We start from the raw sequence: 144,179 nt of genomic DNA on the forward strand, positions 1-144,179 counted from the left end.
AATTCAAACTGACCTTGTAGTTAGCAATCCAATGTTTACCCAGCATTGCCACCAGGACTTTCAAAAACAAACAAACTTACTGCCACCGAGTGCATTCTGACTCATAGTGACCCTACAGGACAGAGGAGAACTGCCCCTGTGAGTTTCTGAGACAGTAGCTCTTTATAGGAGTAGAAAGCTCCATATTTCTCCTAAAGAGCAGGCTGGTGGTTTAGAACTGCTGACCTTGTGGTTAGCAGTTCAATGTGCAATCATTACACCACCAGGGCTCTTATCAGGGTTCTAGATTACTTATAATGAGGAATGCAATGCAAATGAGTGTAAATAGCACGTTGTACTCCCTCTTAGTCTTTGAACATTGTTTCACTGGTTTTAAGGAGCCCCCTCAATCATTGTTCAGTATCCACAGATGTCCTATAGGTCATTCGTGCAACTCATGAAGCTGCAGATATGAAAGACTGATCATACATATATCCCACATCTTATTGTGCCCAGGGTTTCAAACCAGTCTTTCCCAGTTCTGTCATGGGTAACAAAGCAAAAATGGAAAATATCTGAATTTGTAAAATGTGGGTGTATTAGAATAGCAAGAATGGTAAAAATTGAAGGTTGATATCTTACTAGAAATTTAATCTCTGTCTTAGAATACAAGACCAGCATGCACATTGCATAGTAATCAAATCCCTTGAGTCTGAAATTATGGGACCTTGTTCACAGAAAGCTGTTTCTCACATTGCTTTGAATGTGTGTCATGCTCCACAAGTGATAGTAGTCCACATTCCCACATTTCACTACACCTCTTCCATGGTTTGAACCCATGGGGATGAAGCTGGATTACCCAGTGTTCCTTTCTGTCATCCTTAAAGTCAGAACCTATTCAACACCACCTAACCACCCCCACTTAACCCGAAGACTGGCAGTTTGAACCCACCCAGCAATATTGTGGGAGGAAATGGGAAGGGGTCTAACCATCTACTTCTGAAAATATACTGTCATGACAAATCTATGGCTTTCAACTCTGTAACATATCAGAATCTAGTCAATGGCAATAGGTTGATTTTGTTTTTGGTAAAATGTATAATGGGCTCTCATTGTGGTTTTCAAGTCCCTACACTATTGGCTGTCAGATTTAGCGAGGAGAGTTATACATGGAAGGAGAAAATTCCAGTTCTGTTATGAGCTAATAATGGCAAAAATCACCATCATGCAACTTTGTTAAACAAGAAGTAAGCAGTTAACTTACGTGTGCCAAAATCACATGTTAAATGGTAAGAATTGTCATTCAAATACAAACTATGAGCTACTCAAGTGGAGTAAGACACCAAGTGTGTAAAAAGAAAGGGCTCTAGAAAGGGCTTCAGGGCACAAGTCATAGGCCCAAAAGTAGACCTATGCTTGGCTGAATGCTCTTTGGTTGCTATCTTGAAACACTTAGGTTTTTTTTAGTTTTATTGGCATATAATTTATGTATAAGTCCATACTTCAACCACATCAAGAAGAGTTGTACAATCATCGCCATAATCCGTTTTTGAACATGAAATGTCTACTAGTCTTATCATTGAATTTGTGTTTTGTAAGCGAAGTCCAGCAGAACAATGAAACGTGTGCCAAGGGCCTGTAGACTGCCCATGTGCAGGCCTACCTATTTTGTTGGCTTCGACTCGTGCTAACACCGTGTGTCCTGAGTAGAATGCCTGCACAGGCTCTTCTAGGCTATGACCTTTCAGCAGCAGATTGCCAGGCATGTCTTCCAACATGCTTCTGGGGAGAGTCTCCCTATTATGAACTGTGTCATCCATGAAGGTTTTGTAAATCTTGGCTTACTGGCAGCAAGTTACACTTGTGAAGTTAGAAGCTCCAAATGAGAAGTGATTTGACATGTTGCTCCTATTAATATTTAAGCCAGGGAAACTCTGAGGCATTCTACCCTCCCCGCCACATCAAACCAAACTCACTGCCATCAAATCTATTCGGACTCATGGCAACCCTATTTAGGATTTCAGAGACTGCACATTTTTACGGGAGCACACAGCCTCAGCTTTCCCCAAGGAGTGGCTGATGGGTTTGAACCATGAAGCTTTCATTGTCCTAGAGAGCCACTATAACTCTGAGTCAACTATAGAGCACACAGAATACTTGAAGTGTAAGCCAATTTGAGGACAGGGGGTTTTGTTATTCAAAAGAGATCTTATCCATGTAGGCTGTACCTTCAAAATAATCAATTTTAAAATATAGAAAGAGTAGATTAGGCTTTGAAGCAAGCAAGCAAGTATAAAGCAGGGAAAGACAGGCGCTACCTAGAGATCTCCAAAGAACACTAAGGTGAATGTTAGAGAAACCGAAACAAGTACACTCTCCCAGGGCAGACTCCTAAACTATGAGAAAATACCATTGCTTATTAAAACCACTCATTTGTGGCATTTCTGTTCTAACAGAGCTAAGATATTCCTCCGATGGGCTTTCTAGTTGTCCACTATGTGCCAATGATCAGACCAGCTACCATCTTGTTTGGGTGCATTCACTCTTCTGAGTTCTGGGGACCGCTGAGGGTACGTACTAGGCATAGCAGTGTCCCTGGGTTTGAAAGAATGTCACTTTTGCTGGCAAAACAAAAGACTAGAAACTTTAAACGTCTCCATGAAAGATGGAGAGGTCATGAAGAAGGGAAAACTTTTTCCCTGATTTTTGCACAAGAGGTCTTACATTTTAATCTTGTACTGAGCATCCCTATTATGAAATGATGTCATCAGCCATCACCCCAGCAGGCGTGAATGGCACCAGCTGCGTGATTCAGGACAAGACAGTGGGTTCCTCTGAAATCAATTTCCACACCCGTAAAATGAAAGGAGCAATTCCTTTCTTGTGGAATTTGTGTTAAGATTTTCTAAATAATTCATGCAAAGTGCCTGGCCCTGTCCTTGACCCTTTTTAAGGTTCAGTAATAGAATGCAGTATTTTTTTTAAACATTTTACTAGGGGCTCATACAACTCATCACAATTCATACATATACATACATCAATTGTATTGTTTTAAAATTAAAAAATTTTTTAGTTGTGGAGTCCATTCCTGCCCATGACGACCCCGTGTAAATAAAATAGTTATTAGATTATCTAGTTCAGATTCACTCCTTAACGTCTCCTCTTCCCAAAGTCATTCCCACAGGCAGACGTAACAAATGCGCATCGTCTGCGCTACAAAGTTTCATCGTGTGTGTGTGGAGAAAAATCTGTCCACACCTCAGTGATCAGGGGATGGATAAAAAGCCGGCGGCTCGCATTCGCTGGGAGAAGCACCGCGGGTCACTCCCGGGGCTGTGAAACTGCCATGCAGTGGGCTTGCGGGAGACAGCGAGGCTTGCCACTCCTTCAAGACTTCGCCTCGGAAACACCCACTCCGTCCTCTGCGGTCCTGAGCCAGAGTTCACTTCATGGCCAGGAGTTTTCACCGAAAGCCACAGGGGGGTTACTCGGTGGTTCACTGCACGGGCTGCAATGTGAACCCAGGAACCGTTCTACTGAAGAAAAGCGAGACTTTCGGCTCCTTAAAAGCTCGACAGGCTGGGACACCCACCGGGGCGATTCCAGTTTCACTAGGACTCCGAACCGACTCCGCGGGGGGGGTGGGGGGGTGTCTTTTTATTTTGTTTCCTCACCAACCCAGGAACCTTCCAAACGCTAAATCCAAAGGCGGAAGCAAAGCTCGGTGGCTCCTGGCAAGAAGTCCCTTCACCCTCACGGACAGACAGAACCGAACTCCGGCAACGCCAGGGCGTCGACAAGCGGAAATAATGGAGTCAACCCCCTTAAAGTGGCAGCGCACGACGTGCACGGCTTCCTCCCGGCGAACGAGTCGCAACTGACAGCCTAAGAACTCCTTCCCCCTCCGCGTCCCCTGGCCGGAAGTCGCTGTCGTTACTTCCGCTCCTCCCCTTGACGGACTCAGTCCCAACGCGTTTTGGACGACAGCGGCCGCCGTTGAGGGGCGGGGCTCCGCAGCCGCGGTTTCGCAGACGCCATTCACGTGCTGGCCGAGGAGGCGTGCGGGTTTCCTGGAGCCCTTTCCTGGATTGCCTATGGCTCCGCCGGAAACGCTGAACCTCAACAACGAGGTGAGCATTAGGTGCAGGGCCTCGGAACCCACCTCTCTCTGTCTTTCCGACGTGCCCGTCACCTGCTGAGTTGAAACGCCGAGTGCCCGGCGTGTGGGTAGGGGATGCTGCCGCGGGCGCGTCTTCATGGACCCCGCTGGGGTTTCTGGTGAACGCCCCTGACGGCATCTCAGCGGCTGAGTCCAGGGGCATACCGCGGGCTCCTGGGCCTCCCCACGTTTTATCTGCGCGACACCGGGAAGATCAGGGTCTGTATCATAGAAAATGACAGCTCAGAATATAGTGCCTATCTCGCGGAGTCTCACTGCCAGCGAGTCTATTGGACGCACAGTGAGCAAGTAGAGCAGGGTAGCGCTGCCCTGCGAGTTTTGGAGACTAACTTCACAGGAGTAGAAAGCCTCATCGTTCTCCCGTGGAGCCGCTGATGGCTTCGAACTCCAGGCCTTGCAACCTTGGAAGCCCAACATGGAACCACGGCGCCACCAAGGTTCCTTCCCCAAAGGGTGGTTGGGAGAATTTAGTTCACTAAAGATAGTAAAGTGGTGGCGCCTTGCATGAAAGCGATAGGTGTTAGGAAACATTCCCCTCTATTATTGACTGTTGGAAGGACTAGGTTAGAGTTCTAGGTTCTCCTAAGAAACCGTGCACCTTCAATGAGACTACTGTGAGGGCATGTGCTCAGGACTGCCCCGCTTCTCATGTCATTTAGAGGAAAGCTTTTGGAAAAGCGGTCTATTCTCATTACTACTTGTTGCAGTCTGTCTTAAATCTAGTTTCATTAGACCATTCAACCTTCCTAGTTCCTCATGTTGTGGTGACTCCAACTATAAAATTATTTTCATTGCTACTTCATAACTAATTTTGCTACTGTTAGGAATCATAAATATCTGATATGCAGATGTATCTTCATTGTTACAAATTGAACTTAATTAAAGCATAGTGATTAATCACAAAACAATATGTAATTATATAGTGAAATATTTGTGTTTTTGATGGTCTTAGGGGACCCCTGTGAAAGGATCGTTCGACCCCCAAAGGGGTTGCGACCCACGGTGTGAGAACCACGGCACTAGCCCTTTTCCCTCACCTCCATCATAACTTGTTATTGTCATTTTTGCCACCATCCTTTTTCCATTTTCTGCTTTTACCCAAAGAATTAATGAGGTATTTGTAGTCTGAAAGTGAATGAGGACCCTGCAACTACCACAAGGGAAGTTTTTTTCGGTGTTCTTTTATATGTTGCGTATATAGAAGCCAGATAGAGCTTCTGGTAGGTGCTGTCCAGTTGGTTCTGACCCATAGCCACCCTACGTACAGAACAAAACACCGCTTGGTCCTGCACCATCCTCACACATCTCCATATGCGTAAGCCCATTGTTGCAGCCTCTGTGTCAATCATCTTGTCCAGGGGCTCCTTTTTTTCTGGCCCTGGACTTTACCAAGTGGGATGTCCCTGTCCCAGGGCTAGGACTCTTCTGATAACATAGCCAAAGTACATGAGACAAAGTCTTGCCCTCCTGGCCTCTAAGGAGCAGAAAATTCTGGTTGTATTTCTGAGACAGATTTGTTTGTCCTTTTGGCAGTTTGAATATTCTTCTCCAGCACCACATTTCAAGCACATCTATTCTTCAATCTTCCTATTAATTGTCCTACTTTCACTTAGATTCAAGGTGATTGAAAGGCTGTGACTTGGGTCAGGCACACCTTAGTCCTCAAAGTAACTTCCCTGCTCATCAACACTCAAAAGGTGCTGTGCAGCTGATTTGTCCAATACAGCTTATCTTTTGATCTCTCGACTGCTGCTTCCATGTGCATTGATTGTGGTGAAATTCATGACAATTTGAGTTTTTCTCCTTTTTTCATCATGTTACCTATTGATCTAGTTGTGAGGATTTGGAGCTTCTTTATATTGAGTTGTAACCCATACAGAAGATTGAAATCCTTGATCTTCGTTAGTATTTCAGGAGTGTAAGATATATGGCCTGTTTTCAAGTAATCCGCACCATCCAATTGGTGGATGTTAAGCAAGAGAAAGATGAGGCTTTCTACTCCCTGTAAACAGTCTCAGAAACCCCTCGGGGCGGGTCTGCCCTGTCCTATAGGATCGCCATGAGTTGGAATTGGCTCGACGGCAGTGAAGTTGGTTTCTTGGAAGCAGTACCAACTCCAATACAGAACAGTGTCTGAAGAGCGCCTAGAAAAGCTGTCACAGGGCAAGACTGTTTGATAGAAGGCAAAATGGTGACGGATGTGTATCTTTGGTCTTCAAGGGTCTTGGATGATAATTTGGACCATATTTTGTTGTCAGAAACAACTGATTTATTGCCAGATTAGTTAGTCTGGATTTTGTTCAGTAAATGGTGGGGTACTGGATATATTGCAGAGGGAAATTGGCGCATTTAAGATTTCCTGGAAACTATACATTAAGCATGTGTTTTGTGTGCAATTTGGTGGTATAATTTCCATTAGGCTAAGTATGTGGAATAAAACACCTTATCAGAGAGATTACTTTGTGAATTAACAGAGAGTACCAAGGAGATGAATGAGAAAAAGAAGGGTTTCTGCTTCCATAAAGATTTATATCCTCTACCAGGGTACAACACTCCAAGCAGGGACTAACCATCAAAATCTGAAAGAGAAGAGCTGTGGCCCCTGTAAGTTTAAAATTCCAAGCATGTAAAGATCCATGAAAATCACAAGTAGGCCCCTGGATCATAACAGATGAATAAGGGATTTATAATCTTTAAACTGCAAGGAGAATGGCTTACATTTGTACCATTTCTTCTTGTGATTACAATCATTGTCCTGAAAGCAGATGTATGTTGTGCCTTCGCTGATTTTATCTGTTGTCCATCATCTCCAGGAGACAACAAAATGGTAATGCTGCTGTACATCCCATGAAAGACAATAAAAATCTATGTAACTTTAAAAAAAAAAAAAGGAAGATTTATATCCTCCTTCAGAGGAGCAATTCTACTCTAACCTACAGGGTCACTGTCAATCACAATCCACAAGATGGCAGTGGCAGTGTGTGGCCTAGCGAGTTTCCTACCCGACTCTGAAAATGTATTTTGAAAGTAGTAATGAGGGAATACGTCATCTAAGATTCTGTTTCCATTCAACTGATTTCCAGGTCTCTTCAAGTCTCAGATCTTTTTCTACTTCTCTGTCACCACTGCTATTTTTGTTGTTAGGTGCCATTTACTCAGCTCCAACTGACAGGGACCCAATGCAGAACAGACTGAAACACCGCACAGTCCTGCACCATCCTTACAGTTGTTCTTGCCCTGGAGACCACTGAGGCAATCCCACTGTATCAGTCCATCTCTTTGAGGGCCTTCCTCTTTCTGCCACACCCACCCCCTCCCGACACACACACACACACACACACACACACACACACACTCACTTTACCAAGCAGAATCTCCTCCAGGGGACTGATCTCTTCTAACATTAGGCCCATAGTGTGTAAGACAAGCCTCGCCATCCTGGCTTCTAAGGAGCCCCCTGGCTGGACTTCTTTCATTACAGATTAGTGCGTCCTTTCAGCCGCCCATTATGCTTTCAGTATTCTGCTGTAATAGCTTCCTGTCTACTTACTCATATTGACTCTGCTGCCTCTGGTCTGATCTTTGTATTATACTTGATACTATACTTAAAAATATAACTCCAGTCAGGTTACTCTTTTACCTAAAACCCATTTCCTAGCTTCTTGTAGCTTTTGGTAAAGATACATTTAAACAAGGCCAATCCTTCCACCTTCTATTCTACCTTTCTCCCTTAAAATGTGTATTTGACCCTTGCCAACCTTCCTACATGAACTAGCCTAGCCCACTACAGTTCTTTTATCTTTTTTATAGATGCTGATCCTTTTACCTGAAACTCCTTGTTCATCTCATACTTAATTCTGTAGTTGTCACTGTCTTTGGAAAACCATTTTTCAAGTATTCATGTACCTGATTTATAGACTTTTTAGTGCAATTCACTAGTTGCTGTGTGTGAGACAGTATTAATCCCCCCCAAAAAAATCAGAATTGCGCTAGGTTTTTGACAATAAACAGCATGCCTCTCATGCCCCATGTACCTTACTCACCTGACTTCACTCCATGCAACTTCTTTTTGTTTCTGCAAATAAAGAGTGACATGAAAAGTGATTTGACAACATAGAAGAGGTGAAGAAGAAAAAACAAGTGAAGTGCTGTCAGTCATTCCAACAGATGAGTCTGAAAAATGTTTCCAATAATGGAATTTCACATTTGACAAATGTATTAAGTGTAATGGAGAGTACTTTGTTTTGTAAAAAAATGTTTAAATACATAACTTTGGGGGAAATTCTAGTTTGGGGTTTACCCCCTCGTATAAGAAACAGTGTTTTCCTCCTCTTCCCTCTTGATTGTAAAATTTTCAACCTGTTACATTGAGTATATATCTGCTGAGTTAACATATCTGAATAAGTTAACAGCTTTAGATTAGCTGTTCAGATTCGGAAATGTATTTGCGGAGTCTTAAGGAGCTCTGGTGGTAGTGGGGGTAAGGCTTGGTCTGCTCCACAGCAGATGAGGCTGTCAGATCCCTTAACGATTTTACGGTCTCAAACCCTATGTAGGGTTGCAATGAGTCGGATTGATTCATTGGCAGCGAGTTTGGTTTTTCATTAATTCCTGGTGGCACTTTAGGTTAACCATTGGTTTGATAACTGCAAAGTCAGTGGTTCAAACCCACCAGCTGATCCAAAGGAGAAAGATGAGACTGCACCTAAAAAGATTTTCAGTCTCAGAAACCTTACAGAGTAGGTCTATCTGAAGTTACCTGTATCCTGCTACCAGGACTCCACCAGAAAATACAGCAGTTTACAAACTTTTAAGAATCAAATAAAATCTATAGGTTCTTTCCCTATAGAGACAGACATAAACCCAAATTTATAGGTACCTTCAGGTAGCTATCAAATCAAAAACCAAAGCCACCCCACTTAGTGGATTCCTACTCAGAGCAGATCTATAGGACAGAGGAGTACAGAATGTGAATCTGTACCTCTAGTCTATAATACAATAAACTTTACCTTGGTAGACCCCATGGGCATACATGCAGTCGGCCATATAGACAGACATTATGAGACTGAATTCCCAAAAAGTGTGAAAATAAAGCCTACTTGGAAAGGTTCCCACTAAATTTTGCTTTCATTTTCTCCTACATGAAAAGTTCTGTATCTAAACCTTTCTTCATCTTCAGTCCAGGATAAAGCCTGGCTCTAGAAACTAGAAATATATGAGAGCTTACCATTGCTCTTTGTTTTAAAATAAGCCATAACTTTCTTCTCAAAGTCTTTTCTGCCCCCAGAACTTAGTTGCGTTTGGAAGAAAGACCATTTCACTGATTTGTTAGCAGAGTACTTTATCTGCAGCTAATCCGAAGTAAATATTTGGCTGGCAGATGAAAGGATCCCCACAGCCCCTTTACATTGGGATTAGAGAAAGGAGGCACAATTGAAAATAGTGTTACAACTTTAGGATGAGTAACGAATCTGAAAAATTTCAGCTAGCTTTGTGCCAGTCTTCTGTTTTTGTTGTTGTTGTTTTTTTAGGCTACAGTAATAGATGAAATCAGGAGTTAAATGAAACAATCCCAGGGGATACTTATAATCCCATAAGAAAGACAGAGGGCCTTTAAAGCTAATGTTCTTAAATGGCAAATTATTTTTAAAAATCCACTAGAAAATTGCTTTCTAATTTCTTTAAAATAGTAAAAGTGGAAATTCTTATGCCAGAGAACAAAATTATTTGTCCTTATATTGAAATGACAAAAGATGTCAAAAATGGTTTGTGTGTATTTACTAGTTTATAAAACTCCTCTTTCATAATTGAATATACGTTTTCATTTTATTTTTCTGAAATGGTAAATTAGGATTTACATATAAGATCAGTTTCTGATTTTATTATTAAACTATTCTGGGAAATTTTGCTAGGTGGCAGCATATGCTTAATAATAGGTAAGTTACAGATAATCACTAAGCACCTCTAAATTATTTTAATTGTTGCTCATAAGAAATAAAAATAAGTATAATCCAACTGTAAATTGCAATTAAATGGCCAGGCTAGATATTCTTTTTATAAACCATAATTAATATTGCTAACTGCGCTCTAGTTCTAATTGTGGAAAATCATTTAACAAATGTTCTTATAATCCACCTATGTAATTATATTAGTACTTTACCATACCTTAATGTTTAATTTCCTACCTACAACTTTTATTATCTCACAGAGAGTTATTTGTGTTCTTCTCATTCATAATTATTTTAGTTTTAGTAACATATACATTTATGTTCGGTGTATAAAAGAATTGTGCAATAATCACAATTTTCTAACCTTTTTTTCCATTTTGGGGCTCATTATTATTAGTTTTCCATTACCCCAATCTTCCCTGCCATAACCCTAAGTAATTATTAATCTAGTTACTGTCTCTATAGATTTTCACTTATCCTGAGTTTCATATAGAGAAAATCATACACAAGGCACAAACAATGAAAACAAAATTAAGCACAGAAAAAAGCTCAATTCAAGAGACAGCAGAAGATAATAGAAACTAGAACAAGTTAAAAATGGGTAAATGCCATCCCCTCACAGGAGGGTCACAAGGAGGAGATGAGCCAATCAGGGTGCAGTATAGCACCAATGAAACACACAACTTTCCTCTAGCTCTTTGGTGCTTCCTTCCCCCCACTATCATGACTTCAATTCTACCCTACAAATCGGATTAGACCAGAACCAGCACACTGCTACAGATAAGAGACCACAACACAGGGAATCCAGGATAGAGCAACCCCTCAGGGCCAACAATGAGAGTAGAGATACCAGTAGGATAAGGGGGAGGTGGGGGGAGAAAGGGAGAATTGATCACAAGAATCAACACATAACCCCCTCCCAGGGGAATGTTCCTAAGAAATAAACAATTGAACCCAAACCAGAAGGGTAAACACATGTTACCAAAGTAACATGAGAAGAAAGGCATTCCTACCAGAAGAAAAGGCTCTGCAGTCAGTTTATGAATGGTACATTCCAGGATTTATCAGAAAGCCCAAGTGGTTATGACAGCAATTGGAAACCACTGGAGAGAGTCATCAGATCTCTGTGTTTAAAAAAAAAAAATCACTATTCTGTGTGTGTTAGAGGGGGACATGGATGGATGTAGAGTTAATAGTTAACAAGAGAACTAGGAAGTAAAGATATACAATAGTGGTACAATTTCAAGAGAAATAATTAAGAGATAATTGGTGATGGACTCATTGTGAGGTATTTTTGAAAATAGACATATCTCTAATAAGTGCTACATTTCTGTTTTCTATAACTTGAGAAGATTGTTTCAGTCTCTAAAATATAAAAGATCAAAATGGACATCCAATACAGACATCTATGCACCAGTGTGAGTTTGGAATAACAACAAGATTATACAAAAGGAAATGTCAAGTATCAAGTGTGGCCGTGTCATAAGAGCTAATTGTTCTTAATTTGAGTCTAGATTTAAGAACTAGCCCCAAACCCATTCATATATCCATGGTTTATATGTGTCTCTGGTTCCCTTTAGAGACATCATTACTCATCATTTTTTGAGAGTGGTTGTTAGGTTCCACCAAGTTCGTTTCAACACTTAGTGGCCCTCTGCACAACAGAAGAAAACGCTGCCTGGCCTTATGCCAGCTCCACAATTGCTTCTATGCTTGGACCTATTGTTGTAGCCATTGTGTCTGTAAACATCTTGTCTCGGGTCTCCTTTTATCTGACCCTACACTTGACCAAATATGATGTCCTCCAGAGACTGTCCTCCTGACAACAAGTCCAGAGTATGTGAGACAAAGTGTTAGCGCCTTTACCTCTAAGGACAACTCTGGCTGTACTTCGTCCAAAATAGAGCAGGTTGTCCATTTAACAGTTCAGGGTACTTTTAAGATTCTTCACCAGCACCCAAATTCCAAAATATCTTCAGTCTTCCTTATTCATTATCCAGCTTTCACATGCATATGAGGCAGTCGAAAATTATGTGGCTTGGGTCATTTGCAGCTTAGTCCTCAAAATAACTTCCCTGCTTTCAACACTCTAACGAGGTCTTGTACAGCAGATATACCCAATGCAGTGGGGTTTTTTATCTTGTCTGTTGCCTCTATGAAGATTGATTGTGGATCCAAACAAGACAAAAACCTTGACAACTTCAACCTTTTCTTTATGATGACGTTTCTTGTTGGTCCACTGAGAACTTTGGCCTTAGTTACATTGAGTTGTAATCTGCACTGAAGGCTGAAATCCTTGATCGTCATCTGCAAGTGCTTCAAGTCCTCACTTTCAGCAAACAAGGTTGTGTCATGTGCATACTGCAGGATGTGAAGAAGCCTTTCTCCAATTCTGATGCCATATTCATAGAATCCAGCTTCTCTGATGATTTGCTCACCATACAGATTGAATGAGTATAGTAAAAGGATACAAGTCTTCCCTGATTTTAAATCACAGTAAGCCCTTGTTCGTTCCCACAACCACTTCTTGATCCATCCACAAAGCACAATGAAGTGTTCCTGGATTCCCATTCTCCTCAAGGCTGTCTGTAGTTTTCTAGCCACACAGTCAAATGTCTTTGCCAAGTCAATGAAACACCAACATCTTTCTGGTATTCTCTGCTTTCAACCAAGCTCTGTCTGACATCAGCAATGATATCACTTGTTCCACGTCTTCTGAATCTGGCCTGAACCTCTGGCAGCTCCCTGTGAATGTACTACTGCAACTGTTGTTGGATAATCTTCAGCAACATTTTACTGGTATGTGACATCAATTATATTCTATAATCTGCATGTTCTCTTGGGTAACTTTTTATTTTTGGACTGGGTACAAATATGGATCTCTTGCAGTCAGTTAGCCAACTAGCTGTCTTCCAAAGTTCCTAGTACAGATGACTGAGTGCTCGAGTGCTTCGTCAGCTTGTTGAAACATTTCACTTGGTATTCCGCCTGGAGCCTTGTTTTTGGCTAATGCTTTCGGTGCATCATGGCCTTCTTCCTTCGGTACCATTGGTTCTTGTTCCTATGCTACTTTTTGAAATAGCTGAATGTCCACTAATTCTTTTGGTCCAGTGAATGTGCTTGCTTTACATCTTCTTTTGATGTGTCCTGTATTATTCAATATTTTGCTCATATAATCTTTCAATCTTGCAACTTAAGACTCCCTTTTATTCTTGAGTTCATTCCATGTAAGATACGTTGTGTGTAGATGCCCTTTTTGGTTTTCCAACTCGAGATCTTTGTATATTTCACTGAAATGTTTTATTTCGTCTTCCTTCTTGTGAAACCTGGTTTTTGAAATACTAGTGACATAGCCTTCAACATCACAACACACAAGCCATTGTAGTATAACAAAGTGTCTGACAAGTGGTGAAAAATCTGTCTATATAAGCAGTAGGTATGATGCAAAGGTTAGGTGATTTAAAATGGAATAGACAAAAAGTAAGGGTATAATGTTGGATGGGTTGTTCAAATAGACATCTAAGTTACTCAGAATGATAGTATACTAAGGTGGAAAAAAATTGAAATTGTATGCCAGTGTCTTCAATGAGTAGTAATGCAGGGTAAGAGAAAGTGCTATTGTTGGATGCAACAGCTTCAAAGATACTGAGAAATTACATTGTTGGTTAGATTATTTTATATAAAGAATTTGAAGCAGTATGTGTTTCTGGTATTTTAGTGTGGCCCAGAAAATGTATGCATATTACAAGGCACTAACTACCTTCTAGGAAAGGGGCCCTGGTTGGTTGGTAGTTCATTCTAAACCACCATTAGCTCTATGAGAAAAATACTGGGCTTTCTACTCCTATAAAGTTACTCTTGGAGGAAACTCACAGGAGCAATTCTGCCCTGTCCTGAAAAGGGTCGCTATGGGTCAGCATCGGCTTGATGGCAATGAGTTTGTTCTTTTGGTTTGATCTTCTATGACAGTGGTTCTCAACCTGTGGGTCGTGACCCCTTTGGGGGTTTGAACAACCCTTTCACAGGGGCCGCCCAATTCATAACAGTAACAATGAAGTAGTGATGAAAATAATTTTATGGTTGGGGGGGGAGGTCACCACAACATGAGGAACTGTATTAAAGGGTCGCTGCATTCGGAAGATTGAGAATCACTGCTCTAGGAGACACCAACCAGTATATAAAAACAAGATCTACATAAGCACTTAGTGACAGAACAGTGAGGTAAAGGCTTTAGTACAAGAACCTACTACTTAGTTTAGGGACCCCTCCCCAAGAACACAACATAGCTATAACTGCACAGGCTGAGGAAGGTGTTACAGGAACGATTAAATGTGAACTGATTTGTGTATAGTTCTTTGGAGAAAAAGAAAAGAGACATTCCAAGAGAAATTATAAGGAGTATGATCTCACCATAATAGATAGACATAAATCCAAAATGGTAATATGGCATATAGTTCTTTGTAACCAAAATAATGCCTAGGTTTGGGCGAATAAATCTGAGTTTTAATATATTTATTTTTTCCCCAAACCATTGTATTAGCTAATTCAGACCTTATATACCATTCCATAGTTCAGTCACATTACGTAGTATTGTGCAATTGCTACCCCAGTCAGTATCAAAACATTTTCTTCTTGAATGCCTTGTTATCAGCTCCCTTTACCCCTCCACCCACCCCCCCAGTGTACCCCCCAGGAACCCTTATTCGATTTATTGTCTTTAGAGGTGCATCAATCCTGGGTTTCATATACCAAAATGCAAAAACAAAACAAAGATTCATGAATGCCTCCACAGTGACAAAACACATCAGAGATAAACCCCAATATGAAAAAACAAAAATAGTCAATATTGAAAACCAGATCAGGCCCAAAATTCGGTGCTCTTGGTAGAGCTGTCTTCTGCTTCTTCATACACCATGTCATTTAAGTCTTAAGTCTTCAGTTTGTTACAGGTGTGTTTGAGGTAGAGTCTAGTTCACCTGGTGGAGTTTCCACTTCAGATCCCTCGGGTATGACCTTTGGAACATGTTGCACACCTTGAAGTACCAGGATTCAATGCCCCAATGTTCAGTGGAACTTGACCTGTGTCCCCAGGGGGTGTACCGAAACATGGACCAGTGTGGCTTATTAGGTGCATACTACCAGGCATGCTCCCCCTTTAGGGTCCTTAAAATGACTGTTGGTGATTTTTTCTTAAGAGTTCAGCATTACGAGTCCATCTCGAGGGGAATGAGTGAAAATATGTATCCTTGTAGATAACACATAAATATGCCTTTATGTTTGTGGTGTTTCTTTAAACATTGAAATCATTTATTACTAACGAATAAATGTGAGCAAAGTACAATCACTTTCATGTTTTCATTTTTATCAATTTAAACACATTCAGTAAATTAAAATCAGTGTTAGAAATTGGAATCTGTTAATAAAACCTAAAAATACACAGGTGAATGTAACATTCTTTTATTAGGGAACTCAGTTTATTATCTATCAAGCTATAGTACTCAAGTGTGAATCACTGCGAATGCCATGGCTTTTTTTTCTTTTTAATAACCTGTTTTTCTTAATTCCACAGATATATTCTTAGATGGGTGGTTTATTCCTCAACTATTTATTGAAGGAGTTTGATTTCATCAAACTACGAATGTAATTAGGGTTAAAGTGAGGATGTTTATCCCTGAACTCAGTGCCCTTCTCCTTTTGACTCTATTTCCCTAAGGTTGTGAAGATGAGGAGAGACGTGAAGAGAATCCGAGTTCTGGTTATCCGAAAACTTGTCAGGAGCGTTAGCCGACTGAAGACAAAGAAGTTAGTCATCTAAACTCCTGTTAACTCATAAAATGTCAAAAGTTGTTTTTATTCAATATTTTTAAAATGTGATGGTGGGACCTGGAAGAATCATTAAATATCTGACCATACTCTGCTTCATATGTAGAAAGGATCTGCATAAGATAAAATGCTGTAGCAGCCTGTCCTTACATGGCTTGGACCATATTTCCTAAGATCTAGGAATCCCTCTACTGGTTTTCAAAACTATTTTTTTCAGAATGTAAGTTCTCCGAGACTATTTATATATGTTATGTTGCTAGAAATTAATTTATGATGTTGATATAACATTATAACTAATCACACCTGGAATCACTTATGAAAATTCTACCACATTTTCCTTGAATTGGAAATTGATTTGAAATTATCTACTTCATAAAAGTGTTTATTAATACAATGTGTTCCGTATAACTTTTGGGGCTGTCACTAGTGTTATATGGGAGGAGGATGAGACCTTCTCCTCTGGTAAAGATTTGCAGCCTTGGAAACCCAGAGCCAGTTCTACTTTGTCCGATAGAGTTGCTATGAGTTGTCATCTACTCCGTGGCAGTAAGTTTGGTTTGGAGTGTTAAAAGTATCCTAATTCTAGTTTTTGCTACTTGGAGCAGGCGCCCTTGTACAAAGTCATCAAGTATGTTTTCTTCCTGCTTTCCTCTTTCATTCATCTTCAATAATTTATTCTTCCTCTCTAATATAATCAGATATTTGTGATCTTTATTTTTTTTTAATTTTAGATAACAGATTTGTTTATTTTAGGAAATTATATCCAAATTGTAATTGTGCCTTTTAAAATGTAAGGTACATTAAAAGCAGTGTGCGATTGCCTTATTTATAACAAGTATAAACTTCTAAGAGTTGATGGAAATTTTTCATTGTCTCTTAATTCCATTTTCCACAAGCTTTTGAACCCCTTTATATTACTGGTCATGTCATAACTGAATGAAGGTAGGGAACCGTCTATGGGGTAATGATCACTAATGTAGTGCCAGGACGGTGGTTCTTTTTGTTGTTGTTTTTGGTGTAGAGGGTGCAATGGGCAATATGGGTTGCATAAACGTTTATTGTGCTTTTAATAAAGAAAACAGTTACAGTATTTGGGCCTAAAAATTATTTTTATTCCTGACTAAATAACTGCACTTCCCCTCCGCACTTCCCCAACAGAGGTCCTGAGGACGCACTGTTAAAAAACCAAAGACGGGCCCAGCGGTTACTTGAAGAAATCCATGCCATGAAGGTAAGGACGGGTGTGTTTCTGAGTCTCTGGTCAGTCTGTGTTTTGTGTGCATGTAGCAGTATTTGAATATCCCTGAGTATTGCTTAAAACTTAACTTGGTATGCATCTGTGTGGTGAAGATTTCACCACATTTTGAGAACTAATATGTTTAAGCTTGCATTTTTCCACGTTTTTATTGAATGTATTAAAGCGCTAGACTAATTTGAGTTAAAGTTCTGCCAAACTAAACTCATATAAACTCATAGTAATGCGTTAGGCATAGGGTTTTCTTTCCACAGTAACTTTAGACATGAAGTCTGTTACGCTCAGGAGTTGAAGTCTTCATGCAGTTGGGAATGTGGATGGTGATGTTGGGGGCTGACATCATGCCCTGCCTACTGCCAACTCAATAAATATTTCTGTGATGGTGTCAGCATTTGATTCAGCTCTGTAGTAACTTAAAATAAAATTAGTGTTGGGCCAACATGACCTGTATTTTGATTTCTTCCAGCCAGGCTCTTCACTAGCGTAATTCTTAGGTCTTCTTGCTGCTCTTACTTTGTAAAAACTTTCATTTACCAAATGACATGCCATTAAATGTCTGAGAGACTGTTTTATTACAGAACTTAAAAACAACATTTGGTACCAACAATTATCTTAATTGCCGGGTCCTTTCTGTGTGACTTGCATTCGGTCTAAGTTCGAGTTTTGAGTTAGATAAAAGAGCATGAGCATTCCCTTGCAGTATTTTAAGGAGCCCAAGTGGCCTGGTGGGCTGCCATTGCGGTGCTCACCGCACAGCCCGTGGCGTGAACCCGCCAGTTGATCCAAAGGAGAACGCTGAGGCTCTCAGCTCTCGAGATGAGGTAGAATCATTTCGGTGCCATTAAGTTTGATTTTTTCTGAAAGGTAATCAAATCTTTCCACTAATTTTACTTTAATAGGAAATTTTACTTTAAATAGGAATTTTTTTAATATAAATGTTTTATTGGTCAAAATTCCTATAATCTGAATACAGAGCTGTAAATTCTTTCTGTTGTGGAGTTTTGTTTGTTTTTCTCCACAGAGCAACTGAATTCATAGAATCCGTCTAGTCTCGAAGTTTTAATTCAAATCCTAGGTCAGAATAATACTCTGTATTTAGCTGCTCATTGTTGGTATTTTTCTGGTTTTATATTTCATTTAGGCTCTCCCTTCCCCATCACTGTGAGAAGTAAAGTGTCTAGAGATGTTTTTTTAATTTGAGGCTAGCACCAAGATGGGAAATTTGGTTTCTTGCTCTGTTTTTCACTCTCTCTTAATGAAAGTCCTCACAAAATTATTTTGCCCACCTGAGTTGTTTACTATAATTTCTCTCAGATAATCATTTTTGTGTTGCTAAATTATTGAGAGTCTTTGAGGTATTATATAATTGCTTATTTTACCATGAAAAAGATGAAATATAGATAATAAATCTTTTTACATTGTATGAAGAATCTTTAGAATGCTTCATTTTCATGCTTTTTTGATAATGAATCTGATTTAGTGAGAAAGAGAAGCGATCCTATAAGATCTTATGTAAACCAATTTTCAGCTTTTCTTAAGTCTCATAAACAGGTAAATCCAACTCAGTGATAACAGTTTATGGGTTTATAAGATTTCTGTGTTGTACCATGTGTTTTCCCCACTTATGTTTTTCCTGGTGCTTGCTGCACAACTATGGGATTGTTGTCTCATAATAAGCCACAGTTTCTGCCCTTCTTAGTCTCTGACTCATAGTATCACGCTAAGGCAGAGTAGAATTGCCCCTGTGCCTTTCCAGGACTGTAACTCTTAGTGAGAGTAGAAAGGCTCATCGTTCTCTCGAGGAGTGGCTGTCGTGGTTTTAAACTTGCTGACCTTGCAACCCAACACGTAACTACTCTGCCACCGGTCACTGAGAGTTGCGGTAGACACTGTGGCAGTCTGATTGTGTAGTCCTTGCCGTCATCAGATTTATAGGAAGTGTGTTCCTTGGATTCGTGGCCACGGATTTTCCAGGGTGGTCGAACTGGACTGCTCTTACATCAGCATCTTTTCTAACGCCTCTTAAACGCTGGGTTCAGTTTAAGCACACACAAACAATAAAAAGTATACCAGAACGCTCTGTATTTGTTTTTCTAATGTACTTAATTTACTTCTCATGTATGGTTCTTCAACAGAGTAGGCTTTCTTTTCTAAAACAAGAACTACCCAGTAAATATTTTAATAAAATTGTTATTTGTAATTTTCCAAGTATCAAAGATATAGTTACAGAAGAGAAAATCATGTAGTCATAATTATATTTGAAGGAAAACCTCTATGGATTTCTTTTCCCTTTTTTCCCCTTTGTGGCTCATGTACCACTACATTTTTATAGTGTTGTTCATGACATACTGTCCTATATGATAATAGGGTGTTTTTCGATGATAATAGGGTAGTTTGTTGCACGATGACTTCCTCCTGAAGAAAACCTAAGTTGTTTTTGGAAATGGGAGTTTCCTTTTTCCGAACAAGGGAAGAAAAATGGCCCAATTTTTATTCTGTAAAATGACAGGTTTCGCTTGGACTCTATAATGTACGGGCCCCAAGTCTGTGCTGCTTTTTCATATGCCTGCTCTGAGCTGTGTGCTCTTTTTAAATACTGGCTTCTGAAATGGTTTTCTTGTCTTTATACGTTGAAATAACTTAACAATATCTTTAAACCCTTAACTTTTAGCTTGAGAGGAAATGGTAAAAGAGATGTATTTAAAATGATTCAAAAATGGGCAAGACATCTCTTCCTGGATGATAAATACCTATCTTTTACTGAACATTTGTTCCATGCCAGGCACTGTACTGAGTTTCATACGTGCTGTTTCATCAAGTAGGTATCATTATTGTCCTTGTCTTACAAACTAGGGATCTGTGGCTTAAAGACGTTGAACAGCATGCTCTAGGTCAAGCAATTTTTACAAGATGACCGCATAAATGATAACCCCTGAACTATTGTCATTGAGTCAACTTGACCCATAGGCCAGAATAGAACTGCCCTATAGTATGCCATCTTCACAGGAACGATTGCCACACCTTTCCCTGAATCAGCTGGTGGATCCAGACTGCCATTTGTTTAGTTTGCAGCGGAGTCTTTAACCATTTCACCACCAAATTTACCAGAAGCTAATGGTAATAGCCATATTCTCTAAGGCAAGAGGTACCCAAAATATTTTTAGATGCCACTCTCTTAGAGATTAGTCAAGATAATCAAATAAGGAGACGCCAAAGTGGGCTCTCTTATTTTCAGATCTCTTATTTCTTCATACCTAAATGTAGACTGTGCATGTGACTATAAATATAGAAGGACCATGCATAAATAGATATATACTTTATCTCATGTACTTTGAACAGGTAACCAGGAGAGACCAGCCCCCTAGTAGAGGGCCAGGTTCAAAGAGGAAGCCCCTCAACATAGATGGATTGACACAGTAGCTGCAACACGGGGCTTAAACACAAGAGGATGACACAGGATTGGGCTGTCTTGTCATAGGGTCACTATGATGAGCTCACTAGACAGTACCTAACTGCAACCTCTATTCAAAAGAGTTTACCTCAGCATAGAGTTGTAAAATATAGAAACGATAATAGTGTTATTAGAACGGAACACAGGCAACTCATTAAATGGGATTATAACTGCAGGCATTGCTATGTTATCAGATGCCACCTAGTCAGCGTGTACCCATAATGAGAGCCTGCACCATCCTCGTAAGTGCTGCTCTGTTTGAGCCCATCCTTGCAGGCCCAGTGTCAGTCCATCCTGTTCAGAGTTCCTCCTCTTTCACCGACCTGTACTTTACCAAGCCTGCTGTCCTTCTCCAGGGCCTGACCTCTTCACCTCTGGTCCCTCTCTCATTGCCTCTCTCTTAACCTCTTCATGTTGGCTGCTTATACCTGTGTAAGGAATCAATCAATCTCTCTCTCTCTCTCTCTCTCTCTCTCACTCACTCACTCTCCCTGCCATCACTTCAATTCCAATTCATATAACGACCCTGTAGGATAAGGTAGAGCTGCCTCGATAGGTTTCTGAGGCTGTAACTCCTTACAGTAGGAGAAAGCTTGCTCTGACTCCTGTAGTTTCCAACTGCTGTCCTTGAGGTTAGCAGCCCAACACATAGCCACTATGCCACCAGGGCTCTAATCTCCACAAGGTCACTTAATACTATTGGGGAGGTTTTGTACCACAGTTTATATAGGAAACTGCCTAATCCCCGCTAGGTAGATAAAACAAAAACAACCCATCAGTTTGGGGGAAATTATCAACTTGAGCCTAGAAAGGTCATAAATAATAAGGAACCTATTATGCTGTATTTTCCAGATTTTATTACTCCTATTATTGTTAAATATACAAGTATGTAGCAATTTATTAGTTGAGACACTTACTGTTTCTCACATGGACTTGCCTCTGGTATCACTCCTGAAATAATATTCTAGACTAACTAGTGAGCTTTCTAAATCTAGATCTGATCAAGTTTCACACCTGCATGGAATACAAATTCCTTTGTAATCTGATTCGTAGTTACCATTCTGCCCCCTCTTTTAGGCCAGCTATTGCTGGCACTGTCAGGTTGATGTTGAACCGGTAACCACAAGTTCGGCTGTTCAAACCTACTAGCTGCTCTGCTGGAGAAAGAGAAGAGAATTTCCTCAGATAAAGATTCATAGCCTTGGAAACCCTGTATAAAGTCACTATGGATTAGAATTGACTTGATGGCAATAGGTTTGATCTTGAGCCACAAAAATACTAATCTCATGCTGTATTAGTCTGGGTACTTTGAAGAAACAAATCCACAGAAACTCATATATAAGAGGGAGTTTTATATAAAGGTTAAGTGCACATCAGGAAAACATCCCAATCCAGTGCTGCCCAAGCCCACAAGTTCAACATTAGCCCATATGTCCAACATCAATCCACAAAGTCCTCCATCTCACAAAACACTATGATGCCAACTGCAGGAGGAAAGCCGAGTCAGTAAACGTGTAATCATCTCAGCGCTGGTAGGGGTCTCCACGGGTGCTCCAGCACCCAGGGCTGCATCGGTGTAGGTCCATGTGGCTTCTCCTCAGGGATGTCTTGCAGGAAGTGAGCCTTGCCAGCTGAAGCAGGGAACTAACTACTAAGGCAGCTGCACCCTGGTCCGACCATCACAAAACAAGAGACCTGAGAACTAGGAAGGGGAGGCTCACCGAGACATTTATCCCTCCGCCCTTCAATTAACCCCACATGTGTTTATCAGCCAGATTGGCGCAATAAACTACCTACCTCACATGCCTTCTTATTTTTTATTAAACTTTTTACACATAGCACATCCCTTCCAACTGAGACTTATCCTCTTCCTTCAATACCATGCTCTTGAATGGTTGCCCCAAAACTTCCCCAACAATACGACATGCATCTCAAAAGAATTATTCACCACTATATACAAATTTTAACCTTATTTGTCTCTGCAATCATACTGTGTAGCAGTGTTTTCAAGACATTCCTAAGGAGATCTGAAGAAAATAAGTTACTATACTCCGCTCATTGACCTTAACATCCACTATTGCAGTGGTTCTTAACCTGTGGGTCACGACCCTTTTGAGGGTTCGAACAACCCTTTCACAGGGGGCCCCCCATTCATAACACTAGCAAAATTACAGTTATGATGTACCAACGAAAATAATTTCATGGCTGGGGGGGGGGGGGGACACACCACAACATGAGGAACTGTATTAAAGGGTCGCAGCATTAGGAAGGTTTGAGAACCACTGCAGTATTATGTTTGGTAAAGTGTGAATTCTGCCTTGCTTAGCTAGCTGGTTAACTGACTTATAATGCAAACTCTGTTACTTACATTGGTAAGTCTATAGTATGATCCACATGGCCAGCAGTTCAAAACCACCAGCAACAACAAGGGAGAAAAACTGACTGGGGTTCAGCATTGGCTGATGGCAGTGAGTGTGTTTGTTTGTATAATATCGAAGTTATCCAATTTTCTGAAGATAAACGTAATAGTCCTTGGACTGTCTCGAAGGTCAGTAACCAAAGAGTTGATTTTGATTTTTGTTTAATGTCAACTATCAGAAACACAAAAATAAAAAGGCACTTTATTTCAGAGTCCCCTTCAGCTAGTTCCCTAAGGCCTTAAAAATTACTTCTAATTAAAAAAAAAAGATGAAAAAGTTCTAAATTTTTTTTTTAATGGCTTTCATTGTTCCTAAAAGCAGATCAGGATACCCCGGTTTAATATCCAACTTGTGACTTTGGAAATGATAAACAGGAAGTTGGCATGCTCGCTGAAAAGATGAGTGTATACTGTTTTTGCACTCTTGCGGCAACATTCAGGAACAAATGATCACATTGGAATTCTATTTGCCTGTTTTCCCTCCTGGCATGTGGCATTCTGTCTTAAGCAGAGCACTTCTCACAAGTAAAAGTGGTATACATCCTCGACTTTTAAACCCACCTGCTCCTGCTTAAAAATAAAGAAGCTAGAGCCTCTGGCTTATGTGAAAATGCTACTACCTAGTTTGTGAATGAAGCGCTAATTAAATAATTGCTTAAACCTGGCTAAGCCTCTCAAAGGCTGCAGAGTGTGTAAACATGGTGGGGTGAGAAAAGCACCACATTAGCTTTTAAAATGTATTGCAGGGGTAAGGGTGGAGAAAATAAAAATGTATTTTATCGGTTTTTTTGTTTTGTTTTGGAAGTTTTGTAATTCTGGTAATTTGAACTTACACCCTTGGCAGGACATTTCCTACTAACTATGAAAATAACCCAAAGCCCTTTTCAACTACTAATTCAAAAATTCTGGACAACTAAATACTACTGTCATAATTCCAGTGTGTAATAATGTGATGTTTGAGAAGAAGCAAATATTACAGCACGCAGTTACAACAAAGGGCCCTTGAGAAAAACAGCAATAAGAACAATAACAGATCTTGCAAAACGATTTCGGTTGTTTTTTTCCCTCAACTGGGATGTCACCTCCCTTTGGGGAAGATGGCACAGATTATTTTCAAACATTTAAACTCGTTACCTTGAACACATTTACATTGTGAAATTTCTATCATGGTGGAAACAACTGTGAATACACCTTTTTTTGTTTCTTCCTTTTAGATAAGTGATGTTAATTTTTTTGGCTTTTCAAAGAACTAATATTTTGTTATGAGACATTTAAAAAATTCATCCTGACTGTCAAGAATTTTGTGTCCATGTTACCTACCTGCCACCAAATTATGTAAGCTATCTTTAATAATTCACAGTGAAAATATCTGGCTCACACTATTCTCCCCTTTTCCTTTTTAACAACAAACCAACCCCTTATCAGATAGACCGCTTTTATAGATGATTAGGCTAAGGAGGAAAGTCCTCCCTTTTCAAATTCGTGATTTTTTTATATAATTTTGGAAAATGTTAATTTCCGATACGCATTAAATATCAAGAATAGTATGGATTACAAGTCAGACTGTAGTGCTGGAGGAATCCTCGAATCCAAGTGTCCGCTCATGGAACAGCGGTGAGGATTCCGTTCCAACACTGGACACAACGGTGACACAAGACATAACAAAACCCATCTAAAAAGGTAGGTGTTTTTACTAACCTGCAAGGCTGCTATAGAATTTTGTTTAGATTCACACTACATATGCTTGATTACGATGTTCGCATCTTGTCTTAGCAACATATCAGGTGATTTTGAGGTGGTGGAGTTTGCAGAAAATGTAAAGATTGTCAATTCCTTCATTTTATTTCAAATCATTAATGAATGAAAACAAGTCTGACATAGCCACTGATTTTTTTTAAGTCAGTCTTCCTAAGAAAGAAAGAAAATGACAAATTTAGTGCAAAGAGAGAATCCCCCCACTGAGTCTTTTAACAGAAAACAAACAAAAAACCAATGAACTTTCCTTCAAAAGAGGGAAAGAAACCAAAATCTGTTACCATAAATTTGCAAGGATATTTCCCAGTTCCCAGAAAGCAAGTGTGTTTTGCATGATGTATTTGAATAGTGGATGTCTACGAAGCAAAGAACTCTGGCAGTCCGAAATCATCCACCAACACGCCATCATCATTCTTGGTGTTCGCGGGCACACCTTCAGGAATGGCAGGTGCACATGCTGCTTCATCCAAAACAAGCTGTCTCGTTAGCCAGAATCTCATCATCACCCACTGCGCCTAATTCGGCTTCTAGATCTCTTCGTCAAATTCTGGGGTCCTGTAACTATGAATCAGTGCTTCTTGGGTTTCCTTTCATATCCTCTAGCTGGCTGTGCAGATCCTGAGTCTGGTCAATTTTCACGCGCTTGCCTGCTTTCTTCATTTCTTATATTCCTGGTTTCATAGCATCAGCCGTGGTCTCGGTGTCCTTCACTGTTTCCGTGGTCCACTCTGCAGTATCTTACGGTGTCGTAGAAGGCAGTTGCTGTGCGCGGTTTCAAAGACAGTATGCTGTCAGAGATTTGAGTATCTTGAAATGGTTTCTAGATCATAATTAGAAAGCTTTGTTTGGACCTTTTATAGAAAAAAGATAGCTTAATCACAAATATAAATGTTACTGGATGGATTTCTCAAGATGTCCCTGATTTTTCTTTCATTGTGTCCAGGGTATATGGACTTTGCATTCTGGGCATTATATATTATTTATACTTCTAGCTGGCTTGACATCAAATATAAGAACAGTGCTCATAAAAATGGTAATGGTAATTGTAGTTACTAATTATTCAGCCTTTACTCTACGCCAGACTCTTTGGCTAAACGCTGCATATATTATGTTAATATCCTTAATAGTTTAAGATTTTTATTGTACTACTATGAGCTTACATAATTATTCAGTTTGAATTCTTTTTTCTGTAACGAAAATTGAGCAAAGAAAATTAAACTTTCCAATGGATGTAGTTTAAAAATCCTACTACATGTAATAAATCCTCTTGTGTTGTTAATTGTTAGGCTGGCTAGCACTTGTAGTGGTCCAGTGTGTGTCCAGTAAACTGGGACCTTTGGGAAGTAGATGGCAAGACCCGTCTTCCGAAGTGCCTCTTGGCGGGTGTGAGCTGCTCCCTGGGAACTCACTGCTACAGCAATGACCCCCTTTAAAGTAGTGTTCGGACTCCATTTCAGGAGCAGGATACTTTTTTTCTCAACTAACTCATCCACTCAGCTCCAAATCATGGAAACCTCCTATGTATTAGAATAGAACTGTGCTCCCTCATCTTGGTAGTGGCTGGGTTTGTTGGTTTTTGTTTTTAGTTTTTTTTTAATCATTTTATTGGGGGCTTATACAATTTTTATCACAATACATACATCCATTGTGTCAAGCACATTTGTACATTTGTTGCCTTCATCATTCTTCAACATTTGCTTTCTACTTGGGCCCTTGGTATCAGCTCCTCATTTTCCCCCTCCTTCCCTGTTTCCTCCTCCCTCATGAACCCTTGATAATTTATAAATTATTATTATTTTGTCATATCTTACACCATCTGACATCTCTCTTCACCCATTATTCTGTTGTCTATCCCCCCAAGGGAGAAGATTATATGTAGATCCTTGTAATCAGTTCCCCTTCTACCACACCCTCCCTTCACCCTCCAGGTATCGCCACTCTCCCCACTGGTCCTGAAGGAGTCATCTGTCCTGGATTTCCTGTGTTTCCAGTTCATTTCTGTACCAGTGTACATCCTCTGGTCTAGCCAGATTTGTAAGGTAGAACTGGGATCATTATAGTGGGGGGTGTTGTTGTTTTTTTTAAATCAATCATCAGACCTTTCGCTAAGGCATCTCCAGTTAGACCTGAACCTCCAATCTTTCTGCTAGCAGACAAGAATGTTAACTTCTTCTACCATGCAGGAACTCCAAGGCCAAAATCTTCTTAGATGAGCTTCTCAAACATCATCATTTCTGTTTGTTTTGACTTATTCCCTGGAATACACTTACTTTCTTATTCACTGTCATCTAGTTGATTCTGACTCATAGCGACCCAGTAGAACACAGTGGAACTATTCCTGTGAGTTTCTGAGACTGTACATTCTTATGGGAGTAGAAAGTTTCATCTTTCTCCCTCAGGGCAGCTGTTAGCTTTTTTCTTTCTGTTTCTTTTAATCATTCTATTGGGGGCTCATACAACTCTTATCACAATCCATACATACATCAATTGTGTAAAGCACATCTGTACATTCATTGCCCTCATCATTCTCAAAACATTTGCTCTCCACCTAAGCCCCTGGTATCAGCACATTTTCCCCCTCCTTCCCCACTGCCCCCTCCCTCGTGAACCCTTGATAATCCATGAATTATTATTTTGTCATGTCTTACACATCTCATACACCTTGATTTTCTGTGAAGTACTTATCCTCTTGTGAGGCTAAAATATCTTGTGACAAGATTTTTGTTTAACATGCTTGATAATGTTTATGTTCAGTGAATATATTTATTTTAAAATGGAATTCAAGACTCTGGAATCTTGAATTGTAAAAGTACCTTGTTTTTAGTTTCTTCATGGGAATCATTTTCTTACCTCTATGAAGATAATTTATAGTTTAAACTGTATTCACTTTAGTTTTTAAAATAGGGGAGAGCGTAACTTTTGGGCTTAAAATTCAGTTTGGTACAAAAGGGAGACAGGATTATTTGTAGACACTTAGTTCTTTAATTTTATATATATGTAATTATACAATAAAGACAATTATTTAATTCACTTGTTGCCTGCAAAAACTTGATACAAATAAAATGTCCTTAGTCGACTTACTTTTTAAAAATTTGCTCACTTTCCTATTCAAAAACATAAATTAGGTTCCTATTGTCGCCTAGATGTAAATTCATGTTAGGTGCTCTTGGTTGCTGCTAATAGTTCTTGTTTAACCTTAGCTGCTTTTCAAAAGGTGGAAAGTTCAAGTACTCTCATAAATCCCTCATAAAAAAGCCCTGGTGATCTTCATGCAAAAAGTAGCCATTGAATACCCTGTGGACCTTGGATGAAACTCTCTAAGGGCACGCAACACAGCAGCAGGGGGGGCAAAGTGATGAAATCCCTGGGGAACACCAAAAATAGACTTTGGAGACAGAGTATGGCACCCCATCAGACTCAACTGGAAAACACTTGTACAGGCCAACAAACAAACCTTTAAGTATCTGTAGGTGTCTCCTTTTGTGTCAGTGGCTTTCTTTTTATTATTGGTGGTGGTTGTTATTGTTTTGCTGGTCTTGACTTCCTTGGTTGTTTTGTTTGACTTTGCCTGGTTTTTGTACTTATTAATGTCTCTGCATGCCTATCTATATAAGATAGGCAGAATAAACAATTTGGAGATGAAAAGAATGGGACCAAAGATTCCGGGGCCAAAAGGGAGAAGGGAAGGTGGGAAAAGGGACAGGGAAACCAATCCAGGGACGAGGGAACAACAACTGAAATAAAATCAATGGAGAAAAGGGCGTAGGATGCTTAGTGGGGCTAAAAGAAGGGCAACGTAGGAGTGAGGAATTGTTAAACCCGAATGAAGGCCAAACATGTTAGTGGGGCAAGAGGAAAGTAAAAGGAAATAGAGGAAAGAACCAGGAGGCAAAGGACATTTATAGAGGTCTAAATACAGTTCTATACATGTAGAAATATATTTATATATAACAAGAGGGGAATAGAACTATGTACTCATATCTATATGTTAAGAATTAAGATTGCAGATGCACATTGGACCTCGACTCAAGTACTCCCTTCATACAAGACCACTTTGTTCTAATAATCTGGCATTCTGTGATGCTCCCTTCCCAATGTGATTGCTGAAGACAAATGGGTGCATAAGCAAATGTGGTGAAGAAAGTTGATGGTACCCGGCTATCAAAAGATATTGTCTGTGGTCTTAAAGGCTTGAAGATAAACAAGTGACCATCTAGCTCAGAAGCAACAAAGCCCATATGGAAGAAACACACAAGCCTGAGTGATCATGAGGTGTCGATGGGATCAGGTAACAGGCATCTAAGACCCAGAACAGAATCATACCCAATGTGAATGTGGGGTGGGAGTGCATGGAGTGGAGACCCAGTGCCCACCTGTAGACAATTGGACATTCCCTCACAGAGGGGTAACAGGGAAGAGATGAGCCAATCAGGGTGCATTATAGCACCAATGAAACATACATCTTTCCTCTGGTTCTTTGGTGTTTCCTTCCCCACACTATCATGACCTCAGTTCTACCGTACAAATCAGATTAGACCAGAACATGCACACTGCTAAGAGCCCACAACACAGGGAATCTAGGATAGATAAGCCCCTCAGGGCCAACAATGAGAGTAGAGATACTAGGAGGATTAGTGGATGGTGGGGGAAGAAAGGGGGAATCTATCACAAGGATCAACTTATAACTCCTTCCCAGGGGGGATGACAATGGAAAAGTGGATGGACGATGTAAGATATGAAAGTAACAATCTATAACTTATCAAGGGATTTTGAGAGGGAGGGTGGGCAGGGGAGGGAGGGGCAAGAAATGGGGAGCTGTTATCAGGGGCTCAAGTGAAAAGAGAATTCTTTGAAAATGATGATGGCAGCTTATGTGCAAATGTGCTCGACACAGTGATTGTGGATTGTGATAAGAGATGTAAGAGAAAAAAAAAAGAGAGAGATGTAAGAGCCCCAATAAAAGTATTTAATTTTTAAAAACGAAATAAAACACAATTCTCTTCTGACACACAGAGGTTGCGTGAGTCAAGAAGATTAAATCGACAGCAGGTGGTTTTTATCAACTGCTGCCTATTAAACGCTTATTCATCAGGAGGCTGTTTTGGTTTTCGTTGGCTAGCTCTTTTCACCCTGTCCGACTTTCTCTTTCATCCTCTGCTTTGGTCTTCGTGCTGGAGTCAGAATTATATTTCCTACATGTTTTATGCATTCCTGTCTTTAAGTTTCTGCGTTTTCTGATAAGAGGCATTATTCGCCCTCGCTGCATCCATAAGCTTGCAAGCCAGTGCCACGACTTTGACCACTTTGTAAAACTGGTCTTGTTGGGAATGAACAAGTTTGTCCAATTGGAAGGAATTTGAATTTTGTTGTTTTGTTTGTTTTTGTGGTACCAACTGTATGATGCTGCGGCATGTGATTGAGCTGTGGAGTGTTAGGACATCTGAAAGAGCTCTCAATCAAATGATTACATTAAGAAAGAAAACTCTTTTTCCAGTCAGTTATCTAGGTAGGATTAGTGAGTGCTTCCAGGGCTGGATCCATTTATTAAAATAAATTAATATTTATCAATATCCATTAGTATTCTGTCAACTTTCAGAACCTTGTTTTTGCCAGTGCTTTAAGAACAGCTTAGGACCACAGGCAGACAGTCCCCTGCAATGATTTAGCGCAGTGACTGGGTGTTCTTTCCATCTTCTTTGGATGCTTCCCCTATCCTCCCACTTTTTCCTCATACCCAAACTGATGGCCACCATGTCGATTTCAAGTTACAGTAAGCCTACCCTGCAGAATTGAATAGTTCCTTAGGATTTTTAGAGACTGCAAGTTTCTGTGTTGAATTTTATTTTACTGGTTTTTCACTATTGAGAACTACTGCACTAAACAGAAGTTGCCGTGTTGCTTCATCTTCACCACTTTGTACACAAGTTAGCTGGTGACGTAGTCTGTTGTAGTCTGTTGTATTGCATCTTCCATCTTGTTGTTAAAAGGCCAGGTTCTGTCTATGTTACTCCCAAACTTAACTGTTCGATTTTGGTTATATCATTTTGACATACTATTCGAAGCTCTACACATAGACTCAGTAGCATGTTCTCAAAGTTAATGCATAGCCATAGATGGAGGTTACAGCAAAGTGCCATTGAGCTAATCAAATTGAAGATAAGTCTCTATCAGAATTATTTGTGAGGATAAAATTACTTTTATCCTCTCACCTAAAAATGATGAAACTTTGTTCTTAACTCATTTTCCAATTCAGTGAGTAGTCTGTTAATTTGTTTCTAGTTAAGTAAATCTGGCAATGTGTTGAAGAATTTTAGGATTTGGAAGGATCTGATTATAAAAGAAAAGAAGGAGGTCCATTGTGTCACACTTCCCGACACGTGGACCTGGAGTAGCTCTTGTACGTTACCTGTGTGCTCGTGGGTGTTTTTCATCCTACAACTGTAAAATAATTCTTTTTCAACTTTATCATTGTGGTGGTTAAATAACCTATTCATTATCTAAGACTTTTAACTCTTTTAATAAATATAAAATTTGTCAGTAATATTTTACTGAATATATTTGGCACAAATAAAATGTCATTTAAGTTGTCTCCCTTAACACAATTTTGAAAAGTTATGACCAAATTATTCATTGGCAGAAGAACAGATATCCTTTAGGGGATTAGCATTCAAACTAAGCATTGTGTAGTATGCATTGTAACTTTAAGTAAGAAGTTGGAATCGTTCTTATTATTTTTGCATTTAACTTTTTCATTTTTCTTTGATAGTATTCAATCGTGCACTTTGCTTAAAAAGTTCACACACATTTATAATGCCATCTCAGAGCTGCCATCAAAGCCAAAGAACTCGGTTTTGGTCCAGTAAAATTTCTTAGGTTTGCATGTTGTGTCTCACTTGCTCAGCCACTTTATAGAAATAAAGGTGTGAGTATGGAGCCAGCCCACAGTGGACAAATAAACAGTGTGTGAAACCCTGGTGGAAACATTGGAGGAGGGACACATAGCACTGATTGTATATTCCAGTAAGAATTTTCCATCTTTATTGATCAAGATGTGGTTTAGCGGCCCAGTTGTTCCGGAGTTTTGTTTTCTGTAAATTGAGTTGTAATCCATACGGAAGTCCTTTGGCTCCTCTTCACTTGGAGCAAGCAAGGTTCTCTGTTGTCTAGGTACTGCAGGCTGTTCTGCAGAGTTCTTACAATCCCGGTGCTACCTTCTACATAATCCAGCTTCCCAGATGATTAGCTCAGCATGCTGATTGAATTAGTATGGTGATAGGATACAACCCTGACACACACCCTTCCTGATTCTAATCTACACAGTATCTGTTCCATTCAATTGGCTTGTGTGCAACCATTTGGATACAGTGAAACCATAATGTGTTATGAGTCGCACAGTTGGAATGTCTTTGCTTAGTCAATAAAGCACAGATAAACATCTTTCTGCTATTGTGTTCTTTCAACCAAGACCCAGTTAATATCAACAGTGATATACTTTATTCCAAGTTGGCTTCAACCGAGTTCTCTAAAAAAGCAAACCACTGAATGTGTGTTTCGAGAGGTTCTCTCAAGGATGTACACTTCTGTTGTAGAGGTAGGCAGTTTCCCGTCTGATGGGCAGATTCCCATTGTAATTATGAGTAGTGCTCAGTTTTACTTTCAAATAGGTCTTATTTTTAACACCAAATTATATGGCAGTGTTATGATTAATTGCTATTCTTTTTGATACCTAAATTGGACTGGTGATGGCCCATTTAAACCACTCTGTATGGTTTTAAGAGAATTTCATCTGTTCTTTCTTTTTTGGTATAACAGAATGTTGCCAGATTCTACTTTTCTTGCCTCAGATCTGGAAACCCCATTTGTTTTATTGAGGGCATGTATTGGGGAGCTAAGACTTCAAACGTGAATAGTATTTTGGGTTTTTGGTTTTGTGGGGTGTTTTGAGAGGCCATTGAAAGGTAGGTGACCAGAGGAAGGGTACCCACCACTCCCCAACTCCTCCAAAAGTGGACACAGTTTTTCAAAGATGCTGGCTCTGAGAATGGAACGTTTACTCGGGAGACTCTCTGTAGGATTGACTGAAGTTAATGTGGATGAGGTATCTAGGAGAAGTGTTGAAGCCAAATAATGGGGTTTGAATGCCAGACTAAAGGTTTTTGGCTTCATTTTCTATTCAGAGTAGTGAAATAATAAACATTGGAATTACTAGTTCTAGAGCAGGCAATCGGGTAGACTGTTATAATCCACACCATGCCTAATGAGTTCCTGAATGAAGAGGGAGAGAATGGTAGTCAACTGGATAGGACCGTGTTCAGCAGACATGCAGAGAGAAAGCTGAAAGGAGTGGGGAGCAGAGCAGAAGCATGGTAGAGGCCAGCATTGTGTCAGTGACTCCGAGCCTTCTGGGTTAAGCTACACAGACTGGAGAGGCCATTAGATTCAGGGGCGAGCACAAGAATAGGTGTGTAGGAGGAAGCCAGTGGCTTTTAAATTTGGAAAAATCTCTTGGCAATATGATGACAGAGTATAGCCATATTGAAGTTCCATCTGAGAAAACAGTATTTAGGAAATAAGATTTTTGTCACTCATGGGTATCCACAATGAAATTTCAATCTGTAGAAAAAGCTTAAAGATTTGGATGTCAGTAGCTCTCTCATGAGTTATTTCAGGCTCTTTATTTCAAAGAAAGACTTGCTTGCCTGGCTTCCAAATAGGTCAGAAATACTCAAGAAAGCAGACTTTTTTCTGGCCCTTTCTAATTAATTGTACCAGGATTTAACCTCTCATGCACAAGGTATCATATTTCAGTTTTCATCACATTAAAGGAAACACAAAAATATTTTTTAATTCATTAAGGCAGGCCTGGGCTGAGGACGGGCCTGCGGACAAGGCGCTGTTGCAGCAGATGGAAGACATCTATGCAGAGGTCCCCACTCAGCTTCCTGAGGCCAGCGCACAGGTGCAGACGCTCTACCAGGAGTGGTTGCATGGGGTCGACCCCCCAAGGGTACAAGAAGCTCTGCACACTTCCTTCCCCAGCCTTGGACTCGCCACCAGCAGCTTAGACATCAAGTGGTAGAAGAGGCGGCACAGGGGCCAGGGCCTGGGAACCTGGAGCTGCATCCCCGGGCTTAGATCTGCTCCTTCCTTTGATGACCACGGTCCTCTCACCTCCACTGCCTGCCTTACCTGAGGTCCCTCACCCATTTATTTGTGTGGTGCTATTTTCATGACCTGCAGGATGTTGGAGCTTTTTAACAGGAACAGGGGTGGTGCCTGATGTGAGTGGCCTCACCCTCAGACTGTGATAGAATCCCAAAGAAAAGAACAGAGGCAGGCTAGTGTTTCAGTTCTAAAAATAAATCCAAGCCATGTCCTTGGGAGAACTGAGACCCCCCCCATTCCCGCCCTGCCCCCAGGTTTGACCCGTGTTTCCCGGTCTTCTGAGGCAGAAACGAAGGTGGGCAGGCTGTGGCCCCTGGCTGACTTGGGACTTGTGGGGTGGCCTGGGCTGCCCAGTGGTGGTGGCTGTGCCTGCATGGCTATTCCCAGCCATCTGGTGAGACTCCAGGTTTTGCTATTTAGGTTCCCCTTATAAAGATATTTGTTTAGAACTTGGAACAAATCCCCAGCCTGCTGGGAGTCCAGGGCTTCATACTGACTCCCTCCTGCCTGCCCTATAGGCTACCTTTTACATTGACTGTCTTACATTCACCTGAACCTGATCCAGGCAGAAATACCCGTGGTGTCCTGATCCAGCAGAGATCCGGAGATGAGCAGGGAGTTCTTTCTTATCCCAGACAATCTGGTGCCGCAGTGGTTCAGGGGGCGCCGAGTCTGAGGGCCCAGCCCTGATACCAGGTGAGAAGGTTTGCCCTGACCACCTCCCTGCAGGTGTGAGCCTGCCGGAAAGGGGCGGGTAGGCAGGGAAAGGAGAACCGGCATTCCAGCCCCAAGCAGTGAGGAGCAGGCTGATGAAGGGCTGGAGATCACCGGGTTGAGTCCGCCTGTGACCTGTGGACAATCTGTAACCAGGCCTCGAGCTGATGTGTGAGCACTTGAGTCCCCCAACAGAGGCGGTGGCCATCTTTCACTCAGAATAATTAAAGCCTCAGCTGACACCCATCTTCATCCCATCTGATGTCTGTGTTGGGAACCGGGTATATTGTGTTGAATTGTACATACAGTTTTTGCTTTCAATCTACATACAATTGGGTGTTCACCCTGAATAACTGACTATGGAATAAAGCCTTGAAGAGCAATATATATATATATATATATATATATATATATATATATATATATATATATATATATATATATATATATATATATATATATATATATATATACTATTTAGAGCAACAGTTCTCAACCTGTGGGTCATGACCCTTTTGGGAGTTGAACGACCCTTTCACAGGGGTCACCCGATTCATAAGGGTAGCAAAATTACAGTTATGAAGTAGCAACAAATATAATTTGATGGTTGTGGGGCACCACAACATGAACTATATTAAACGGAAGTTTAATATATTAAATGGAAGTTTGAGAACCAATGATTTAGAACCTTTTAGAATTGAAAAAAAAATGTGTTTTAGCTCTGGCTTCCTCCCACAACTTGATATAAAATAGTGTTGTGAAATATATTTTCCTCAGTCACCCAGAAATTCATTGAGTATATGTCATGAGTCAATTTACAAGGGGGCTTATCAAAGTTCATGGGAAAATTCCACAGTCTTTGAATTACATTTCTTCAATAAACTTTTTGAAGCTATCTCATAGTAAGTAATTCAAGCAGAAATCTCTGGAGAGAAAACAAAAATATAGTCAAATGACCAAAACTGTGATGAAGCAAGAGACGACTGCTGCTGCATCTATTCCAAGTGCTCACAGCCCTATCCGAGAGGACAGGACTGCCCATGGAGTGCCCAAAGCTGCAGTCTCACAGCCCTGAGAGGACAGGACTGCCCATGGAGTGCCCAAAGCTGCAGTCTCACAGTCCTGAGAGGACGGAACTGCCCATGGAGTGCCCAAAGCTGCAGTCTCACAGCCCTGAGAGGATGGAACTGCCCATGGAGTGCCCAAAGCTGCAGTCTCACAGCCCTGAGAGGACGGAACTGCCCATGGAGTGCCCAAAGCTGCAGTCTCACAGCCCTGAGAGGACGGAACTGCCCATGGAGTGCCCAAAGCTGCAGTCTCACAGCCCTATCCGAGAGGACAGGACTGCCCATGGAGTGCCCAAAGCTCCAATCTGTACGGGAGAGGAGTGCCGCCCGTCTTTCCCCATGGAAGGCTGATCGTGCAAACCACCGCACCACCAGGGTTCCTTAACATTAGAAACACCCAATTTTAATTTGATATTTTGTATATAAATAAAGCAAAGTGGTAACGTCTAACACTGGGTGGAATGAGGAAAATGGTATTCTTCAGCATCTGGTTAGTAGTGGTTACTTACTTTTGATGTAGAAAATTCAAGTACTGTTTAGTTAAATTCAATTAGGAAAAAATTAAAACTATTTAATTCATCATCACTGACAGCGTATGGTAAATAGGATACAGTGAAAACTTAAAATATAGGTCATCTAGCCCTAGCCTTTTTATACCTGAATATGTTTCATAAGCTTCTTGGGTGGAGTCTCTTCGTGTGTAGAATGAGTGGGTCCAAGTGCTATGGGTAGCGCTCTAGCAAGTGTCCTTTCTGCCCGTTTTCCCTCGTTATTTATTCTCTGCACCTCTACTAGAAATAATCCTGCATTGGCAACTAACAAGTCTTCAGAAAATTCTGTTCCTGGCTTTTTTATTGATGAGATTTTATTGATCTTCTGCTTCTAATTTTTCCTTTTTTAGAAATGAAAATTTTAAATTTCTCCACTTTGATACTATATAACGGACAAACTTGTCATTGTACTAAAATCTGGTAATTAAATATTATATGATTCTCTACCTTGAAGAATTTATACTCTAGTCTTTTTATTCTGTTTTTATATCAAGAAAAGAAGGCAGAGTTGTATTAAGTGTAATACACATAGAGACAGCTCGTGGAAGCATACATGCTCTGTGGCTGTTCTAACTATGTCTGCAGGCCTGTTTGTTTTTTCTTTCCGCTAGCTCTAGCTTCATGGCTGACCAAGTTCTTCACGCTTGCTTCCTTCCCATGCAGGTGAAGGCAAAGTGTTCCCAGGACTTTGGTTTGAATGTACTTCCACTCCGGGAGGGACTTCCTTCGAGTTCTAGCCTCAACACCATTTTCATTTCAGATTTCTTTACTAGTTGCCTAAATTAAGGGCATTTAGGATTTTATCCACCAAACAGGCAACCTTACCTGCTTGCCAAAACCTTTCTTTGGTAAACCATGTGTATTGAAAAGAGTTGCTAGTCGAGGGAGCACTCCCAAAAAACTGGAATTGTGCTGGGCAGAGTGGGGCTTTCATAGTATACATTTGCCCACTAGGCGAGCATTGAGCAACTCACTCTGAGGTCGTGCACCCAGTGGCGTCACCTGGGAAGGTTCTCTCTGGTCACAGTGATTTTTTGTAAAAGCAGTTTTGCTCAAACCTTGTTTTTTGTGATGGCCAATTTAATTTAAGAGAATAGCATGTGGCTGTGGAATTTTGCTTCCTGCTGGAGAAAAATACCATAGAAACTGTTGTGGTGTTAAGCACAGCTTACAAGGACAGCCCTAGGGGGGAAACTCAAGTGTCCCAGTGGTTTTCTCACTTCATGAAAGGTGAAATGTCGATTGATGACAAAGCTCATTCTGGATACCTGCTAACTTTCTGAACAGAGGAAAATGTCGACTCACAGTGCATTTGGAGTTCATTCCACCAGGTCAGACTGTTAATCAAGCTTTCGTTTAGAAGTTCTGAAAAGATAACGTAACAGTGTGTAACAAAAAAGGCCTGATTTTTAGGTAGACGGGGGACTGGTTTTGCTACCAAGACCATGCATCTGCTCATACAGCCATCTCAGCCAAAAACAGCATGTCTCTTTTGCCTCACATACCGGACTCACCTGACCTAGCAGCGTGCGACTTCTTTTTGTTTCCACAAATGAAGCGATACTTGAAAGGACAGCGATTTGACAACATAGAAGAGGTGGGAAAAAAACAAACGAGAGGTGCTGTCAGCCATCCAAACAGATGATTTTGAAACATGTTTCCAAGAATGGAGTTGCAGGTTGGACAGATGTGTTAAGTTTAATGGAGAGTACTTTGAAGGTGTTAAGTTGGTTTTGTTAAAGAAAAAAATTAAATAGCATTGGAAAATACTCCATTTGGGAGGATACTCTCTTGTATATCTTGGCAGGCAAGGTATTCCACCAATTCAGGCAACAAGTCATTCATATTCATCTCTGGAATTCTTTGAAAATTGTGCCTTATGAATACTTGAAAAATCAATCCCTGCCGTCTCCCAAAATTACCTGATGGATACTAATGAGCTTTGCTATAGCAACTAGCTAGCATATTATCAATCTGAAGAGTAACATCTAATAACATGAACAAATTAAATTATATAACAATACTAGATGAAGGAAAACATGTAATCTGCTAATTTCAGTCTAAGAATAGTAAAAATAGTTATGTGAATCTTTTCTTTAAAAACAGTGATGATATTCTACCTTAGCATGTATGTTTTTAAGATGCAGATTAATTTAAAAGAGGTTGTTTTTTAAACTTTCCAGTTTTACATCAACTTCCCAAATAGACTTCACAGGAGAATTCAGAAAGTCTATGGATGCAATTTTCCCATGTTTCATACCAGAGGTGCTGTTGAGTAAACAGGACTGCTGGTCACAACGTCAGCAGTTCAAACTTGTGTCTTCTGATAGCGGAACCCAACGCGGTGAAGGCAACTTTCTGTCTTTCAAGTAGGATATAATCTCAGCTCTTCACAGAGCTTGACAAGCATTTATTTCTAATTAGTCCAACACATTAATTGTCCTTCAGCAAATATCTCTTTTTAAATAAACCCAATCTGCTTAAAGTCAGGTCATTTTCAACTATTATTTATGTTGAATCTTCATCTAACTATAATTATTATATGTTGAATCTTATATGAAGATTCAACATATAATAATTTATGTTGAATCTTCATCCATTTTCCTTGTTATATTTCTGAAGACCACAAGACTTGCTAAAAGTATTTTTTGTAATCTCTACTGAAGACTTGTTGGTACCTCATATATTTAAAGAGCTTTTACTAAAAGATAAAATTAATACTTTGTATTCTTATAAATCATATACTTCACTTTAAAGCCTATAGTTTTTCTAGGTATAAGATTCTGTTAAATCACAACATCTCTTTAAACCATTTGGATTTTGTGTTTGTGTGTGTGTGTGTGTGTGTATATATATATATATATATATATATATATATATGTATACACACACACTTTGAGTACTGTAGAGAGAATGCTGTATATGCCAGGGAAGTACTGGATTAGAGAATGATGGCGGCGTGGTGCGTCCGTCTTTCAGATCACCGCCCAGCTCCTAACCGCAGCGCCACCAAAGCCCCTTGGTCTTTTCACCAGTGAGGTACAAAGTCTAGGACACATAACCCTGCATTTGTTAGAGAGACTTGCTCAAATACAATTTGGATTTATTCTAATTGATAATTTAATTGACTTAGTATCTTTTTTTTTTCGTTTTTATTAATGTAGCTGTTTTAGGGTTAGGAATTTTCCTTTAGTGATTGTTTTAAATATTTCACATTGATTTTGGTATATCGTGTTCATTTACCATTTTAAGATATCATGAGAGAGCAGAGAGTCGCAGGTCCAGGAGACACCATGTGGGCCTCAGGTGGCGGAGAACGTGAAGGGGCCCGGGATTCAGCCAGCGACGGGGCTGGCGGCCAAGGTACCCGCCACCCTGAGAGCCAGCGTGATCACAGTGGAGCCGAGGGTAACAATGACCAAGGTGGCCGTGAAGGCCTCAGAGGCCAAGGCAGCCTGGCTGTTGCCTGCGGGCATGCAGGCCAGGATGAGGCCCGTGGGAGCCAGCAAGAGGAGCCCAGGGGCCCTGAGGTGCCCCAAGATGCAAGTAGCCCCAGGTGTATCCATCCGGATGACACTGGTAGCGCTGGCAGTGGCCGTCAAGTGCACCCGGTTGCCCTCGGAGGCCAAGTGGCACCTGGCAATCCCGAGCGCCCTAGTGGTAAAGAGGCCGTGGCGTGGGCACAGCCGGCCCTCCCGCTCCTGGGGCAGTGCAGCCCCAGTCTGCCCCAGAGCCGGTCGGAGATCCGGTGCCTGCACCTGGAGGTCCTGCCAAACCGAAATCTTGAATTCACAATCGCTGTTCCATTCCGGTCTGCTCTGGAGGCAGAGGATGCTCTACATATCCTCACCGTCACTTCGCCAAGATGCCAAGAGGAGATTGATATGCAGTTGACGCTTCAGGGCAGCATCCTGACTGTCAGATGGAGTGAGGAAGACATTTTTGTGTTGCGAATTTCCACCAACTGTTTCCTGGAACAACTTAGCCTGGTGAAACGCCATCTTGACAACCTGGCACCTCCAGGTCTGAGAAACCCCGAAGGGCAGATGGGGGCTGATGCCTAAGCTTCCTCCCCATTGTACCCAGTGTTTCCTTCCCAGAGCACTGCTTGCTTGAATCATTTGTCACTCTCAGCCTGCTTGCCTGAGTTAGACCTTGAGCACTGAGGACCACGCCTCTGGTTTTCTTGTTTGGGGGGAAGAGGGCGCTTCAACGGTTGTCACTGCAGAAAATCAAACTGAGCCGCAACATTTTGTCCTGACATGTGAAGGGAGGTTCTGGGACTCAGTTTTCCAATTGCTACAATAGAATTGAGGACCATTTAGATGTAAAGTTCATTTCTTCTCAGCATTCACCACTGCAAACATTTTGGAATTGATTTTCCTTTGCATAGTTTCTTGTATGTCTTACTGTACGCATCTATGCATAACGTGTTATGTTGGCAGGAGCTTAAAATTAAAATGTCCGTGCGCACAAAAAAAAGATATCATGAAATTTCTGTTTATATTTCTCCCTTTCTAAGAGTTGCTTAATTGAAATTGTTTTGGTTCTTTTTTTTTAATTTTCAAGTAGATGGGTCATTTTGCTTGTCTCTTTTTCCTTTAATTTTGGGCGTTGGTGTTTTTTTTTTGTAAGCACTAACTGTTATGATATTACTGATAATATTTTTACCTAGTGTATGATTGTTTTATTTTTAAATGTTGCATGTATTCTTATCGGTATAATTTCTAATATCAGGATATATCATTTTAAGTAAATCCTACACAGCTAGACTTTATTTCATTAAGATCTTTTGAATCTTATTTTTGTTTGATTTTGACCGTTTTTGTTTGAGTGATGTTTCAAAAGTCACCTAGCCATGTATTTCTGTTTCTCCTTCATCTTTTACAGTTTCTGCTTTGTCATTTATTTGCGGCTAATTTTATTTGCTGTGTTCATAAGTGTAATCGTCATTATGAAGTGTGGGTTTTAGCATTCTAAAGTGCCCAACTTTGGACCAGTAACAGTTTTTCCCCCTGAATTCATTTTTGTCTGATACCAGAATTTCAGCCTCTGCTTTTTAATCGTTCCTGCTTATTTGGTGTATCTTTGTCCATTTCTGTTTTCAGCCTGAGTCGCTGAGTTCTTTGTGTGTCTTGTTATAAGAATGGCGTGAGAGGCCCGTCTGACTTCTCCTGCGTCGTAAGGGGGTGGAAGGACAATCACACTACATACTCAGCACGAGGTGTTCCTGTGATGGCCAGGTCGGCTATGCCGTATAGTTCCAGCCATCTTTACCAATTCTGACCCAACCGCTCCTTCCAAGGCACTTTGTTTCTCTGCTCTGTACAGTTATTCACCCTTTTTAGACCCCTGAATTCAGGTTTGAGGTTCCTCAGTACAGTTTTGAAGATTTTATTACAATTACATTTTACTTTCTGGTTAGTTGGGGGGAGAATTTTTAAAAATTAAATGTTATTATTAGCCTATTTTTCTTCTAACATTCAGTTTATGTAGATTTGGTCATATTTTATTTTTTTGGACAAGAATGTATCGTGTGTCACTATGATGAAGTGACTTTTTTTTCATGTTTTATGCTGGAAGATGTGGTTTATATTGTTTTTCTTTGGGCTTAGTAAGGTACGAAGTTTTCTCTCCCCCATCTTAGTTGCCTTATTATCACATATGGAAGAATTACCATCCTGTTAATTTTCCCCAGCAGCAGCCTTCTTCGGGTTTCTACCCTAAGAGCCACTCACTTGCAACCACTCCTTTTCAAGATCTTCTTCATGACAACAACCAAACTCCCCGCCAGCAGGGCGATTCTGACTGAGGAGGCTGTATGACTAAGGGGCTATGAGTTACTAGTCCAAGACCACTGACCCGTGTTTCCATGCTTTGTAGGAGTTATCCTCTGTCCGTGCATAGCCCTCAGTCTATGTAAAGTGCCTACGGGAATCCAGTTCTGTCTGGAGTTATCTATGAAACCACTGAAAACATTTTTAGATAAAGTATGTCACACAGGAGGATCCCTGGTGGCACTGTGGGCTAAGCATTGGGCTGCAAATGGAAGTTTGACCGTTCAAATTCACCGGCCACTCCACAGGAGAAAGATGAGACTGTCTGCTTCCAGGAGAAAGTGTGGCTTTCGCTTCCTGGAAAGCATTCCAATCTTGTAAAGAAACCCACAGGGACAGTTCTGCAGTATCCCATGTGGTCGTTAAGTGTCAGAAATGACCCAGTAGCAGTGAGATGTGTCACATAATGAATGTATATTTTACATATATAGCTATATAGGTACATTTAAACATTTATAATTTGAAAATGAGTCCTTTTTATAATTGTTTATATGTGTTTGTTTTACATGTGTTTTTTACAACTGTATAGTTGTATAATAATCACCTTTTTTCTAAACAACATTAGTAACTTAAATCATGCAAATGTTAGTTTGTTTTTCTTGCATGTTAAAGTAACTTGATAGCTATCAAAACAGAAATTTCACATTTGTTCCATCAAAAACCAAGGCTTTGCAATTCTTTACTGGAACCACCAGACTTACTGTTTTCCTGTGCACTGACTGGTGGGTTTGAACTGTGGGCCTTGCCCTTGGCAGCCCAGAATATAACCCAGCTATAGCCACAGGCCTCCTTGGAATTCATATCAAGCTTAAATTACAGCTTTCTACCTTTAGTTTACTTTTCTTTACATTCCCCTTTTCCGTCCTTCATATAGAGGGCAGTCTTACCACATTTCTATCACTCATTTTAGTAGAAAGTATTTGACTTTCCTTTCTCTGACAGGTTCCCTCCTTAGCCAGGTTCTGCTGTATTTTAAGAGAAGCTTTCAGAAAGTACACAAAATGTATGATCGTGTAATCATTGACAGCAGTTTTATTTCTTTTTTATTTTCTGTTTTTAATTGCTTTATATACTCGTGGATAAGCCGAGTTTTTCAGCACATTTTTAATGCAGTTTTGTGATAAAATTAGGTGCGTTGGCTGATTTTCAGGTCGGTTTGTACTCTAGCATATAAGGTGCGTAAAATATGTACAGACAAATTAGTCTCACTTTTGTGGAAGACAGTTGAATATTCTGTCTTCTATGGAGTCCTACTATAATTAGTTGTGTTTTAGAGATTAGTTTTGAACTCTTTCTTGATTGAATCATTAGTAGCTTTAAGTAGTTTTGTTGATACTTTGTTTTCAGTAAAGGAAGTCATGCTGAAATCAAGTATGAAAAACTTTTTTGACGTAATACGGATTTTGAAATAATTATTTTGGGTTCGTGTTCTTTGTGGACTCTGGTGGTAGGATCAAATCCATTTCTTCAATTCACACAGTTATCTAGACAGTAAGTAGGATAGCAGCTTCCCAAGAAACAAAAGAGGCTGCAAATGTTTGTGGGTAATATATGACTCAATTCTAGCTTCCTGGATGTGTAGTAGTTAAATCACTCAATGGTTAACCAAAAGGTCATCCGTGTGAAGCCAGCAGCTCTGAGGAGAGAGATGCGGCAGTCTGCTTCCAGAAAGGCGGGTAGCCTTGGAAAGCTATGGAGGCAGTTCTCTTCTGCCCTGTGGGTGCAATGCAAGCTGGAATCAAACTAAAGCAATGAGTTTTAATGAAAAGCCTTACTGTAAAATCCCTACACTTCCTAAAATGTAAGATGTTATTTAATAACAAGTTTCTTACAGTAAAAGCTAAACAGAGATTCATGTCGTAATAGTAATGAGTCAAAGCTAAAAGTATTTTGTTTTATTCTTTTTTAGGAATTGAAACCTGATGTCGTAACTAAGTCTGCTCTTAGTGATGATATGAACTTTGAGAAAGTCTGCAAAAAGGTATATCTACAATAGGTTATATGTGTTATAAAATATTGTAACTGTCACTTGAGTTCTAGAATTGCTGTGTACTTTTTGCTAATTTGCTTTGCTGTAATAGATCGTCAAGGTCCATATAGGTTTGTTGAACTTAATATGACAGTTTGTATTAGATAAAAATTAGTCCATTAGTCCTACTAATTAGAACAAGGAATCTTAACATAGAATATATATTTTGTGATTTCCTTTAAATATGTTCAGATTTGTGCCATTAGTAAATGGGGTGTACCTGTGTAAACCATGACAGATTGTGAACGCGTTCTTGATGCAGACACTACATAGTCTTTCTTCCTTTCTAACAGAGCGAATCATCAATCTACTCGTATCAGTAGTCGTTCATGGTTGTAATTTTAATTGTCCTCACAGAGATGTAAGAGATTACTGCACATTATTAGATTGAATATCTGTTTCAGAGAAAAGTCAAACATCATCAAAGTGGTTTAAGCTGGATGATGTCTATTTAATGTCTTTTCTGGTCCTAAAATGTACTGATTCTGCATTTTTGTAAATGTTTATTAATTTCATTGCAATTTGTTAATACTGCTGTTGGCTGCCATTGAGTAGATTGACTCATGGTGACACTATACAACAGAGTGTAACGTGTACAGCACTGTCATGGTTGTGATCACCGTCGCTATCATGTTCAAGTCTGTTATGCTATTATGCCACTCTGTCTCACTGAGAATCTCTGACCCCTTCTTGTCACACTGCCACCAAACATGTCTTCCAGAGATTGATTGCCTTAGACAAACTCTATTGTGATCCATTCGATTTCATTGACTACATCAGAAGCAGCAGGGCAGCAAGCCTTCCCTTCTGGCCTTCATTTGGAAAGTCAAGTAGGCCTTGTTCAGCACTCACGACCCTGAGTACGTAAATACGATTGGCATAGATTTCAGCCTCAAAGGAGCAGACAAGCTACCACAGAATAAAAGTCACAGGTGGTGGTGTTAATTGATATTAGACATTTTAAAATTTGAAGTATCTAAGCATATGGTGGCAGAGTGGGTATGCTTTGGGCTTTTAACTGCAAAGTCAGCAGTTTGAAATCACCAAATGTTCCGTGGGGAAAAGATGAGGCTTTCTATTCCAATTGAGAATTACAGTCTCAGAAACCCATAAGGGGCAGTTCTACCTTGTCCTATAGGGACACTATGAGTCAGAATTGACTTGACAGCAGAGAGTCTGGATTTATTTTTTAAGCAAATGATGGCATAATAGGTTACATGTTAGACTGCTACTGGCAAGCTCAGCAGTTCCACCCCAACCCCTTGGCTGTTCTGAGAGGGAAAGCTGCAGCTTCATCTGTTCCTGTATTTACAGTCTCTGAAACCCAAGGGGGCATTTCTACTGTGTCCTATAGGGTCACTATAGTTGGGAATTAACTTCAGGACAATGGTTTTAGAAAGGGCTTTGTTTGTTTGTTTATGGCAGTGGTTCTCAACCTTCCTAATGCCATGACCCTTTAATACAGTTCCTCATATTGTGGTGACCCCTTGACCATAAAATTATTTTCGTTGTTCTTCATAACTAATTTTGTTACTGTCATGAATCAGTTGACTCCTGTGAAAGGGTTGTTCAACCCCCAAAGGGGTCACGAGCCACAGGTTGAGAACTGCTGGGTAGGGGAAAGGCAAGTTGCTAGTTGTCATCTCTGTGATGGTGGAGAAAGTAACTCCAAAGTCATACAAATGATCTCATGATAGTCTCTATTTTATACTAACACAAATTTGTAAGAGAGTCTTATTTCAAAGGATTCATTCATACGAAGAGGAAAACATTTCTGTCCCAGTACATTTTTTAATTTGTGTTCTAGTCCTATCTGTGTTAGTCCAGATAAACTAAAGAACAAATCCAGGGAGACTCATGTGTATAAGAAAGAGGTTTACATACAAGAGCAGTTGAATATTGAAAAACATCCCAACCCAGTCCAGATCAAGTCCATAAGTCCAGTATTAGCCCATATGTCAGATACCAATCTATAAGTCCTTTACACACTCATGAAGCACGTGCAATGACACTGAAAGCAGGAAGATTGGGGCCAATGGGTGGGAAGTCTTATGGATCCTGTCACGTTGTTAGCACCTCAGGGCTGGCAGGGATCTCCACATGCCTTCTCCAGCTCAGGGAACTTGCGTAGTTCCATGTGGCTTGTTAGCTGCTCTGTGTCTCCCACAGTGTGGGCTGAGAAGAGAGTATGTCTCCAGCCTCCAAGGAGGAAATACAGGAGATTTTAGAATCTGCAGGAGAAGGCCATGCCCACCCAGAGTTCTCATTGGCTATTTCTTGATTGCCAGGACTAGACTCCACCCCTACACTTTTAATCCCCAAATTGATAACAGATAATGTAATTACCACAATATCGCAGATAAATATTGACTTGTTGGCTGCATTTTGAATAATTGTAGATTTTTACCAGAATTTTTCTAAACTTTGTATTGCTAAATTATATAATGTTTAATATTTGGCAAGAGTGAGATGGAATCTATTTTTAGTTGCATAGAATCGTTACATTTCCATTTAAACAGTAAAACAGCAAAATTTACTAATTAACTTGAACTTAAAAATAACCAAATTACAATATGCTGGGCTTGGTTTTGTTTTGTTTGTTCTTTATTCCAACCAGATCAGTTTTCATTTGGAAAGTGTAATATTGAGTAATCTAAATAATAAAAGTGTAATGTGTAAATGAGATATCTAGAACATCCTCGTCCGTCCACAGTGCTATCTGCGTTAACTGGCAAGTTGCAGTGGTGCCCAAAGCAGGGCTCCTCGTGCTTCCCCATCAGCAGGGTCGCAAACAGTGCACAGATTTCAGTGTAAGACAGGCCAGAAAGAATCCACAGGAAGGAGGTCTCCTTCTGAAAAATTAGCCACTGTAAACCATACGAGAAGCATCATTGTCTCCTTAAAGGAGAGGCCATCTTGATGACTTGAATGAAAGAGAGCTTTCAGAACTTTTATATACTGCAGGGCACGGACCACGGCAAGACAAAGCTGTAAAAATCCATTAGTAATCAGGACATGGAATGTACAAGGTACATTTAGGAATTCATTACAGGTACATAGAATTCAGATCATTTTCAAGGGAGTGTGTTGTTCTTTAATATTTTTTCCTGTTTTAATATTACAATCCATTGAGGGAATCAGAAGAGGTTATGATTGATTTAATAGAAGTTTTAACTGAAGATTACACCATCTTCTAAGAGAAGACCTTTTATCACTCAGAGAAAATAGAGCAGTGATAAAATAAGCAAACAAAATAGTAGTTGCAAAAAAACGGTTAATATATTTAGCTAATCCAGAGGTGTTAGTTTGAATAATTAAAATTTTGACTAATATTTTCACTGAGATAACTGGTTTTAATAGTTATGTGCGTTTGCCTTACACAAAGTAGTATAGTTACATGTGCCTGTTTGCACCCACGTACAATGGACGTCAAAAGTTCATAGAAAAATTCCATTATCTTTCAGTTCCATTGTTCCACAAACTTTTTTAAAGCCCTCTTGAATATTGTTTGCTGAAAACATCACAGGAAATCATTCATATGTGATTAACTTTCTATTTTCTTCTACTTCTGTAGCAGAAACATCTAGTAGGCAAGATATCAGAAAGTGTAATTCCTTTCCCCTCTTACTGGGAATTCTCTGTATAGTCAACATTTAATTTTAAAATATTAATTAAGCTGTGTATGATAATATAATTGAAACAATTTTATCAGTTACCCTCCTAAGATTGTCACAGTTCTTCTCAATTTTAATAAATACATAGCATGTGAATTTATATCTGTAGATTAAAATCTAGAATTATAATTAAATCTTGTTTATGTTGAAAATATTGCTGTCAACAGTACCATGTAGCGTTGACCTCTTCTGACTTCAAAGTCAGTTTCTAGGCAACGTCAAAGAAGTTAACTATTGCACTAGAGCAATATTTTTCATTTTAGACTATTGTTTACACAGTTGCAGATACATTCCCAAAATTCTATGTAAAATTGAATACCAAATGCTTTTGTATTCTCATTAAATACCCTTATTTCAAACTGAAAATTTTCCATTAAAAGATTAAGTGCTTTCCCATTTTTACTTAACGTATTTAAAATGGAAGTAACTGGAAGTGTGTGAAAAACCACAGTTCCTGAGAATTTTCCACAGTAAATATTGTGTCATCTCTAAAGAAGGAAAGCTGTGGTTTTCTCAGATCTCTTGCTATTGTGAAGTCTTTTTTCATGTAAAAGTAACTTTTTCATAGAGACTGCTAATAAGTCTTTTTGCTTCAAAATGTTTATTGCCATTTAAGCTGTGTAACTAAATTTTAATTTCTTCTACAAGCTTACACAATATTTTTCTCTTCCTATAAAGTTTATCACATTCTGCCTTAACATTGTTTGTGTGTTCGTTTCACCCTCTTAAAATTTGAGTTTACTCTCTCAAATTTATAGTAAAACTTGTGTCTCCTAAGATACAATCTTTATGTCTTCATGGGTTAGCCAGGCCTCAACATGATAAAACTAAAAAAAACAAAACCTCACTGCTATCTGGTTGATGCCTACTCATGGTGACCCTGTAGGACAGGGTAGAATTGGCCGTGTTAGTTTTAGGAGGGTAGCTGTTTACAAGAGTAGAAAGCCCATCTTGCTCCTTTGGAGCGACTGCTGGTATCAAACTGCCAACCTTTTGGATTGCAGCCCGGTGCATAACCACTGTGCTACCTGGGCCCTTTAACATAATAAGAGCCCACTAATTATAAAGAGTAAAGGAAGAAACTGGTCAGTAGAGAATGACTGCTCCACTCATTCTTGTGATTCCTGTAAGTAGCCCAATACCTAAAGCGTAATACTGCATTTTTTTTACAGTTGTACTGTGAAAAGTTTCTAGGTTTAGGATACAAGATGAGAAAAGATTATCTTTAAATAGTTTATAAGGAAAACATTCAAGAATACTAGTAAATTCAGAAGCCTGGTTTTGTTCTTAACTAGTTAAGTAATCTTGAAATCAAATCTGAACTGTTCATTTAATTGTAAGATAAAGTCTGCCCTATATTCCCTTTAGTTCTTGTTAAATTTGAATTGAAAATGTTAAGTAAATGCTTTTTAAATTGCTTTCTTAAGAATAAAAATTAAGAATGACATAATGTTTATACTTAGAAGTAAAACAACGTACTTAATTGCTTCTTTTAAATCGTCAAATCTGCTTATTTTTAACTAATACTACCTGGTTCTGATTCTTTTAATCTTCATTATAGCATTGTTTGCTCATTTTTTAAGAAATAGAAAATTAAGTTCTTAATCTTTATAAAAATTTAATGAACATGTATGTCAATAATAGTTTTTCCATTTACACAGTTTTTCCTATTAGAATATTTATCTTCCTCCAAAAGTGTAAACTACTTAGATTTTTAAATCAATACAGAATATCAAGTACAAATAAGAATGCTTTAAAACCATCTAGCTACAAAATGTAAGAACATGTGATGAACCAGATGTATTCAAAGAATATAGGAGAGGGTACCCCCCCAAAAAAAAAAACAGGAAAAATCCCTGGGGGGCAGAGTTTCATAGTACGCATTTGTCCCTGCTATGCAAACATTAAGCAACTCACTCTGTGATAGTGCACCCAGTGGCATCACCTGGGAAGGTTCTCTCTGGTCAAAGCAGTTTCGCTGGAAACTCGTTTTTTGTAATGGCTGATTTAAAAGAATCATGTGTAGCTGTAAAATTTTGTTTCCTGTTCAGGAAAAATGCCACAGAAGCTTGTGGTGTTGAACTTAGTTTACAAAGACAGCTTTATGGAAAAAAATATCGTGTGCGAGTCATTTTCTCATTTCTAAAAAGGGTGCAATGTTGATTGATAACAAATGTCCTTCCAGATATCCGTCAACTTCCCAAACAGGTGAAAATCTCAACTTGTAGTGTCTTTGGAATTTGTTCCAGCAGGTCAGACCTTCTATTTACAGATTCTGAGAAGATAATATAACAGCATGCAACAATAACAGCCTGATTCGTGGCAGAAGGGGACAAATTTTGCCACCCTGACAATACAGCTGCTCATGCAGCCCTCTCAGTGCACCAGTTTGGGGATGGCATGCCTCTCTTACCCTACACACCTTATTCACCTGACCTTGCTCTGTGTGACTTCTTTTTGTTTTTGTGATTGAATGAAAAGGGACATGAAAAGACAGCAATTTGACATCACAAGCGAGGTTCTGTCAGCCATACGAACAGATGAGTTTGAAAAATGTTTCCAAGAAAGGAATTGCAGATTTGACAAATGTATTTGTAATGGGGGAGTACCTTGAAGGTAATAAGGTTGTTTTGTTTAAAAAAAAACAAAAAACTTAGACACATATCTTTGAAGGAAAAACAATTGGGTTTTGGTGGCTGGGTAGAGGGAGTACCCCCTCCTATAACTTCTGTACAGTGTATTCTAGCATTTATTAATGACTTGATTTGACAGTTTTCAATTTGATCAAGTCTTAATTCTCATTATCTGTGCAGTGTTAAAGTAATAGTATTATTAGTACTAAGTCATAGCATGTGCCTTTACTCTGTAGGAAAACAATCTATGGTAGTAGCTTTTATCAGTTAGAAACTCACCCTATGTTTGCAAAGACTTCTGTTCACAGAGGTAGGCCATTTGAAGTCTAACTCGTGTTGCCATATCTCTAGCTCCGTACTCAAAGCTCATCACTTATCTCCTCTGACTTTTTTGTTCTTTTCATTTTTGTAATAAGGAACTTTCCTGTTTTAAAAAGTTGTTTAGTCCTGCTTCAGTCTTTGTTGCATCAGCTATAAAATGACAATGCTTAGATATTTTTTGCCAAAAAGTTTAAATGTTTTATGTACTAACTCATACTCAGCAACATTTTATATTTCTCTGTTGTATTGTTTTTTTATAATTAAGTATTCTTAATTATATTTTATGTGGCAAAAACTGTTCTCTAAGATATTTGACTATGGTGTTGGGTAGTAGCTATGTTTGTTAAAATTTCCACTTTACAAAATTATGAGAAGCAGGAATTATATATTGATATATGTTCTGAAATATTGTCATAGTACAGAGAAGTATACCAAATACTTAAAAAATAGAATTTTTGTTAGATTCCCAATTAAATGAATAAGAATGTGAGAAGGTCTCTCTAATCTGTTTTTCTTAAAAAAGAATTCTATTCCTACTTGTGGAATAGTGATGATGGAAGTTACTATTAAAGACATGAAAATCGCCACATAATTTAAATTAGGTTTTCTACTGCAAAGCATTTTAAAGATTGCCCAAATGGTGTTTTCTGGTTTGGAGCGATACAAGGTTAAGTAAAAAAATATTCCCCACAACTTACCGGTCATTTTTCATCCTGTGGTTGTTTCCATGTGGCGGTGGTGCTGGAAGCTGCATCACCAGTGTTTCAAATGCCAGCAGGGTCACTCAAGGTGAACACGTTTCAGCAGAGCTTCCAGACTAAGAACAGACCGCAAGGAGGAATAAGCTGTCTGGGTCTGCAGGATTCGCTACTGACACCTTGTGGATAGCCGCAGCACACTCTCGGGTACAGTACTGGAACCCGGAGCTCGGCAGCCACGCCAGTCTGAGAAAGAGCGGCCTCCTCTTAGTAGTCAACCAGAATCATATGGGTGGGGTAAAGTTATCAGGATGTTCATTTGCTGATGGTTCCATACTCAAAGTGAGAGGGAAAAAAAACAGTGACAAACATCTATTTCTAATTGGAATGTATGAATATGAATCTAGGAAAATTGGAAGCTTTACAAATGAAATGGAACCAAAAGATCCATATTGTAGGCATTAGTGAGATGACATGTACTGATATTGGTCCTTTTGAATCAGCCATTCATTTGGTTGACTATGCCAGGAATGACAAATTGAAGAGGACTGATGTCACATTCATTATCACAAAGAACATGTCTAGATCTCTCTTGACATAGAGTGCTATCTGTGTTAGTATATCAATGCACCTACTAGAAAGTCCATTTAATTCAACTGTTACTAACAGGGATGTTCCTTTGAGGACTACGTTATGCCTGACCCATGTCGTGGTATTTTCAATTGCCTTATGCACATGAATGTTGGACCTTGAATAAGGAAGACTGGAGAAGAATTTTTAAAATATCATAGACTGTTAAAGGACATCTCAATCTGTCTTAAGAGAATGCTATAATGTGCCAGGCTGTTCCTTAGAGGCCAGGATGGCCAGACTTCATCTTATATCTTTTAGACATGTTGTCAGAAAGACCCAGTCCCTAGAGAAGGACATCGTGCTTTGTAAAGTGGAAGCACAGTAAAAAAGGGGAAGACCCTCATGAGATTGAATGGCACCTTGGCTGCATCAATGGTTTCAAGCACAGGAACAATGTGAGGATGGTGGAGGACCAGGCAACATCGCATTCGTTGAGCATAGCTTCGCTATGTGTCGGAACCCACTTGATTGCCCTTAGCAGCTACATTATTCACCTTCATACACCAACTACTAAAGCTAGTGGTGAAGAAATTGAAGAATTTTACCAACTTCAATCTGAAATTAAACATGAAACCAAGGTGCACTAATTGGGATGCAAAGGTTGAAAACAAGGAGGAAGGAACAGTAGCTTGAAAATATGGCATTGGTGATAGAAACAAAGCGTGACGGAGATAGGCTTTGAAAAAATGCAAAAGCGGCACAGGGAAAGGCTACTGCATGCAAGCATTCCTGGGGTAAGGACCAGGTAGTATGGTAGGGGATAGACCAAATCTGGGGACACATGGTAGCCAACTAAAAAGGAGAGGAGAAAGGGAAAAAAATAAAAAGAAATGGGTGGCAGGGGCACAGGGCACTAACCCACCCAAGGGGAGGGTATTGTTTACATCTCCACAGGGAAAGGAACCACACTTCAACCAGTGCTCCAAGACATGAGTGGAACATGCCAACATGAAGTAGGGAACCAGTGGAGAGGTCTGAGGGACTGGCCCCAATCCCAACTACGTGGACAGCTGCCCCTCCCCCCAGAAGAATTTATTTCAAAGGACAGCACTAAAGCTGCAGCTAGGGGAGAGGGACATGTCTGATCAGAGCACATGAGAGAAAATGAAGGGGGAAGAAGAGAGGGGAGCACATCCTGGCCCACCAAGCCTTGAGGACAATATTCCTGCTCAGAGCACCCAATCCACAAAGAATACCACATGGCCGGCCCCACTATGAGATAGGACATCCCTCACTGACTCATAGCCCTCCAGGGAACAACACTGGCGACATTGTGGGAATTGCTCCCACGCTGATCCCAGCAAACCGACAAACAGTAAGGGTGTGCAACAGAACAGCAAGGGGAACAGAGCAACGAAATCCCCAGGGAATACCCAAAATAGACTTTGAGGCCAGGTCTTAGCACTCCATTAGACTCGACCAGAAAACACTCCTAAAGGCCGACAAACAGTCCTTGAACTTCCTACAGGCTTTTCTTTTTTGTTGTAGTGTTATGTTGTTTGTTTGTTTGTTTTTTTCATTTTATTGGTTGTTTTGTTTTCTTTTGTTACTTGATTTGGCTCTGTCTTGTTTCTGTGCATGTTATTATCTCCGCAGGTCTGTCTACATAAGACAGGCTGGGTGAAGATCTGGAGGAGAAACAGCGGGTCCGACCATTCCGGGGGCCAAGGGAGAAAGGGGTTGATGCTGTGGCAATGAGTTTGTGTTGTTGATGAGTGTGTGAATTTTTTCTTCCTTATTTACTTGGGTTTTTTGTTTGTTTTCAGTTCTTGCTCCTCAAGATTCTGTTTGCACAGAATACTGCATGACTTAGTTCTATAAAGGCCCAGGTAGTAAACATGTAGCTTTGCCATCGAAGTCTCTATTCTCTTATGCCATTGTGGACAGACTGTAAATGAACAAGCTGGGAAACTGAACTCTTGCTATGAAATCCAAGTAGCTGGCCACAACTGTCTCAAGGGCCACAGTTTGCTGACTCAGTCAGAAAAATTTAAGTTTAGAATTGGTTGTGAAGGGTAGGTGTGGGGTTCTAAATAGTAGTCCTCTATTGTCTCTACTTCTAACTTTAGTTGAATTTCATAGATTTAGATCTTGTTCCTTCAGTCATTCATATGTACCCCCACACATGACTCTGATAAGGAGCCCTGGTGGCACAGTGGGTTAGGCATTGGACTGCCAACCACAAGGCTGGTATACTCTGCAGGAGAAAATGAGACAGTGTATTGCCATAAAGACTGAAATTCCAAAGCCCTGTGATATAGTTCTGCCCTGTCCTGTAGGATCTCCAAGAGTCAGGATCAGTTCAGTGTTCATGGATGGTGTGGTAGCCCCTTCATCCTAATATACATTTCATTATTAATAAATTGATCATAATCAAATAGATGAAGTGGACATTTCATATTGTAACTATGAGCCATGTTCTGAGTGATCATTACCCTTTTGCTGTATATGCGTATTTCTGATGTGAAACACCTAACTTTTAATCGGTTATTAAATTTTCTTAAGACACTGAAACCTACTCTCACGGGATCTCCTGTCACCATCATCCTGGGGATTCCTTTTGCCTGGCTTTCCTTTTAGTGTAGACTATCTTTTTCATTTGTTGTATCCTTTCTCAACTTAGTGGGCAAACTTCTTGGACAAAACATGTAGAGGAGATGTAAACTTTTCTAAATCTTTAATATCGGAAAGTTAATCCCCCCCCCCTCAGATGCTAGTTTAGAGATCATTTCCCTCAAATTTTAGAAACATTCAAATTACTCTATTGCCTTCTAGCCTCTAGAATTACTGTTATGAAATCTAGAGCCATTGTGACTCTCTTATTTTCATTTATAGTTTTGAGCCCATTCAGCCTAAAAATCTTAACATTTCTATATTTCCTATAAAACCTAAGCTAGTATGTTTCCCATGATTCAGTAGCTCAGCGTGTTACTCGGTGGCCTAGAGGGCTAACAGTATCAATAGTATTATTAGAATATCAGTAATCTACATTGGTGGCAAAGTCACGGGCATTACTGACATCTAGATTCATAATTGGATCAAATACAGTTTCAGGAAGGGGTTGTGGGGGTGGGGATGTAAGCCCCCCTTCCTCCAAGTTCGTGCTGCCGTGCTGTCAGGTAACCATTCAAACGCACTGTTCCGTCGCAGAAAGCAGAGGCTGTCTACTCTGGGAACGGTTTAGCAACTTTGAAAATCCTGTGGAGGGCTGCTCTGGGTTGGTGTCTGCTGTGTGGCAGTGGGTTTGGTTTTTTGATTTTTATCATTAGAACCGAACTACATTATGAAACTCAGAGCAAAAAAGAAGGAAATCAAAATGAGTGGCATTTTCTACTCCCAATTTTTTTTAAATTGCTTATAGGAAATAAAAACATTAAAAAAAAATTTTTAAGCAGAAGGCTACTCAATTGTATTACTTTATACTTCATTCTCAGTTAACTTGCTGAGACTTATAATTAATTGTCTAATTGGCTTAATTTATAAATACATTAATAATCGCGTTGTTCCACAAACCTTTTGATGTACCCTGGGGACTGGTTGCTTCATGGGTGTAAGTAGGAGAACACAAAGTCTCAGTCAAATGTCATCAAATAAAGGCATCTCTATTTTTAGTTAGGGACTAAAATGTAGCCATTCTATTAGACGTTCAATGATACATTAAATAATTTTTAGGTCTGCACAAAATAGAACTTAAATCTTACGGTAGTCACAAATTACTTTTATCACCCTGACGAACACAAATGTTACCCAATTCTTTCATATTGACTTATTTTCCGTAACTAAATACTCTACACTCTTTGAAAGCAAAAGCTATATATATTTTTTTAATTTCATACATGATGCTTAACACGATTTTAGAAACATTAAGTTCCAAAGAATATTCTTGATAACTTTCATCATGCAAAGTGATATTATTTTTGTTGATGTGATTTTTATTATGGATTAGAGTGAAAATACTGACAAATTTCTTTTCCCATTGGTGGCATAGTGAGTTATTTGTTGAGGTGTTAACTGCAAAGTCAGAACCAACAGCCAGTCATTGGGCGAAAGATAAGCATTCTGCTCTTGCCACGATGTACTCCCTGGGAATCCCACAGGTGCCGTTCTACCCTGTCCTGCAGACTGCCTGTGAGTCGGAATTGACTTGATGGCAGTGTTTGGGTTAACTCTAATTTGAGAAACTGATTTTTCTTTTTCCCTTTTGTCTTTATAAAGCTGTCTTTGTTCTCATATGTTTACTTTTCCATTTGTAGCCAGATTCCACTGCAACTGAAAGAGCAATTGCCAGACTGGCAGTTCACCCTCTACTAAAGAAAAAAACAGATACCCTAAAAGGTATGGGCTAAATGCCTTCAAGTCATGGTTTTATTACTTCATCTGTGTTTATGATTTAGAACAAATAGATAATCATTTGTTTATTGTAAATATTTGTATGGTTCTTTAACCTCTAGAGCATCATTTGTATGTTAAAATACAGATTTCTTTCATATACATCCATTTGTTGGAAAGTGCCTGAAACTATGTGATATCTGAAGAAAACTTTTACTGTATTGTATATGCATATTTAAGCGACTCTGGTGTCATCATCAGGTAAATATTGTACTGCTAACCACAAGGTTGGTGGTTCAAGCCCACCAACTGCTCTGAGGGAGAAAGATGAGGCTTTCTGCTCCCTTAATGATTTACAACCTTAGAACCCCATTAGGGAGTTCGCTGTACGTCAGAATAGACTTGTTGATGCAGTTGTGTGTGTGCGTGTGTGTGCAGACATATATGTGTATGTTTATGATAACATTGTATACAATTGGCTTGCTGAATATTAATGTAAGTTCATTTTATTAGTTTGTTTTTGCCATTTAATCACATAATTTTCATTTATGTGCCTGTAATAAAATATTTACCAGGACTAGATGCTTTTTCCAAATACGAGGAGATCATTTCATTTTATGCCTGAAGGGACAGTTTATATTACGCTGCTTTCAAGCACGATATGGTTGTAGCTCGGTTTCATCGGGTCAGTTTTCTCACATGGCTGTAATCTTCATGCTTAGATGATTGGTTCCTGGGACTTTCTCCTGCAGAGTACCTTAGTGGGTTTGAACCACCAACCTTTTGATTAGTAGTCAAGAACTGAACCATTTGCTCCACTAGGATCCCATCAATATATTATTATAGACATTAAAGTTAGCATTTTGTTTCACATATTTGTATTCGGTGAAGTTTTTACTGTTTAAAAAGACATGAAGAAATGAGGAGTTCCCGTAAGATGTTTATCAAATGTCAGAGAATTTCTTCATTAATTTAAATTTATTATACATTAACATAAGCTTCTAATTGTCTTCTAAATGCTTCCGAACAGTTGAACAGAAACTGTGCTGAAACAGTGATTGTGTGTGCTTCAGTACTGCAGCACAAATGCTGCTTTTCTGTTGTGTTTATGCCTGTGCAGATGCTGTCAAAGCCTTTAAAGAAGCGAGACAAAGCGGTGCTCCAGCTACATCAAATGCTTCGGAAGAAGACCATCCCAAGGACGCCGTGTGTTCAAGTGATGATGTAGGAAAAGTGCATCACGAAGGAACTATTGTCGGTGGGCAGAACGAGAAAGAAGCCAAAGTATTAGCAAAGAAACCAGTAAATGACTCAAAAAAAAAATTGGTCAAAATGGGGCATGGATCCACAGCAGTGAACATTCCAAGTTCTCCGTCCAAACCCTCTGAGAAGGCTCCTGTTGTTTCATTGCCACCCCAGCAAGGACCTGCTGCCCCCAAAGTGAAAACATTAAATCCAACCATAAAGCAGGAAGCGCCCAGTGGCTCACCTGGTGAGGACGACAGCGATGCGGAAGAGAAGGAATATTTTGATGATAGCACCGAGGAGAGATTTTATAAGCAGTCCTCCGTGTCTGAGGACAGTGACAGTGAGGATGACTTCTTCATTGGGAAAGTGAGACGCACACGCAAGAAGGAAAGCCACTGCCATCCCTCAGACGAGGAGTCGGCAAAGCCCAAGAAGAAGCTCCCTGAAGAGACACTCAGAACCCACTGGGACATGAAAGATGACCAAACGAAGCCAAGTACAGAGTCTAGGAAGTTTGAATCCGTGTTTTTCAACTCATTATCTGGATCTAAAAGCTTCAGAAGGTGAGGATGTAATTCCAAAGCAGTTATTAATGTTTTAAAAACTGAAAAAGCGTATAAATTACCTTAAAATTTGTGAGTGGGAAACAGATTGTGTAAGGGTGTTTCAGTTTGCAAAACAGCATACAGCATGTGCATTAAATTGGAGTAAGAATACAGTACTTCTAATCTGTTAAGGGAGAGCGTACTTGAGAGTGAAAATCGCGACTATCCAAGTTCTTTAGGAACAGCTGTTCAGTAAATTAGCTTTGGTTTTTTTGTTTTGTAACACAAAAAACTCGCTTCCATTGAGTGGACTCCGTTTTACAGCGATCCTCTTGGACAGAGGAGGACTGCTTGCAGGTTTCACAGACTCACTCTTTACAGGTACGAAGGCCCTCGGTTTTCTTTTGCAGTGGAAGGAAGGTGAGTTGGAATTTCCATTTAGCAAGTTAGCAGTTCAATTCATAATTCACTACATTGCCAGGGCTCCTTCGTTTTTAAACTGTAACAGGTATATACTTAATGAAATAAAAAAATGAGATGTGGAAATTTTTCAAAGAAGTGAAAGTATAAAAGATACATAACCATCTTTAAGGTGTTTACCTTTGTCTTTTAAGCCTCTCTCAAGAAGTTATTATTCCTTCTTTTTTTTTTAAAGTAACATGCTGCTACCCTTTTCCCCCTCCCAAAAGAAGCTAATCTTAATTTTGTGTAAATGTGCTTCATTTTCCCTATGAGAAGACTTTCTAAATTCTTTTTCTAAATGACCCCCCAAATAAGATTTTTTTCGATTATGAAAAGAAGTCTCTAGAAACATTAGTGAGAGGAAAAGGTCCTCATATTTCTATACTAGTACTGGAGCCCAGTAACCCTTCAATTTAAACTTAAAGTTTTTCTTAATTTTTGTCAATTGCTGCCAGAATGTATGGGCACAAGAGTGTTTTGAATGATTTTTATGATCAAGTTTATTATGTTATCTTCTTAACACCAGAGTATTTATTGATCTTTTAATGTCATACGGTATTTTTTTTTTAGAAGTTCCAGAGAACTGGCTCCAAAGAGTAAAACTCCTGGTATGTATTAATGACTCGTTGCCTTTGTATGCAGTTGATTATTTAATAACATGAATGAATTACATAAGTATAGAATTGGGAACACAGTATCTTGTAATTATCGATTTTAATTGGAGAAATTATTTGTACCCTGTATCCTGCCATGGGGGATATATAGACAAAGATTATCAGGAAAAAAAGTGTATCTAGTTTTTTTATTTGTCAAATCAGACATATTCTTTAAGTAAATGATTATATAAATTATAATCAGTTAATGCCAAACCAGTAAACATCAGTAAAAATACATTATTTTCTGGATGAGAAGCAAGTTTAGAGTTTCTTAGATGGATTCATTAGTAAGAAATATAATGCACTTCCTTTCATTGTTCTCCCTGTTCCCTTGTCTCTCATTCCTCTGCCGTCTTGGGACTGTCTTCGTTATCCTCCACGGCCATGTCTGAATGAGCATTCAGTGTAACTTTCTTGGCGTTTGCCCAAGTATAAGATACCAGGCTCACCTGAGACTCCGGCATGTGATGTTTTTCAAGATATAATTCCTTTAAAAACTTAACGTATATGTGATCCTTTTTGTTTCCAATCGATCTGTTCATGGCTAGTCACCACACTGAAAACTTCTTTTATTAATCATTTTATTGGGAGCTCTTACAGATATTATAACAATCCATAATTCAATTAGATCAAGCATACTTGTAAAATTGCTGCCACCATCCACTTTGAAAATATTTTCTTTCTTCTTGAACTCTTTAATATCAGTTCCCCTTTATCCCCTCCTTCACCCACCCTAACCCCCAGAAACCCTTATTATATATTGTTATTATTCCGTATCTTACACTATCCAATGTATTCTTTCACCCACAATTTTGTTATTCGTTCCCCTCGAGTGGAGTTATACAGTCATGATTGCTATCAGCCCCGCCCCCCTTTCTTCCTGTACCCACAGGGAATCATTATTCTGGATGTTAATAGATAGAGCATCTTAAAGGCTTGAAGTTAATAAGCAGGGAAGCACCAAAGCCCACCCTGATGAAGCACACCAGCCTGTGCCATCATGAGATATTGACAGGAATGGGTATCAGAAGTTCAAAAACAAGCAATCGAATTGACTTGAAGGAGCATGGACAAAGAACCCACCTTTTTGGAAATTGGACAGTTCCTCATAGGATGACCACACGGAAGGGATGCTATCCAGGGTGCGGTATAGCATTAAAGAAACACATAATTATCCTCTAGTTCTTTAACATTTCTTCCCCCTTAATATTATGGTCTTTGCTTTGCCTCATTAATCTGGTTAGACTTGCATATGTTCATTTGTATAATTAAGATCATTTGATGTAGGAAAGCCGAGATAGATATCCCTTCAGAAAACCCTTTTCATTAGCTAGTTCTCAAAACTGTTATTTCTGTTTTTCTTTAACCCGATTATCACTGTGTTTGCCACATTGAGACTGACTGTCAGGATAGTGTGGGGAGACCGCATCTAATCTCTTTGCACCTTGATTTATGGGCTTTTATTGCTGAACATATTCCAAGGCTTCATCTCTTTACTTCTGGGAGGCCAGAAACTTCTAGATCCTTCAGGTTCCCAAATAGCTGAACTGTTTACTCTAGCTTTGCCTGTCACCTGGCCGCTCTTCCTTGAACTCTTCTCAGTTTTTGTAACCCCTTGCCAAAGACAAGCAGCAGTAGCTAGCATGTGCCAATACTGTTCATCTTTCCAATCACCTACCTTAACTACAAACTCAGTAGACACATTGTACCTGTTCCCTTAGCACGTGCCTTGCACATGTGCTCATGTCCAACTGCAAGTTTACTTTTTTTTTTTACCTGCCACTGGAAACTACTCACAGCAGATTCCGTGTGATAGAACAAATCACTGCCGGATGGAAATAGTTTCCTTCTTACTTGTCACAGTCCTTCAGCTCTAAGCAGTCTCCTTCCATCTCATACATCTGCTCCAGAGTTCTCAGGTTCTCTTCTTTCAACCAGTGGCAGGGAGGGGAGAGCAAGACATAATGGAGAATTAAATGTGAGGTCTTTATTGTCTAGGTCTTTTCTCATATTCCATTGGCTGTAATTCAGGCACATGACCTCAACTAACTGCAAGGCTAATGGCAAATATATTCTATGTGTATGCTCATGGGGAAAGGAAACCATAATGGGCAAACCTGGCCATCTATCACATTTATTGTATATTCACGAGCATAGATTAACTGTAATAGGCAGCCCCACACTTCCTCAATGGGTAGGTAGGTTGTTTGCTTGCTTACCCTATCTATTTAAAGTATGGAACTCATGGACTTACTCATGAATGCAAATTTATTTAGATAATATTGTTAGGTGCCACCCAGTTGATCCCAGTTCATAAGAAGCCCGCGTGAAGAGTAGAACTTCTTAGGCTATGATCTTAGGGAAGAAGCAGATCGCCATGCTTTCTCTCTCTGGGCAGGTTTGAACCAGCTCTTTCTAAAAGGCTTCTTGACGTTTCTGGAGCACATGTGATCTGCAGAAGCTATGGAACACGTGAATCTGTGTGCAGCGGTATTTTAGAAGTTTCTTCACAAATTGTGTGGCTCATTTGCATGTTGTGATAACATGGGCCTTTCTTTTAAAGGCAGGCTGCTGACATGGGCGTCAGCTGGAGGCACAGTTGGCGCTCATCTGCTGAGCAGAAGGCTGGCAGTTTGAGGCCTCCCCGCTGTGCCCTAAGAGGAAGAACTGCCTCTGCTGCCGCAAAGTCAGCTAAATACTGATACACACAGCGAACCCTCTCGGAGCCAGACCAAGATGGGGTGGCCTAGTTTTTCTGGGGCTCGCAAGTTTTCCTTGAGCGCAGGGACAGCCTTACCACTTCTCTGTTACTCATTTTCATGGGAAGTAGTTGAGTATTTCTTATTTGGCAGGTTTCTGCCTTACATGGCTTCACAGATTTTACTATATGTTCTTTTTCTTTGTCTTTCAGAAAGGAGCCCTGGTGGCATAGTAGGTTATGAGCTAGGCTGCCAACCTCCAAGTTAGCAGTTCAAACCCACTAGCACAAGAGAAATATGACACTTTGTGTTCCCATAAAGATTTACAGCTTCACACCCACAGAGCCAGTTCTCCCGTATTTTGCAGAGTTGAAATGAGTTGGGATCATCGGCTAAGTTTACTAAGCATCCAGACATGCTTGAATCGTGTCTTCACAGGCTAGTGTGTCTTCCCTAAATCATACTTTATTTTTTCAAAATAATATACTTGAAACATCTCCAATATAAGTGATGAAAGACTAGAATATCGGGAGGACAATTTTATGACCAAATGAAGAAAAAATGACTCACTTGAGAAATTTCATAGTTTACTGTTTAGTTACTTTGTGTTCAAAACAGAAGGAAGTGAAATCAATTGACCTTTTAAAATAATTTAGTTTTAAGATGAGAATTTTCTAACTCTGTGTACTTCATGTATAGCTATTAATTATAATCTGATGATACATACAGGATACCACCTCCCCCTTTTTTTTCCCTTCATTATAAGGTTTCTCTGTTAGCCAAACTGCATTTCCTTTATGTCAATGTAAATAAGCCAACATACCTTTTTATTTTTAATCATTTTATTGGGGGCTCAAACAATTCTTATAACAATCCATACATACATCCATTGTGTCAAGCACATATGTACATTTGTTGCCTTCATCAGTCTCAAAACATTTGCCTTCTACTTGAGCCCTTAATATTGGCTGCTCTTTTTTCCCCTCCCTCACCACTCCCCTCTACCTCATGCACCCTTCATGATTCATAAATTATTATTATTTTGTCATATGTTGCACTGTCCGACGTCTCCCCCCAGCCCTCTTCTCTACTGTCCATATCCCAAGGAGGAGACTGTACATAGAGTCTTTTAATCAGTTCTCCCTTTCTACTCCACATTCCCTCTACCCTCCAGGCATCGCTACTCTCACCACTGGTCCTGAAGGAATCATCTGTCCTGTGTTTCCAGTTGCTATCTGTACCAATGTGTATCCTCTGGTCTAGCCAGATTTGTAAGGTAGAATTGGGAGCATGATAGTCGGGGAAAGGAAGCATTTAAGAACTAGAGGCAAGTTATGTTTCATAGTTGCTACACTGCACCCTGACTGGCTCATCTCCTCCACACAACCCTTCAGTAAGGGGGTGTCCCATTGGCTACCGATGGGATTTGAGTCTCCACTCTGCACTCACCCACATTTACAATGATATGATTTTTTTGTTCCTTGATGCTTGATACCTGATCCCTTTGCCAGCTTGTGGTCACACAGGCTGGTGTGTTCTTCCATGTGGGCTTTGTTGCTTCTGAACTAGGTGGACACTTGTTTATCTTCGAGCCTTTAAGACCCCAGATGCTATATCTCTTGATAGCTGGGCACCATCAGCTTTCTTCACCACGTTTGCTTATGCACACTTGTCTTCATTGATCGTATCAGGAAGGTGGGTACCCACTGATAATGATTTTTAGTTCTTTAATGTCTGATTACTGGTCCCTTTTATACTTCGTTTGTCAGACAGACTGGTGTGCTTCTTCCATGTGGGCTTTGATGCTTCTCAGCTAGATGGCCGCTTGTTTATCTTCAAGCTTTTAAGACCCCAGACACTGTCTTTTGATAGCCAGGCACCGTCAGCTTTCTTCACCACGTTTGCTTATGCACACATTTTTCTTCAGCAATTGTGTCGGGAAGGTGTGCATCCTGGAATGCCAATTTAATAGAACAATGTGTTCTTGCATTGAGTAAGTGCTTGAGTGGAGGCCCAATGTCCATCTGCTACCTTAATACTAAGCCTATAAATATGTGCACATAGATCTGTTTCCCCACACTCTTATATAAATATATTTGCATATGTACATTCCAATCTTTAGACCTCTATAAATACCCTTTGTCACCTAGTTCTTTCCTCTACTTTTAATTTCCTCTTGTCCCACTATCATGCCCAGTCTTCATTTGGGTTTCTTTAATTTCTCTCAGTTACCTTGTCCTTGCTGAACCCTACCAGGTCTCACACCTTCCTTGCCACTGATTTTGGATCACTTGTTGCCCCTGTCCCTGGGTTGGTCAACACCACCTCCTTAACCCCTCCTCCCCCTCTACCATGTCCCCCTACCATTGGTCCCATTGTTTTCTCCATACTATTCATCCAGTCTATCTTATCTAAATAGAGCTATAGAGGTAATAATGTGCACCAAAAATCAAGCCGTAGCTAGATAGGCGATGAGTGAGAACACAGCGATGACAACAAAAAGGGAAACCAATTACTCATAGAAGAATAAATTAATTAAAAGAAAAAAAATTTAAAAAGAAAGAAAAACCTGTAAATAGATCAAATTCTGATTTTTGATCTGTAGGCATGTCCTTCAGTCAGGTTTAATGGGGTACTATGCTCTGGCCCCAGAGTCTGTCCTTTGTACTCCCTCGGGGGCTCCCTGCTCTGCTCCCACGGTTGCTCTGCTGCACGCTTTTAGTAGTTTGCCTCAGTGTCACAGGGTCAGTCTGGGCCAGTCCCGGCAGTGAGTCTCCTGTGTTGTCCCCCTTAGGGGCCTGGGCCAGCAAGGGACAAGGGACGGTGTGTCTCAAACATACCATTTTTTAGGAAGCACTCAATTAGTTGTTCTTTTTAACTTAAAATTAAATTCATTGAACCTTTTAACTTCAACATGTTTTCTGTTGGACTTAGGTATTCTATTTAAGTAGGTATAACTAGATTTCTTCCTTCCGTGGTGATTTAAAGAAGATGAAATGTATTTCCAAGACTTGCTAATTAGGGATATCATTCATTTTCGTTATGTTTTCTTCCCCCAGGCTTTGAGCAAAGTGAACCTCAGATTAAGAATCAATTTAATACGAGTAAACAAAGAAGACTTGATAATGCAAGACCGCAGCAGCAGCTGCCTCTTCATCCATCATGGGAAGCAAGCAGGAGGCAAAAAGAACAGCAGTCTAAAATTGCTGTGTTCCAAGGGAAAAAAATCAAATTTGATGATTGACTCATGACACTTTTTGTGAACTTTTCTATCCTTAAAATTTTTATTTAAGCTTCTGATTGAATGCATCTCATTTGAGTGAGGTATAGAAACATTTTTCTCTGTTTTTTTTCTTTTTAAAATGTGTTGTTGAAGTTTTGTTCATGTAAGCTTCACAAATCAAATATGTAACATGTTTTTCACAATAGGTCTCATGCTATTTTTTCCTCTATAAAAGAATTTGGGGTTTATAGCTATTTTATCAGATTTTCATATTGTACTTATCATGAAAAGATTCACACTGGTTTACTCGTAGTATTTTTTCCCTTGAAAATAAATACTGAAATATATTTCAATTAGTGGGAGAAAACTATAAGGAAAATGTAGCTATTTAACCTAGCGAGATAACATTCGTTAAGTTATTCTTGTTAGCAAAACTAGAATAATAACTTTAATAATTATGGCTATATAGATTTGTATAACAAGTTATTCAAATAAATATGAATTTTTTAACTAAATTATTTGGGGTTTTTGTTCTGTTATTTGTTAAACTTGTCAATCTTTTTTTATTATACATTTTGATTAAAATTGTTTTACACACTAGGTTTAGCTCAATAGTTAAGAGTTGCACTACTAGTGATTTGAACTCACCCTGTGTCTCTGCCCATTTGCTCCTGCAAAGAAATTGGGGCTTCTACTCCATCATCAAGGGGCCTGTGAATTAAAATATACTTAGGAACCCTGGTAGCATAGTGGTTGTACGTTAGGCTGCAATGTGGAAGATAGGCAGTTCAAAAATGCTAGCCATCACTCAGGCCAGAGATGAGGCTTTCCACTTCTGTAACGAGTTACAGTCTGGGAAACCACAAGGGCAACTCTACACTGTCCTACACGCTTACTGTGAATTGTCAGTGACTTGCTAGCCATGAGTTTGCATTGTTGCGAAGGTATACAACAGTGCTTTTACCTGGAGTGAAGCGATTTTTCCTATACTAATTATAAACAGTCGAGTATTTTTTCATTTTCTTGTTTGTCTGTTTGAGTCTGTTTAATCTCATTGAAACTTCTTTTCTGGGTTACTGTTAAGTTATTGCCAGTAAATGTTGTATAGTCTATTTTGTTATTTGATCTTTATTGTCTTAGAAGGTTTTCAATATATATCTTTAATTATCACAGTCACTTCAAGGTATGTATGTTGGGAGCCGATAGCCATTAAGACCCTGGCCTCAGACACGTAGCAGAAACTTGGCCGCTTTCTAACAGCAAGGCTTTGTTTCCTGCCCTACTTCGCCCCCACATTCCAAACTACTGTAGCATGGGCAGTTCCGATAACTGACCTTGTTGCCATTAGTCAAAGTACTGACTGAGCACCCATTGAACTGCAGCTATACCACATTAGGAACATAGTGATAAGTTCACCCGGTACGTCACCACAGACGTCTTTGAGTACTGTTGCGCACCCTTTGTACCTTATTGGGAACATGTGGCTGATTGGTTGTTGTACAGTGTGCGGTTGTTACACAGTGTGCTTCATTGGATTATGTGCCTCCCACTTCCTTCTGTTGTGAATATATACCCAGAGTTTTGGCAAAATAAACGGGCTTGATCAGCACTTGTCTTGCCCCATGTCTCTCTTTCTTTTTCCCATCCAGGTTCGTTGTCCCTCCGGGTCACTGCGTGAGGGTCTCGCTGGTTGAGACCCTAACATATATATCACTTTACTTTGATTGACTTCAACCATATATTGTTGTTTTTCTTTTAAGTAGGTATCTTTTACAGGTTTAAAAAAATTGGTGGGAACTCATTTTATATTTACCCACTTGTTCATAATTTCTGGTGTTCTTCATTCATTTGTATAGCCCCAGATCCAGATCTCTCCATAATCGACCGCTTTTAACATTCCTTTGAGTGATATTATATTAGAATGGGTTTTTAATGTCTGGAAAGAGTTTTTAAATTTGATTTTGTTTTCATTTTGACAAAAATAATTGTTTATTGGTTCCACATTCTAAAACAAACTCGTTGCTATTGAGTCGCTTCGATTTGTAGACCCCATAGGACAGGGTAAGATTCTCCCATGAGTTTCCGAGACGGGGACGCTCTGCAGGAGTGGAAAGCCTTGTCTTTGTCCTGCAGAGCAGTGTCCAGCTGCTGGCTGTGGCTGGCAGCCCAGTGTCTCTGTTGTCTTATCACTGGTTTCAGTGGTTTGATTTATGTGTGCTTTTGTTTGTTTGCTATTCCATGTTTTACCTAGCCTTGTGTACCTTTAGGTTTATAGTTTTATGAAATACTTCTTCTCACTCTCTTTCTCCCTACTATAATTTCAGTGACATGTATATTGGGATTCTTGATCACAAATGTTCTGTTGCTGGCCTTTTTTTTTTTAATTTTGTTTTAATTTTCCCCCACAGATTAATTGTCATTCTTTTCTATTATTGTGTCTTCATGTTGACTCAGTGCCATCGAGTCAATGCTGAATCACAGCAACCCCCCGTGGGTTTCCGAGACTGTAGTGGTTTACAAGAGTAGGAAGCCCAGTCTTTCTTCCGTGGGCATGCTGGTGGTTTCAAACTGCTGCCTGTGTGGATCGCAGCCCAACATGTAACCACCAGGACTAATTCATAAATTACAAAGGAAATAAGAAAGTACTCCACGTTGATTGAAAACTAAAAACACAACCTAGCAAACTTTCTGAATGCAATGAAAGCAGTACTCAGAGGTAAAGTAAAACTAACTGTAAGCCTTGAAACACTAGAAAAAGAAGAGTAAAAGAAACCCAACGCATGTGGAAGGATAGAATTGATGAGGATTAAGGTGCAATTAAAACAGAGTGGAAAAACACTGGGGAAAACCATGGAAACCAAAAAGGGATCTTTGAAAAGAGCAACAAAATTGACAAAGCCAAGAGGACAGAAGGCTTAAATTACTAGAATCAGTAATAAAAAGAGACAGTACTACAGACTTTATAGGAACAAGAATTATGAGGTGTATATAATGCAGGTGCAAAAGAATCAGGGAATATGCTGAATAATTATATCACAGCAAATTGGATACCTAGAAACATGGAGCCCTGGTGGCATTAAGTGGGCTGCTTCCCAGAAGGCCAGCAGTGGGAAACCCCCGTTACCCTGCAGAGATAGCTGTGTTTCTCTATTTCTGTCGAGGTACAGGCTGGGAAACACGGTTCATTGCCCTGTAGGGTGGCTGTGAGGCAATGTTAGGTAGGTGCTACTGCGTTGGTTCTGACTCATAGCGACCCTGTGTACAACCAAAGGGAACCCTGCCCTGTCCTTGCGCTGTCCTCACACGTGTTCTTAGGTTTGAGCCTGTCAGGGTAGCCACTGTGTTTCAATCCATCTTGTCAAAGATCGTCCTCTTTTTCACTCCCCCATTTTGTACATAAAATGGACAAATACCTAGAAAAATATACCAAAACTGAATTGAGAAGGACTATAAAATCTGAAGAGCTGGAACAAGGAAATTGAGCCAGGTGGCATACAAATTTGCTAGCAGGGTGTTGTTCGTAATATTCGTAATTATTTCTGTAGATCCTCTGGCATTTATCTAGCACAGCAGTTCTCCACCTGTGGATCACAACCCCTTTCACAGGAGTTTCCCCGATTCATAACAGTAGCAAAAGTATAGTTGTGAAGTAGCAACGAAAGTAATTTCCTGGTTGGGGGGTTTATAACAACATGAGGAACTGTATTGAAGGGTCGTGACATTAGGAAGGTTGAAAACCTCTGGTCTAGCAGGTAAGACAGCAAGAACTCATATTTAGAGCTGGAAAACTGGAGGTGTATGTAATGTAGGCACAAAATATTTGTTGAAATAATCGTTTGCAAGTATTTAGAAGACCACACGCCTACTGATTCTATCGCTCCAAGAAAGGAAGTTGGAAAGAATGATGATTGATTGTTAACTGTTTGCATGTAGCAAGGTGATAGGGAAACAAAAGAGGTCACCTGGGTAATAACTTGCAAGTTAAAATCAAGAAAACCCAACTTTTTCTACCTGTAAAACAAGAAGTCTTACACACGGGACCATTAAGAACTTACATTCCAAAGGAGATGTGAGCATGGGTGTGGAAGGCACTCCTACATTTGATTGTCTGAAGGGATTGGGCAAATAATGGAAGGAAAAAAATCTCAGCACCATCAAGCCAGTAAGGACGTACAGCAACCCTTTAGGACAAGGACGAACTACCCCTTGAGTTCCTGATACTGTTCACTTTGGGGGCTTAGAAAGCCCCAGCATTCTCCTGAGGAGCTTCTGATGGTTTAGAACTGCCGATCTTGCCAGTGCAATGCTTCACCACTACACCACCCAGCACCCAGGAAAGACTAAGGCGAGCTCAATGATGTTTATGAAGGAACTTTGGGAGATGCTATGATTATGTCTAAATGAGTAACTTTCCCTCAAAAGCAATAATAGGTGTTTCTTGTAATGCCAAAGAAAACACAAGCCTGAACTGAAGCAATCTTTGGGTTGCCTGCAGTTAAAAGGTTATAACATTGAGACCCTAACCTTGTGCAAGGGAGGAAGTGGGTTGCAGAAGCTATCGGGTTCCCAAGGAGGACACACACCCCATCATTGAATCCACATATGACTGGCGTGTGAGTTGGAATAGCAGTGGTTTGGAGTGAATTAAATATTAAATGATAACTTCCAGAAGAGGAGACCCAGCGACTATGAAGATCAATGAATATGTGTTACAGAAAGCAACATTGGGAGTCAAGAAGTACCACTTGTGAGATCAAAAAGACTTCAAAATACCCTCCTGTGTCTCCAGTATGCCCCTTACTGTTTGGCAGTTTTGATTGCTAATATCCTGTCTGAGCTTTCCATACTCTGTTGGGCATGATGGCAACAAAGAGATTTTAATAATTTGTTGGTTCAAGAGTCACAACCTCAGGAAGCCGCAGCCAGAACTGATGGGAAGAATCACGCATCAGTCAGCAATCCTGAACTTTGAGCAGGTTACACAACACTGAGCGTTGTCTCCCTTGAAGAGGAAGGGTGTGTGTTAGATATGTGGGAACCAGGAAGGCATATGTATCAAGTGTTGACTAACTGTTAATGGGTCTTTATCAGCACCTGACTAAATGACCTTTTCCAACCTTCCTGAAGTTAGGCAAATGCTAGCCAGTGGAATATGGGTAACCTGGCTCACAAAATCTTCCAGGCAATCTGCATCTGTTTGTTTTCCAGTTGTACGGAGTTCTAAATGAAATCACTGGGGCAATACTTCTGATTTTTACGTGGTGCTCCACACACCAGAGTTACATGTTGCCATCTTAGGAAGACAATAGGATAGTGATATATCCGGCAGCCAACTAAAGAAGAAGAGGAAAGGCAGGAAAAAACCACCCAAGGGGGTGGTAATTGTTTATATCTCCACAGAGAGAGAGAGAGACCAGGCTTCAACCTGATGCTCTAAGACATAACACACCGGCATGTAATAAGGAACCAATACAGAGGTCTGCTGGCCGGCCCCAACTACAACTATGTGGACAATGCCCCGCCCCACCCACCCACCCCCGTCCTTCAGGAAAGTGCACTTCAGAGGACAGCACTGGGGCTACAGCTTGGGGAGAGGGACGTGTAGGATTAGAACACAGAAACAAAAAGGATGGAGAGGGAAGAGGACATCCTGGTCCACCAAGCCCCAAGAACGATGTTCCTGCTTGGAGCAGAGAATGCACGGGGAGGGCTGTGGGGAACAGCACTGGAGACACAGTGTGGGAATAGTGCACGGTCTGAGCCCAACATGTTGGGGCGAGGCACTAAGGGGATTCAGCAGAGCAGCAGGGGAAGCAGACTGATGAAATCCCTGGGGAATACCAAAAACAGACTGGAGAGTGTGGCACTCCATCAGACTTGACTGGGAAACACTCATAAATGCCAAGAAACCTTGAACTATGGGCTTTTTCATTTTTGTTAGTGGCTTTCTTTTTGTTATTTTGGTTTTGGTTGTTATTGTTTTGTTGGTTTTTACTTCATTGTTTTATTTGGCTTTGCCTGATTTTTGCACGTACCGTATCTCCATGTCTATCTAGATAAGCTAGGTAGGATAAATAATTCGGAGATGAAAAGAACGGGACCAATGTTTCCATGGGGATACGGGAGAAGGGGGGGTGGGAAAAAGGAAGGGGGCACGGGTAACCCAGGGCAAGGGAAAAACAAGTGAACTATAATCAATGGAAGGAAGGTCATAGGGTGCTTAGTGGGGCTTAAACAGGGGCAAAGTAGCATCGTGGAATTACTAAACCAGAATGAAGGCCGAACATGACGGTGGGACAAGAGGCAAGTAAAAGGAAAGAAGAGGAAAAAGCTAGGAGGCAAAGGACATTTATAGAGGTCTAAATACAGGCATGCACATATGTAAATACATAGCGAGAGGGGAACTATATACTCTTATCTGTATGTTAAGAGTTAAGGTTGCAGATGGACATTGGGCCTTGAGTCCAAGTACTCCCTTACCACAAGAACACTTTGTTCTAAAAATCCACCATTCTGTGATGCTCACCTTCCCGATAGGATCTCTGAAGACAAAGCGGGTGCATAAGCAAATGTGAAGAAAGCTGATGGTGCCTGGCTATCAAAAGATATAGCATCTGGGGTCTTAAAGGCTTCAAGATAAACAGACGGCCATCTAGTTCAGAAGCAACAAAACCCACATGGAAGAAGCACACCAACCTGTGTGATCATGAGGTGTCTCTGGGATCAAGTATCAGGCATCAAAGACTCAGAACTAAGGTGAATTGGGGTGGCCAGGGAGCATGGAGACCCAATACCCATCTGTAGACAATTGGACATCCCTCACAGAGGGGTCACAGGAAAGAGATGAGCCAGACAGGGTGCAGTATAGCACCGATGAAACATGCAACTTTCCTCTAGTTCTTTAATGCTTGCTTTCCCCCACTATCATGATCTCAATTCTACCTTACAAATCGGATTAGACCAGAGCAGGCACACTGCTACAGATAAGAACCTGCAATTCACAACAGAGGATTCAGGACAGATAAGCCCCTCAGGGCCAACAATGAGAGTAGAGATACCAGGAGGATTAGTAGATGGTGGGGGCAGAAAAGTAATGGATCACAAGGATCAATCTAGCGCCCACTCCCAGTGGAACAAATAATAGAAAAGTGGGTAAGGAGTGACAGATGACAATGTAAGATATGGAAAAATAATCTATAACTTAAGGGTTTCTGTGGAAGGGTAGGTGGGGGAAGGAAGTGGAAGAAATGGAGAGCTGATATCAGGGCCTCAAGTGGGAAGAGAATGCTTGAAAATAATGATGGTAGCATATGTATGAATTTGCTTGACACCCTGGATGAATATCTGGATTGTGATAAGAGATGTAAGAGCCACCAATAAAAGTATTTTTAAAAGATATTGATATATTTCTCAGTCAGTATGTTGCATATAGTAAATTACCTCAACCCTGTCCAGCTATTGAACTTTGCATGAGCAAGAAGTCTTTTGTTAAGTCACTGATAGATGAGGATTTATCTGTTAATGACAGTCAGGGCTACTCTAATAAATATATATTATGCAGTAGGGATCTGTGTATTTTATTTTTCAAAAATGAGTGTTCTAATTCTGCTTTTGAGTAGTCAAAATCATTCTCTACTGATTTGAAATAACACCATATAGTCATGGAGATGTGCCTACACCCTCTGTTTTCTCCTTGCTTCCCTAATCAATATACATTTAGTTACATATTGTATTAAATATCCAGGAGTCTGTCTGGCTTACCCATATATATCTTTTTTTTAATATTTGCTAGTCGTGTACCTTTTGTTTCCAAATAATTTTTCAAATTAGCTTGTCATTTCATTTTTAAAATTCTTAGGACATTAATTTTGATGACGAAAGAATTATTTGTAACCTGGGAAGTATGTTGTTTGTGCCTTAGAGCATGTGTTTCTCTTCAAGGGAAAACTTGTTTTGAAAGAGAGTCATTCCCCATGTTGTTACAGGATAAAATTAAAAGGATGTTTTTCAGTGAAGGCAGCCAAAATTGAGAGGGTCAATGGAGGGAGAATTATTTGTGTTTATTTCTAAACTAAACACGGGAAGAACATTCACTGTTTAGCTTAGATCTCTCTATCATGATCAGAAGTTAGCCTTCCCTAACACCCACAACTGATTTAGATCATTCCTGAAATGGGTGTGAATTAGCTCGGAGTGTTTCTTACAGGCACATGCAATGAACGAGAAATTGTCAAACCTTATCAGTTGCTTAGACTTTAAGTACTAGAGTTGTATTAATGTTGCATAAAATGTACTTCTCTGGAGGGAGGGGAAAAAATGAAAGGAAAAAAAAGAGGACCTGATGCAAAGGGCTTAAGTAGAGAGCGAATGCTTTGAGAATGATTGGGGCGGGGAATGTATGGATGTGCTTTATACAATTAATATATGTATATGTATGGATTGTGATAACAGTTGTGTGAGTCCCTAATAAAATGTAAAAGAAAAAAAAAGAATGACGAGGGCAACAAATGTATAAGGGTGCTTTGCTCAATTGATGTATGTATGGATTGTGATAAGAGTTGTATGAGCCTCAATAAAAATATTTATTAATTTTAAAAAATGTACTTCCCTCCATGCTTGAATTCTTTTTTGATATGTGCAAGACTCTCTCAATTTTGCAAATTCTGTTCAGTTATTATTCCCTTCCCTTCTATTTCACCAAGCATAATGTCCTTTTCTTGGGTCCAGTCTTACCTGTCAACATGTCCGAAGTATGTGAGACAAGGTCTCATCAAGCTTACTTCTAAGAAGCATCTGGCTGTCGTCCTTGCAAGACAGCTTGGTCTGTATATGGAAGCCCATGATACTATCAGTATTCTCACTGGTACCATAATTAAAAGGTATAGATTACACTTTGGTCTGCTTTATTCAATTTCTAACTTTCACATTGTATATAAAGCTATTGAAAATATATCATTTACTTTTAGTTTATCCATGGCTCAATTATTGTATTTGTGCAGTTATGAAAGTATTAGATAGTATGACGTGGAATTGTTTAATAGTAATGAAAATTTAAGGGAAGGGAAGGATGTTTGATCACAGAGAAGAAGGTATGAATTAAACCTCTAGGAAAAGTATAGCACAGTGTGGTAGTTACATAATGTGGTGTCAATTTGGAACTTGAGAGGATTAAGAGTGAAGGGGTGGAGTCTAGTCTGTCGATTGGTCATAGCCTCTGTGTGGGCATGGCTTTCTTCTGAGAATTCTGGGAATTCTGATATTTCATGCTTCTGAGAATTCTGGAAATTCTGAGAATTCTGATATTTCAGACTCTCAGTTCACTCCCTGGGAGACATTGCAGCTGAAAAGACACATGGAACTACGCTAGTGCCCTGAGCTGGAGAAGCCACATGAACCTACCCTGGTGCAACCAGACCTCAGGAGCTGGAGAAACCACATAGAGACTCCTACAGTGCTGAGATACTTACATTGCCACTGGATCCAAAGACTTTCTACCCACTGGCCTGTGATTGTCCTGCATACGGCATCATTGTTTGTGTTTTGTGAGTCTGAAAAGGACTTTATAGATTGTTATCCGACATATGGGCTAATATCAGACTTATGGGCTTGGACCTAACTGGGTTGGGATGCTTTCTTAATGCACAATTATCCTTAATAAAAACCCTTATACACATGCGTCTTCCTGAATTTGGTTCTCTAGGCTACCCAGACTAACACGCGGAGTAAGTGAAGTAAACAGTATCATTGCTAGATAGCATTAATTCATTAATTTTTAATTCATTAATATTTTAAGTTAACAACACATCCAGTAGTCTTTTCAATATCATAACCTGATTTTTAGTCATTTTTGTGGGGCTTTTAGTTTGTTAGGGAAGGAATCTGCATATAGCTGACTATATTAAGAACATAGCATCAAGTATGAATGCAGCTCATTAACAAGCTATGCAGATTTCACACCCTGTACTTGCTAAATATTAAGAGAATTTGAAGAATTGACTGATTAAGATAAAAAAACTACAGGCTTCAATATGAATTGCACCTCAACAAGACAAAAATATAATAACCAACAATCAATGTAACAATAAGTTGTCAAAGATTTCATTTTTCTTGAAGACACATCAATGTCCATGGAAGAAATAGATGAAATGAAATGATGCACTGTATTGATCTAACCTACTTTAAAGCGTCTAGTCTTTAAAGCAGGGGTTCTCACCCTTCCTAATGCCGTGACTCTCAGACAGTTCCTCATGTTGTGGTGACACCCAGCCATAAAATTATTTTCCTTGCTACTTCATAACGGTCATCTTGCTACTGTTATAAATCATAATGTAAGTATCTGATATGCAGGATTTAGTTTCATTGTTAAAATTGAACATAATTAAAGAATAGTGATTAATCAGAAAACAATATGCAATTATTTACTGCGAAATATTTAGTTCTAATTACAAATAAATGGAGTGTTGTCTTGAAGCATGGAGTAATATGGGTAACAGTCTTGACACCGGGTACTCGTATGTGGGCGTACCTGCATGTGGGCGGACCGGCCTGGAGACTGATAGAGGAGTGGTGTCTTGGTTCCTAAACCCAAGGGAAATATGTGTTTTCTGATGGTCTTAGGCGACCCCTGTGAAAGGATCATTCAATCCTCAAAGAGGTCTCGATCCACAGGTTGAGAACCACTGCTTTAAAGTGTTAAAAAGCAAAGATGTCACTTTGAAGGCTAAAGTTTTCCTAATCCAAGCCATATTTTAATCTCTGATGCATATTTTAGCAACACAATCTGTAAGGAAAATGGGTGAAAAAGAATATTGAATATACGTGGATTTCCAGAAGAGCCAACAGGTCTGTGTTGGAAGAAGTACAGACAGACTTCCTTGGAAGCAAGGATGGCAAGGCTTGCCCACGTTGTTGAAGATGTTATCAGGAACAACCAGTGTCTGGAGAAGGACACAAAGTTTGGTGAACATGTTGGGCCGGCTTCATTTGAGAAACAAATCCGACACTCGTGTGTAATAGAGAGCTTTATATCAAGAAGGACTTCTATATCAATCAAACATCCCAGTCCAGATCATCCACAAGTCCACTATTAGTCCCATTTTGACATTTTCATTTAGTAAGGCTTTCTCTAATTTTGTAACAATACCTTTCTACTTTAACTCATATGACCGTGTCCTTTTGTTCCATTAAAAGCATTATCATATAATGCTCCTTTGCGTAGTCGTTACGTGTTGACCTGCTATCTGTATGTTTGGCAGCTCAAACCACCAGCAACTCCAAACCACCAGCGGCTCCAATGAAGAAGATGAGGCTTTCTACTCCTGTAAACAGTTACAGTCCCAGAAACCCGCAGACAGGTCGCTATGAGTCGGCATTGACCTGATGGCAGTGGGTTTGGAGTTTGGTTTAGTTTGACCCTTCCTTGAGAAGGAGCCCTGATTGCAGTAGGTTATGCATGTGCCTGCTAATCCAAGGTCAGCAGTTTGAAATCACCATGACAGGAGAAAGCTGTGTCTTTTCACTCCTGTAAGGAGATAACACACAAGAGCCTTCTCCTCGGCCGTACACGGTCACTGTGGGTTGGGATTGACCTGATGGTGGTGATTTCATTATTTGGGCGGTGGGGGTGGGGGGCTGCTTTGTGTATTGTGTTGTATCTCTTAAAAGTCTATTTTATCAGAGATTAGTATTTCCACTGCTCTTATTTTGTTGCCAATTGCATGCTATATTTTTCCCCTTCTTTCATTTTTAGTTTATTTTTATTTTGTGTCTCAGGTGTTTCTCCTGTAGGTAGCATTTTTCTTATCTATTGTGCCGCTCTCGTTCTTGCTTAGCATTTAAGCAATTTAAACTCAGTGTGATCATTGGTAGGTGTGAATATACAGCATCATCCACTTATCCTTTTGGGGGGTGATGGCAATGATTTCTTAGTTCCATAAACTTTTCTATGCTGAGTTATTTTGTTTGTATTTTTCATGTCTTTTTGTTTTGTGTTAACTGAATCTTCACGATTTTCTTCTTATCGTATTTAGTTAGTTTTATTAACTTTCTTTGTGGTTACCCTGAACTTTTATCTTTCTCAGTTGAAAACAATATGTCCTCTCTTGATATCACTTTTACTTCACTCTTTGCTCTAGAAGTTCTGAACCTGCACAATTTGCTCTCTCTTTCAGTCTTGACATTGTTATTTACAGATTGATCTGTCTAGTTCCCTATTTTCAGTCTTGTAACTTCATTTTATTTTTGAAAATTCATTATCTGAGTTGGTTTCCAGGCCACTTTGTCATGTGTCTTGATTTCAGGTGTTTGACATTGTCGGTATGCTGTCTGAAGGACTCCTTTTAGTGTAATTCAGAGGATTGGTCCGGTTTCTTCATTTGCTTCACTTCTGTTTAGCTGAAAATGTCCTAATTCCACAATACCTTCTTCCTCTGGTAGGGTTTCCTGAGTTGATTTAGCTCACTTCCTGGAAGCAGTCTATCCTGCTTCTTCAGGTGATTTGATACCACCGATTGAGCTTGATGCACTAAAGCTATGATATTCACTTATTGATTGTATGCTTGTTTGCTTCATCTTCATTTTTTGTTATGTTTTGTACATATAGTGAGTTGTGCTGTACTACCTCACACAGAGGATAGAGGCGTGCCGGGTGACTCAGTGTGCGTATGGTCACATGATCATCCCCCTTTGCTGGACAGAGGTCAGGGAAGGGTGAGCAGTGAGCAGAATTGGAAAGGGAGTGGCAAGCAGGGGCATGTGCGGTGATACTACTAGCTGATACTGGGTAGAGGGAGGGAGTTTCACTTGGTTGTCTTTTAATTCTTTCAATTAAGCTTGGTTTATTTCATGCTTTTGCTTATTTTGTACATTTGTGTCATATTTTTTCTCAGGATGAGTTAGCAGTTTTCCTTAGTAATGTTCTAAAACTTTTTGTTTGTGTTTTCTCTTATCCATAATCCACAGAGCTGCATACATTATGATCTCCAAGCTCTTATTTTCTGCCTTTTTTTCATAATGATGAATTATTCCCTTTTAATTTTTCTGCCTTTCTCTTTCTCACCTCCACTGTTCTTCTTTTTAATTTGAGATTTGTGTAAGCATGCCGTAGAACATAATTTGTTTGCCATTCCAGAGTTCATGTACGTTTTGCTTTGCGGCATTGATTGTCATCTCCGTAAGGTAATGCCATTCTAATTCTTCTCCCTTCCTCCCTGTATGTATGGTAGACATGTGCCCTTCTGTCCTGCCTTTTCCTGCCTTTCGAGTTTTATCCCTGGACAAGTGCTGCCCTTATGATCTTGAGTGCGGTTTGGTTGAAAGTTGAGCCACAAGAATGGAGTTAGTTCCAGGACTGAAGATATCTGAGAGTCATAGTCTCTGGGGTTCCACCAGACCCTATTAGGCCAGTAAGCCCAATCTTTTCTTTTTAACTCATTTTACTGGGGGGTCATACAGCTCTTATCACATATATCCAGTGGATACGTACACCCATTGTGTCAAGCACATTTGTACATTTGTTGCCATCATCATTCTCAAAACATTTTCTTTCTACTTGAGCCCTTGGCATCAGCTCCTCATTTCCCTTGCTCCCTTTCCCACCCCCCCTGCCTCCCAAACCCTTGATAATTTATAAATTATTATTTTTTCATGTCATACACTGACTGATGTCCCCCTTCACCCACTTTTCTGTTGTTTGTCCCCCAGGGAGGGGATTATATGTAGCTCATTGTGATCAGTTCCCCCTTCCTCCCCCCACCTTCCCCTCCTGGTATCACTACTCTCATTATTGGTTCTGCGTGGTTTATCTGTTCTAGATTCCCTGTGTTTCCAGCTCTTATCTATACCTGTGTACATGTTCTGGGCTAGCCAGATTTGTAAGGTAGAATTGGGGTCATGATAGTGGGGGTGGGAGGGAGCATTAAAGAACTAGAGGAAAATTGTATGCTTCATTGGTGCTATACTGTACCCTGGCTGACTTGTCTCTTCCTTGTGACCCTTCTGTAAGAGGATGTCCAATTGTCTACTGATGGGCTTTGGGTCTCCACTCTGCACTCTCCCTCATTCACAATGATATGAGTTTTTGTTCTGGGTCTTTGATGCCTGATACCTGATCCCATTGACACCTCATGATCTCACACAGGCTAGCATGATTCTTCCATGTGAGCTTTGTTGCTTCTGAGCTAGATAGCCGCTTGTTTGTCTTCAAGCCTTAAGACCCCAGATGCTATATCTTTTGATAGCCAGGTACCATCAGGTTTCTTCTCCACATTTGCTATGCACCCATTTTGTTTTCAGCGATCATGTCAGGAAGGTGAGCATCATAAGTGCTTTTGCATTGAAGGAGTACTTGAGTAGAGGCTCAATGTCTGTCTGCTACCATGATACTATATAAATATATTTACATAGATCTATTTCCCTATCTTTATATTTAATGTATTTATATATGTACATGCCTGTATTTAGACTTCTATAAATGTCCTTTGCCTCCTAGTTCTTTCCTCTATTTCCTTTCACTTTCCTCTTCTCCAACTATCTTGTTTGGCCTTCATTTGGGTTTCAATAATTCCTCTCGGTTACATTGCCATTGATCAAACCCTACCAGGAATCCTACGCCCTCCTGGCCATTGATTTTAGATCACTTGTTGTTCCCTTGTCCCTGGGTTTGCTAACACCCACTTCCTTTCCCTGCCTCCCCTCTCCCAGGACCCTCCCCCACCCCCAACTGTTGGTCTTATTGTTTTCTCCTCCAGATTGTTTATCGTGTGCCTATCTTATCTAGATAGACATGGAAAGACAATAACAAAGCACAAAAACAAGGCAGAAGAAAACCAAACAACAACAAAGAAAACAAAAGACAAGAAAAGCCTATAAATAGTTCCAGGTCTGTTTTTTGACCTTTAGGAATGTTTTCTGGTTGAGTCTGATGGGGTGTCACGCCCTGGCCCCAAAGTCTATTTTTGGTATTCCCCAGGGACTTCATTGCTTTGCTCCCCTTGCTGCTCTGTTGTACACCCTTAGTGTTTTGCCCCATGTGGTGGGGTCATATTGGGCACAATTCCTACACTGTGCCTCCAGTGTTGTCCCCCATAGCACTATGGGTCATCTTGTCTCATGGTGGGGCTGGCCCTAAGGTCCTCTCTGCATTGACTGCTCTGAGCAGGAATATCTTCCTTGGGACTTGGTGGGCCAGGATGTGTTCCACTCTCTCCTTCCCTCTTTTTTTGCTCCTGTGTACTCTGATCAGAGCTGTAGCTTCAGTGCTGTCTTCTGTGGTGCATTCTTTTTACGGGTGGAGGTGGGGGTGCGGGATGCTCACGTAGTTGGGATTGGGGCCGCCCCAGAGACCTCTCTATTGATTCCCTGCTTCATGTAGGCATGTTGCATTCACATTTTGCTGCACTGGGCTGAAGTCAGGTACCTCTCTTCCTCTCCTGTGGAAATATAAACAACACCCTCCTTGGGTGGGTTAGACCAATATTTTTCATTAGTTTGAGTTTTGTAACCAATTTTTCTCCCATCTTATCTAAGGGTTCCTATGGGAATCCTTTGGGAGCATTTTCTGGGTGTTTTTTTTTCTTTTTTTCCATTTGATTACCTTTTGAGTCTCTAATTTTTCTTCTTTGCTGTTTGAAATTCATTCCTTCAATTACTCTTTAAATTTTAACACGCGTATTTTCTTAAACTCTACAATTCATCTCGTTGATTCTACTGGCCTTTATAGTATACATAGGATTCAGAGTTGTTTTAGCACTCTTAGATTCCATGTAATTGTGTCAAATATTTTTGCGCTTAATTCTTACTTTTACATTGTTGTTTTGTTCTCCAACAGTTTTATTGGCAAATAGTTTACATATCATACAATTCAATAGTTCAATCATTCAATCATATCAAGGAGAATTGTATAGTCATTACCACATCAATTTTAGAGTTTTCCCCCCCCCCCATGTTTAAACCGCCTTTAATTGAGTTATGAAATCACAATCCATTCCAGTGCTCCCTCCTCCCGCCCCCTCCATTATTTATTCCTGAAACCCTCTTTCCCTCCCTGCTGCCCTCCCCCTGCCCCTGTAGTGCCCCTTTTATCAGTTAGTATCATTATGCATGCACCCTCCTGGGCTTCTCACCTAGGAGACCCAACAGAAAACAATAAAATCTGCTTTTAAGTTTAACTCAGAATTAAATTTTGTCAACATTGCTTTGTACAACCAATGCCTAGATAGGTTTACTCATACATTTACTAGTTCATTTGATCTTTCTATTTTTCTTTTGTCTCCATCCTACTTTTTATATATTTCCCCTCGTTTCTTAAATTGATATGTTTCCAGATTCATAAGAGCAAATTCAAAAGTATTGCTTCTAGCTTGTAGTTCACAGATCCATGGGTTTATTCCAAACAAAATCTTTTAAAATATTTTTCTACTATCGGTCCATAACTACTGTCAAGAAACAGTGGCTCATATTTTGATATCTTTGGTTAATACAGGTGTTTATGATTTTGTAGCAAGACTTTTTTGTTTGATTGTTTTTATTTACCCTCATACAGTGAAGCTCTGTTAGTGGTTAACCCTATGAGATTTTGCTTCTTAGACCAGTGTCCCCATTCGAGTCTCATTCTTAAGTCATATTCAACCCAAACCATCTTGGTTAATAGTTTTATTCCATCACTGTTTTCTGTTCTCTTGAGAAGTTGCATCAGCTATATTATTTATCTTTACATGATTTTCATGTGTATGAATAACCACTTTTTTATAATATCAGTTCTTTTATATATAGGATTTTTTGTTAGAGGCTATATTGATAATTTCAATTTTATATACTATATTTAATAATCTGGTTTGAAAACTTGAATCAGTAAATTTCTCTGTAAAGAGTGAAATAGTGAATATTCTAGGCTTTGTGGGCCATGAAAGGAGCCCTGGTAGCCTAGCAGGTTATGCTTTAGGCTGTTAAGGACAGGGTCACCAGTTAGAATCCTCCAGTTGCTCCGCAGTAGAAAGATGAGGCTTTTGACTATTGTAAAGATTTACAGCCTCAAAAATCCACAAGAGCAGTTCGACTCTGCCCTATGAGTTCACTATGAGTCAGAATTGACTTGGTGGCAGTGAGACAGTATGTTTTGTGGGCTTTAGAGTTCTGTGGCCACTGTCACCCAAAAGCAGCCGTGGGTAATGTGTAAGCAGCTAGTAATGTCCATGTTTCAATACATTTTATCTGGAAAAAAACAGATAGCAGGCTAGTTTTTATCCATGGCCCATATTTTTTATCCCCACTCTAGACAATGCTTGCTAATTATGTATCATAAATGATTATTTAATTAATATATTTCTTCTTCCCCTCAATTCTCTTTTCCCCATTACTTAAGTTGATGGTCTTACCTTTTTCAGGTTTATTTTCAGATTGATAAATCTAAGAATCAAGGAATGGGTTTATATATCAGCTTTAAATTTTATATTTTACCCTGGCTATTTAAAAAAAGGAATAACAAAATTTCTTCTCAACATTTATTTTTATGTCATTTCTACCTTATGAAGATTTAAAACACTGACATTCTATTTTATCCTTCTAGTTTTGTGTGCCAAGTGATGGTCACACAGCTCGCAGGGGTGATGTTAGGATGTGAAGGTGGGTAAACTGTGTTAACAACTAGATCATGTTGCTTTTTTTTTATGCTAGGGTAATTCTGACACTAAACCCACAAATATTGCAGGGGTCGGAGAAGCTTAGTCATTTATAAATATGGATGTGAAATTGACAATATAGCAAACCACATTCTAGACTTTTTAAAAAAGGTTATCAGCAGCCCCATGACTAGTTAAGTTTTAGGAAGGGCTTTTGATTAAATATATCACTCTTATAAAACTAAAAAAAAAGTTTTTACTTGTTCCCCAAAGGGAAATAATGATTAAAAATCTATGTTTTCTCAACATGAGAATGGACTATCTTAGACAATGAACCAATATTGTATTTCATGGAAAATATTGACAGGAGCCTATGTCGTGAAGTGGGTTATGCTTTGGGTTGCCAGCAAGTCAGCAGTTTGAACTCAGCAGCTGCTCTGCAGGAACGATGAGGCTTTCTGCTCCCACAGAACTTCAGCCCAGAGGGGCGGTTCCGCTTGTCTTTCTATAGGGCCCTGTGAGTTGGAATTGACTTAATGGCAATGGGTTTGGTTTAGATTTTAGTTTATTGGAAGTTATATGACTACTACAAACATTTTTACTTCATATTGTTCTGAAAGTTGAAACCAGTGCAGTCATAAATAAAAGAAAACATGATAGGTATAACACATGGGAAGGAAGAAACAAAATGAATCTTGGCTCTGCCACTTGTCCCACGTGTAGGAAACTTTCCTTCCGGTTTATGTGTTCGGTCGAGGGGCCGCAATCTTTGTGATGCCCTCATCTTTCTGGAAGGTTTCCAAATGCCTTCACCACCTTCCCGAGGAAGGTTCAGGATCAGTGTGGCTTAGTTATCAGGATTCATAACTAACATCACGTAACATTGCACTCTGCTGAATCTCTGAAAATGCCTGACCTTCCTTTTCTATACAATTGTCCTGTCTGATGTGACCTCACATTCTGCTTTCTCGCTCTCTAGCTATCTTTCCCACTTTCAGTTTGATTCATTCTTTTTTTTTTAAATCATTTTATTAGGGGCTCGTACAACTCTTATCACAATCCATACATCAAATCGTGTAAAGCACATTTGTACATTCATTGCCCTCATCATTCTCAAAACATTTTCTCTCTAGTTAAGCCCCTGGCATCAGCTTCGCACTTTTTCCTCTCCATCCCACTTCCCACTCCCTCGTGAATCCTTGATAATTTATAAATTACTATTTTGTCATATCTTGCACTGTCCGAAATCTCCCTTCACCCTTTTTTCTGTTGTCCATCCCCCCGGGAGGAGGTCATATGTAAATCCTTATAATCAGTTCTCCCTTTCTAACACACTCTCCCTATACCCTCCCAGTATCACCGCTCACACCACTGGTCCTTAAGGGATCGTCCCCCCCTGGATTCCCTGTGTTTACAGTTCCTATCTGTACCAGTGTACATCCTCTGGTCTAGCAAGATTTGTGAGGTAGAATTGGGATCATGATAGTGGGGAAGGGGAGAGGAGGAAGCATTTAGGAACTAGAGGAAAGTAGTATGTTTCATCGTCACTACACTGCACCCTGACTGACTTGTCTGCTCCCCGCGACTCTTCCATAAAGGGATGTCCAATTACCTACAGATGGGTTTTGAGTCTCCATTCCACACTCCCCCTCATTCACAATGATATGATTTTTTTGTTCTGATGATGCTTGATACCTGATCCCATCAACACCTCATGATTGCACAGGCTGGCGTGCTTCTTTCATGTAGGCTTTGTTCTTTCTGAGCTAGATGGATGCTTGTTTACCTTCAAGCCTTTAAGACCCCAGACACTTTATCTTTTGATAGCCGAGCACCATCAGATTTCTTCATCACATTTGCTTATGCACCCATTTGTCTTCAGCTATCAAATCGGGGAGGTGAGAAAACAATGATGTGATATTTTGTTCTTTGATGCCCGATAACTGATCCCTTCGGCATCTTGTGATAATGCAGGCTGGTGTACTTCTTCCATGTGGGCTTTGTTGTTTCTGAGCTATATGGCTGCTTGTTTACTTTCAAGCCCTTAAGACCCCAGATGCTGTATCTTTTGATAGCTTGGCACCATCAGATTTCTTCACCACATTTGCTTATGCACCATCTGTCTTCAGCAATTGTGTCGGGAAGGTGAGCATCATGGAGTGCCAGTTTAATAGAACAAAGTGTTCTTGCATTGAGGAAGTACTTGAGTAGAGGCCCAATGTCCATCTGCTACCTTAATATTAAATCTATACATATATGCATATTTATCTGTTTCCACATCCTCATATATAAGTATATTTACATATGTGCATGCCTTTATTTAGACCTCCATAAATGCCCTTTGCCTCCTAACTCTTTCCTCTATTTCCTTTTACTTTCCTCTTGTCCCACTATAATATTCAGCCTTCATCATGGTTTCAGTAATTCCTCTCGGTTACATTACCCTTGTTCATGCCCTACCAGGCCTCCTACACCCTCCTCACCACCGATTTGGATCACTTGTTGTTACCTTGTCCCTGGGTTTGTTAGCACCACTCCCTTTCCCCTCACATCCCCCTCTCCCATGTACCCCCAGGAACTGTCTGTCCCATTGTTTTCTCCTCCAGATTGTTCATCCAGCCTATCATATTTAGACAGATCTGCGGCAATAATAACATGCACAAAAACAAGACAGAGCAAAACCAAGCAACAAAATAAAACAAAGCAACAACAATACCAATAAGCCAATGACAAAGAACAAAATAAGACACACACAGAAAGAAAAGGTTGTACTTAGTTCAGACTGTTTGTTGGTCTTTAGGAGTGTTTTCCAGTCTAGTCTGTTGGGGTGACAAGCCCTGGCCCCAAAGTCTATTTTTGATATTCCCTGGGGACTTTGTTGCTCTGTTCCCCTTGCGGTTCTATTCCACCCACTTAGTGTTCACCTTGATGTGGTGGGATCAGATCGGGCACAATTCCTGCACTGTGTCTCCAGTGTTGTCCCCTGTAGGGCTATGGGTCAGGGAGGGATGTCATGTCTCATAGTGGGGCTGGCCATGTGGTCTTTTCTGTGGATTGGCTGCTCTGAGCGGGAATATCATTCTCAAGGCTTGGAGGGCCAGGATGTGCACCACTCTCTCTTCCTCCCCCTTCATTTGCTCTCGTGTGCTCTGATCAGATATGTCCCTCTCCTGGAGCTACAGCTTCAGTGCTTTCCTCTGAAGTAAATTTTTCTGGGGGGAGGGGCTAGTGTCCATGTAGTTGGGATTGGGGTGGGCTCCTCAGACCTCTCCACTGGTTCCCTACTCCATGCCGGCATGTGGCATTCACATCTTGGAGCACTGGGCTGAAGTCTGGTCCCTCTTTTCCTGTGGAGATATAAACAATACCCTCCCCTTGGGTGGGTTAGTGCCCTGTGCCCCCGCTACTCATTTCTTTTTCATTCTTTTGAGGACAGAAACCAGCCCTATACTATATGGCTTTAAAAACATATCTGGCGCTGAAGGGCTGTCTGTTTAAGATCTTTATTCTTGAAAGGTTATGAACTGGAAGTGGGCAAATGATCTGTTGAGTCTAAATCAGAAAAAAGAGAGGGGGGAAAACATACAGAAAAGAAAATCAAAGCAAAGGCCTAGCTCTGCCACATTTGCAAACCGATTCTACATATGTTAAAGGGCTTTTTAACAGGTTACTTAGCAAACATTCTTATTAGCTGTATTTTAATGTTTTATTGGCATATACATCACATATCATACAATTCAATAGTTCAATCATATTTTAAAAGTTGCACAATTATCACCACAATCAAATTCAGAACATTTTTCCTCCTTTCTTGTACTCATTGTTATTAGCTCTCCAGTTTCCCCCAACTCCCCTGCCATGCTCCCAGAAACCCTTCATCTGGTTTCCACCACATCCCTGGCCTATGATCAGAAGAGATTAGCCAGAGCCATCATCCACATGAGCTTCACTATTTTTGTAACTAAAACTACTTTAAGTTTAGTGTAAAGTGAGATCACATGATAATTCGTTTTGACCTAGCTCTGTGTGCCATAATCGACTTCACAATGCTGTCTGATACCAAAGCTATTCAGATCCCCAGTGTGGTGAAGGGATTTCCTGGGACCCTTAATCCATATTTGGACCCTGCAAATGGATTTTGGACTTCTACGGTTGTGCATAGCCTTCTTCAAACCAGTTTTTCTCAATTCCATTCCTTCCTTTGGATTTGGATTTGATTATTTACAGACCTTGGATCACACAGGCTGGACTATGTGGACTTCGTTGACATCTCACTTAGAAGGCTGCTTGTTTAAACACAAGCCTTTAAGACCCCAAATGTTATTTTTTTCTGATGGTTGGACACCATCTAGTTTTCTCACTACATTTTGCTGTAGCACCAATATATTCAGTGATCTCCTGAAGAGGGAAAGCATCAGGTCATAAAAACTAATTGTTCTTAGATTAAGGCTAGTGTTAAGTATGTGCCCTCAATCCATTCATATATCTATGGTATACATGTGCTTTGGTTCACTCTAAAGACATATTTTGTCATTTTATGTTAAAGAACATTATAAATCATCCCCTGGGGCATTGATAGTATCATTAATTTAGCCAATGGTATGGAATTAAAAGCACTGTTGTGAAAGGTAAATTATAAAGTATAGGCTAGCTATGATCCTCAGTACATGAACTGTTGAACTGCACAGATTAAACACGTAAGTGACTGCACATGACACAAACACTGGGGCTTATTGTTAGGGCAAAATGTTCAAGAACATTCATTCCCAAAGGCAGAATCATGCCTGCCAGATTAATACATGTCATAATAAAGCAAGAAGGGCCTTGAATAGTAAGTACATGGTAGTCCTGGGCCATGGAGTGGACCCCCTCAAGACCAGAGATCTGAACCAAAGTTCAATAACCGCCAGTTCTAAACCTTTGGGATAGCAGTCATTGGCTTCTTCTTCCAGTTGGGAGTTTCAGCCTTACGTCCAAGGTTAGAAGTGAGTATGCGTCAAAGCCTAATTCACTTAGTGGGATTTCCACATGGAGTCCTTCTGGTGTGGTCTAGGAAGGATGTTGTGTACCTTGAAAGAACAGGCTGACGTACGAGTGCTTTGTCGCACGTGGCCTGGGTCACCGGCGGCTGGATGGAAACCAGGTCAATAGTGTCCAATTAGGACCAGGGTGCTGGGCTTCTTCTCGTCTTACCCTCTGTAAGTGTGGCCAAATGTTTTCCACATGTGAGGTTGCTCCTCCCATTTCTTCACCAACAGAAATGAATCGCCTTCTCTGAGACGTGTATGCTCCCACCTCTCATTTGACCTGAATGTCTAGTTCGGTTTGCTTATCCCGCTTGAATGAGCGTCTGTTCTTTGGGGTGATGTTACCACGATTTTGTATGGCAGCGACTTCTGGGGGACCCGACTCCACAACCAAATGGGTCCTAGGGGGCAGTTGGGTAATTGATGGGTAAATTAAAGAAACAGCTTACAAGGCATGCAAGGACTCACCTCTTCCATGGACACAGAAAACAGAGGCGGGGGTGGGGGTGGGGAGACAAGTGTATTCTCTCACAGGTTTATATAATCTGGGGCATGCGTAACAAGATGGGTGACTTCTAGAGCTAAGATGGCCACCTAACCTTGGCCATCCTTGACTTGACCTTAGGTTTCCCTGAGCTCTTGTCCTGGGGAATAATCTATGATCCCTACCAGAAGGGAGTGGACCCTGCTTAGCATGCGACAGACAATAGGATCTGATTGCTCTCCATGGCAGACAACCTTCACCTTCAAGTATACAGTAGGACCTCCTACTGGACCATATCAGTACTCTACATAAGCGGATTACAATATGAAATGTCGAGAAAATTTTGCATCAGAGCTCCAAGAAAACACCAGAATCAGACCCAATGCTTGTGATTTTTGAAAACAAAAGCAGTTTGTGTTTTGGTCAATCAGCGCATCGTTTAAACTTTTTGCAGCTGTGTTCCAAACATTTTACTATAATTTTCTTAGTTTTTATGACGTTTTGTACTGTTTTTAGATTTACAAAACATGGGCCCTAAGAGCTTTTTGAAAGAATCATCATGATAAGGAACTGGCTAACCATGTCAGTGGTGTTGTCGATGGTAATTTAGTAAACCCTTTTGGAAAGCAGTTAAGGGATGCCGACAGCAGACCACATTCTACAGAATCTTTTTAGAGAAAGCCAGCTGGTCCTAGTTAAAGAAGGCAAAGAAGAGAAGACGCCCCTGAAAGCAGCTGCCAGTTGATTTCATGGAAGGGGATTCCCTTCCAAACACTGACTCTCTCTCCCTACCTTGTCCCCACATCCGTGTCCGCAGATCTAGATCCTCATCAGTCTCAAGGTATGGGCCATACTGTAGTTGTTAAAAACTTTTTAAATGTTGTGTTTCTTATATCAATTATGTTATTTAACTCTGAGCTTATTTACTTTGAAATTTCTGTGTCATGTTTTGTATAAAAAGGCAAGGTTAGGATAAAAACTTGGTGATCAAGAACGGGTTAATCTGTTTTCAGTTCGTTCTTTCTTTTTTAATAGCTTTATTACGCGCTCATACAGCTCTTATCACAAACCATACATATATCAATTATGTAAAGCCCATTTGTACCTTCATTGCCCTCATCATTCTCAAAACATTTTCTCTCCAGTTAAGCCCCTGGCATCAGTTCCTCATTTCCCCCCTCCCTCCCCACTCCCCACTCCAGCATGAACCCTTGATAATTTATAAATTATTATTTTGTCACCCACTTTCTGTTGTCCGTCCTCCAGGAAGGAAGTCACATGCAGATCCTTATAATTGGTTCCCTCTTTGCAACCCACCCTCCTTCCACCCTCCCAGTATCGCCACTCACACCACTGGTCCTGATCATTTGCCCTGGATTCCCTATGTTTCCAGTTCCTATCTGTACCACTGTACATCCTCTGGTCTAGCCAGATTTGTAAGGTAGAATTGAGATCATGATATTGGGGGAGGAGGAAGCATTTAGGAACTAGATGAAAGTTGTTATGTTTCATAGGTGCTATACTGCACCATGACTGGCTCTTCTCCTCCCTGAGACCCCTTTGTAAGGGGATGTCTAGTGGCCTACAAATGGGCTTTTGGTCTCCACTCCGCACTTCTCCCTCATTAGCTATGATATGATTTTTTTGTTCTGATGATGCTAGCTATCAAAAGAAATAGCGTCTGGGGTCTTAAAGACTTTAAGGTAAACAAGCATCCATCTAGCTCAGAAGCAACAAAGCCCACATGGAAGAACACACCAATCTGTGCGATCATGAGGTGTCGAAGGGATCAGGTACCAGTTATTTCTCATAGGAAAAATTTGATTCGGAACTCGACTGCATCGCCCCTTGATGCTCTTCTGGAGTGGATTATTGTCGACGTCTGGGGTTCTGTGTATAGTAGCAACCATGTGCTTGCAAGCAGCACCATAAAATTCACATTATAACGGTTGAGGGAGAGGGGCATTGTGGGAATAACTTTTACTTAGGAGAATGTGGCTGAGATTCCTCTCCAGCTCATGAAAGTGAAGGCCTGCCTCCATGAGAATCCTTTCCTCCCAGCCTCCTTAAAATTTGTCCGCATTCCTCTTCCTGGTTCTGTTTCCCCCAGCAACTGAGTGGTCTTCTCCCAGGAGACACTCATATGAACCATTCTTGAGAAACTCAGACAGCTGCCAATAAGGCCTTGCTAACCATTATCAACCTTGCTACAAAACCAACCAGACTCACTGCCATGGAGTCAATGCTGACTTCTGTAGGACCTGTAAGGCGGGGTAGCCCTGCCCTTGGGAGTCTCTGAGACTGGAAGTCTTTCGGGGAGTAGAACACCTCACATTTCTCCCAGCAGAGCAGATGGTTTTGAACTACTGATCTTATAGTTAGCAGTGCAACATGTATGGGCACTTTGTTTATAATTTAAAATTTGGGGAGAAAGTATGTTAACTAAAGTACTCTTTGGCATAGTACCCCACAATTAATATTTCCCTCCAAATGTACTATGTGTGGGAAAGATTTCCCCAAAAGGAAGTTGAGGAGTTCATTTTGAAAATCGTTAGACTGAGTGTTAACCGAAAAGCCTTAGCTGTCCCCGACAGGTGAGCAATCAATCAGAAGCAGCAGGCACGGTCAGACATGGAGAGATAAAGTCCACGTGTTCCCAGAGAGAAAGAATTTCATGCCCGGATTGCCTAGAAGTTCAAAGGGTGGGAAACTGATGAAGTGGGAAAATTAAGGCAGATAAATAAAGGCTTTGAATGACAGTCAGGACACTTGACACTCGATTGAGAGGAAATTGAGAAAACAAATTTATAATGGAAAAGAATAAAAAAACAGGAAAAAGAATGCAATGTACTAGTGCAAAGCTTTAAAGCACGTAAAACAGCCATCTTGCCAAGTGTCCTCAGACGTATTGTCTGTCCAGTAACTGACCTCTTTGAAAATATTCTTGAACAAAATTTTCCCATGACATTTAAAACCAACAGATCATTCGTGTAAGGTTAAAATTACAGTTGACAATAACAAGGAAGCCAATACTCATGCACGTGACAAAAACAGCCCCAAGAGCAACGTTTGGCCTGACTTGTGAAAGTGCCCAGCACCTCGAGTGCCTTTCATGAGGTTCCAGAGGATCTCAAATTACTAAAAGGGAAAGGGGAAAGTCAGTTATTGAGTTTCATGCTTAATTAAAGTTAATGAAGTAAATTAATGAAAGAGACAAGACACTCAGTTCAGATGAGAACGCGTAGATGCCATTCTGGAATGCTTTGTCTCAGCGCTGCTGCTGAAAGATCGCTGATGTTCATAATGGGCCTGGCCAGTTATCATCGATGGCTTTAAAAATGAGAGACCGACAGTGCTGAACTTACTGGTCAGTCTTACCATCCCCAAAAGATGTATTCCAGAGACACCACTACTTTGTGGATGTGACGCAGTTGGGAAGAACACATCACCACTCTGAGGTCTTGTTCTCCCAAATCAAACGTACATCCGAACAAGCTGCCAGATCTGACTTCTCATTGGAGACACCGGGAACAGAGAAGCACATTAACTGCTGCCACCAAGATCTAATCAGCAAAAATCCAGAGGGTGGCAGATTCCACCAGCCAAGATCCTTGTGCTTTTCCCACAAATAACAAGAAAAGGACAGAATTAGAAATATATCTATCTATCTATCTACATTACAGAGACTTGCAACGCGTCACAATCAAACGCCATGTGTGGACCTTATTTGATCCTGCTGTGCAGTTGGCAGGTGCCACCAGTCCGCTCAGGCCCGGAGTGGCTCCGCACACAGAAGGAAGCACTGCATAGTCTGCACCATGCTCACCACTGTTTTGTGGCCGAGTCCACTGGTGCAGTCACAGTGTGCTCTGTCTTGCTCAGGACCCTCCTTCTTCTCACTGCCCTTCATGTTCCCAAACACGATGGCTTCTCCAGGGACAGGACATTGTCTCTCTTAAGAAGATGTGCAAAATACTGAACGTTTTCTCATCTTTGCTTTGAAGGAGCCCTCTGACCTTACTCTGGCCTTATTTCTTTAAATGTTAAAATTGCTGAAGTACTGGTATTGCTTTACAATAATACAATAACCAGGGTGTTTATTTGATAAAGAGCGAATTAAAGAATAGAAGAAACTGCAGTAACTTAGGGCTGTGAACCTGGATGCTGTGGGACATGTCTGTGGAAATTCTCTCTACGATTCTAATTTTATGTGTTTAAAATTTTCCTTTACGAAATACTGCCTGGTGGTGCTCTGGGAATAGACGTTGGGCTGTTGACCACAGGTTGGTGGCTGACACTCACCATCTCCACAGGAAAAAAGATGATGTTTTCTGGTCTCGTAAATAGTTAGAGCCTTGATACCCCTGAGGAGCAGCTCTACGGTGACTTCCAGGGTCCCCATGAGTCAGGCCACCCGACAGCTGGTACGGATTCGATCATATCACTAGAGGAACATTAGAATCTGCACAAAATTATGAAGCAGAAATTAAAATCTTTCGTTTTCCCAGGAAACCAGAGATAACCACTACTACATCTGTACTGTGTCTCCTTCGAGGCATTGTTTACTGGTAAGTGCATGTCACGTGTTAGCCCGATGCCACTACTTACCCGAGCATGTTCCCATGACGTCGAAACAAAAACCATAATTTAAAAAACCCAGAAATTTTAGAGAATACCCAATAATTCTTGCAATAGGACAAACAAATCAATTCTATGAACAGGTTATTTTCAATTGTTAAATAGGCTTAACCCCTTTCGTATATCATCATCTGTGTATTTTGTTATTTCCTAAAGATATTTACTACCACTCACCCACTGACATAAAGGGAATTCCAACTCACAGCTTTCCTCCCTGTCCAGGGTGTCTGAGGCTATAAATCTCCTGAGGTTGTAAATCTTAACTGAAGTCTCATCTTTCTCTCGCAGAATGGCTGGTGGGCTTCAACCATAGGTTTAAGACTTCCTATGTAGACTGGCATCACTTTTCATGCAAATAACTTAATAATATGGATCAAGAGCCTTAGGGGATTTCTACAGAATCCTAATTCCACTTTGAGGACTCAACATGAGCAAATCATTAATTATAGTGCAAATTTCTCACTTCCTTGATAGCACTGGAGGGTAATATTACAGAAGTCATTAGGAGTTTATAAAGTGTCATCTTCCCATAAGGAAACAGTATATCCTTCTCCATTTTTCCAATAAATATTTACAATTACCTTCATATGACCCCTATGTAAAGATAGTAAGGTAGTTCCTAGGTATATTATCGATGGAATCTATTTAAAGTGTACTTATTAACTGGTAATAACACAGGAAATTTATTTCTTTTACCCAGTTAGCTTACTGGACTTTTATTAACTATAAGATAGCATTGGTTTTTGTGGATTGTTTTAAGAACTGCTGTAACTTCTCAGTAATCTGAAAAATAAAGAAAATTTTATTTCCTACTTCATAGGTGTATGAATGAAATGAAGTATAGAGTATCGAAAGTCCTATGTCTAAAACATAATTCACTAAATTATTATATGTCTGTCTTCTCTCACAAAACATAACACACATTCCCTAATTAGCTTCTTCAAAATTGGCCGTTGTGGTCTGTGCGCAATGACAATGTAGAAATCAGCTGTCTCATAGGGCCATTTGCTTTGCTATCTTTGGACGAGTGACAAAGAGTGGTTCACAGGTGGTTCAGTGAACTGTTTCGGTGAAGCACTGGTAGCATGGAATAATGATCAGTATATTTTGATACCAGCTCTCTTAGATGGGTTTAGTGGAACTAGGATGGAAGGTTTTATTTTGAAAAAGCAGAGGTGTATAATAGGAACAGTACAACCCATATTTTCTAGTAAATTTAATGAGGACAGTGTTGGAAGTGGAAACATTCATACTGGTGCTGTAGGTCATTGAGAGAAAAATGATCCCAGAAGAACCCCTGTCGTGAAAGTGTGAAACCCTGTACAGGAAGAGAGTCAAGGTGGAGACTGTAATTTTCCCCCTTGTCTCTATTACTCAGAAGTATTCCTTTGAAATTGGGGATGGAGTGGGTGGGCTAAGACATGACATGTATGCCAATTCCTGATAAACCTTCTAAAGCTGAAAAAACAATTAGAAGGAGATTCCCCGTGGCCTGAAAGGCACTTCTGGTCAGCCTTGGTATTGGAGGGAATCTTAGATTGGTCGGATATTTTCCAGAGAATAGGTTGCCTTAATCAATGAAGAAATTCCACCATATGTTTGATTTCCATCTAACCCCTCCCATTTCTTCCCCTTAGTTACTGACACGACACAGTCGGAGTGTAGTTTAGAGAGCTCTGGAATGAGTTTTTATACCTGTATACTACACTCCATGTGCCACATCATCCACGTGCAACTTTTTCTATAACCTGGATTAAAAGAAATATTGGAGAGCACCAAGAGGGAATTTTGACAGAGGGATGAGGTATAACCATGGTTACTCTCACACCCTGGTGTTCAGTTATGCTGAATCCTCCCAGTGGACTGTACTCAGTCTATATCGCCTGTAAATATGTTTAAAGAACATTGTAAATTCAAAAAGCGAAGTTTCTAAAGAACGTTGTAAATTTAAGAGACAGCTGCCCTTCCCTAATACTATCTTTTCCAGAGAGAGCCTCCCACGGATCTTCAAAGACAAACACAGAGCAGAGATGTAAAACTGGCATGGTCGAGGCACCTGACTTTTAAGGTCACAAAGTGGGGAAAGAGTCACCATCAGCATCAGCCCAAGGCTTATTTCTATGAGCTTATTCCTATGACATCATACATACCACTTCTGAGCCCAACCATGCCCGCCTTGGCATGCTCTACTTCTCGTCTGAGATCTGTAACGGATCACAGTGGCCATACAGGACTTATAGACAATGTGAAGACAGGGCTTATTAGGGAAGTAGCAGGGTATGTCAGGACCAGAAATTACTCAGGACACACTTCTTTGATCAAGGCAGCCTGTTTTCAGCAGCATTTGTAAGCAGACCTGTCTTTGACCCACGGGCCTCTGGCCTCTCAGTCCTTCAGGCTCTTTGGAATGTGTCTTTCTCTAGAAAGTCTTACAAAGCTATTTAACTCTGCCAATAAGCACCTGGAGACACGCTACTCTGCTAGGAAGCCTCAGTCCCCAAACCTTCAGCATTTTTGTTCTGTGGCTTGGTCTCCTACTGGTCCCCTGATTCTGTTGCCTCCATTGCAGAAAGTTTTCTGGCACTGATCCTTTCCAACTCTCGCCATTTCTGGTGCTTCCAATCTTCTTCAGGATCTGGGAGGTTTCTAGAGCAGGGGCCCTGCTTCGAAGGATGTGCTTTCATGTTAGGTCTTCTTCGTCTCAGTCAAGTCCTCCCTTTCGGCCTCGAGGGGGGCTCGTTTTAAGCCTAGGCTGTTGGCTAGAATGCCATGCAGCTTGTTATCATGGTGCCACCCTCACAGAGGATTCATGAATCTTATTTCCATGATTCCTCACCCACAAGGGTGCCGTGCATCTTATTTGCATTGTTAGCAAGTTTTCCATCCCCTTGGTGGGCCACAGTTCCTTATTTGCATACTCAGCACCACGCAATCATTTGGCGAAGGATACGCGACCATGGCTAGAAAAAGCTATAGAGAAGCAGTCCATCATGCTACAAAAAGACGGGTTTTTTCTTGGAGGGAGTCATTGGAATATGCAGCAATCGGAGGAGAAACCCTGAAAACATTGCTACTCTCTCTCGTTCTTTACCTGTTGTTTGTGGGTTGACCATGATCTTTGGATGTGCAGTGTGAGTGCTGGAAAAGAAATTGAGATCTTCTCTAACTTGTGAGGCTTCACAGAATTTTATGAAACACAGGAGATGAGGTAGGTGTGAGCAGTCTAGACCTGCCGATAGAGTGCCAAAATGTGTTCTGCTTGCTCAAATGTCTTTCAGCAGAGCTCATCAATAGTAGACCCCAGATAAGATGGGTGACACCCAAAAGCCTGATGTGATAGTTAGGTTTATTGTGCCAACTAGGGCAATAGGAGCATGTGGACAGAGATGAATCAGGTCACAGCTTGATTGGAGGGCAACGACATCAATGTCTCTGCAAGGCGAGCCCCCTCCCCCCCCCACTTGCTCCCCGGTGATGAGACCATTATACTGCCGCTTTGGTTAGTTCTCTGCCTCAACCTGTGTGTTACACTACCTGAGGGCCAAGCCTACCTGAAGATACTGCAGCTAGAGCTTGAGACTCCTTTGAGACTTGCTTTGCCACCCTGGTGATGCATACATCAGTTGAGCTTGAGGCTGATGGATCGTTTCTGTGTATCATTTGAGTTAGATCCCATCAAGGCATGCTACTCTAGTTTCTATGCTACTGACTGTTGCTGACCCACCCTGCTGTCTGCTGCCTACAGGCAGAGTCGCCTGTCTTGCCTGAAGGAAGACTCCACTGTCTGCTTCCTTGACCTTGGACCCAGCAGCCCACGTAAGTTGAAGGACTTTCAGTATATTAACTGTTCCACGAAAGTGAGTTAGACTGAGCCTTCTGTACTGCTGTGTGGACTAATTAGCCCTCATATTCCTTTTTGCTGTATAAGCCTATCCTCACATATGTAAAATCTTAAGTGTCCTGGTTTTGTCTCTCTACAGAACCGTCTAACACACCCACCCAGTAATTACTTTCCTTTGCCTGCAGTGTTCTCTATCCTATTTTAGATCCTGCCTATACATTACCCCATTATTTTAGTTAGCATTATTTGGGATGCCATCTTATAATATAAAAACTACTATGATGTGTCCTTCCTTAGGAAAATAAAACGTTTGTGGAAATGTTTTCACAGAGTTGTGGAATTTTTTCATTATCTTTTAATTCCAGTTTTTGAGGACTTTTTTGAAGACTTTGATATAGTAAATGAGAGAAGATAAGGTTTGAAAAAAACAAATATTAGTAATAATTAGAAAACTCAGACCTTAAGACAAAAAGCCTTCATAAATCAAGAAATAATCTAATTGAAAATACTAAGAGCCCAATAGGGTGACAAAATGGAAAAGAACATAAATGGCAATTGAAAATGATGAATTATGGTTATTAAGCTTTATTTTGCTATCTATCTCATTCTTAATAAATACTAGTATAATATCATAAAGTAGAGAAAAAAACTGAAGGCTTTCTGGTTTTTGTAGGAAGGCATTTTGGCAATGTTTCTAAAATGATATAAAGAATTGCCAGTGAATACTTGGAATTCTGACCATGCATGGGTTCCTAGCAAAATATGAATTATGAAAATTGAACCAAGAAAAGTACATGGTTTGAAACGATCCTTTATTACAGAAAAATAGCAAGTTCCTATGGAAAAAAGAACAGAAAATACATATAATTTTAATTAATATACAGTGTCAATTTTATTTAAATAGAAATTATGGATATTATGAAAAACAGAAATTCCAGAAGACCTCACTGAAGTTCTGTGGAAGCTGCACATAGAACAAGAGGCAATTATTCAAACAAAGCACGGGAATACTGCACAGCTTCATATAGAGAAGAAAAGGTATGCATCAGAATTGCATCCTTTCTCATTCAATTTATATGCTGAGCAAATAATTAAGGAATCTGCACGATATAAGAAGATCACAGCATCAGGACTGAAGGAAAGCTTACGACAACCTGTGATGTACAGATGCCAACCTGGTCTGCTGAAAGTGAAGACAACTTGAGGAACTTCTTGATGAAGATCAAAGACTATGGCCTTCAGGATAGATTATGCCACGACATAAAAGGGGGAAAGTCCCCCAAAGTAGATCAGTTAACGACATCACATTAAATGGAGAAAAGATTGAAGTTATCAAGAGTTACATTTTACTCGTATCCATGATCAATGTTTATGAAAACAGAAGTCAGGAAGTCAAATGTCATATTGCATTGGATAAATCTACTGCAGAAAACCTATTTAAAGTATTACAATGCAATGATGTCACTTTGAAGACGAAAGTATGCGTGACCCAAGTCATGGTATTTTTAGTCACCTTATATTGCATGCAAAAGCTGGACTGTAAGAAAGACTAAAGAAGAATATTAATTACTAATTCATGCTAAAAACACACCAGTTAAATCTTCATAGCTCAACTGATAGGTAACATCATGATAAATGGAGAAAGCACTGACGTTGGCAAGGATTTCACCTTGCTTGGATCCCCAGTCAAGGCCCGTGGAAGCAGCAGTCAAGTCAAAAACTGCATTGTGTTATGTAAATCTGCTGCACAAGACACCTCCTTACAGCACTGCAAAGCAAGGATGTTACTTTGAGAACTACGGTGTGCCTGGCCCAAGCCATGTCATTCTCCATGGTATCACATGTGTATGAAACTTGGACCTTGAATAAGGAAGACTGAAGAATAATTGATGAGTTTGAACTGTGGTCCTGGCAGAGAATATTGAAAGTACCATGGACTACTGAAAGGAAAAAACAAATTTGTCTTGAAAGAAATATGACTAGTGTGTTCCTAAGAGGCGAGGGTGGAGAGACTGCATCTCACCTACTTTGGACGTGTTTTCAGAGCAGACCAGTCCCTAGAGAAGTAGACCTCAGTCCCTGGAGAAGGACATCATGCTTAATAATGCAGAGAGGTCACTTGGTTCAAGGTCCGTGGAAACAGGACTGACACTGTGGCTGCAACAATGGTATCAAACACAACAATGATTGTCAGGATGGTGCAGGATCAGGCAGTGTTTCATTCTGTTGTCCATGGGTCACTTCATGAGCCAGAGCTGACTTGACATGGCCTTAGTGGTTACACACTGGGCTGCTAACTGCGAAGTCTGCAGGTCAAAACCACCAGCTGCTCTGAGGGAGAACCAGGGCTTTCAACTCCTCGAAAAAGTTACGGTCTTTGAAAACTCCCACGGGCAGTTCGACCTGTCCTGTAGGGTTGTTCGGAGTCAGAATTTGCTGGATAGCAGTGTTTTTTTGGTTTGGGTTTTTTCAGCCCAGATGGGGGGTTCTACACTATGCACTGAGTTTGAATACTTCTGGAGTAACAAAGACACAGGAAAAGATGAGAAACATTTTTATTCAGGAGCATAACTGTATGATGAAAATTTGACTGAAACAATGGGAGGAGGATAAGGCTTTCTTCTCCCTTCTCCCATGTGCAGTTACAGTTTCAGAAAGCCACAGGGGCAGTTCGCGCCTGTCTTCCAGGGTGGCTAGGAGTCCAATTCTTCTTTCTGTTCCCAGAAATCGGGATCCTAACACCAAAATGAGGTGACCGTAACTACTAGAGTATTCATTTATCCATGAATGTAAGTCACACCAGCAATCCAACTATATACATTTGAAGTTTTTTTCATAGTCTGTCTTTTTAAAAATGTCATTTTAATCAATGGAATTGATTGCCTTTAATGTTTTCTCTGCTGTCATGGTGTAATCCACTAGATTGCAAATGACTCACAGGCAGTATTCAGTCTAAAGTATTCATTTCCCAAATGTATATTAATATATACTTGCCTCATGAAAGAACTTTTACCAGGAGAGATCTAGCGTTAGATTTGTCCTTAGCACCTTTTATATGTAGTCGTGTCATGTACTCTAGTTTGCCTTAGTAGGAAAGGAAATCAGGAACTGGCAGTATTTCTTTCTGAAAGTGGCATATGCATACCCTTGGTCCTTTTATTGATGATTCTCCCATTTGTTTTCTGGTCCTACTTTTCCCTGGAATAGTATTTTGCTCAATCAGAATAACGACTGACGCAAGGACTCTGTCTAACGTAAGATGCAAATTACTCCAATGAAAGCATATCGTTCCATCTGTGCGTTAGCCCTCAACTGACCTATGTGACGACGGCTAGACACATTAACAAATGGGTAACAGAAAGGCAGCCAACTTTTCCGATATAAAGGAGAGATCTTCCCTTCCCTGCCCGTGGAATAATACACTAACAATGAGCATTGTTTGAAGCACTGCTCAATGAGACAAAGCATTAGGAAGTAAAGCATACAGGGAACTTTGCAGTTGCTTTGAGCAGGCAAGGGAAGCAGTGGTCTCCAATATTGGCGATAATCTACAACTAGAATCTGCATATTGTCAGCCAACAATCTTCTTTTTCCTTAAAGATGATTTTTTTAGGATTAATTTAAAAAATTACTCCCCTAAAATAGTTCCCACAGTTCTGGGCCTGTTACTCTCTCAGCTAACAGTTCCCCAGAAAGTTGACTGTACATTTAAATAAGGATTACTATAAAATGTTTTTCTTTTGTGAGATATTTATAGAGTGGCTCCATTTCACAAATTAGTATATATTTTCTATACAACCTTATCAATCAAAGAACTGTCTGGTTTTTATCACAATTTCTACTCTTAATTTTTAGTCATAGATATTAACATTAACTGAAATTAGGAGCCTTTCAGGAATCTGTTTTAAAGCATCAGCTAGACTTTTATATTTCATGCCAAACTTCAAGTCTTTTGAGCTTATTTCACCACTTTTTAATACCAAAGGCATTATGCAAAATCAACCATATGCACGGTTCTAATTTTCAAAGCTACAGTGAAATGCACATAATGTATTTATATGTAAGCACAAATAACTGCTACAGACACTTGAAATCATTTATTCAAGGCATTTTATATAATCTTGCAATCATAGACATATAATAAAAGAGTATGAGAGCACAAAGAATACAAAGCCAGTGTCTGGGCACTTAAGGTAAGAGCTCTTCCAAAAAGTTACAGCTCTTTTACAAAGAGAATTCCTGAAAATACTGGGGTGGGGCTTAGACTTTATTGAAAACATTATACCAAGTGACATGTCACTTGTTCTGCTGCAGAGTTATATATTAATTGTTTCTATCTTGTGAGTTGTCTTAGTACATTTTACATTCAAGTTGAAATAATTCAGCACCATTTTTTAAGGATAAACGAGATGCTTTAAATGTTCACATGTGGCCCAGGGTACTGCGGATGAAACTAAATTTGATGACTGAATATGCTGATTGAAAATGTAAATTCTAAACATAAAAACATGGAAAGGGGCTAAAGTTTGAGTGATGTTGTTTCTATCAAAATGTTGTTTTTAAAAGAAAACATCTATTAAGATTCAAAGGTTTTTTACCCAATAGGCTAATGTTTTGTTCTATTGAGCACAGGGTCACTGTGAGACAGGACCAATTCAATGGCACCTAACAACATGCTAAAGATTCTCCGTGACATAGGTAATTGTAATGAACTGCATGTTCCCTAGAGTATAGATATTGAGACTACGCTATCAGGTTTCAAAGAGGAGGAAAAATTCATTATTACAATGGTTCCTACTAATTAGACATTTAAAATAAATTTTTTACCAAAAATTAAAAATTTTCTAGAAATTGGCAACCTATTAATACATGTTAAATTGTTACTTTTGTGGAACTGATTCTTAGTCTCAAATGTCGAGATTTTTAATTCAGACTGGGGTCTGAATAATTGTGAGTCCACTAATATGGCACATGAAACTCACAAAATCGTTTTTCCAACTCAGTCCATTTTGCCTTCATTAGTTTAAGAGTTTCTTCACAGTACTTAGTTTTATTTTTGTTGTTGTTTCTTTTACTTCCTATTTCTATTTTACAAAATGCCTGCTTGAAGGCTCATTAATGGTGAATTTTGGTGGTCGTTCGGAGAGTAGTGCTGTTACCGGTGTCTAAAATCTTGACTGACAAATCAGTAATCTTTAGTGATTTGATAGTATTTAGGAGTGACAGAGAGAACTGTTTATAAGGTATAAGAATATTTAGCTTCCTACTTAATTATATTTTTAAAACAGTCAACCAAATGTTAGGTGTTATATATTTAAAGGCAGACAATTTAAGGATTGGAAATATATTTCAATTAATAGTACATGTGTGGATGTCATACTTACTGTTTAACTTACTTTAAAAAAATATATTCATGAAAAATAAGTGTCTAAAATGGAAATTGTACAGACATCTATAGTTTGCCTAAAATAAAGATATGATGAGTGTAATGAGGGCAAAGTATTTAAATGCGCATTGAGGTTAGGTGGAGCCTGGTATGCATTAGGTTCTCCAGAGAGAAGGTCCAATGCAGTGATTCAAAGTGTGTCCAAAGGCCCTGGTATTGCTTCCTTTTTCATAAAGGGATAACACTCTTCATATAACTATAAATCCTAATTCTGAAGATGCCAGTCTGGCTCAGTAAGAATACTGACAGTAGTTTTTCAGTCTTGTTTTTTAAAAAAGCAAATATATTAAAATATTTCTATTGGAAAAGATTACAATTTTGAAAGGCTCACTCCACAATCTTAAAACTATAAAGCAATGTAAGGCAAAGAAGCACATTAGAGAAGTTATTTCTTAGCGCAAGCGATGGTTTGATGTAAGTTCTGGGTCTCAATCAAGCTGTCTGTCTTCTCGATTGGTGAGTGCCCTGGTGGAGAAGGGTGTGTGCTGGCCCTGTGAGGACTGCCCATCTCTGTTTAGCCCCTGTTGCCCTGCCATGTGCCTACGGAGTACAGGATGATGATAGTAATTACTAACTGCTGACTTTTCACCGCTCCAGGGATGCCATCTCTCTTTGAAGACTCAGCCTCTCTCACTCTGGCCCTGGCAATAGCTTACTTGAGATTTCAACACTGGCTGTTTCTGTATGCAAAACTGCTGCTTCAAGCACCACTCACTTAAAAGTGAAATTGGATTTCTTTTAGCACCTTCTGAAAATTTTCAGGAAAAAGAGATTCTCCAAATTCTGTGGTGGCACATGATTTCACAGTTTAAAATAAAATCATGGCTGTCTCACTACAAAGCAAGCACACAGTCCTTGGCTTTCCAGAATGCAGTCTTCTGCCCTGTTCACCAAGGCCTCAAGGAGATTATGTGCTTTGGTAATTTGGACCGTATTTCACATCCACACAGATAATCATGTGATTGATTCCTGAATGATGTGGAATAATGTTCTTGAACTGTACCCATATTATATCATACATTGTGAATAATTAAAAATTCCTTAGCACCCCTCTTTTTAATAGTTGAACATGAAACGTTCTCATAAAATGTTTAAATAAAGGTCTAAAATGCTAAGATTTTATTTTCATTGACTCATTGAAAGTATTTTAGAGACAGTTGTGATTTGGGGGACGTGTCAATGATTCATGTGTCAGTGAGTAACTATCCCTTTGATTAATACTTCAATATACATAAAGTTCAATCGCTGGACCAATTCACATCGGTATTCAGAATGACTTCCCATTTACACAGTTGTCCTACACATTCCCTCTCATCAGAATGGCTTCTCATGTATAGTTGTCCTACATATGCCAGTCCCCAGAATAGTAGAAGAATATCATTTAAAACGTCTCAGCCCGTAGGAAACATCAAGGAGCATGAACGAATCTCAGCAGAAATCGGGCAGCTCAACTGCTTGATTCATTTCCTATACAAAAGCTGAGTCAAGTTAGAATGAAATTGTGCACTCGACAGAGAGGAAGTCGTTTATCTACTAATTTAAAAATGTAAACATAACTTTTATCTAGGGTGTTAACTATCTGCATACATATACTGCCATTTCTCTGCTATATGATAATGTTTGGCAACACCAATGACAATGCATGTTTCCTCCTCAGCACCACATGTGTCCATGTATGTTTAAGCAGTAGGAGCATCATTTCTAAATCAATCTAGACTAGGACATACATGTCAGTGATTGATATGTTCCAAGGAAATGTCGGCACTTTAGACATTTCTCAACTCAAATGATTTTGACTCATTCCATGAAATATGTTCCCTTTCGGCACTATAATGTCAACAGAAGAACAAGAAAGATGAATTTCTTTGAAAAAGCCAAATGTGCCACTACAGAATCAAAACATTAATGTTAATGCATAGTTATGTGAATTTTAAGTATTAAAACGTTCCCAAATAATGTCGATTTAAATGTTCATAATCCAGTTATGTGCCGTGTTATAATACAGTACAAACAAAAATCCCTTTGCTGTTTTCTGCTCTCTTTTTTCCAAACACATACATCCTACTGAAGTTAATTTCTTTTTCCCACTTTGGAACACCAGGCACTGATCCACTGGGCGACTGGGCTTGCACTTTAATACCTAGATTAAGGAAAACAAACGCACATACACACACACAAACAAAAGGGCAAATTATTAACCTGGTCATGAATGAGTACAATAGACACATTTAAAGTTGACCTTTTGAAAACTCTCTGCAGCAGTGTCCCTCCATCTCAGCAGCAGTTGTCTGGGGGACATAGCCACAAGTACACTGATTGTTAATGGTCTGAAGAAAGCGGTTCCATGCCCGTACAGGAGAGTAAGATGCCTGCTGCCTATTGTCCAGATATTCAGGTTCCAGGAAACAGCCTCTGGGGCCATCGACAGCAAAGCACTAGAAGCCCTGCCCAAGAGTACCTCACTGTGAAGTAAGTGGGTCTTGTCTCCCCAGCAGCAGCAGCAGGGTCATGGTCTCTGCACCATCTTTTATCAGACCTCTGTGCAATAATCAACTGTTCTGATATTTAACCTGTCATTATAGATGCCCATGTAAAGGAAGGAAGAAGCACTTAACCCAAATCAGGAACCAAGGGTTTCTATACCCAGCCAGTGTGTGAGGAGAAAAGAACATATTGATAGAGTCCTAGGACAGGAGGGACCCTCAGATGCCCCGCCGTCTTTCACTGACAGTGAGAAACGTCAGGGAGGGAAGGTCCTGTGCTCTTAAAGCACACATCTCCTTACCGGGTGGTTTCTCACCCACACTGAATGTTCTACTGAACGAACGGGGGTAGTTTCCAGGCACCCAGAGATCCCAGAAAGGCAGATCTGGTGATGTGCGCCTGAAAGACCTGAAATCCCCAGGGAGCACATTTTTCGCCACACGCAGGCGGCCGCCATGACAGCAAGTGGCCGGGTTTGACTGTTCCCCAATGTTTGATTGACATGAAGCTTGCGCAGTGAACGTCGAGCAGCTCTGTCCAGTCTAGTCAGGTCAATGACTGCTGTACACACTGCTCTTTGAGCTGCCCTCAGTCTGACCACACAGCTTTAAGCAAGGTCCACTCTCTGCTCAGGAAACCCGAATCCCGCACCACTGTCTCCAGAATGAAGTTCAAACTTCTGGCTTGCTGTGTGCGTCTCTCTTTGGTCTAACCTCAACTTGCTTTGCCACCCTCGATGTCCACCTCATCAAATATGCGCTGTGGCGGGAACACGGGGCTTTCCCAGCACCCCTGCGCTCTCCTCTAGTGCAGCGGTGCTCAACTGTGGGTTGTGAGCCCTTTGGTGGTCGAATGACCCTTTCACAGGGGTCACCTGATTCACAGCAGTAGCAAAATGACAGTGATGAACTAGCAATGAAAATAATGTTATGGTTGGGGGGGGGGGTCACCACAACATGAGCAACTGTATGAAAGGGTTGAGATACCAGGAAGGTTGAGAACCACTGATCTAGTGGGTGCCCTGCTGTTGGCTCCTTTTAACTCTCCCCACCTACCATCCCCCACTCAGCCTTCAAAGGCTAATGACAATGCGACCCTAGAAGCCAAAGGAATCTCTTTCCTCTGAACTCTGCAGGTCAGCGAGGGGCCTGAGAAGAAAGTAAACATATATGCAGCAAATAAAGGTGAAGGTCTTGTATTCCCTGAGGGGCCCTTTTTATTTCCAAGGCAAGTGTTTTGCATGAATTCTGTTCTTTCCATTCAGCACATGTATAATCACTTAATAGGAATAATAAGTTATAACAACTTATTACAATAACTTACTAGGAATCATCAACTGTGGAGGATTTAACTTTTTCACATTTTAATCTGATCGATATTGCCCACAAAATTGCACCCCAGCCACACTGCAATTGAGTTACCACCAGTGACATGTTGTAAAAAGAAGCAATTCTATGGGAATTAGGAAGCAAGACGTTGCTGAGTGTTGACGAGTTCCACAGAATTCTGGCAGAAGAATGACCTAAGTGTTTGCTGAAAGGCACTGCCTTCTAAGTTTAAGATTGAGGGATTCCTTATGTAGAGTGAGCAATAACCCTGCAACAATGTAAAAACCTTTTTTTCGGTTCTGGATTCTTGGAAATACCCAGTTCAGTGGAGTCTACTGATAGAAAGCAAGATTCAGTCCACTCAACAACAGAGTTTCACTCCCCAGACCTGTTCCAAGTGAGAAACATTTCATTCTAGTCCCTATCGAAGAACAAGTAATCCTTATGACGTGGCCCCGCTCAATGCTCCCCCTCATATCGAGACCCTTGATGGTATGGGTGCTACAGTACAGTGTGGTGAAGAAACAGATGGTGACCAGCTATCGAAAATAATAGCTTCTGGGGTCTTAAAGGCTTGTCTCAAACATGTAGCCATCTAAACAAAGCATCCACTAAATCCATGGAAGAAGCACGCCAGCCTGGATGAGCCGAGGATTGTAAATAATACAATCCAAATTCAAAGGAGGGAATGGTACCAGAGCTGCCAGTGGCCTCATCTGTTTCTCATGCTAAGTACAACGGCTGAGCTCCTCCACGGGAACACGGAAAGGTTGCCTCTGCAGAGTGAGTGTAACTCTGAGTCAAAGTACAACAGTTCGGGGGTGGTGATGGGCATAGATTTCTGAGCATCTATTTTTCCTTGATAGGGACCAGACATAGGGCAAAACCTGCCCAGTCACGTTAGGTAGTGAAATCTTGGTTTCTAGAGAACAGGGTTTCTGATCTCTTTGGATGCATATTTCAAGGCGGTGATTTCCAAAATGTACTTTAAAAGACCCTTGGACTTGCTTTAGAGCTCCGTCAGGGACTGCTGCTGTTGCAGGGAGGGCTGGAAGCCCAGCTGTGAGGGCTCCCTGGAGTCCACTAACACTCCCTATTAAGAGCAATTTTGCATATTAAGCTTTTGGGGTAAAGAATGTGCTCTGTGTGCATGTGTTGGCTTGGAAACTAAGACTCGGGATAATAAAAACCTTAGTATGTCCCCCTTTCCCTAGCATTAGCAAAAGAAAGATCATCGTTAATTATGCGGTAATGCAGCCCCTATGCCATGATCAACTTTTGGTCCATTTTATAAGGAAGGCACAGTTTAGTAGAGGAAATGGATGTGTGTCAGGGGTCATTCCTTTTGGTAAACTAACACTCCTCATGAAGAAATTCTGATCAAGGCAAATAGGACTTACGGCGAGATTGTGCAGCCGGACGCATACGCATGATGGCCTGTGTATCGAATTTCACATCGCACAACATTGTTAGAATAGTCCGACTCCGGTACCAGGTAGCTGGGATTCACACTGACCTAGCAAGACAGACAGCGTTGATGAGTCAGATTCCATTAGCCATACTTACTGGTTGACTTATTTCTATTCATAGGGGCTAGAACAAGAGGATGTGGTTCAACTAAATCAAGTGGGGCATGGTGTTTTAGTTAGACTAGATAAGTTTTGGAAAAGATATAGAGGAAGAATATGCACCATCTCTGAGGCTCTTGAAAATAAAAATAACCACATTTATCTAAGTCTAGGTTGGTTTAGAAGTCGTTCTTGATGCCTTATAATTGCTTTTAGGGTCATGAGTATGTAGCATTTGAATCCCAAAAAAAGGGTATTGATTGGCCTTCTAAATAAGTAACAGGTGCATACTTTCAAAGATCTCTACCTTGAGAATGTAGTTTCCGGGCTTTACATCTGTAATATCAATCCACTGGCAGTCAATGTCGGCATTATAGGTATCATAACAGCCAGGGCTCAACCCCTAAAAAAAAGAAAAGAAACGTTTGGGAATGTAAAAGACAATATCTGGTCAAAATACACTGGTCTTGAAAATTAAACTTCAAATAAGTACTTAAAACTTTGACAAAAGAAAGCATTGCATCTCTCTTAAAGAGTGCATGCTGCTCAGCCTTGACCATGTCTTAGTCACTTGAAAAGTACATATTACTTCGCCTTTCCTCCAGCTGCAACGATTTGACACTAATAAAAGCAGTGGTTCGCTTAGCTTCTTTACTAGTGGAATAAAACATCACCGCTAAATAAATACAGCTGGAAGTAACAAAACAGGCTAACACCAAAATTGTAGACTATTTCAGGTCAGAAATAAGGTCTTTTTAATAGTGAATGTGGATCAGTCAGGCAAGTTTCAGTTTGCCCTCTTGGAAATTACTCCCCCTTCCCAGAATGCCCAGTGTGTTTTATGTACAGTCTTGTAGCCTTTGTCCATTTCTGCCCACTATTATGACTGTGTGATATAACAATGTATCTGACTAAACACTGTAATCTCCCTAAGGGTAGACTCTATGCTGCCCCTTTGAATGTTCCAGGCACAATTCTAAGCACGTTGCATACATTAAAGTCATCTCAGAACTTCACGAAGGAGGTGCTACTATTATGACCTTTATGAGGAAGCTGAAGGTCAGATAACTTACCCAAAGGCTTAGATAGTACGTGCTGAGCTGGCATTACACGTAAGCACTTTGGGGCAGGATCCCTGTTCTCAGCCAGCACTCTATACTCTGTCTCACACGGTCACTGAGACACTTGTTGGATTGAAGGAATGAATGTATGTCTTAATAACTGAATGCTCCCTACTTCTACTTTCTAAAAGATTCACTGCAGTAAACAGAGGAGTGCTGGGAGGAGAAAATAGCAAGGATCATAGCAAGAAGACTTGTTCTTGGCTCTCAAGAAATGGATAGTCTGGAGAAATGTTCTCATATTAGAGTCTGTAAGTATCCTATGATTCCATTCATTCTTCATCAGAAATTTTAAGATTTTTTCGTTCTAATAACATTTAAGAAAAGAAAAAAAACACTTGTTAGAATAATTTTAACAAAATACAGTCACTTAATTTCTCCACCCAACATGCTCTGATGTGCGAGGTCACTTTGGTCACCAGAATCCAAAAACAAACCCATTGCCACTGGGCGATTCCAACTCACAGTGACCCAATATCAGGTTTCTGAGGCTGTAAATCTTTACAAGAGCAGACAATCTATTTTTCTCCATGGAGTGACTGGTGGGTTTGAACCTTGGACCTTAAGATTAGCCATCTAAAGCTTAACCAGTGGTGCCACTTTGGTCACTGAAGTTATGAAAACTCTTTTGGGCCCACTCTCTGTGCTGGTTTGGCTGTAACTTGATTCAGGAAGAGCAGGGGAGGAAGTGTGCTGTCCCCAATACCCACCCCACTGCCAGGGAATCCGTTCTGACTCAGGTGAACTCTGTAGAACCAGAAGAGCTGCTCCACAGGGTTTCTCAGACTGTACATCTGCACAGGAGCTGACTGCCTCTTCTAGCTCCTGCAGGGCCACTGGTGGTTTGAACCACTGACCTTGTGGCTACAGCCCACCCCCTAATCTACAACCCATCAGGGCTCCTTATCACACAGCACAGACAGGTAACCCCTAAGTGCCTGTGCACAGCAATCAGGCCCACAAGATCCCCACGTTGGGCTATACCAGCAGGTCTCAACCTGGGTCACGACCCCTTTGGGGGCCAAAGGATCCTTTCACAGGGGTTGGCTAAGACCATCGGAAAACACAGGAGGGCCAGCCCACATGCAGATACGCCCACATACCAGTACCCGGCGTGAAGACTGTTACCCATGCTACACCATACTTCAAGACAAAAGTTTATTTATTTGTAAATAGAAATAAATATTTCCCAAGATATAATTACATATTGTTTTTGGGATTAATCACTATTCTTTAATTATACTCAATTTGTAACAATGAAACTACATCCTGCATATCAGATATTTACAGTATGATTCATAATTATAAAATTACAGTTATGAAGTAGCAACAAAATTAATTTTATGGTTGGGCATCATCACAACGTGAAGAACTATATTAGAGGGTTGTGGCATTAGGAAGGTTGAGCACGACTGCCCTATACCAACTAGCAATCATCCATTAGCAGTATGCTTAGTCATAAAACACATAATAAAGAATTTGGGGCTTCTGATTCTAGCATATCATTTTGATTCTAACACAGACTACATACTCAAGAAGTATTAGTTATTATCATCATCATAATTGTTTTCGCCTTCCTAACATTGTAAGAGACTCATTGAATGAGGTAACTATTTAAAACTAGTTTATACAATGCGATAATATTTTTATTCATGTAGCCAAAAGAGCAGTATGTAATCCTAAACCTAACATTCTAATATTGCTTAGCTACAAGAGCTCAAGTATGAGCTTTAATGAGCTCAATGGGCAAAGAAAGAAGCGAGTTCTTAAGGCTATTAAAACAAGAGTTTCATGCATTTGTATTATGAGCATCAAGATGGGGCTTCAAAAGTTAGTGAGAAAATACCATTCTCTTTCCATCCCATTTTCCACAGGTTTTTTGAATCCTCTGGTAGAATGTGGAGCTTTCTAAATTAGCTATGTGGTTTTAGTAAATATCTCAGTTAATTGGATTAAAATAAGGTCAGTTTGACTGCTTCTAGATTTGTGTACATTTAACAGTTTGTTACATAAGAAGTTAAGCATTATATAAAAGTATAAATATAATGAAGTTATATGCCTCATATTATGTTTTAATAGAGTTAAACCTAAAATGAAATCAGTGCAGCCTAGTTAATTCCACCTCATGGCTCCCGCTCTGTGTTTCAGGGTACAAGTGTGTCCGACAGGGTTTTCATTTGGAAGGAGATTTCCAGGCCTTTCCAAGACGACTGTGGGGGAATCTGAATCTGAACCAGTGAACATTCCGTTAGTAGCGAAGGGCTTAACATTTGCACCACTGGGAGCCTCCTGAATGCCTTTAAGCAACGTTGTAATAATTTAAGTCAACATCGGGGAATTGTGAGAAATTTTTTTCTCTTATAAGGAAGCCCATCTTTAGGAGGCACTGGTCTAATAAAAAAAGAGATAAATATGTAAATTACTATGTAGATCCTAGTGAAAAAAGGCAATTAAGACATAGACAGGTGACAACTAGCAAGAATGCTACCATATAAAATAAAGTGGGGGCTCCAAGGAATGGGAGAAAAGGAAACCCTATAAGCACCCACCATCCAGGATTCAAAGAGTTCATCCCAGAATGAGCTACTTAGGGATTTTTTGGTTTGGCTTGGTTTCTGAACGGGAAGAATGAACTCCAAGTCTTCCTGTAAGCTTCGGTGCTGTGGGTCTTGGAGATCACTGAGGGGACACGAGTATGCGGTAAAGAGAAAGGTCCACAACTCTTTTTGCTTTAAAGGTAAGTGTTGCCCAACAGCATGTGGACGTCATTCTTTCCCCTGCCAACTGCGATGATGTTCTAAGTTCATAGAGAGAAGCAGTAACATTTAGGTCACCAAGCGCTTCCTGCCAGTCTGGAGCCTTGGCTTCCCAAGATCGCAGCTGCTGGTCCTTTTGTGCCTGAGTTGTGTACGTTCACGGCTCCTTGCCAACATTGGGCTGGACTGAAATTATAATGTCCATTCACAAATTAGAGCTTCTTATGGAAATACTGACATGGCTTTTAACCGGCACACATTTTCCAATTATAAAACCTACAGACTGCTTAGTTCAGCACTACTTGAAAAACTCCATCCAAGTGACATCTGACAGCAATTATCCTGTAGGTTTAAACATGTACGTGTGGACAAAGAAATTGGATCCTCTGCTCACATTTATGTTATTAAAAGATAACGTTTTTAAAATCATGCTCTATAAGAGAGAGTAAATCCTCTTTATCCGTCTCCTTTTGCTAGCCCTAATCACCGTCCTAGCTTTAGTTTGGTAAGTAGAGCGAAGACTGGTTGTCCAGGTTCGAAATTAAAGGTACCTTGCCTACAATGACACAACAAGTGACTTAAAGAATACAGGATGAGGACAGGTGTTATCAATCGTCACTCTCAGCAAAGTCAACTCTGTTGCTTTTTAAAAATCACACAAGACAAGAATGTGCATATTGACCTGTCATCATGTAAGGGGTACAAGTGTAAATGGAAGTACTCTAAGAGACCATCCATCCGTTTCCTTTCCTCAATTATTTTTCACCTTGACTACATGACCCCGGAGCAGTAGGAAGAAAGAGTGCGGGTGGTCGCTTGGTTTTCTCGGGGCGGCGTGTGGGCTCCTGGTTTCCACAGGAGGAGCCCTGGTGGCTGGGCTGCTAATCACAAGATCAGCAGTCTGAACCACGAGCTGCTCCTCGGAAGACAGACGTGGTCTCTTTCCCCGCTAACAGTTGCAGTCTGGGAAACAAGGGCAGTTCTTCCTTACCTTATCGAGTCGTTAGGAGTCAGTGTGGACTCAATGGCAGCGAGTTCGGTTTGCTGCTGCTGTTGTTGAGATGTAAGCTTACCTGCGTGTGTGCAGTACAGGCAAATCGCCTGTGGTAGCCATAGTCGCAGGAGGTGTCCTCCAGACAGAAGCTCGCTTTGTGGCCTTCAGCCACCCTCCTCTGGGTGCTGGCATCCAGCAGGTCGTAGTGGCTGAATTCGTCCATGCTGTGGTAATGCCTAAGGGCCCACACAACAACGAGGCCGAGATCAGTCCCACTCACACAAAGCGGTGAGGACATAAGTGTCTCTGCTGCCTCACAAATTTGTTTTCACATTAAAATTGCGATCAATTCAACTTCTTTCTAAAGATTTATCTGGGCTAGCTTTTCTTCCCTCCCAGGGTTTGTAACTTTTCTAATAAAGGGAAGATGAGCCCTGATGATGTAGTTGGTTAAGCATTGGGCTAACTGAAAGGTTGGCAGTTCATATCCACCAAGCGCTTCATAAGAGAAAGATGAGGTTGTCTGCCCCTGCAGAGATTTCCGACCGAATTGGCAGGAGTCAGAATCAACTGCATGGCAGTGGGTTGCTTTGACCCCCTTGACGATCTTGGTGGTACCAGCACTTTCCAGAAATCCTAACTGTAAGCACTTGGGGTAAAAGTCTACTATTGCAAAATGCTGTACCTAGCAGCAGTCAATAAACTGGATTTCGAAGTTTCGAGTTCAAAACAGCAAGATCTAGAGGTAAATGGGAGTATCTTAACGTTAAACTCCCTTGACTATGTAAAATTACATAGAGAATTCTTAATGGAAATTACCACACTTGGTTGGTTTGAACAATCCCATTTCCATCGGTCATACCAAGAACCAACTCAAAAGTGAAAAAGCAACTCAAACGTGGCAGGGTCCTCGCCCACTTACTGGTGACAGCTGTGCCATTCCCAGGAATATCGTGGTCGGCTTGGCAAGAAATCTGATGTCCCTTGGTTTTTCACTCTCTGGGGAAACCTTAGCAGCACCCTGTGATCATAATCTCTGACATCTGCCCTATAGGCCGAACTGAAATTTAAGAAGAAGAAAAATTATATTCACATACCATTCACTAAAGACAAAGCTATAAAATTACCTCACTACAATCTTAGCGTGGCAACACAAGTAGACTGTCACTTCCAATGGGCTTGGCATGTTATTTTGTTGCATGTGGATCCCACAGATCCTAGAACAGTGACTGGAAAATCAGAAGTCAATGAATGCATTTATTGATTTAAGTAAATGAATAAGTATGGGAATTTCCCCAGAGCTTAAAAGTGAAAAACAATGAGCACTAAAATTTTACATGTGATGAGAAAGCCCCTGTATTTAAAATCAATTCAAGTTTAATAATCTGAAAGAATAAAATAAATAATAACCCAAAGATACCAAACAAAATCCAAACTCACTACCCTGGAACCCATTCTGACTATAGGACAGGGTAGAACTGCCCTGGTGGGTTTCAGAGGCTGTAATTTCTGAGTAGAGAGGCTTGTCTTTTACTCAAGAAGAGGCTGAGCTTGTGGTTAGCATCCCAACGTGGTGTAAGAAGTCTTGTTGGCGCCAGGGATTAGGTGTTGGGCTACTGAACAAAAAAGATAGCAGTTCAAACCCACCATTCAGAAAGAGAAGGCCGTCTGCTCGAGTGAAGAGTTACAATCTCTGAAGCCCCTTAGAAGGTAGCTATGGGTCAGAATCCACTCAACTGTGGGGGATTCGGTTTGTCTGTGACTCATTCTTGAAGTAGTTCTTCAGTGCCATTGACTGGGTTCTTCCACACAGCAACTTCACGTGCAGAAGAACGGAACTCCACCCTGTCCTGTGCCACCATCCTCACAACTGTGCCCGTGTTTGTGCCTAAGGACCTTCAATTTTATGACTTAAGTATTCGTAGGCATAAGCTAACGGTGACGTGGAGAAAGAACTGTGAAAGTACCCAGAATTAGGCAATTTGTACTTTGACCATCTTCAAAAACTGACATCAGAAGCACAGTGCTGTGAGAAATGCAACGCTTGGCAATGAAAATCACAAGCTTGACTGTGTTCTCTTCCTTCAGACTGCCAGTTATAAAAAGCCCATGGGGGAGAAATACACAAATAAACACCCGTGCATTCCTCCCAACATACCTATTTGTGAATATAGGGTCCAGTACTATTTATGACCTTCTTTTACAAAGATTAAAAAAACTAAAAGCTTCATGGCATCTATCGATACATCTTTTGCTCCCTCTGCTGGTTTCCCGGCAGCAAAGTCGTTCTCAGAATTGCTCCGTTTTATTTCAGGGCTGTTGGGAAAACAAAGCTCTTGCTCATGGTCTTGTTTGGCTGAGTTAATTCCAAGTTAATGGTTGCCTCAAACAAAAGAGGAAACCTTTGCCCATGAGGGGTGCCACAGCAGCAGATTCGCCTCGAATTGCTTAAAGGAGTATTAGCAAGATCTCCCATTACAGTGATTTTTGCCCCGCCTTACTGTGTAGTTGGTCTGTAGAACGTTATATGGCATAATTGGCTCCAAAGTTTAGGATCTTGGCATCTAGAACCCTGAAAACGAGCACAGGGCTTTCAGTTTCTAAGACAAAGGCTTTCTCCGTGCCCCTGACTTGTGCCACAGTGTAATAGGCAGAGCCAACAGACATCTTCAACATATCACTCCATCCAGATCCGCCTGCGCAGGAGGTCCAGTCCCACCCTCCTCTCCAGTCCCTTTCCCAGCCCTTACCTGAGCCGAAAGGTGGGCATTGCAACCACGCAAACCTGCAGCCCCTACCTGGCCAGGCAGTTTTCCTCCGCGGCGCATCTCAGATTGTACATGGCCATCTTCTGCACGTACGTGGACGCCTGGATGTAGTAGGGGTCGGGCACCAGGTCCGGGAGACCTAGACGTCGGTAGCGTCGGGCGTGAGAGAACTGCGCGCCCCACCTCGGCTCCTCGCCCCTCACCCCTCGCCCCCTAGGACTGCGGGACAGGGTTTCGGAAACGGGGCAACAGGGGACGCCTGGCGCTGCAGCGTCAAGTGGAAAGGGCACGGGCGGAGCCAGGCGCGCGCGGTTTCCACCGGATTCCAGGGCTGCGGCGGCAGGCGCGCGGGGAGGGGTCGCGTCTCGGGGCGGGGTGCGCCCAGACGGGAGCCTCGGGCTCGGGACGGGGCGCGTCCAGGGATCCGGGGGCTCTTACCGTACTGGAAGTAGCCGGTGCCGTACCCCGGCCGGTACCTGCCCCCAGGCCGGGGCCTCTCGTACGTGTCGTAGTAGTTGTAATACGGGTTGTCGTCGGAGTACTTGTAAGGGTTGTAGGGGTCGTCGCCCACCATGCCGTCCACCCGGCTGGGCGGCCGCAGGTTACTGAGCGCCGGGCGCTCTCCGGGCGCAGTCCGGTTGGCGGCGCGCGGCGAGCCGCCAGCGCCGCGGGCTCCGGACGGCGAGTAGCCCGCTTGGAACCAGTGGCGAGCGGCGGGCCGGGGGCGGGCGGTGGCGGTTCCCGGGGAGGCGGCGGCCCGCGGGCGCGCCGCCGCGGCCGTGCGGTTGTCCCGGAGCAGCAGCACCGGCGTGCGCGGCTGCGGGCCGGCGGCGCCCGGCTCCCGGCGGCGCTGCGGCTGGTACTGCGAGCCCAGGCTCAGCAGGCTGAACACCTGCCCGTTGTTCTCCCATTGGATCCGCTGCCGCCAGGCGCCCGGCGCGGCGGGCGGCTCGCGCGGGGGCTGCTGCTGGCCGGCGGCCGGCGGGGCGCAGCGCAGGAGCGCGCAGAGCTGCAGCGGGCCGAGCAGGAGCGCGGTCCAGGCGAGGTGCATCGCTCCCGTGGCCGGAGTGCACCCACTCGGGCGAAGACGTGGCTTGGAGCACACAGAAACGGGGCTCGGATCACGTGAGCGAGGGAGCCCTCATCCAGCCAAGAAGGCGGGCCCCGGCGGCTCTCGCGGTCCCCACCGAGCGGGGCTCAGGGTGGGCTGCCGACCCCCGCGCCGGCCGGCCGGGCCCTCGGACGTGGCGCCCGGCGCTCCCTCCTCGCCCACTCCTTCGGGGACGTGAGTCAGAGCGGCGCGGCGCGGCGAGCAGGCCGGGTGTGGAGCGAAAGAAGAGGGGATGTTCACGGCTCTGACACGTTTGCAGAGTTGCACAAGCGGTGCTGGCCGGGCCGCCTCTCCGCGAGGAGATTGGAGGCGCGCGCCCAGGACCGCTAGGCGCCCCGGCCGGCCCCGCCCTCCGCGCCCCGGCCCCGCCCTCGGCCCCGCCCCTCCCGCCGCGCCCGCCGCCCCCAGACACCACGTGGCACGGAGCGTCCCGGGAGCGCCGAAAGCGGCACGCACGTCCCGAGACACACTCAGCCTAGTGTGGGGCGCCCATGCAGGAATTTTTAAAGACTCAGACAGACGGAGTCAGCCAAGCCATGGGGCGACGCCAAAGTATGCATGGAGAAAAATGCTATTAGGTCACCAGCCCTGGAGTGGCGGGAAGGGGAGAGGAGGGAGGGCGCTGAGCCGGGGAGGGCAGGGAAGGGGAGGGGAGAGCAGACCAGTGTCCCAGTACGCACTCAGTCGCTTTTATGGGAAGCGCCCTCAGCAAATAGACCCCAGGGTATCCGATTTTGTTTTTCGGTGTGTAGGTAATATGAGAAATGAGTTACAAATGTGTTTCCTACCGCGAATATTTTAATACCCAACAGTGACATTTTACACGAAGCGAAGCCAGCTGAAGCCGAAACGGTGAATAAACCTGCCTTTTACAATGTCGGCCGGCTTGTACTTGGAGTGGAACTGGAAAACCATCTTTCATCTACCAGGAAGTTTCTTTCATCAAAGGAAGTTCATCCAAGTTGCCCTAGGAGAACTAAGAAGGCAGCTTCAAAGGAACTTCGGGTCTGACCTTTGGGATTTTCTCTTCTACCTTAAAAAATTATATTTTTTTTAAAAAAAATGAGCCACTACGAGTTCCCAGACATGATCGATTTCTAACCGCAAGCCTCCCCACTTCCATCATGGGGCTGCCTGTACTGTTTCTGTGCTGCATTGTTGTCGTTTTTTTAGGTGCCCTCAAATGGGGTCTGGCTCATAGTGCCTCACAATTGTTATGCTTAAGCTCATTTTCAGCGTCTGTGACAAGTGTCTTGTGGGGTCTTCCTCTTTTTCCCTGACCAGCTGCTTTACTCAGCATGAAGCCCTTTCCCAGGGACCAGTCTTTCCTGATAATATGTACAAATCATTCTCCTAGATTCTGAGGAAAACTCTGGCTGTACTTCTTCCAAGACAGATTTGTTTGTTCTTCTGGTAGTCTGAAGAATTGAAATATTCGTCACCGCTACCATGATTCAAATACATCACTTCTTTTTTCCCTCCTTGTTCGTTGTCCACATTTCTCATGCTTAGACTATTGAAAGTATCATGGCTTGGGTCAGGTGCACCTTAGTCTTCAAAGTGACATCCTTGTTCTTCAACACTTTAAAAAGGCCTTGTGCCCAGCCTGTGATCATGAGGTGTCGATGGGATCAGGTATCAGCCATCAACGACCCAAAACAAAAAAACATATCATTGTGGATGAGGGGGAGTGCGGAGTGGAGACCCAAAGGCCATCTGTAGGCAATCGGACATCCCCTTACAAAAGGGTCACGGTGAGGAGACGAGCTAGTCTGGGTGCAGTATAGCAACGATGAAACATACAGCTTTCCTCTAGTTCTTTAATGCTTTTTTCCTCCCCCCAACTATCATGGCCCCAATTCTACCTTACAAATCTGGCTAGACCAGATGCATGTACACGGGTGCAGATAGCTGGAAACAGGGAATCCAGGACAGATAAACCACACAGGACCGATATTGAGAGTAGCCATACCAGGAGGGGAAGGGGGGCGAGAAAGGGGGAACTGATCACAATGATCTACATATAATTCCCTTCCCTGGGGGACAAACAACAGAAAAGTGGGTGAAGGGGGACATCGGTCAGTGTAAGACAGGAAAAACAATAATTTATACATTATCAAGGGTTCATGAGAGAGGCAAGAGAAAGGAGGGAGGGGAAAATGAGAAGCTGATACCAAGGGCTGGAGTAGAAAGAAAATGTTTTGAAAATGATGGCAACAAATGTACACATGTGCTTGACACAATGGGTGTACCTATGATTGTGATAAGAGTTGTATGAGCCCCCAATAAAATGAATAATAAAAAGGCCTTGTGCAACAGGTTTTCCCAATGAAAGATATAATTTAATGAAACGCTTGACAATTTCTTTTTTCTGCTTACAATGCTGCTGTCTGTTGGTCCAGCTGTGAGGATCTCAGTTTTCTCTGTTGGTCCACCTGTGAGGATCTCGGTCTTCTCTGTTGGTCCAGCTGTGAGGATCTCGGTCTTCTCTGTTGGTCCAGCTGTGAGGATCTCGGTCTTCTCTGTTGGTCCAGCTGTGAGGATCTCAGTTTTCTCTGTTGGTCCAGCTGTGAGGATCTCGGTCTTCTCTGTTGGTCCAGCTGTGAGGATCTCGGTCTTCTCTGTTGGTCCAGCTGTGAGGATCTCGGTCTTCTCTGTTGGTCCAGCTGTGAGGATCTCAGTTTTCTCTGTTGGTCCAGCTGTGAGGATCTCGGTCTTCTCTGTTGGTCCAGCTGTGAGGATCTCGGTCTTCTCTGTTGGTCCAGCTGTGAGGATCTCAGTTTTCTCTGTTGGTCCAGCTGTGAGGATCTCGGTCTTCTCTGTTGGTCCAGCTGTGAGGATCTCGGTCTTCTCTGTTGGTCCAGCTGTGAGGATCTCGGTCTTCTCTGTTGGTCCAGCTGTGAGGATCTCGGTCTTCTCTGTTGGTCCAGCTGTGAGGATCTCGGTCTTCTCTGTTGGTCCAGCTGTGAGGATCTCGGACTTCTCTGTTGGTCCAGCTGTGAGGATCTCGGTTTTCTCTGTTGATTCAGTTGTGAGGATCTCTGTTTTCTCAGTTGGTCCAGCTGTGAGGATCTCAGTTTTCTCTGTTGGTCCAGCTGTGAGGATCTCGGTCTTCTCTGTTGGTCCAGCTGTGAGGATCTCGGTCTTCTCTGTTGGTCCAGTTGTGAGGATCTCGGTCTTCTCTGTTGGTCCAGCTGTGAGGATCTCGGTCTTCTCTGTTGGTCCAGCTGTGAGGATCTCGGTTTTCTCTGTTGGTCCAGCTGTGAGGATCTCTGTTTTCTCTGTTGGTCCAGCTGTGAGGATCTCGGTTTTCTCTGTTGGTCCAGCTGTGAGGATCTCTGTTTTCTCTGTTGGTCCAGCTGTGAGGATCTCGGTCTTCTCTGTTGGTCCAGCTGTGAGGATCTCGGTCTTCTCTGTTGGTCCAGCTGTGAGGATCTCGGTCTTCTCTGTTGGTCCAGTTGTGAGGATCTCGGTTTTCTCTGTTGGTCCAGCTGTGAGGATCTCGGTCTTCTCTAACTTGAATTGGAATTCATACAGAAGGACGGAGTCTGACCTTCCTCAGCATGCGCTCTCCGCAAGCAGGATTGTGTCCTCTGCATGTCACAGGTTAGGCAATCGAATTTCCTCAATCCTGGTGCTCCATTCTTCTTCAATAGTCAAGCTTTGTGAATTACTTACTTAGCTGTAAGCATCCACTACGATGGGCAGGTACTATTTAAACAGAAAGTGTAGAGGATTCTGATTCTATCAGACCTCCTCCGACTTCCCTAACACCATGAGGCAGAGGTCAGACATGCCTGCACCTTTCCTCCCACTTGACCCTCTTCTGACACAAACTATTTCTCCAAAAGCATTCTACTTCTTTGCTGTGTTTGATCATTTTTTACAGTGCCCACCGAACTCACAGACAAAACCCCAAATTAAGGGGGTTTACTAGGCGAGCTAGAAGTTACCAAGTTACCACAAATCACAATCAGTAACTAATCATTGGTGGACAATAACATTTCTCTTTATCCAGCATCTGAATCTCTCTGGTCCTAAGCCTCACAGTCTTATGGTCCCTTGGCTTTTACCACTGTGGACTAGGAAGCCTGCCTTTCACTCTGTCTCCCAGTCCCTTGGGCTAAACGAGGAGGAGATACCCCATGGTCTTCACGCTGCTGCTCTGAGTTTTGTGCCACAGTCTCTGATGCCACATGCCTGCCCCTGTCACATTAGACAGAGTTCTCCCACATGCTCTTCCTGTGGCCTAGGGTATCTCTGTCTCTGAGATTGTTCTTATGCACAGAGGGATGGCTTTGATGTGTGGCTTTTGAGCTTCAGGGGACCATACTCACCCAAGGAAACAAAGGGCATGACTTGGCTGGCAACCTACCGTATACTAAATCAGAGACTCAATCCCACCTTGATCTTGTCCCTATTAGCATTGCAGAAAACGCCCTCCAGTATGGGACTCTAGCCACAGGCAAGGGTTCAGAATCATGATACATCGCATATGGAGTCATGGCTACACAGGCCACATTAATTGACTATATTCCAAAGCTTCGCATTAAAATCATCCATTGCTTCTGGAGACCATGAGATCACTCTATGATTACGTGTAAGGAACAGAGTAAAATTCACCCCCAAACAACCACCCATGTCATCAGAGACCTGATGAAGTCATGGCTGGGAGAAAATTAGGGTAATGTCTCTGGAAATACAACACCAGGTTATTTGGCAGGGGGGGGGGTCATTGTTTATCAGCAGTTTCATTAGCATTGATGCCTCATGAAAGCAATATGTTATGCCTTTGGAATTGTATTATAAGCAACAGTGAAAATAAGTCATCTTTGGTAGGTGTTGATAGCACAATTTGGCAAATATGAATTTGATATTTTAGCAAAACCAAAAGAACAAGAAAGGGTAACTTGGTTCTGCTGGAGAAATGAGGGGTAAGGTTGTGGAGTGGGAGTGAAGAATTGCCTCATATCTAGCCATAAGTTTGAGGCTTGAGACTAATGCCAAATCATTTTTATATTGCAAGAAGAGAAGGAACTTATGTAGAATGCTTTCATGGGTCTTCCTTGTGGGTTTTTTTCTTTTTGAGGAAGGTTGTATTGTGGTTTAGGTGAAAGATTGATACAGTGGCTGCAGCAATGCACTCAAGCATAGGAACAATTGTGTGGATTGTGCAGTTCTGTGTAGTTTCCTTATGTTGTACACAGGGCTGCTTTCGATGAACTGACTTGACACCTACAGTGTTTGGCTCTAAAGTGGTCTTGAAGAAGAGTGGGTTCTTTTATGAATTCGTATGTAATCTAAGGGCCATAGTCTTCAGTTTGCCACAAATCTCTATCTGACCAATTATTCTAGTCTTTTCTATGGTTTTGAGTATTCTTCAAAAATATTCTATTACTCTGTCCAAGACCTTCTATTATGATCCTAGTCAGAGTATTCTGTAGTAGTGGTCTAGTACTTCTAGTCTGAGAGTTTTGTTGACATGGTCCATCGGTCTTTTGGATTAATATTTCCTTGAGTCTGATTTTTTTCACTCTTCTTTGCCCCAGATAGGAAGAGACTGATAGTTGTTTCTGAGATGCCCGCTCACAAGTTTTTATCCATTCACTACTCACTAAAGTACGATGAGGAATATTCTCTTCAAATACAAAACTTTATGGTGGTTTAGGTAGAAGTTTATTTATCAGATCATTATCTCTGTATTCAACAACTTAAACAACTTATCAAACCTCCCAGTGGCTTACCCAATTTCTCTCCCTGTACTTCTTTCTTTTACCCTCTCCCTCTTGTGGGATGTTATCATCCTGTTCACCAAAGTTAACAAGAATCTGTTCTCCATGATTGCTGACGACAAATGTGTGCATAAGCAAAGGTGGTGAAGAAAGCTGGTACCCACCTTTCAAAAGATACAGAGTTTGAGGTCTTAAAGGATTGAAGGTAAACAAGCAGCCATCTAACTCAGAAGCACCAAAGCCCACATGGAAGAAGCACACCAGCCTTTGTGATCACAAGGTGTTGAAGGGATCAGGTATCAGGCATCAAAGAACAAAAAAATCATATCATTGTGAATGAGGGAGTGTGCAGATTGGGGACCCAAAGCCCATCTGTAGGCAACTGGACATCCCCTTACAGAACGGTCTTGGTGAGGAGATGAGCCAGTCAGGGTGCAGTGTAGCAATAATGAAACATACAACTTTCCTCTAGTTCTTAAATGCTTCCTTCCCACCATTATTGTGATCCCAATTTTACCTTAAAAATCCGACTAGACTAGAACATGTACACTGGTACAGATAGGAACTGGAAACACAAGGAATCCAGGACAGATGATCCTTTCAGGACCAGTGGCGAGAGTGGCAATACTGGAAGGGTGGAGGGAAGGTGCAATAGAAAGGAGGAATCAAGTACAAGGATCTACATATAACCTCCTCCCTGGGGGACAGATAACAGAAAAGTGGGTGAAGGGAGACGTCGGGCAGTGTAATATATGACAAAATAATAATAAGTTATAAATTATCAAGGGTTCGTGAGGGAGGGGGGAGTGGGGAGGATGGAAATTGGCTTGAGGACAGATTCTTTTTTTAATAATCATTTTGTTTCAATGTGCATTATTCGTTGTGTGTATATAACAAAGTTTATTCAATCTACTACCAATGGGCCTTGGGGTTGTTTCCATTTTCTTGCTGTTGTAGCTAGCACTGTAAAAACACAGATTTGCATCTATTTGCTTGATGCTGTTATTTTTAAATTATTATTTCATTAGGATTCATACCCAGTCGAGTGATCACTGGGTCAAATGGCATTTTTATTTCCAATTGTTTGAGGAAGCACCAATAGTTGCACTGTTTTCCCTTTCCACCAGCCATGCCTGAGGGTTCCGATCTCTCCACAATTCGTTGTTTTCTGTGTTTTGAACTTTACTCTCAGTGTCGGTATGCGGTAGTATCGTGTTGCTTTGATTTGCATCTCTTGAATGGCAAGTAGTTGCAAGCATCTCTATGTTTATTGGCCATCGGGATTTTTTCTTATTCCCTTTCTTTTTCAAAACCTTTTGATTGGGAGTTACTATAGGAATCGTATAATTCCGTAGTTGAATCACAGCAAGAAATATTGTACAATTTCTATGACAATCAGTTTCAAATCACTCTTTTCCTTCTTCAACTCTTGACATCAGCTCCATTTAACCCTCACTCCCCCCGCCCCCCGCTACCCCGCCACCTACCACCACCCCTCGACCTCCCAGAAATCCTATTCTACTGGCTGTCACTATAGGTTCATCAATCCTGGGTTTCATATACTGTAAAACAGAAAAACATACAACAAAAATTCAAGAGGGACACCCCCAATGATAAAACACATCTGAGATAAATCTCATTACGAACAAACTAAAATAAAAAAGTATAGAATATGTTGAAAATCAGATCAGGACAGATGTTTAACCTTATCACTTTCAAAGTCCTCCCCATCACACTTAATACATCTGTCAGATCTCTGATTCCATTCTTGGAAACATTGTTCAAACTCACTTGTTTGGATGGCGGACAGCACCTCTTCCCCACTCCTCTTTTCTTCGCCTGTTCTACATCATCAAATCGCTGTCCTTTCATGTCCCTCTCATTTGCAGAAACAGAAAGAATGGAATTGCACAGAGCGGGGTCAGGTGAGTAAGGTGTGTGGGGCAAGTGAGGCATGCTATTTTTTGCCAACTGTTGGCACACTGAGATGACTGCGTGAGCAGGTGCATTGTTATGGTGGCAAAACCAGTCCCCCTCACCCCCTGTCTATTTTGTTCTTCTTTAGTAGTGTTTACTCTGGGTCCCTTTCCTTTGCATAAAAAGGTTGTCATTCGTTTTCCATCTCTGTAAAGAATAATAATGGGATTTGGATGGAAATTTCATTATATTCATCTATTACTTTGACTAGTAATCTTCGACGTTTTCACAATGTTACATCTTCCTATCCCAGATCATAATACATTATTTCATTATGTAAGTCTTGTTTGACCTCTTGTGTTAATATTTTGTGGTTTTCTTTGTACAAGTCTTTTGTTTCTCTGGTGATAAGTATTTCCGAGTATTTAATTTCTCTGACCACTATTGTAAATGTTATTGTTTTCTTGATTTGTTTTTCAGAGCTCTCTTCACTAGTCTAAAGGAAGATGAATTTTTTTTATGTTGCTCTTGTACCCTGTGGTGCTGTTGAATTTTTCAATTATTTCCAGCAATTGTGTTGGCCAAGTCTTTTGGTTTTTCTAGATATAGAATCATATCATCTACAAAAAGAGAAAAGGTTTTACTTCTTTCCAATTTGGATGTTTTTTCTTTCTTTTTGTTGTCTAACAGCTTGGCACAAGACTTTTAGCACAATCATGAAGCGGTGTGGTGATAAGGGCACCCTTGTCTGCATCCTGAGGCCAAAGAGAACTATTTGTTTCTCCCCATCGAGCGAGATGTTGGCCATTGATTTGCATCTATGCCCCTTATTAGGTTGAGGCATTTCCCTTCCATTTCTAGGGTTTTTGAGTGCTTTTATTAGAAATGGGTGTTGGATTTCATCAAAATTATTTTTCCTGCATGATTTTTTATGGTCATGTAAGCCTTTTCCTCTTTTTAAATTTATGTGGTAGATTACATTGTTTTTCTTATGTTGAACAATTCTTGCATAAAGCCAAACTATCAAACCCACTGCTGTTGAATGGATGATGGCTCATAATAACTATAGGACATGGTAGAGGTGCCCCTTTGAGTGTCCGAGAGTTATATGGCAGTAGAAAGCCCCATCTTTCTCCATAGGGCGGCTGATGGTTTTGAACTGCTGACCTTGCAGTTAGCATCCAATGTGTAGCCACAACACCACAGGGGCTCATTGAATACCTGCTGTAAATCCTATGCTATTATGATCTTGTTTGTTTGTTTTGATATTTTGTTTTATTCTGTTGGCTAAGATTTTACTGGAAATTAAAAATCTATGTTCACAATGAATACAGGTATGTCCTGTTCCATTCTGGTAATGTCTTTGCCTAGCTTTGGTGTCAGGGTTATGCTTGCTTCCGAAAAGGAGTTTGGGAGTCTGTTTTCCTTTTTCATATTTTGGAATAGTTTGAGTAGAGTTTGCGCCAACTCTCCTCGGAATGTTTGGCAGAATTCCTCAGTGAATATGTCTGGTCCAGGAATGTGTGTGTGTGTGTTTGCGTGTTTGTGGTGGGGGCAGGGGATAGAGTTAATAACCTTATCTATTGCACCATTTGTTATGGGTCTGTTGAAGTTTTCTACATCAATCTATTTTAATTTAGGTGCGTACTATATTTCTAGAAATATGTCAGTTTCTTCTAATGTTTCAAATTGTTGGAGTACAGCCTCCATAGTATTTTATTATCTTTCAATTTCAGTTGGTACTGTTATGAGGTCAGTCATTCCATTTCTAATTTCTGGTATTTGTACCTTCTCTCTCTCTCTTTTTAAATTTTCCAGTCTGTCCATTTTGTTAATCCTTTCAAATAATCAAGTTCTTTTCTTATTGATTCTTTTTGTTTTTCTGTTTTCTAATTAACCTATTTCTGGTCTAAGGTTTATTGATTTTCTTCTGGTGGCTGAAAGTTTGTTTTTCTGTTCTTTTTTTAATTGTTGAAGACGCTGTGCTAGGTGTTTATTTTCTTTCCTTTTCTGAATGTGCATGTTTACTGCTGTAAACTGCTCTCTGGGTACTGCCTTTCCAGTGTCCCCTGAATTTTTGTATATTGTATTTTCATTTCTCATTTACTTCAAGGAATTTAGAATTTTTCTTCCTCTTTTCTTCAACTACCCTATAATTTTTAAGCAGGATGTTGTTCAATTTCTATGTATGTGATTTTTCATTTGATCTTCCTATTATTGATTTTTAATTTCATCATTGTGATTTCAGAAAATTATTTTAATATTGTGACGTGTGATGGTTTAAAAGTTATTACCGCCCACTTTATGTCCTCTGGTCTATTCTGGACAATGTTTTATGTGTGCTGCAAAATGATCCATATCTGCTGTTGTTGGGTGGACTGTTCTGTATATGTCTAAGAGGTCAAGTTGATTAACTGGGCTTTTTGTTTTTTGTGGGTCTTTATGGAGTTTCATTGTTCTGTCCCTCCTCAAGAGTGGTGTATTGAAACCTCCTACTATTATTGTTGGGCTGTCCATTTCTTTCTTCAACTGTGAAAGAGTTTGACTAACATATTTTGAGGACATTTTATTGGGTGTAGAGATATTCATTATGATTATGCCTCATTGTTCAATTATCCCTTTGATTATTATATAATTCCCCCTTTGCCTCTTATGATGGATTCTTCCTTGAAGTCTATTTTATCAGAGATCAATATTGCCACTCATGCTTTAAAAAATTGTTATTGTCTGGATATATTTTTCCATTCTTTAATTTTGAGTCTATTATTGTCTTTATTGTTTCTTTCTAATTGTGTTTAAGGTGTGTTTCTTATAAACCCAATATTGGTGGGTCCTGTTTTCTTATTTATTTTCTATTCAACTACTCAGTCTCCTGTCTGCTGCATTTAATTCATTTGCATTCAGTGTCATTATTTGGTATATACGTATTAGTGTCATTTTTCCTTTTTTTCCCAATCATTTTAGTAGGGGCGCATACAACTCTTATCACAATCCATACATATATCAATTGTGTAAAACACATTTGTAAGTTCATTTCCCTCATCATTCTCAAAAAATTTGGTCTCCACTTAAGACCCTGGCATCAGATCCTCATTTCCCCTCCCCACTCATGAACCCTACATAATTTATAAATTATTATTTTGTCATATATTGCACTGCCAGACATCTCCCTTCACACATTTTTCTGTTGTCCACCCCCCAGGGAGGAGGTTATATACAGATACTTGTAATAGGTTCCCCCTTTCCACCCCACCCTCCATCCTCCCGGTATCGCCACTTTCATCAACCCTGGATTCCCTGTGTTTCCAGTTCCTATCTGTACTAGTGTACATTCGCTGGTCTAGACAGATTTATAAGGTAGAATTGGAATCATGACAGTGGGGAGGGAGGGGAGGAAGCATTTAGGAATTAGAGGAAACTTGTATGTTTCATCATTGTTACACTGCACCCTGACTGGCTCATCTACGGGCCTTGGGTCCCTAGTCCACACTCCCCCTCATTCACAATGATATGATTTTTTTTTCCTGATAAACCTTATACCTGATCCCTTTGACACTTTGTGATCTCACAGGCTGGTGTGCTTCTTCCATGTGGGTTTTGTTGCTTCTGAACCTGATGACGGCTTATTCATCTTCAAGCCTTTAAGACCCCAGATGCTATATCTTTTGATAGCTGGGCACCATCAGCTTTCTTCACCACCTTTGCTTATGCACCCATTTGTCTTCAGCGATTCTATCAGGGAGGTGAGCACACAATGATATGATTTTTTTTTGTTCTTTGATGCCTGATAACTGATCCCTTTGGCACCTCGTGATCACGCAGGCTGGCGTGCTTCTTCCATGTGGGTTTTATTGCTTCCGAGCTAGGTGGCCACTTATTTACCTTCAAACTTTTAAGAACCCAGATGTTATATCTTTTGATAGTTGGGCACAGGGATTGTGTCAGGAAGGTAAGCATCATGAAATGCCAGTTTAATAGAACAAAGTATTCTTGCATTGAGGGAGTACTTGAGTAGAGGCCCAATTTCCTCTGCTACCTTAATACTAAATCTATATGTATATGCACATAGATCTACTTCCACATCCTCATATATAAATATATTTACATATGCACATGCCTTTGTTTAGACCTCTATAAATGCCCTTTTCCTCCTAGCTCATTCCGCTATTTCCTTTGACTTTCCTCTTGTCCCACTATCTTGCCCAGTTTTCATTTGGGTTTCAGTAATTCCTCTCGGTTACTTTACCCTTGGTTACACCCTACCAGGCCTCTTACACCCTCCTCACCACCAATTTGGATCATTTGTTGTTCCCTTGTCCCTGGGTTTGTTAACGCTGGTGTCATTTTTCTATACAACATTTTGTTCCAGTGTTGGTTGCTTCTTTATTTTTCTTGTTTGTAGGTTTTCCTTATAAATGTTAATGTTATTTTATTATTTACTAGGTTGTTTTGATTTTCCCCTTTCTTATTTTAATGAGCTTTTCCTATTTTCTTTTTCTATTATCATTTTATTAGGGGCTTATACAACTCTTATCACAATCCATACATGCATCAATTGTGTAAAGCACATTTGTACATTCATTACCCTCCTCATTTTCAAAACATTTACTCTCCACCTAAGCCTCTGGCATCAGGAAAAATGAGCTTTTCCTATTGTTTTTGAGGTTTCCTTTTTATTTATTATATTTTTTCCAAGTTTGAAATAATCTGACAGACTGACAGAACATTATCTTTATGGCTTATGTTATGCCAATTGACCTAGATGTTCCTTCAACTTTAACCTGTGCATATAAAACCCAATAATCCAGTTTCATGAGGTATTTGGTTATGGTGGCTAAGATGATATTCTGACTGTGTGTGCCCCTGTGAGTCTTCCTTTATATGTTTTATATACATGTGTGTTTGAGGGTGTGTTTACATATATCTAATCAGCACATACAAACATATATGCATGCAATTGAACATTCATACATCATCCATACCTGTTTGGTTTGCATGTCTACTTAAGTATCCAGTTGTAAATATATGTTTGTTATCTGTGTTGGTGCAGGGTTATATATGTAATGGTGTTTATTTTGTGTTGCTGCCTTTTTGTCTCAGTGTTTTCCTTTGCCTAGGTCATGTTGTGTTGACTCTCCCATTTTGTGTAGTCTTTTCCTTCACCAAAGTTAACATGTCTACAATCTAGTTAGTTATGTACCCTCCTTTCTCCTTCTTTCCCTAGTAAACATAAAAGACTGTTTATGTGTGAGCTTAACCGCTTTCTTGACTTTTTACAATACATCAAATACAAATCTATTGTCATCAAGCCAATTCTGACTCATAATGACCTTGTACATGATGTCTGCGACTGCATTATAGGAGCAAATGCCCTCATTCTTTCCCCCAAGGAGCAGCTGACCCTTGGATGATCAGTTCCACGCCTGACCCACAGTGCCTCTGCAATTCCTTAATAGAATACAAAGGGCTTTCAAAAAGTGTGTGGAAAAATGGACTGAAAAGATCATGTAATTTTAGAGGAATTTTTTGAAGCTCCTTTATATTTATATTTGTTTTAACTAATTAATTTCACTCAGCATAATATGCCTCATGTTCATCCATGTCGTGAGATGTTTATCAGATTCTTAATAATTTTTAACACTGTGTAGTGTTTTATTTATGTATTGTTAACAGTTAGGTTTTGTGTCAACTTGGACGGGCACGGACTCTCAGTGCCTTGCCATTTAACTTCAAGTAACCCCCTATGTGATCATCAGAAAACCTGGGTTACATGAAAAAGAATATAGCATCAAGATTAGAGGCAGGCTTCTTAATAGCGTGTGGCATGCAGATGACAAGACCCTGCTTGGTGAAAGAGCGGAGGACTGGCTGCACCTGTCGACGATCAAGGACTGCAGCTTTCAGTATGGATCACAGCACAATGCCTACTGGAGTATAATAGTGCATGATGCATGAAAGAAATGCATAATATAGGAAATATAAAATGCATAATAATGCACAATGCATAAAGCAAACCCAGATCCTCACAACTGGGGCAGTACGTAACATCATGGAAAACAGGGAGAAGATTGAAGTTGTCAAGGATTTCATCTTGCTTGGTATATGGACTGCCAACAGATCCAACAAATTGGTCTCAACAGAAGTACAGCCAAAATGCTCTTTAAAGGTAAGGATGGCACATACTTTGAATATGTTGTCAGAAGATACCAGCCCCTAGAGAAGGGCATCATGTTTGGTAACGTAGTAGGGCAACAATACAAGAGGAATACCTTAGAGAAGATGAACTATCTCTTCCTTATTTAATGGATTCTGACTCTTTATGGAAAGTCAATAGTTCATAGGTCGCATTCACTTGCTGCTTTTGAGTGGATGCCAATTCATACTGACCTTAAAGGACAGGGTAGAATAAGTCCTGTGTGCTTCTGAGATTGTAACTCTTTATGGGAGTAGAAAGCTCCATCTTTCGCCTACGTAGCAGCTGGTTGTTTTGAACTACTGCCCTTATGGCTAGCAACCCAACAGGTAACCACTATGCCACCAGGGCCCTAGTTCATAGGTGGATAGACATAATTCTTTGTTTTCAATTGTGCTTCATTGGTCTCTGTGTCTGTCATTGTATGTATAGTAGTTTCTGAGATCAGGAAATATGAGGCCTCCTCTTTTTTCTTCTGCTTTACTTAATAGTTTATTGTCTGAGGACTCTTTCTTTTCTACATAAAAGTTGATCATTGGTTTTCCCATTATATTAAAGATTTGTTGGAATCTGGATCAGGGTTGCATTATATCTATAGATCGCTTTGGGTAGTATTGACCTTTCAACCAAGTTATGTCTTCCTGTCTATGCGAGGTGATAAGTCTTTTTCCATGGAGAATAATGTTGATCATTGCTTTTGTGTATTTGTCTTCAATTATATTGTGGATTTTCCCTTCTATTCTTGTTTTGCTGAGTGTTTTTACTAGAACGCGTGTTGGATTTGATCCATTATTCTTTACACAGTAATTGAGATTCGTATGTGGTTCTTTCCCTTTGCTTTATTTATGTGCTGGGGTGAATTGAGTGCTTTCCTAATGCTGAACCATGCTGCACTCCTGACATAAATTTTATTTAGTTTTGATTTGCTGCTGAATTAATTGACTAGGATTTTGTGGAGAAGTTTTGTATCTATATTTATGAAGAATATTGGTCTATAATTTTGTTTTTCAGTACAATTCTCTTTGTCTGTTTTTGGAACCAGGGTTATGCTGAGTTCATAGGATGAATTTGGTAGTATTCCATCTTCTTAAACAGTTTGAAGAGAATTGGTATCAACTCTTCTCTGAATATTTGGTAGCCTGCATCAAGGATACTATCTGAGACAGGGTTTATTATTATTTGGGGGATTTCTTTCTAATGACTTCTTTAATTTCTTCTTTTGTTATGAGTCTGTTTAAAATCTCTTCCTGTAAAAGGATGTCATGCTTGGTGGAGTGGCAGTGAAATAAGTGAACTCTTCCAACAACCTGTAACACAATGGCTGCTGCAATGGACTCCAGCATAACAACACGGATGAGAAGGGCGCAGGAGTGAGCAGGTTTTCCTTCTGCTATAAAGAGTTATTATGAGTCAGGAATGATTTGATGATACCTAACAACAACTTCTTTGTAACACTTTTTGTGTGCGTACCCAAAGTTTACGTTAATTCAATTAGAAATAAGCGTTTGCTATGCCTTCAAATAACTTTGACTTGTTCCTCATTTGACATTTTAGCTTCCTTTCTCATTCCATCTTTTTATTTCAAAGTCATTATTTACAGTTACTTCTTCTGGATCTCTTTAGTCAAATTTTTAGCTTAGATTACTTTTTCAAAATCCAGGTTGGTGTCTGGGTGGTGTTGTCATGTATTGCTATTTCAGGTTGCTGTTTGATGTTGTTTCTGTCTCCAAATCACTCCCTTTAATATTTTTTCTAATGCTGGTCTAGTTTTTGGAAATTCCCTTAGAGTCTGTCTGGGAATATCTTATTTTTGTCATCATTTAAAAATTTTGCTGGCTATATGAATCTTGGTTTGCAATTCTTTCCCTTTAGGATTTGATATCTGGCATCCAGTTGCCTTTTGCCTACATGGTTTCTACAGTGAAATTCCAACAGTATTATGCTACTGTGTATATGATGTTTCATGTTTTCTGTGTTTCTGTCAGAATGCTTTATCTGTGGTTTTGAAAAGCTTGATTATGATAAATCTTGGTGACTTTCTTTGGAAATCTATCCTATGGTAAGCACTTTGAGTTTTTGGATGAAAATTTCTTCCTTTGAATGATAGTGAAATTTTCTGCCAGGAAATCTTCAATAATTTGCTCTGTGCCCTTTTTGTTGTTGTTCTCCTGGAAGGGAATTCTAATCGTGTCTAGATTATTCCTCCTAATTCTAATCTTTAGGGTTCCTTCTTCTTCCTTCTGATGGTTCCTCAAACAAGTTGAATACAGGGGTTAATCCTTGAAAAAAATGCTCATGGGGCCATATTTGGCATCCTGTGACAACAGGAGAGAGAAGGAGAATCTAATTCCTCAATAGCCCCTGACTCAGAGGTCAAACATGCTTCTGCCTTCCATCCTTCCTCATCTTATTCTGACCCCAACCATGACTCAGAGGTCAAACATGCTTCTGCCTTCCATCCTTCCTCATCTTATTCTGACCCCAACCATGACTCAGAGGTCAAACATGCTTCTGCCTTCCATCCTTTCTCATCTTATTCTGACCCCAACTATTCCTCCCGCAACCTTCTAGCTAACTGTTGTGTTCAATAATCCTTTGCAAGGACCACACAATTCACAGACAATTCTTACAATTATGAGGGTTTATTAGGAAAGTTAACAAGTAATCACAAGCCGGGAGCAGAAGACAGTTGACAATACAGTAATTAGTCCACAACCACACATCTTCTCAGCCAGCATCCAAGACTCTCTCTAGTCCTCAGCCTCTCCCCGACAGGTCCCTTGGCTTCTGCCTCCATGGACCAGGAAGCTCACCCACTGCCTTGCCTCACGGTCTTATAGTCTCCGTGCTGCTCCTCGACTCTATCTGATGATCTCCATGCCTCAGCCTCTGGTCTCTGGTCTGGCATGGCGTCTGCTGCCTCCACCATTGCAGACAGGGATTTCCAATGTGCTTCAGCAGTGGTTCTTTTTTCTTGATGGTCACAGGAATTCTCTTTGTTCCCATGGGACTGCCAACCAAAATGCACCAGGCCTCCCCTTGATGGCTGCTTCTTTGAGTGTTGACTGTGGATGTAAATAAAATGAAATCCTTGACATTTTCAGTCTTTTCTCCTTTTATCGTTTTTCTGTTCACTGGCCTGGCTGGGAGGATCTTAGTGGGCTTTAGCTGTACCCCATTTTCAGTTTAACATTGGAGGAGCACTCTGTAGTTCGCTGGTGGGCAGGCATGGTCCGTGGCAGGTAGCTGTGAGAACAGACATGCTTCGCCACCTTTACAAGAAGGAAAGGGTCAGAGCATGGGCTCAGGAGTGGAGTGCAAGAAGACTCTCCTGCTACTTGAGGGCTTGGTGAAGCTTGGGTAGGGGACTGGCTGGGGGCTGGGGTGGGCTGGGCAGGAGCATGATGCCCTCCACAGATTGGCGGGTTGGTATGGGTTTGAGCAGGATCAAAGTGGTAGCTAAGAGCACAGGAACTCTCCTTAGCCACGTCAAGAACTGAAGTGATTTTGAGCAGGGCTTGGGTTGGGCAGCCAGCAGCAAGGGAATGCCCCTCCATTGTTGGCGGGAGGGGTGTGGAAGTGGGGATGGAAGGAGGAAGGTGTGAATTTGGATGGTGGGAGGGTTGGCTCAGAGGGCTGATGCTAGAGGATCATGCCGGAATGATTGGGCAGGTTTTGGGTAGGAGGATGAGATAGGCACCTGGGAGTGCTGAGACATGCCCTGCTAATGGGTGGGTTTGGCTGGGAGTTGGGTCAGGTGGCCAGTGACCCAGGAATTCTTCTCTGATACCGGGTGGACATTATGGGGTTGGACTTGATTGGGGTTCTGTTTGGGCAGCCAGGGGCACAGTTTTATTCCCTTGCCACCCAGTGACTCAGGTGGGGACCTCCAGCTGACATTCTATGGGTCTGTAACTCCATGTTCACCAGACTGCCCGTCTAGCTCTGGTTCTTAGCTCTGTTTCTGCTCTGTTGATGCCAGAATCCCTGGAACTCTTGTCCTCCTTCCTGTAGTTTTCCTTTGTAGGTCTCAGGTTCTGCTCACTTTATTTCACTCCAGGTATGTCAGCACAGTCTACCTGTCTCCCGTCTTCCTAGGCTTCTCATCTGGAACCACTGCTGGCTTCATCCCCAGCTGGCCATGTTGTACAAAGTTCACTGCCAGAGCTTCTCCACTCCATGGTTCTCCGTGTTCATTGTTTTTGAACAGTTTGTTTTTCTAATTGTTGTTTGATCTAATTTTTACCCTTCATGTGATGCCTAGAGTTCCAAGATGGTAATGTGTCCATGTTACTGGTTTGGGGGCCAGGGATGGGATATTTTCTGATTGAGTGGCACTCTTGATCTTTCTCTCTTCTTCCACTTCCAATAAGGAGGGTTTAGGTTTAGATTTAACAACCAAAATGTCCACTTGCTACATTTTATGGTTTGCTTGCTCTCCCAATCTAAACAGAATTACTAAAGGAATCGCTTTGAGGTTCACATTTTGATGAGTAGAAGAGGATGGGAGCAACCAGCGGAGAAAGGGGGGAGGGAGGCACTGCTGGCTGGAAGGAAATGCTTAACGGATGAGTTACTCACATACCGCTCAGGGCTTGGGCAATTCTGGAAGCATTTACAAGAAAAACAAAATAGTACTAAACGACTCCATTGAAAATGATTACTCAAATCTAGTTTAATAGCTGGTTATTGGTTTTATAGTTGGACTGTTTCTGAGACATATTTTGATACTCATTTATCATATATTTTAATCCTCTATCAGTCTCTGTCTTTCTGTATTTCATTATACATTTTGTCAATGTGATGGCATCTGCAGATTTGACTGCTCAGCATTCCTTTCTCTCTCTCTCTCTCTCTCTCTCTCTCTCTCTCTCTCTCTCTCTCTCTCTCTCTCTCGGTCTCTTTTTTCCTGGTCAGAATAGCTGTATTTTCCTACAGGAAACTTTGTCTCCCCGATTTAACCAGCAGTAATTATATCTCAGCTTGACCAATCAGTCTCAATTTGAATCTTAAGAAGGAAGACAGAAGGATGACAAATGGTGATTCAAACTCTTCCAACTTCCAAACAAAGAGTTCCAATTATGTCTTGGTGCAAAGATCCCCGAGAGCTTTTTAGGAGATCTGGTTTTTGTTATTTGTTATGGTTTTATTTAAATTCTTTCAACACATTCACTTGTAGCTTAACAAAATGAGTTACTTTCTATTGTTTGCCATTCAAGAACCCTGACAGACACTCAAAAAGGAAGAGCTAACCAGCTACTATGAACTCAGCCTTGTTGTCTCAGTGAATCACACCACATGATTTGGGGTCCAAGGTGAGGGGCTTGGCTTTTCTAGAGCCAAGTTAGATTTGTTCTGCCATGACCACACAGCATTCTTGGCTAGAAAATTTATTCCTTTGGTCGTCAAAGGATATTAGATAGAAACTTGACAATGGATTGGAGAAATCTATTGCTTCTCTGATAAAGATAAAATTCAAGTGCAAACCTCGTTGACGGTGGGCCAACAGTGCAATTGCTCTGTATGAAGGGCCTCAATGGCTGCCATTGTACAGATTTTCTATAGAGTTTAAAATTACAACTTGCAGTTTCTATAGTCCCACTAAAGAAGATGGAGTAAAAAGAAGCAGCAGGTGTCTATAATTTAGCTGGGCAGGCCAAATTATAGGAGAAAGCAAGAAGGGAGAGAGTGTAATTCTCTCCCATCTGAAAGAAGCTCTGGATGTACCCATGTATGGCTTAATTCCCAGAAAAGAAAAACCCACAACTGCTACTGCTTGACCACAGGTCCCTGCATGCTGACCTCTACTGTGGGGTTTACAGTCAAGGTTGCAGATCTGAGTATATCCTGAGGATTGGTCCAGTGCCTACACTGAGCTGTAGATGAAATGCCCTGCTAACTCATTTGGTTGGTACTCACATAAGACTACCCATATTTGGACAGCTGATTTATTCTCTGTAGCTCTTAGTAGGTCTCAAGGGTTAACACGGATTTTTTCTAGAGTATTTTCCCTAGTTTTAAATCCCTTTGTTTTGTAACTAAGTAACTTTATCTACTTTCAATTCATAGACTATATACATTATTTATTTTGATGATTAATATTTCACTGAGTAACTTTTTAAATTGAACTTTAGAAATTTTGGATGTATTTTATGGGCTAGTGAAATTTTCCCTTTTTTCCAATTTTTTTACACATTTCCCATTTTACAATTCCAGTGAAATTCAAAATCTGTTTATTTGGTTCATGAAAATTTCCTGAATACACTTATACTCCAAAGTATAGTCTGCCTTAATGATGATTTAGATATAATGGATATGCACTAAATATCAATTTATTCTCTTAATTGCAACATTTATAAATAATTGTGGTTGTGCATTTATTTCAAATTTGCTCCAACAAATTAAAAAGTATCTTATCAGAGACTACATAACTGACTAGAAAGGTGATAATAACATGCGATAGTTATTGCCTTTTAAACAAACATGCATATTATGCATGTAAGCATAATAAACTATGCTAAAAACCTTGAAAAGAAAGGGAATTCCGGAACACGTCTTTGTGCTCATGAGGAACTTGTACATGGATCAAGAGGCAGTTGTTTGATCAGAGCAAGAGAAAACTGCATAGTTTAGAATCAGGAAAGGTCTAGGTCAAGGTTGTATCTTCTCACCATCTACTTGTTCAATCTGTATGCTGAGCACAAAACCAGAGAAACTGGATAATATGAAGAAGAATGTGGCATTAGGATTGGAGGGAAGTTTATTAACAACTTGCATTATGCAGATGACACAAACTTGCAGCTGAAAGGAGAAGGCCTTGGAACATTTGGTGGGGAAGATCCAGGATCACAGCCTTCTGTATGGATTGCTAATCCATGTAAAGTAGACCAAATCTTCACAGCATCCTGATAAATAGAGAAAAGGTTGAAGTTATCAAGGACGTCATCTTGCTTGGATCCACAATCAGTGCTCATGAAAGCAGCAGTGGAGAAATCAAAAGATGTGTTGAATATGGTAAATCTGTGGCACAAGACCTCTTTAGAGTATTGAAGAGCAAGGATGTTCCTTTGGGGACTAGGGTAGACCTCACTCAAATCATGGTATTTTCCATTGCCTCATATGCATGTGTAAGTTGGGCATTGAACAAGGAAGATCAAATCAAAATAGATACATTTGAATTGTGGTGCTGGAGAAGAATATCGAAAGTATCATGGACTGCTAAAGGACACACAATTCTATCTTGGAAGAAATACAGTCAGAAAGCACCTTAGCGACAAGACTTCATCTTACATACTTTGGACATAGCAGGAGAGACCAGACCCTAGCGAAGGACATCGTGCGTGGTAAAGTGGAGGGGCAGTGGAAAAAGAGGAAGCTCTTCAATGAGATGGATTGACATAATGGGCTCCGGCACAGGAACAATTGTGAGAACGACCGAGACCGTGCAGTGTCTTGTTTGGCTGTCCACAGTATCACTGTGGGCTGGGCGGCTGCAAGGAAACTAGCAACATCATCAAAACCATGCCTTTAAGCTATAATGTCTGACCTGTGAATAAGAAATTGATTTTCTTATAAGACTGCGTTCCTAGTTTTTAACTGTTTATAATCATAAGATTAAAATCAAGCAAACGCATTGCTTCCAAGGTGATTCAGACTCATAGCAACCCTATAGGACCAGGTAGAGCTGTCCCATTGTGTCCCCAAGGTGTAATCTTTTCTAAGGCAGACTTTCACATGTCTTCTCCAGGGAGCATATTGTGGTTGAATATTTTGCTAGTAGTTGAACACTGAGCCAATGTACTGCTTCTATCAAAAACAACAAGAACACCAACAACTGCCGTTGAGTCAATTTTAACTGGAGAGTTCTGTTCTGTTTTATAAGGTCACAATGACTTTTCTATATGGAAATGACCCAAAGGCAGTGGTTGATGGATAATTCTATTCTCCCCTACGAGGTCACTATGGTTTTCTAAGACTAAATCTTCACTGTAACAGAAGGCCTAATCCCTTCCCCCACCCCATGCACTACTAGGGTTCATTAATGGTGGAAAGTAGATTTAGGTAGAAATTTCAAACCATACCACAGTAACATTGAATTTGTAGCGCCAAGATATTAGTACTGTCATTTAAAGACTTGGAGTTGAGCATAAATTCCTTTGCTTGGGATTTGGGAAGCTCATATGAATCTTGTTTCTTTGACAAAGAGTCATGCTGAATTAATGTGCTTTAGTGCCATGTATTAAATAGCAACAATAACAGCAAAAAACATTATAGAGAACAAAATGAATAGAGAAAGCAGAAACTTGGAGATGTGGAAGTGAAATATTGATTCAAAAATAGGTAAGTATGATATCTAACACAAGGAGGAATTGGGCATTGAGCACTTTTTTTAAAGTAAGGAAATAGGATAATTGAATGAAATAAAGAACTAGAACCCAAAATAAGATAAGGATAAGGAGGTAGCCTCAAAGTTAATACTATTATTGTGTTCCCTTTTGCTACTAATTTCTTGCCTTCTGCCACATACCACTCCCAGGTAGTCACCCAAATATGAACTGTAGACAGTTGGTACACACTTGCCTGTGTGTCAAGACTGAACTGAGAAAAGTAAATCTGTAAACAAGTTGAGTAGAGGAATTCCAGGAATAATGAATTTTAAGTATTTTTGGTTTGGTTTCCCATTGCCTTGAGCCACTTAGGAAATGGAAAAACCCTATTCTAGTCTTTAATGCATATTTATATGGGATTAAGTCATGACTGTCAGTCACTATAACAGAGTGGAAAACTGGGAAAAGATGATGTTATGATAAAAGAATGAGTTTTGGAAATGTAATGAGTCAAAGTTCAAAGTGATTTGGTTATATTGATCACAGGAATAGGGTTCAGCCAGCTGGCAAAACTGCTTACAAAGAGATTCCAAATGGTTTGGGCCTGGTGGACCATTCAGTAACAATGAGGCAACTATTACTCATGTTGTGAGGCGTCCGAGGGCAATTTGTGCTAGTAGTTGATAAAATAGGTGTGCTCTCAGGCCACCTCTTGGCTTACTTGCTACTCATCAGCTCTTTCTGTTTCACTGATCCAGGACACTCAACGTTGTTGAATTTAATATAACATGGCTGTGTTACTCTGAGAAGGCAGGTTATAGATAGAGTATTTATACTTAATGAAGGCACCTCGCTCATCTGACTGTCCTATACAGTGATTATAATCTCACTATTAGACAGTAGACCTTTCAACTTCAGCAGGCAGCAGCAAATGACCAAGAAACGATGATGTTGCAGGAAGATCTACAAGCTGTGTTGAAGGTCTTCACAAAAAACTATGATCCAGAAATTGACAGAATACAGACTGAGATGTTTACCAAATGGATATAGCTCTGGAAATGCTCACTCATTTAGGGCAAACAAGTTAGAAATAAGCTACCTGGCCAAGTGACTGGAAGAAAGCCATATGCATGCCCATTCCAAAGAAAGATTATGCAACAAATAGTAAAGTATTGAACAATTCATAAATATCACAAAGAAGTAAAATTTTGTTGAAGATAATTCAAAAACATGTCAGTGCAATATGGAGAACCTGTATATATACCAAGAAGCAGTCCTTTAAACAGAACAAAATAGTTTAGTATCCAGAAAGGTGTTGGTCACTACATTCTTTCACTATATTTACTTAATCTGTACACAAAGCATATAATCCAATAAACTGGGCTCTAGGAAGAAGAATGTGGAAGCAGGATTAGAGAAAGAATTATTAATCACATGCAATATGTATATGACACAACTTCACTTCCTGAAAGGAAAAAGGATGTCAAGGGCCTAATGATGAAGATCAAATAGCACAGACTAGAGTGTAGACTCAATATCAAGAAAATGAAAGCCTCACGACTGGACCAACACGTAACATAATGATAAAAGGAGAAAATATTGAAGCTGGTTTACCAGTAGTGTTTGAGGGCAGCTTTGAAAATCATCGTTCTTTCTCTTTTTGTTGAGATTAGAATGCTAGTCCTTCGGGCCTCTTAGTTGCCCTTGACTACACATGAGCCAAAGCATCAGAGTCTTAAATAGCAGACCTTAAAGCTACCAGAGCCATTTTTAAATTGAGTCTTTTAAAAGTTGAATTAGTACAATATAATAAGCATGGGCTGCTCTAGCTTTTACTTATTAAGAGAAAAACTGAATATCTGTGGGAACTGTCTCCTATGGTCACATAATGTTACTGAACAATTGACTACAATTCTCAGTTACTTACACTTTATCTTCAATGGCATTTTCTTACACTTTATCTTCAATGGCCTAAACTTTTTGTAAACAACAGTAAAAGGACCTATAACAGCTGTATGTTGGAAGATATTGAATACATTTATTCAATGATTTTATACAACATCAAAATGATCTCTGGTTTAGGAATGTACTATGCTTGAATGACTGAGTTCACTAGACAGTGCCTCTCGCAGTTTGCTAAATGGATCCCCTTATAGGAGAAGGAGTCGATGTCAGCAGAATAAGGAATTCAATTGCTATCTCTAACTGGACAATATCTGTTCCCTCAATAATAACCACTACTATTTCTTGTCACTTGCTTTGTTCTTGGCACTGTACAACCCCATTTTATCCCCACAACAACTCTTTTTCCCCTTCTTTCTTTTTAAAATAATTTTATTGGGGGCTCATACAACTCTCATCACAATCCATCCATCCATCCAGTGTATCAAGCACATTTGTACATTTGTTGCCATCATCATTCTCAAAACATTTGCTTTCTACTTGAGCCCCTGGTATCAGCTCCTCATTTTTTCCCATCTCTCCCTGCCTCCACTTCTCATGAACCCTTGATAATTTATACATTATTATTATTTTTTCATGTCTTACATTCTCTGACATCTCCCTTCACCCACTTTTCTGTTGTCCATCCCCAGGGTGGGGTTATATATAGATCCTTGTGAGCAGTTCCCACTTTCTCCTTCCACCTTCTCCTACCCCTCCTGGTATTGCTATTTTCATTGGTCCTGAGGGGTTTATCTGTCCTGGATTCCCTGTGTTTCCAGTTCTTATCTGTACCAGTGTACATGCTCTGGTCTAGCCAGATTTGTAAGGTAGAATTGGGATCTTGATAGTGTGGGGGAGGAAGCATTAAAGGACTAGAGAAAAGTTGTATGTTTCATCGTTGCTATACTGCACCCTACTTGTTTGTCTCCTCCCCATGACCCTTCTGTAAGTGGTGTCCAGTTGCCTACAGATGGGATTTGGGTCTCCACTCCACACTCCCCTTCATTTACAATGATAGGATTTTGTGGTCTTTGATGCCTGCTACCGGATCCCATCGACACCTCGAGGTCACACAGTCTGGTGTGCTTCTTCCATGTGGGCTTTGTTACTTCTGAACTAGATGGATGATTGTTTACCTTCAAGCCTTTAAGACCCTAGATGATATATCTTTTGATAGCCAGGCACCATCAGCTTTCTTCACCACATTTGCTTATGCACCTGCTTTGTCTTCAGCAATCATGTCAGGAAGGTGAGCATCACAGAATGCCAGTTTAATACAACAAAGTGTTCTTGCATGGGAGTACTTGAGTAGAGGCCCAGTGTCCATCTGCTACCTTAATACTAAACCTATAAATGCACATAGATCTAGTCCCCAATAATCATACATAAATATATTTACATATGTACATGCCTATATTTAGACCTCTATAAATGCCTTTTGCCTCCTAGTTCTTTCCTCTGTTTCCTTTTAGTGTCCTCTCATCCCACTATCATGCTCAGCCTTCATTTGGGTTTCAGTAATTCCTCTCAGTTACATTGCCTTTGATCAAGCCCTACTAGGCCTCTTAAACTCTCCTCGCCATTGATTTTAGAACACTTGTGAAGTGGTTAAGAATTCATTTTTGTGGATAAGAAACTGAAGCTTAAAGGCAGTAAACACCATGTTCAGTTAGAGATTGGCAGTTAGATTTTGAATACAGGTTTATCCTGTTATATACCAACACAATAAACTCTTTCTTTGTTTAATTGTTGGAAATATTAAAATAAGTTGAGCAATTCATTGATGGTTCCATGGCATGAGGTTGTGGCCAGGCCAATTAAATAATTAAGACTATTAATGACTGTTTACTCAATGCCTATGAGTAAAAGGCTTTGGACTAGGTGTGACCTAGAAGCTAACTGGAAAGGCAACAAGTCGTAGAGAGTGCATGGGTGAAGGAGACAGACAGTCCTTGGATAACTTTTACCTTTACTCTCTTCTAACAGTTAGTTCTTGAGTAAATTACTGGCTATGTTAAGACTCAGGTTTTTCAGCCAAAAATAAAGATAATAAGGCCTATCTTGTAAGGCTTGTGTGAGGATTAAGTGTTTGTCACTGCATGGCAGACAACTTAACATATATAAGGCACCGAGTAGATGGTAACTGTTATTAATTACTTAGGACTTGGACATCAGAATTTAAGTCAACAGGGATGATTTGTCTGTAGACAATCATGCAGAAAGGCATTTTCTATAAATAGGAAAAAATCGACATTTTCTTTGAAAAATGCCCATTTTATTACTGTGAGGCAAAAATAAGTATATATTTTTTGTAAAATCAGCAATATAAAGGTATGATTTGCATAAAATAAACTGTACATTTCGATGAATTTTAACAAATATATATGCCTTACAACCAGCACCCCAATCAAGATAGGGCTTTTTTGTATACCTCCAGAGTCCTGCCTTGAGTACCCTTGTAGTCAGCCTCACTCCATGTCAACTCCCTGACCTTCACATTTTTGCAAAACTCTACCCCACCCGCTTCCACGCCCGCTATTATGTATTACCTTCCTTTCACTCAAGTTGCTATGTGTCTACCTTCTAGTTAATAATTTACCCTCTGTTCCCCTTCTGCCTCTGGTAACCATCAAAGAATGCATCTTTTTGTGGGACTACTAGTCCTGACCTGTTTTTCATGTGCTTAGTGATGTCTAATTAGGTATACATTTATGAAATATCTCCTTAAAGTATTTGCTTACTTTTGAGTGCTTTGTCTTTCTATGATTGAAATGTAAGAGGCGTATATACTTACATTTGGATGGAAGACTTACCGAATTTTTTTTATTAAAGATATTTTCCCCCCTGGATTATGGCCTTCCTTTTTTATTTGTGTGATTTGAAAAACAGTTATCTGCAAATAGGATAAAATTCAGTTCATCCTTTTTATTTAACGATTGGTGGCTTGTGTGTTTGTGTGTGTGTGTCCTGTCTAAAATTTTTGCTTAGCCCTGGTCACAAATATTTCCTTCTAGAAGCTTTATTGTTTTAGTTGTGTGCTTAGGTCTATGACTTACCTCCGTTATGTTTTGTGTTTGGTATAAAGTAAGAGTTGAGGTTTGGGAGTTTGTTTGTTTCTTTGCTGTCTCAGATAGCTAGCCAGTTGATCCTTATGCTAGTGATTGAGAAAGACTATCAGTGCCAGTGTCAATTGCCAAATGATCCAATCTCTTTTTGGATTATTCTGTTTCACCAATCTTCTTATTTAGCCTTATGTCAAGACTACACTGTCTTGGTTACTGCCGTTTTATAGTAAGTCAAAAAGTTGTGTGATGAAGTCCTCCAGATCAGTGTGTGATTGCTGAATAAGAAATCATCCCAGAATTTATCCAGTTCTTCGGAGTCGATTCTGACCATAGCGACTCCATGGGAAGCAGTAGACCTGTCCCAGAGGGTCTTCTTTATGGAAGCATATCACCAGTTCTTGCTGCTGTCTAGCTGCTAAGCGGGTTTGAACCATGAACATTTCAGTGAGTAGCTGAACACTTAACTGTTGTCTTACCAGGACTATTTATTCCAAAATTTATTGGCTTAAAATATTAACCTTTTACT

General features: G+C 40.7%; 2 protein-coding genes across 5 annotated transcripts; one reads left to right on the forward strand and one right to left on the reverse strand.

The window, feature by feature from the left end:
- Positions 1–3,638: 3,638 nt before the first annotated feature.
- On the forward strand, positions 3,639–66,866 carry SRFBP1 (serum response factor binding protein 1). Of its 3 annotated transcripts, none has more exons than XM_075541433.1 (9): positions 3,639–4,109; positions 15,821–15,909; positions 17,089–17,161; positions 44,054–44,125; positions 56,386–56,467; positions 57,582–58,272; positions 58,636–58,674; positions 59,287–59,324; positions 65,131–66,866. In XM_075541433.1, the coding sequence occupies exons 1-9, from the start codon at positions 4,074–4,076 to the stop codon at positions 65,313–65,315; spliced, it is 1,305 nt and encodes a 434-aa protein (XP_075397548.1). In that variant the 5' UTR covers positions 3,639–4,073; the 3' UTR covers positions 65,316–66,866. The 3 variants fall into 3 exon arrangements, with proteins under 3 accessions (XP_075397548.1, XP_075397547.1, XP_075397550.1); XM_075541432.1 differs by lacking the exon at positions 3,639–4,109 and adding an exon at positions 12,773–12,906; XM_075541435.1 differs by lacking the exons at positions 3,639–4,109; positions 58,636–58,674 and adding an exon at positions 12,777–12,906.
- A 34,115-nt stretch (positions 66,867–100,981) lies between these two features.
- On the reverse strand, positions 100,982–116,783 carry LOX (lysyl oxidase). 2 transcript variants are annotated; one of them, XM_075541436.1, is made up of 7 exons: positions 115,803–116,782; positions 115,395–115,503; positions 113,519–113,656; positions 112,676–112,832; positions 108,033–108,128; positions 107,558–107,673; positions 100,982–104,485 (listed from the first exon to the last, which is right to left on the reverse strand). In XM_075541436.1, exons 1-7 carry the CDS (start codon positions 116,413–116,415, stop codon positions 104,479–104,481), a joined length of 1,236 nt encoding a protein of 411 aa, XP_075397551.1. In that variant the 5' UTR covers positions 116,416–116,782; the 3' UTR covers positions 100,982–104,478. The 2 variants fall into 2 exon arrangements, with proteins under 2 accessions (XP_075397551.1, XP_075397552.1); XM_075541437.1 differs by lacking the exon at positions 100,982–104,485 and having other exon boundaries at positions 107,554–107,673; positions 115,803–116,783.
- Positions 116,784–144,179: the final 27,396 nt, after the last annotated feature.

This window comes from Tenrec ecaudatus, chromosome 2 (assembly GCF_050624435.1).
Source record: "Tenrec ecaudatus isolate mTenEca1 chromosome 2, mTenEca1.hap1, whole genome shotgun sequence".
Classification (NCBI taxonomy): Eukaryota; Metazoa; Chordata; class Mammalia; order Afrosoricida; family Tenrecidae; genus Tenrec; species Tenrec ecaudatus.

Excerpts from the sequence above, each read along its gene's own strand:
- LOX (XM_075541436.1), bottom strand. The coding sequence starts at position 116,415 with ATGCACCTCGCCTGGACCGCGCTCCTGCTCGGCCCGCTGCAGCTCTGC. Across the intron at positions 113,657-115,394 it reads GAGGAAAACTGCCTGGCCAG|TTCGGCCTATAGGGCAGATG; the intron begins GTAGGGGCTGCA and ends CTTAAATTTCAG. Across the intron at positions 107,674-108,032 it reads CCGGAAACTACATTCTCAAG|GTCAGTGTGAATCCCAGCTA; the intron begins GTAGAGATCTTT and ends CTGTCTTGCTAG.
- SRFBP1 (XM_075541432.1), top strand. The coding sequence starts at position 12,859 with ATGTACTACTGCAACTGTTGTTGGATAATCTTCAGCAACATTTTACTG. Across the intron at positions 56,468-57,581 it reads AAAAACAGATACCCTAAAAG|ATGCTGTCAAAGCCTTTAAA; the intron begins GTATGGGCTAAA and ends ATGCCTGTGCAG. Across the intron at positions 58,675-59,286 it reads TCTTTTGCAGTGGAAGGAAG|AAGTTCCAGAGAACTGGCTC; the intron begins GTGAGTTGGAAT and ends TTTTTTTTTTAG.